At 38.3% G+C, this 144,179-nt stretch overlaps 2 protein-coding genes and 1 long non-coding RNA gene across 3 annotated transcripts; 2 read left to right on the top strand and 1 right to left on the bottom strand.

Annotated features, from left to right (window-relative positions):
• Window positions 1-41,854: 41,854 nt before the first annotated feature.
• LOC127933941 (extracellular calcium-sensing receptor-like) lies at window positions 41,855-95,686 on the top strand. The gene is made up of 6 exons (XM_052531079.1): window positions 41,855-42,063; window positions 42,482-42,770; window positions 42,846-43,601; window positions 43,719-43,946; window positions 94,526-94,649; window positions 94,773-95,686. Exons 1-6 carry the CDS (start codon window positions 41,858-41,860, stop codon window positions 95,684-95,686), a joined length of 2,517 nt encoding a protein of 838 aa, XP_052387039.1. The 5' UTR covers window positions 41,855-41,857.
• A 16,100-nt stretch (window positions 95,687-111,786) lies between these two features.
• LOC127933938 (extracellular calcium-sensing receptor-like) lies at window positions 111,787-114,976 on the top strand. Its single transcript, XM_052531076.1, has 6 exons — window positions 111,787-111,998; window positions 112,210-112,498; window positions 112,580-113,335; window positions 113,464-113,691; window positions 113,829-113,952; window positions 114,069-114,976. Exons 1-6 carry the CDS (start codon window positions 111,790-111,792, stop codon window positions 114,974-114,976), a joined length of 2,514 nt encoding a protein of 837 aa, XP_052387036.1. The 5' UTR covers window positions 111,787-111,789.
• An 18,702-nt stretch (window positions 114,977-133,678) lies between these two features.
• Window positions 133,679-135,708, bottom strand: LOC127933962 (uncharacterized). The gene is made up of 3 exons (XR_008147642.1): window positions 135,461-135,708; window positions 134,629-134,809; window positions 133,679-133,791 (listed from the first exon to the last, which is right to left on the bottom strand). It is a non-coding gene; the product is annotated as an uncharacterized LOC127933962 (long non-coding RNA).
• Between the last annotated feature and the right edge of the window lie 8,471 nt (window positions 135,709-144,179).

Below are 144,179 nucleotides of genomic sequence, written 5' to 3'. Positions count from 1 at the left end.
TTATCATTTGTTTATCCATATTGCATTTGTTTTTTATTTGTTGAACCTCAATTAAATTGTTAACCTTAACTTGGTTTGGACGTTTTTTGTATTTTCTAGTTCGGGGAACAGACACAGTCTCTATAGTGTGATATCTAGGTGAAAGAGTCTCTATGTGCTGAGAATTAACTGACCTCTGTGACGGGAGGCAGCTAGCAGACGGTCGGTTTAGCCAGTCTGTCTGCTTCCTGACCTGGGCCCCAGTTAGTCAAGTATAAACACTAAGACTATGTGCCATATTTCTAGACAGAAGACATATGATCATATTAGCAGAAACATTTTGGTATTAATTGCACTTTTTATTTGTTTGATATTCAATGAAAATATAATGATGGTTAGTGAGGACATGCAAACTATGGAATGCCATTATTTATGAAAATAAATCAATCCATAAATAAATATACAAATAAATATAAAAAATAAAAAAATAAAAAAAAATAAATATATAAATAAATAGAAAAGCAAAACAACGAAAATAAATAATTATTTATACATTTATTTCCTTATTTATGTATATATTTATTTTTTCCCATATTTATTTATTTCTTCTATTATTTATTTCTACATTTATTTATTTCTACACTTATTTATTTTTACATTTATTTATTTCTACATTTATGTATTTCTACATTTATTTATTTATTAATTTATTTCTTCCTACATTTCTTCCTGCGTAGGGTAATGAGGAGGGCGTGGTTTACCTCAGAGATAGCAATCGAGCTCAGAGTAAGCGAAGGCAAAGGGTTGAGGCCACAGTGACACCCTGGTCAAAACTCACGGAAAGGAAGCAGGGAACATAAATAATCAGGGTATCTTCCGTCCATTCCAAATCCGTTTCCAATTAAAAATCAGAAAACGAAAGAGGATTCAAGTGAGAGAACATAAATTCAATAACGAGAAATGGAAAAATGGCTCGTATATTCGTCATTCCATCTAGGTAAACAAACGTAAAATGAATTTTTGATTTGATTTCTCATTTTGTCGTTTGGGGTTTAAAAAACGGTTTTTGGCTTCAATATTTCATACGCACTTGTGGGCGGAGCTGAAACGCTCCTTTCATCTGATTGGTCGAATCGCTCCGTCTTCAACTCAATCTTACATTCTTTCAGAATAAGAGTCTTATAAGAGTAGTGTCTGAAACCACCGCTCACTGTTAATTAACATAATATTTGAGTCAGATGTTGCGCACATAATTCGTGCTGCTGTGACTTGCAAGTCACGCCTTTAAATTATTTCTAGGTTATAGTATTGTATGAATATTGTCCCACTGTAAATGCAGTGTAAATAGTTTTGTCTCCTTGGATAAAAGTGAAGTGGAAATAAAAATCAATAATAGACTGAACAGTTCCATGATAATATGTCTGTAACATTTAACACTCTCATCTTTTAAGTCAAAAGGCACTAGGTAGGTGTGTGTGACATTAATAATTAATTGGGAAAATTAATATAGTTAAATTTATGAAATAAATTTGTAATATTAGTTTTATTCCGTACTAAATTGAATGGCTTTTCTTTTAGTCTTCTTTGTTGGCCTTGAGAAAGCCGACATATATTTGAACATTATTATCATTTATTATGAGAGTAACTGACAACGATTAAAATTTTAATGTTTCACCAAATTTCCTTCTCAAAAAATCCTAGTGACTTTCATTATCTGAGCAATGAAGGTCTTACACTAAATGTCCACTAGAGGGGGAGACAGGATTTCTATTTACGTAAAATGGCAAATAAATACATTAATTTCATGTGTACTACCATGAATATGCCATATCCGTGTACAAGAATAAACTTCACACTTCAAGCTGTACTTAAAACTTCCCATTCTGGCTTTTTCAACCTACCTCCAAATTTATTTTAAGGTTTATTTTTTATTCACACTGGTTTATGCATTTAATGTTTGTCCATCTAGATCTTTTATTTTTCATGAGCTGTACATTTTAAGATGTACTCAGTGTTGATAAATCACATGCACTGAATATAAAGTGCTAATGTCAGGACTCTCAGTCCTCCTCTTGGATGGCCAGTGTCCTGCAAAGTTTAGCTACCCCAAATAAACACACCTAAGCTAAGCAAGGTCTTCAGGATCAGTAGCAATGTCCAAGTAAGTGTGTTGGAACTGAACTCTGCAGAACATGGTTCTGCCGGTTCAGGACTGAGTTTTAAATCTATAAATGAATTTGTACAGTTGGGTGTCTGCATGCAGAGGTGTACTTCAGTAAGTACAATGTAAACTGTAATCTATAAAGACAAAATCTTCAGATCAGCATTTAGGCCACTGCCTTGTGATCTCCCTCCATTGGTCAAAACAGACCTCGCACCCCACCACACTCCTGCTAGCTGTCAACATTAACTGCGGCTGGTGCCAAATAAAAATTATTATGTATCCCTTGTGCATTGTTCAAATTCACTACCCTTTCGTTATGTTTGGGATTAAAACATCCACTCAATTAAACTGCTGTAAGCATTAGATAAAACATTTTTTTCCCCTAATTTATTGTTGGTGGCTGTTTTTGCTCCATTGACTTCCATTATAATTACATTTTTGATTGCAAAGCCATGACACATAATCATGCATTCTTGATTGTTTGTGGTTTTCCCTGTTGGTTTTTTCAGATACATCAAGGTAAGTGCACAAAGGTCTCTCTCACCCTCTCTCTCTCTCTGTCAAACACACACACACACACACACACACACACACACTATAATTTGCTGTTAAACTCCATTTAACTCTATATACAGGCCAGAAACTAAGCCTTTTTTTGAACAGGCCTATCTAAAGGGTTAATGGTCCCACCTAGTGATCAACTGTAAAAATAACAAATGTTACCTCTTCCCAACAGGGGAAACCACCAACAATCAAGAGTGCATGATTATATGGTGTCATGGCTTTGCATCAAAAAATGTCGTTATAATGGAAGTCAATGGGGCAAAAACAGCCACCAACAATAAATGAGGGAGAAAAAATTAAAATCTAATGCTGCACAAAACTAACAATACATCAAAGCCAATCTACAGTTACTAATCTTTGACATGCCCAAGACTGTCATAAAAGGTAAAAAAAATATCCAGTCCACAATTACTTTTTATATTGAAAATATGTCATTTTGTGTGTGTTTTTTCTTCACAAATCAGTGACATTATTTATGAACTTGGTAATTAAAGAGTTAAACTCTTGGATTTTCTTTTTAAACATTTGGTAGTTTTGATCAGGACTGAGGGTGATTAATAGATTTATGCAAAACAAAATTAAAAAATCTTTATCTGAGACATTTTTACAGCATTTTAATTTAGTGGGTGTTTTCATCCCGAACATAACAAAAGGGTAGTGAATTTACCCACAGTGTGCTTTTGAGTTTTTGAAAAATTTCAAGCATTTTCCCAAAATAAGTGTCAAAATAAGATTTGTCACCAATCATTCCATTAGCTGAAACACAGAGAAAGTTGTGGCCAAAATAAGACTCAACTTTACCCCCTAGTGGACGAAAACGTCCCCAACAACGCATATGGGGTATTATGTAACAGCAAGTCATTTGTGCAAGTACATTTGACTTGCAGTTTTCCAAAACTTAATCATTTTTATTTGGTACCAGCTGCAGTAGTTAATGTTGTTTTATATTATACAGCTATCATTGAGCTAAGGTATACCCCCCTACCACCCCATCTATCTTTGAAGAACCTGTGTTACACATGAAATTCATGTATTTATCAGTCATTTAAACTTACATAAACAGAAATCCTGTCTCCCCCTCTAGTGGACCTTAAGTGTAAGACCTTAATTGCTCAGATAATGAAAGTCACTAGGATTTTTTGAGAAGGACAAAGTCTGACCAGTTACAGCAACGAGTCATAGACAAGTCTGAAGATCTGAGCTGAATTTGGTGAAACATTGAATGAATGAATGAATGGATGAATGCTTTATTTCGAACATAAACATAAAACAAGTAACAAAAGAAAGTAAACTGAAAATAAAAAGAAAAACAAACCAAACAATTAATGATAATACTATGAAACCAACATGTCCGAAAAGGAGTAGGATGAAGCATAAGCTTATTAAAACCTACCCCTTCTCCACTATTCAATAAACAATCAGTTTTCCCTAATGAACATATTTACATAATACCTATCTACAAAAAATAGAAAATAAATAAATTAAGAAAACAAATATATAAATTATTTACCTTAACATTTACATTAAACATTTACATTAAAATTTTAGTCGTTGTCAATTACTCTCATAATAAATGATAATAATGTTCAAATATATGTCGGCTTTCTCAAGGCCAACAAAGAAGACTAAAAGAATAACATCATTCAATTTAGTATGTAATAAAACTAATATTACAAATTTATTTCATAAAATGAACTATATTAATTTTCCCAATTAATTTTTAATGTCACACACACACCTACCTAGTGCCTTTAGACTTAAAAGACGAGAGTGGTAAATGTTACAGACATATTAACATGGAACTGTTCAGTCTATTATTGATTTTTATTTCCACTTCACTTTTATCCAAGGAGACAGAACTATTTGCACTGTATTTACAGTGGGACAATATTCATACAATACTATAACCTAGAAATAATTTAAAGGGGTGACTTGCAAATTGCAGCAACACGAATTATGTGTCCAGCTACATCTGGTTTCAGACATTACTCTTGTAAGACTCTTATTCTGAAAGACTGAGGAGACCGAGTTGAAGGCAGAGCGATTCGACCAATCAGATGAAAGGAGTGTTTCAGCTCCGCCCACAAGTGCGAATGAAATATTGAAGCCATAAACCGTTTTTAAACTCCAAACGACAAAATGAGAAATCAAGTCAAAAACTCATTTTCCGTTTGTTAACCTAGATGGAATAATGAATAAAGGAGCCATTTTTCCATTTATCGTTATTTAATTAATGTTCTCTCATTTCAATCCTCTTGAGGGTCCGTGCATCATCCGATCATTCAATTATTCCATTTAATCTGGCAAACCAAAAACGAAATAACGAATCAATATTTAGTTTTTCTGTTTTTCTGTATTAACCAAATATGAAAAACTGACGTTTGTTTCATTGCTTTCAGCTCGAAACGGAAAATATAACAAACAAGGAAACCAAAACGAAATAATGGATCAAATGTACGTTTTCTCAATTTTTTCTTTATTTGTTGTAGTAGGTCTAACTGTTTCCCACGGTGCCGTCCTGTTTGCTTTGCGCATGCGCAGTGGATAGTTTCAAAGGATTATGCGTTCACTTCCGCGTATTCCTCGCGGGGATAAAGAACACGTTTTTTTTAACGATCACAGGTAGCCTATAGTTACAGTATGTCCAATAACAATACAACACGCTATAATAAAAATCAGAGATTGTTTAAATGTCCTTTGAAATCACGCTAACCACTTGTTTTGGTATGTGGGGCATTTTAAGTGATCATTAATTAAAACATTTATATTAGCAGATTATTTTATTACTAATGAGATCAATAAAAGCAATCAAAGATATATACATATATATATATATATATATATATATATATATATATATATATAAATTTGGTTTTAGGACAGCTTTGATTAAAGGATTTGATCCACCTCAAACGTTGACTACTTTAGACACACACACACACACACACACACACACACACAGAGAGAGAGAGAGAGAGAGAGAGAGAGAGAGAGAGAGAGAGAGAGAGAAAACAAGTAGTTAGAATATAAATATTTAGAATATATAAAGAAAGTGGTTTTTTTTTTATCTTACGTAAGTAGCCTAGATAGAAAACGAACAGAGAGCAAGTAGAGGGTCAAGTGTTTTCTTTATTTAAATGCGAACATGTAAACAAATATGTACAGAATTATGTGAAGTTACATATTTACATTATTTTTACCGTTACATTGTGTGACATAGGTAAGTAGTAGTTTTCAGATGTGAATGGTATTTCCTTGACGTCATCATACCAAAGTCACAGAGCTTATAGTGATGTATCATTCCTGAATCCTGATATGAATCAGTCTTTGAAAGACCTATTATTATAGACAGTTCAGTGACAAATTATTAAACACAGACACTTTAATTTATTCCTGAAAGAATCTGAATCTTGGACGAATAGATTGAATAAAAGGCTTCTTTATTAACACAGTGACTTACCGACACCTAGTGGCGATATTACTTTCAGAAGTATCATAAAGTAGGCCTATCATTTCATTTTGTCATTACATATTTCTGTGTTAAAAATGTTGTATTAAACATTAATCTCATCTCATTATACAGTTGTAATTGCTATGTAAATTGTCTGATCAGCATTAAACTGTAAACAGGCCTAATACATCTAAAATCAACTTCAGACGCAGCTATCTCTGAAGGCTTGATTAATACTGATTTAATTATTACATGTATTCCAATTTAACATTATCATTTAAGAATTTAACATTAAGGATGACATAAATACAAACCCGATTCTCAAAAAGTTGGGACAGTGTACAAATTGTGAGTAAAAAAGGAATGGAATAATTAAAAAATCTGATAAACTTATATTTTATTCACAGTAGAATATAGATAATATATGTTGAAAGTGAGACATTTTGAAATGTCATGCCCAATATTGGCTCATTTTGGTTTCATGAGAGCTACACATTCCAAAAAGGTTGGGACAGGTAGCAATAAGAGGCCAGAAAAGTTAAATGGACCAATTTGCAACTTATTAGGTCAATTGGCAACATCATTTGGTATGAAAAGAGCCTCTCAGTGTCTCTCAGAAGTCAAGATGGGCAGAGGATCACAAATTCCACCAATGCTGCGGTGAAAAATAGTGGAGTAATATTAGAAAGTATATTCTCAGAGAAAAATTGCAAAGAGTTTGAAGTTATCATCATCTACAGTGCATAATATCATCCAAAGATTCAGAGAATCTGGAATAATTTCTGTGTATTAGGGTCAAGGCCAAAAAACCAGACTGGATGCCCCTGATCTTCGGCTCTTAGACATCACTGCATCACATACAGGAATGCTACTGTAATGGAAATCACAACATGGGCCCAGGAATACTTCCAGAAAACATTGTCGGTGAACACAATACACCGTGCCATTTGCCGCTGCTGGCTAAAACTCTATAGGTCAAAAAAGAAGCCATATCTAAACATGATCCAGAAGCGCAGGTGTTTTATCTGGGACAAGGCTCATTTAAAATGTACCGTGGCAAAGTGGAAAACTGTTCTGTGGTCAGACGAATCAAAATTTGAAGTTCTTTTTGTAAAACTGGGACACTATGTCATCCGGACTAAAGAGGACAAGGACAACCCAAGTTGTTATCAGCGCTCAGTTCAGAAGCTGCATCTCTGATGGTATGGTGTTGCATGAGTGCGTGTGGCATGGGCAGCTTACACATCTGGAAAGGCACCATCAATGCAGAAAGGTATATCCAAGTTCTAGAACAACATATGCTCCCATCCAGACGTCGTCTCTTTCAGGGAAGAACTTGCATTTTCCAACATGACAATGCCAGACCACATACTGCATCAATTACATCATCATGGCTGTGTAGAAGAAGGATCCGGGTACTGAAATGACCAGCCTGCAGTCCAGATTTTTTTTGTCGCATCATAAAGAGGAAGACCTAATTGAGCAACTAGAAGCCTGTATTAGACAAGAATAGGACAACATTCCTATTCCTAAACTTGAACAACTTGTCTCCACAGTCCCCAGACATTTGCAGACTGTTATAAAAAGAAGAGGGGATGCCACACAGTGGTAAACATGGCCTTGTCCCAACTTTTTTTGAGATGTTTTGATGCCATGAAATTTAAAATCAACTTATTTTTTCCCTTAAATTGATACCTTTTCTCAGTTTAAACATTTGATATGTCATCTATGTTGTATTCTGTTTTTATTCACAATGTCACAATTTTTTGGGAATCAGGTTTTATATTTAGGCCTAATAAGACATTCTGTTTAAATGGTTGATAAAAATGATTTGTGATAGAAAATGACACTGATAGAATAATTTCTGGTGAGTGCAGGTTTGAAGTAAATTAATTTCATTTTTCAGATTTCAAAATTAAATAAAAAAAGATGTGGATGAAACCCTGATTTTATGCTAATTAGTCACAAAAACGACAGTCTTCTTTAGGCTATTCATTTTATGTGAGAATTAAGAATAAAAAAATTCTGCTGGCATAATTTGGAAGAATACAAATCATTAAAGCACAAAGACCTGCATTTATCTTAAAGTAATTAGTTATTTTCCTACATAGCTTCTAAATATAATTTTCACTTGCTGCCTTTCCAACCTAAGGAAATAGTAATAGTAATAATTGTTGCCAATTCAGATGAGATCTGATAAAGCCATGGATTTACAGTAGGCCTACTAAATGTATAGTTACTTCAACCCTGATACTACATCAATAATTTGATAACTGAAGAACGGCACACAGCAGTAGATAAGCTGATGCTAGGTTTAGACATAACACAAGGAATAAATTAATTTGTTTTATTTGTACAGATTGCAATGTAACTGTAAAATAATGTAAATATTTAACTTCGTAGTTCTGTGCATACAGTATTTGTTTACATGTGCACTAGAACTGTTTGTAAGTGTGTATTGCTACTAGAATTTTAGAGTACATCTGTGCAATAAAGGTGTTCTATTCTATAAATTCAGTATAATGAAAGGGTGTAATATATTTAACTGATACAGTAATTGTCAGGTAAAATACTATTGCAAACATTATTAAATTATGTCAACCATTGCCTTTTGAATTACATTACCTTTAAAATTGTTATATTGCAAAGCTAAATATTATATGCAGTACATGCATCTTCAAGAAGCATCTAAAAACACATCTCTTTCATCTTTGACCCTCAAACTCTAGCACTGTCTATTCTAATTATATTTTATATAATTTTTATTTATTTATTCTAACTGCTAGTTTTTCATCCAACACTAGCTTTCTGTATTCTTTTTCAATTCTTTCTATGTGTTTTTATTTTATTTGTATTGTATGTGTGTATGGATGTGTGTTGTATATATATATATATATATATATATATATATATATATATATATATATATATATATATATATATATATATATATAGATAGATAGATAGTATTTAATAATTAATGATCTACTTAATGTGCCCCACATACCAAAACAAGTGGTTAGCGTGATTTCAACGGACATTTAAACCATCTCTGATTTTTATTATAGCGTGTTGTATTGTGATTGTACATACTGTAACTATGGCTGTGATCGTTAAACAAAAACGTGTTCTTTATCCCCGCGATGAATACGCGGAAGTGAGCGCATATTGGTTAGTCTACAGTATATAATGTTCCAGATATAATTGTTTGTGCTTTGCTTTAACACTGGGTTTCATTATAGGCATAAAACATAAATATCTTACTGAAACTTGTCTATTAAAATCTGTTTGCATGAAATTTAACTTTGAAATATTTTAAATGTTGCCCCGCCTTTTACTTCTCAAACCTCGTATTTTCTAAGATATAATGCTGAGAAAACACGGAGGAACTTTGTGCTTCGCGAGTTACCCATCGTGTGATGGGAGCTCAGCGACCTACTCCTTTGAAACTATCCACTGCGCATGCGCAAAGCACGCAGGACGCCACCTTGGGAAATAGTTAGACCTACTACACAAATAAAGAAAAATTGAGACAACGTAAATTCGATCCATTATTTCGTTTTGGTTTCCTTGTTTATTATATTTCCCGTTTCGAGCTGAAAGCTATGAAACAAACGACAGTTTTTCATATTTGGTTCATACAGAAAAACAGAAAAACAAAATATTGATTCGTTATTTCGTTTTTGGTTTGCCAGATTAAATGGAATAATTGAATGATCGGATGATACACGGACCCTTGAGTCTTTCATTTTCTGTTTTTTTAATTGGAAACGGATTTGGAATGGACGGAAGATACCCTGGACCGCGTATCATCCGATCATTCAATTATTCCATTTAATCTGGCAAACCAAAAATGAAATAACGAATCAATATTTTGTTTTTCTGTTTTTCTGTATGATCCAAATATGAAAAACTGACGTTTGTTTCATTGCTTTCAGCTCGAAATGGGAAATATAATAAACAAGGTAACCAAAACGAAATAATGGATCAAATTTACGTTGTCTCAATTTTTCTTTATTTGCTGTTGTAGGTCTTAACTATTTCCCACGGTGCCGTCCTGCTTGATTTGCTCATGCGCAGTGGATAGTTTCAAAGTAGATGGCTGAGCGCCAAAAGCGGAGGGTTAAAAGTTAAAAGTTCATGCAAACAGATTTTAATAGACAAGTTTCAGTCAAATATTTATGTTTTATGCCTATAATAAAACCCAGTGTTAAAGCAGAGCGCAAACAATTATATCTGGAACATTATATACTGTAGACTAACCCATATGCGCTCACTTCCTTGTATTCATCGCGGGGATAAAGAACACGTTTTTTTAGCGATCACAGGCATAGTTACAGTATGTCCAATAACAATACAACACGCTATAATAAAAATCATAGATGGTTTAGATGTCCTTTGAAATCACGCTAGCCACTTGTTTTGGTATGTGAGGCATTATAAGTAGATCATTAATTATTAAATACACAACACACATCCATAAATACATACACATATACAATACAAATAAAAAATAAAAATGGAAAGAATTGAAAAAGAATACAGAAAGCTAGTGTTGGATGAAAAACTAGCAGTTAGAATAAATAAATAAAAAATAGATAAAATATAATTAGAATAGACAGTGCTAGAGTTCGAGGGTCAAAGATGAAAGAGATGTGTTTTTAGATGTTTCTTGAAGATGCATGTACTGCATGTAATATATATTTAGCTTTGCAATATAACAATTTTAAAGGTAACAATGTAATTCAAAAGGCAATGGTTGACATACTGTAATAATGTTTGTAATAGTATTCTACCTGACAATTACTGTATCAGTTAAATAGATTACACCCTTTAATTATACTGAATTTATAGAATAGAACACCTTTATTGCACAGATGTACTTTGAAATGTAAGTTCTAGTAGCAATACACACTTACAAACAGTTCTAGTGCACATGTAAACAAATACTGCATGCACAGAACTACGAAGTTACATATTTACATTATTTTACAGTTACATTGCAATCTGTACAAATAAAACAAATTCATTTATTCCTTGTGTTATGTCTAAACTAGCATCAGCTTACCCCTACTGCTGTGTGCCGTTCTTCAGTTATCAAATTATTGATGTAGTATCAGGGTTGAAGTAACTATACACTTAGTAGGCCTACTGTAAATCCATGGCTTTATCAGATCTCGTCTGAATTGGCAACAATTATTACTATTACTATTTCCTTAGGTTGGAAAGGCAGCAAGTGAAAAATTATATTTAGCAGCTATGTAGGAAAATAACTAATTACTTTAAGATAAATGCAGATCTTTGTGCTTTAATGATTTGTATTCTTCCAAATTCTGCCAGCAGAATTTTTTTATTCTTAATTCTCACATAAAATAAATGAATAGCCTAAAGAAGACTGTCGTTTTTGTGAAGAATCAGCATAAAATCAGGGTTTCATCCCCATCTTTTTTTATTTAATTTTGAAATCTGAAAAATGAAATTAATTTAGCAAGCAAGCAAGCAACTTTATTTATATAGCACATTTTTTAAACAACAGACGCTGCCCCAAAGTGCTTTACAAAATTAATAAAATTAAAATCATACAATAAAATAAACATATCTTATTCAAAAGCTAAAGAAAACAAATGCGTTTTTAAATAGGACTTAAAAGTTGTTACCGATGGAGCTGACCTCACATGGAATGGGAGACTATTCCAGAGTTTGGGACCTACTAGGAGAGTAAGGAACAATTAGATCACAGGCTTCTGAACTGAGCGCTGATAACAACTTGGGTTGTCCTTGTCCTCTTTAGTACGGATTACATGGCGTCCCAGTTTTCCAAAAAGAACTTCAAATTTTGATTCGTCTGACCACAGAACAGTTTTCCACTTTGCCACAGTCCATTTTAAATGAGCCTTGGCCCAGAGAAAATGCCTGCACTTCTGGATCATGTTTAGATATGGCTTCTTTTTTGACCTATAGAGTTTTAGCCAGCAACGGCGAATGGCACGGTGGATTGTGTTCACCAACAATGTTTTCTGGAAGTATTCCTGAGCCCATGTTGTGATTTCCATTACAGTATCATTCCTGTATGTGATGCAGTGCTGTCTAAGGGCCCGAAGATACGGGCATCCAGTGTGGTTTTCTGGCCTTGACCCTTATACACAGAAATGATTCCAGATTCTCTGAATCTTTGGATGATATTATGGACTGTAGATGATGATAACTTCAAACTCTTTGCAATTTTTCTCTGGGAAACTCCTTTCTGACATTACTCCACTATTTTTCACTGCAGCATTGGGGGAATTGGTGATCCTCTGCCCATCTTGACTTCTGAGAGACACTGAGAGGCTCTTTTTATACCCAATCATGTTGCCAATTGACCTAATAAGTTGCAAATTGTCTATTTAACTTTTCCGGTCTCTTATTGCTGCCTGTCCCAATCTTTTTGGAATGTGTAGCTCTCATGAAACCAAAATGAGTCAATATTGGGCATGACATTCCAAAATGTCTCACTTTCAACATATATTATCTATATTCTACTGTGAATAAAATATAAGTTTATCAGATTTGTAAATTATTCCATTCCTTTTTTACTCACAATTTGTACAGCGTCCCAAGTTTTTGGGAATCGGGTTTGTATTTATCTCATCCTTAATGTTAAATTCTTAATGATAATGATAATGTTAAATTGGAATACATGTAATAATTAAATCAGTATTAATCAAGCCTTCAGAGATAGCTGCGTCTGAAGTTGATTTTAGATGTATTAGGCCTGTTTACAGTTTAATGCTGATCAGAGGTCTGTACATGCCTTTACATAGCAATTACAACTGTATAATGAAATGAGATTAATGTTTAATACAACATTTTTAACAGAAATATGTAATGACAAAATGAAATGATAGGCCTACTTTATTATATTTATGAAATTAATATCGCCACTAGGTGTCAGTAAGTCACAGTGTTAATAAAGAAGCATTTTATTCAATCTATTCGTCCAAGATTCAGATTCTTTCAGGAATAAATTCAAGTGTCTGTGTTTAATAATTTGTCATTGAACTGTCTATAATAATGGGTCTTTCAAAGACTGATTCATATCAGGATTCAGGAATGATACATAAGTCTACGCTTGCTGTTACTTTGGTTTCATGACGTCAAGAAAATACCCCCCACCCATTCACATCTGAAAACTACTACTTACCTATGTCACACAATGTAACTGTAAAAATAATGTAAATATGTAACTTCACATAATTCTGTACATATTTGTCTACATGTTTGCATTTAAATAAAGAAAACACTTGACCCTCTACTTGCTCTCTGTTTGTTTTCTATCTAGGCTACTTAAGATAAAAAACACTTTCTTTATATATTCTAAATATTTATATTCTAACTACTTGTTTTCTCTCTCTCTCTCTCTCTCTCTGTGTGTGTGTGTGTGTGTGTATAAAGTAGTCAACGTTTGAAGTGGATCAAATCTTTTAATCAAAGCTATATATATATATATATATATATATATATATATATATATATATATATATATCGTTTTGATTGCTTTTGTTGATCTCATTATTAATAAAATAATCTGCTAATATAAATGTTTTAATTAATGATCACTTAAAATGCCAAACATACCAAAACAAGTGGTTAGCGTGATTTCAAAGGACATTTAAACCATCTCTGATTGATTTATTATAATATATTAACCAATATAATCTATTAGAGCGTGTTGTATTGTTATTGGACATACTGTAACTATGCCTGTGAACGTTAAAAAAAAACGTGTTCTTTATCCCCGCGAGGAATATGCGGAAGTAAGCGCAATTCCTTTGAAACTATCCACTGCGCATACGCAAAGCAAGCAGGACGGCACCGTGGGAAATAGTTAGACCTACTACAACAAATAAAGAACATTTGAGAAAACGTAAATTTGATCCATTATTTCGTTTTGGTTTCCTTGTTTATTATATTTCCCGTTTCGAGCTGAAGGCAATGAAACAAACGTCAGTTTTTCATATTTGGTTCATACAGAAAAACAGAAAAACTAAATATTGATTCGTTATTTCGTTTTTGGTTTGCCAGATTAAACGGAATAATTGAATGATCGGATGATACACGGTCCGTATTCAATTTCAATTCGTCCGTATTCAATTATTCCATAACGAATCAATATTTAGTTTTTCTGTTTTTCTGTATGAACCAAATATGAAAAACTGACGTTTGTTTCATTGCTTTCAGCTCGAAACGGGAAATATAATAAACAAGGAAACCAAAACGAAATAATGGATCAAATTTACGTTTTATCAATTGTTCTTTATTTGTTGTAGTAGGTCTAACTATTTCCCACGGTGCCGTCCTGCTTGCTTTGCGCATGCGCAGTGGATAGTTTCAAAGGAATATGCGCTCACTTCCGCATATTCCTCGCGGGGATAAAGAACAGGTTTTTTTTTTTTTTTTTTAACGATCACAGGCATAGTTACAGTATGTCCAATAACAATACAACACGCTATAATAAAAATCAGAGATGGTTTAAATGTCCTTTGAAATCACGCTAACCACTTGTTTTGGTATGTGGGGCATTTTAAGTAGATAATTAATTATTAAATACTATCTATCTATCTATCTATCTATCTATCTATCTACATACACACATACAATACAAATAATAAAAAAATAATTGAAAAAGAATACAGAAAGCTAGTGTTGAATGAAAAACTAGCAATTAGAAAAAATAAATAAAAATGAGATAAAATATAATTAGAATAGACAGCGCTAGAGTTCGAGGGTCAAAGATGAAAGAGATGCATTTTTAGATGTTTCTTGAAGATGCGTGTACTGCATGTAATATATATTTAGCTTTGCAATATAAAAATTTAAAAAATTTAAAGATAACAATGTAATTAAAAAGGTAATGGTTGATATACTGTAATAATGTTTGTAATAGTATTTTACCTGACAATTACTGTATCAGTTAAATATATTACACCCTTTTATTATACTGAATTTATAGAAAAGAACACCTTTATTGCACAGATGTACTTTGAAATGTAAGTTCTAGTAGCAATACACACTTACAAACAGTTCTAGTGCACATGTAAACAAATACTGTATGCACAGAACTACGAAGTTAAATATTTACATTATTTTACAGTTACATTGCAATCTGTACAAATAAAACAAATTAATTTATTCCTTGTGTTATGTCTAAACTAGCATTAGCTTACCTACTGCTGTGTGCCGTTCTTCAGTTATCAAATTATTGATGTAGTATCAGGGTTGAAATAACTATACACTTAGTACCTACTGTAAATCCATGGCTTTATCAGATCTCGTCTGAATTGGGGACAAGTGAGCAGAATTCTGCTGCCTATTTCCTTAGGTTGGAAAGGCAGCAAGTGAAAAATTATATTTAGCAGCTATGTAGGAAAATAACTAATTACTTTAAGATAAATGCAGATCTTTGTGCTTTAATGATTTGTATTCTTCCAAATTCTGCCAGCAGAATATTTTTATTCTTAATTCTCACCTAAAATAAATGAATAGCCTAAATAAGCCTTTTTTGTTTTTGTGAAGCATAAAATCAGGGTTTCATCCACATCTTTTTTTATTTAATTTTGAAATCTGAAAAATGAAATTAATTTACTTCAAACCTGCACTCACCAGAAATTATTCTATCAGTGCCATTTTCTATCACAAATCATTTTTATTAACCATTTAAACAGAAGGTCGTATTAGGCCTAAATATAAAACCCGATTCCCAAAAAATTTTGAAATTGTGAATAAAAACAGAATACAACATAGATGACATATCAAATGTTTAAACTGAGAAAAGGTATCAATTTAAGGGAAAAATAAGTTGATTTTAAATTTCATGGCATCAACACATCTCAAAAAAAGTTGGGACAAGGCCATGTTTACTACTGTGTGGCATCCCCTCTTCTTTTTATAACAGTCTGCAAACGTCTGGGGACTGAAGACAAGTTGGTCAAGTTTAGGAACAGGAATGTTGTCCCATTCTTGTCTAATACAGGCTTTTAGTTGCTCAATTAGGTCTTCCTCTTTATGATGCGACAAAAAAGATCTGGACTGCAGGCTGGTCATTTCAGTACCCGGATCCTTCTTCTACACAGCCATGATGTTGTAATTGATGCAGTATGTGGTCTGGCATTGTCATGTTGGAAAATGCAAGGTCTTCCCTGAAAGAGACTATGTCTGGATGAGAGCATATGTTGTTCTAGAACTTGGATTTACCTTTCAGCATTGATGGAGCCTTTCCAGATGTGTAAGCTGCCCATGCCACACACACTCATGCAACCCCATACCATCAGAGATGCAGGCTTCTGAACTGAGCGCTGATAACAACTTGGGTTGTCCTTGTCCTCTTTAATCTGGATGACATGGCGTCCCAGTTTTCCAAAAATAACTTAAAATTTTGATTCGTCTGACCACAGAACAGTTTTCCACTTTGCCACAGTCCATTTTAAATGAGCCTTGGCCCAGAGAAAACACCTGCGCTTCTGGATCATGTTTAGATATCGCTTCTTTTTTGACCAATAGACCTTTAGCCGGCAGCGGTAAATGGCACGGTGTATTGTGTTCACTGACAATGTTTTCTGGAAGTATTCCTGAGCCCATGTTGTGATTTCCATTACAGTAGCATTCCTGTATGTGATGCAGTGCCGTCTACGGGCCCGGAGATCACGGCATCCAGTGTGGTTTTCTGGCCTTGACCCTTATACACAGAAATGATTCCAGATTCTCTGAATCTTTGGATGATATTATGCACTGTAGATGATGATAACTTCAAACTCTTTGCAATTTTTCTCTGGGAAACTCCTTTCTGACATTACTCCACTATTTTTCACCGCAGCATTGGGGGAATTGGTGATCCTCTGCCCATGTTGACTTCTGAGAGACAATGCCACTCTGAGAGGATCTTTTTAAACCCAATCATGTTGCCAATTGACCTAATAAGTTGCTAATTGGTCCATTTAACTTTTCCGGCCTCTTATTGCTACCTGTCCCAACATTTTTGGAATGTGTAGCTCTCATGAAACCAAAATGAGTCAATATTGGGCATGACATTCCAAAATGTCTCACTTTCAACATATATTATCTATATTCTACTGTGAATAAAATATAAGTTTATCAGATTTGTAAATTATTCCATTCCTTTTTTACTCACAATTTGTACAGCGTCCCAAGTTTTTGGGAATCGGGTTTGTATTTATCTCATCCTTAATGTTAAATTCTTAATGATAATGATAATGTTAAATTGGAATACATGTAATAATTAAATCAGTATTAATCAAGCCTTCAGAGATGAAATCAGAGATGCAGGCTTCTGAACTGAGCGCTGATAACAACTTGGGTTGTCCTTGTCCTCTTTAATCTGGATGACATGGCGTCCCAGTTTTCCAAAAATAACTTAAAATTTTGATTCGTCTGACCACAGAACAGTTTTCCACTTTGCCACAGTCCATTTTAAATGAGCCTTGGCCCAGAGAAAACACCTGCGCTTCTGGATCATGTTTAGATATCGCTTCTTTTTTGACAATGCCACTCTGAGAGGATCTTTTTAAACCCAATCATGTTGCCAATTGACCTAATAAGTTGCTAATTGGTCCATTTAACTTTTCCGGCCTCTTATTGCTACCTGTCCCAACATTTTTGGAATGTGTAGCTCTCATGAAACCAAAATCAGCCAATATTGGGCATGACATTTCAAAATGTCTCACTTTCAACATATATTATCTAGATTCTACTGTGAATAAAATATAAGTTTATCAGATTTGTAAATTATTCCATTCCCTTTTTACTCACAATTTGTACAGCGTCCCAACATTTTGAGAATCGGGTTTGTATTTATGTCATCCTTAATGTTAAATTCTTAAATGATAATGTTAAATTGGAATACATGTAATAATTAAATCAGTATTAATTAAGCCTTCAGAGATAGCTGCGTCTGAAGTTGATTTTAGATGTATTAGGCCTGTTTACAGTTTAATGCTGATCAGACATGCCTTTACATAGCAATTACAACTGTATAATGAAATGAGATTAATGTTTATACAACATTTTTAACACAGAAATATGTAATGACAAAATGAAATGATAGGCCTACTTTATGATATTTCTGAAAGTAATATCGCCACTAGGTGTCGGTAAGTCACTGTGTTAATAAAGAAGCATTTTATTCAATCTATTCATCCAAGATTCAGATTCTTTCAGGAATAAATTCAAGTGTCTGTGTTTAATAATTTGTCACTGAACTGTTTATAATAATAGGTCTTTCAAAGACTGATTCATATCAGGATTCAGGAATGAGACATCACTATAGGATTACTGTGACTTTGGTTTGATGACGTCAAGAAAATACCCCCCACCCATTCACATCTGAAAACTACTACTTACATATGTCACACAATGTAACTGTAAAAATAATGTAAATATGTAACTTCACATAATTCTGTACATATTTGTTTACATGTTTGCATTTAAATAAAGAAAACACTTGACCCTCTACTTGCTCTCTGTTCGTTTTCTATCTAGGCTACTTACATTGTTGTATTGTTATTGGACATACTGTAACTATGCCTGTGATCCTTAAACAAAAACGTGTTCTTTATCCCCGGGATGAATACACGGAAGTGAGCGCATATTGGTTAGTCTACAGTATATAATGTTCCAGATATAATTGTTTGCGCTCTGTTTTAACACTGGGTTTTGTAATAGGCATAAAATATTTGACTGAAACTGGTCTTTTAAAATCTGTTTGCATGAAATTTAACTTTGAAATATTTTAAATGTTGCCCCGCCTTTTACTTCTCAAACCTCGTATTTTCTAAGATATAATGCTGAGAAAACACGGAGGAACTTTGTGCTTTGCGAGTTACCCATCGTGTGTTGGGCGCTCAGCGACCTACTCCTTTGAAACTATCCACTGCGCATGCGCAAAGCAAGCAGGACGCCACCGTGGGAAATAGTTAGACCTACTACACAAATAAAAAAAACTGAGACAATGTAAATTTGATCCATTATTTCGTTTTGGTTTCCTTGTTTATTATATTTCCCGTTTCGAGCTGAAAGCCATGAGACAAACGTCAGTTTTTCATATTTGGTTCATACAGAAAAACAGAAAAACTAAATATTGATTCGTTATTTCGTTTTTGGTTTGCCAGATTAAATGGAATAATTGAATGATCGGATGATACACGGACCATACACGGACCTACCCTGATTATTATGGTTGGAGGCGTTTTTCATATTTTCCATTTTCAATTTGAGCATGTAATCAAAAATATTTTTTCAAAAAATTTTTTTGTGTTTTAAATATTTTATTGGTAAACGAATAAGAAAATAACAAGTCCTTTTTCAATTTTCCGAATTTGATTTCTTAATTGAATATGAAAAGAACGAATGATACACGGATTTATGTGCCCTGCTTCCTTTCTTTGAGTTTTGACCGAAAAATTGAAAATTTCAAGCGCTTCCGTTTCAGAGTCCCTGTTTCATGTTTGTTAGCCCAGGACATTTTACAAATCCAGCTCGCAGTCACAGACCGTATCAACGTCAGTGATACTTATTGTATTTCGCCACAGGTTGTCACTGTGGCCTCAACCCTTCGCCTTCGCTTACTCTGAGCTCGATTGCTATGTCTGAGGTAAACCACGCCCTCCTCATTACCCTACGCAGAAAGAAATGTAGGAAGAAATAAATTAATAAATAAATAAATGTAGAAATACATAAATGTAGAAATAAATAAATGTAAAAATAAATAAGTGTAGAAATAAATAAATGTAGAAATGAATAAATGTATTAATAAATAAAAGAAGAAATAAATAAATATGGGAAAAATAAATATATACATAAATAAGGAAATAAATGTATAAATAATTATTTATTTTCATTTTTTTGCTTTTCTATGTATATATATATATATATATATATATATATATATATATATATATATATATATATATATATATATATATATATATATATATATATATATATATATATATTTATTTATTTATTCTTTTTTACATTTTTTTGTATATTTATGTATTGATTTATTTTTTATTTTGCCAGACCTGGCATTCCATAGCAAACATGCTTGTTGTCTACTACTTAGGCAACCCATTATCTTTAAATTAAAAATTTTAAAAAGCAATTGTGTTGCATTATAATGCAAAGGCACCTGGTTCTATTAATTGACGTTAAAGCGTTAAAATGCATTTCGTGATTTCCTTCAATTGAAAATCTTTGAAGTAAGTTTGGGGGACTTGAAGGGCACCCAATTCAAAGAATCACCAATCTATTTAACACACAACAGGTTCATTAACAGTATTACCAGCATATTTTGTTTTGATTTTGCTGTAACCTCTATTTAATATGATCTAAAACCCTGTTTTGAGTTGTCTATTACCACAGACACATACTTCTCTTCAGAGTGCTTCCCGCAAACTGAAGAGTGCAACACGTGAGGAATATACCATTGGTTAAAGAGGACGGTTATACCAAATCAGTAATACAAGAGAACACAACACATCTTTATCGTCAAACTTATACAGTACATGGCCGTAGTGCAATTATAATGTTCGATAAGCACAAAAACCAAATGCTGGATAAAACAATTACAATTTCCATTCTGAGTGAATTTAATATTCCAACCTTCCCTACTTTAATGAGATATGGATCATCTCTCATTATCAAGCTCAATCTCACCCTGAAACTGATTGGGAAGCAGAAGTTTGATGAATTATAAACTTTTCACACTATTACAAATACAATGTCTATAAAGATGTTTAGGCTGCAGCTCATGCACTACACAGTCTTACAGTCTTAAAAAAAAGGTTGTTAGAAAAGCCTGACAATACATCCATGGCATGTTAAAGATAAAAGACAGGGTAGGAGAGCAAAATAGAACTGGGGCAATAATTTTTTTAATGTTAAATATTTTTATTTAATAGTATATTAAATGTTTCATCAAAAATGTGTGTGTTTTTTTTTACGCTTAGTCAAAAAAGTCAATTTCACCACAAAGATGGGTGATCATGTGTGGTTTGACAGCAGTGGTGGTGTAGTAGTCCAGTATGAAGTTGTAAACAGGCAACAGGAATCTGATGGATCATTCCAGTTTAAATCTGTGGGATTTTATGATGCCTCACTTCCCCCTCACCAACGCTTGCAGTTAGATACTAAAAATAGAATTTGGGCTGGAGGACAGCTGAAGGTAAATGGCAATAACCTGTTTCTGAAATAGGGTTATTTCATATTAAGGGTCATATAAAAAACTAAGGAGTAAATACTTGTACTCACCTTTATAAAAGGTATAAATAATTAATTAATTTAAGACAGAATAAAAAATAAAGTTGAGTTTGAGTTTTGAACAAAGTGACAGTAAAAGTCACAAAATTATGTGATCACTATTACTTTATTTTACGGAAACTTGTTTTATGCCAGGATAAACAAACAAATAATATAAACTGAATTCTCAGTTATGCAGTTATTTAGGATGATCCTAGGGTTTGACAAATTGAATGACAGAATGAAAGAATAAACAAACAAATATATATATACAGTACATGAATGCCTATCTACCTACTGACAGTGTGAAAAAAAAAAAAATACCCTATTTTTACCACAGGTCTGCTTGACCTGGTTAATTTACTGTCCTGTGAGATCATTGGCTATGTTCTCAATCATTCAAACATGTCAGTGTCTATAAGAGTACAAATGCTGTATCAGCTCATTTGCATTTGGTATTCACTGTGGAGCTTAATCATTGTGATGTTTCCATTTCTATACACACTCCTGCTTTTCCATCAACAACATGCAAAGGTGGAAAACACTCCTTGTCAAACCATGGGAGACCCTAAGGTACCCACTGTTTTCCAAGGATGGAAATGTAACTATTGGAGGATTTTTTCCTGTCCACAGAAAGGAAACATTACCTTCTTTTGAGTTTACTCAAAAACCTCAACTTCTCTTATCAATCAATCAATCACCTTTATTTATATAGTGCTTTAAACAAAATACATTGCGTCAAAGCACTGAACAACATTCATTTGGAAAACAGTGTGTCAATAATGCAAAATGATAGTTAAAGGCAGTTCATCATTGAATTCAGTTATGTCATCCCTGTTCAGTTTAAATAGTGTCTGTGCATTTATTTGCAATCAAGTCAATGATATCGCTGTAGATGAAGTGACCCCAACTAAGCAAGCCAGAGGCGACAGCGGCAAGGAACCAAAACGCCATCCGTGACAGAATGGAGAAAAAAAACCTTGGGAGAAACCAGGCTCAGTTGGGGGGCCAGTTCTCCTCTGACCAGACGAAACCAGTAGTTCAATTCCAGGCTGCAGCAAAGTCAGATTGTGCAGAAGAATCATCTGTTTTCTGTGGTCTTGTCCTGGTGGGCCTCTGAGACAAGGTCTTTACAGGGGATCTGTATCTGGGGCTCTAGTTGTCCTGGTCTTCGCTGTCTTTCAGGGCAGTAGAGGTCCTTTCTAGGTGCTGATCCACCATCATGTCTGGATACGTACTGGATCCGGGTGACTGCAGTGACCCTCTGGTCTGGATACAGACTGGATCTGGTGGCCACGGTGACCTCAGAACAAGAGAGAAACAGACAAATATTAGCGTAGATGCCATTCTTCTAATGATGTAGAAGGTACATGTTATGTTAAGTGTTTCCGGTTTACCTAATTAATGCAGCCTAAAAATCCTTTAACGGATTTGGATATTAAAAGCATATTAGTATGTGTATGCCAGGTTAAAGAGATGGGTCTTTAATCTAGATTTAAACTGCAAGAGTATGTCTGCCTCCCGAACAATGTTAGGTAGGTTATTCCAGAGTTTAGGCGCCAGATAGGAAAAGGACCTGCCACCCGCAGTTGATTTGTGTTGACTTATGTTCAAGGTTTGTCACAAAAAATTATATACAATTGTAATTTTAAATGTTATATACAAAGTAGGCTTGTCTGAGTCGGTTGTAGTAATCTTGTGGAGTCTCTTGTCGACCTTGTTTGGTTTCCAAGGCAGTTAACAGTCCATGTTCAGACTCTGGATCTATAAACTCTTTAATCAGGACCTCACAAAGTCACTGGTAGTTTGTCTTTGTTTGACTGGGCTGTCGATCTAGGAAGTTTCGTACCTCAGGGCTGGACGTGGTTCTAAGGATGTATAACCTTTCTCTGTCAGTCACATGAGGTCTCATTTCCAGATGAAATTCAATGAAAATCTTGCAGGTAAGCCTGGATGTCGTGGCCCTCTATGGAGTTCCGGCTGAACCTGCTGATGATTTCAGACAGCTTGTTGAGGTCTTTGATGGTCATCCCGTGTGCAGCTCCAAGGTCTTGGACGGGAGTTTTTCTTTTCGTTGGCATGAAAGGGTTGGACGTGGGACTCTGCTCTGCTCAGCAGTGATGAGGCTAAGAGATGTTTCTCTTTTCATGGCTCTTGTTTCTGCTCGTAAGCATATTGGAGTTCTTTTCTGACCATGTAGAGCTCATTGTTGGTATCGTTTAGTTGTTGGGTCAGACTGTCCATTTCAGTTCTGTACCTTTCTAGGTGGTCTTCCAAAGCACTAATTTCAGAATTCTTGTTTCTGATGTCTAGCTTGGCTTTCTCTAGTAGCTGTTCGGCATACTGGAGCTTGTTTACCAGGTCTTTCTGAGCAGCTGTTGCATGTTGCTGGTCAAGCTGAGCTGCTGCCAGGGCTGCTTGGAGCTTCTTAACTTGTTCTGTTGTTTCCTGCTCCCTCTCGCTGGGTGCTATGAGTTGATCTTGAACTTTCACTTCCATCTTGTCTATGTGACGTTAAGCACATGTCAGCTCCTCTTGAAGGTGGGTGATGTGCTTGTCGCTCAGTTTCAGCTGGGTTGTGAAGGCATAGCTTAGGGAGCTGGTGATCTTGACTAGCACCTCGTTGTTGTTGTTCTTGCTTGAATCTTGTGTCAAGAATCTTCTCAGGATTAGGATTATTATTAAAAATAATAACAGTTCAAAGGTCTTGGGGGTGAGGCTGTCTGTCATGCCTCCCAGCCAATTGTTCACATCTTCCCCATGGGCAATGGGGTCTGCAGTCTGTGGCATGTTGGCACACTGGGGAGAAGAGATACTGACACAGATCTGTGTGGAGTAAATGCCTATGTGTTGCGGGACAACTAAGTGTTGTATCAGTGATTGTGAACCACTAGTGAAGTGTGGTGATTACTGTGCTGGTCTCATGGTGTCTACGTAAACTAGAGATGCAAAGACTTGTCACTCTAATGAGGAGGAGGAAAAGAGAGAAAGAGGTGAAAACCAAATTCAATGACAAGCAAAAATGTATGTTTTTCAAATGAGGAAAATGAATGATTCCCAATTAAATGTTATCAAAAAGGTAAACAATATTATTAAATCTCTTGTTTTAGAGAAAAGAATACAAAAATAATGCTGATATCTCTTTTCTTAGTCTGACAGGATTGACACTGTACACCTTACAGTTGGGCCGCTCACCAGGGAGGCTGCAAAGGCAACAGATGCTCAAGTCAAGTCAAGTCACCTTTATTTATGTGGCAAGATGCTAGTGGGCAAAGATATACAATTGACAGTTCACACCAGTGAGGGAACTGCCCATACCAGCAGCTCATCCCCAGAGGACAATTTCAAAAAACTCTACCCCTCTAAAATACCCGACTACGCCATCTCAGAGGCAAATTTACTGGGGAATTGCCTTATAAGATTTTATTCAAAGCACACAGGTTCGGTTACGGCTGAAGTTGAGACCAGAGACAAAGGTGAAATATAAGTAAAAATACAGTTTTTATTTGTAGTCACTGATACACATAAATCTAAAGCTACATACACGCACACACTCACTCTTCGGCCTCCACCCCAGGGCTGAGACTATTCGCCCATTCTTTTGAAAATGACACAACAAACGCTCGTGCACTGCACCCACACCTCAAACCACACACGTGGAACACAGCACTCGGAAGGGACCATCACCAAGCAGAAAGAGGGGCTCGCCACATATACGTGAGTCCTGGTCTCCCTAAACGCTGGAGAGGAAACAGAATTACAATTTTAGACATATAATCATCTATAGGCACACACACTCAGACACATCATTATAAAACTAGGCATTCAATAGAACGGCAGAGGCATAGATCTGCTGGTCATAGTATACCAATCCACAGAAACAATGGATGGCACGAAAACTATGACATCACACATCTGATCAAAAGAAAAATATAATGGTCGGTCAACAAGTTCAAAGAAACAAAGTAAAAAAAAATAAAAAAAATCAACACTGATCTGCAACAAAAGAAAAGTACATTGTTTTTAAAGTAATAGGTTCACATCAACAAAGAAACCGAAAAAATAAACAAAAACAAATAAACTAGTTAAATGTACATAGGGATTCGCGCATAAAGAGAGATCAGATGACGATGGTGACTGCTGGATGTTCAAGCCATTGGATGCATCGGAAAGAGAGAGCAAGGCACCGTAGTAGACCAGGCAGCTGATGTTATAAGTGCCCAGTGTTGAAATAAACCCATAGCGTAAAGCAAGCAACCCCCCAGCAGTACGCCAATATAGTTCGCAGATATTACACCTCCGCACTTGCGGTCAAGCCAGCGCAGCCCCGCATAATGAAACCATGTGCAGCACAACACTAATCAACACTAACACTAATTGAGCACTCGTTAGTTTGTCATTAGCGTTTTCATTCGAACTTCGAACCTAACGCTGTTTTCTTTTCTCCTCTCCTCTCTCTCGCTCCAGTTTTTCACAAGTTCATCAAACAACCGCAGAAAGAATATTTCATCAAGCATGGTGAGTAATGGCTTCTCCTGCTATCGTTATTTATACCTCTTGCCACATGTACAGTTTATCTATCTCTGTCGCAGATGAGGGATTCACATGTGATAAATGCAGGGAAATAGTTAGGCTGACAGAGAAGATTTCAGAATTAGAGACACGCATCCAAACTTTAATTGAGGAGAGTAAGAAAGTTAGGGCTCTAAATATGGCTTTGGATGCGTCTAGCTCAGGGATTCCTGTACATTGTCCGGTTTTGGCAGAGCCCCTGCAGCAGGGCAACTGGGTGACAGTGAGGCAGCATAGTCGTGGGTCAAAACACCGCTCTTCTGTTCCGATCAAAACATTAAACAGGTTCTCCCCACTCAGTGATGCACCCACTGAGAAACCTGATGAAAGTGCTCTAGTTATTGGTGATTCTATCATACGGAACATGAATATAGAGAGACCAGCCACCATAGTCAAATGTTTACCAGGAGCCAGAGCGCCTGACATCTTGGCAAATTTAAAAGTGCTGGCTAATGCTAAACATAAATACAGTAAGATTGTTATTCATGCTGGCACTAATGATTTTCGACTTCGCCAGTCGGAGTCTTCATCCCTCCTGGGGTGGCGCCACTCTTCTCTCTAGAAATATGGCAAAGAGTCTTAGTGTTTATACTTGACTAACTGGGTCCCAGGTCAGGAAGCAGACAGACTGGCTAAACCGACCGTCTGCTAGCTGCCTCAGAATCAGAATCAGAATGAGCTTTATTGCCAGGTATGTTTACACATACGAGGAATTTGTTTTCGTGACAGAAGCTCCGCAGTACAACAGAATGACAGCGACAGAACATAAAACACATAATAAAAGAATAAAAAATACAAATATGTAGACAGTGAATGACAATATACAAATGACAATTGTAGGCAGGTATATTACAAAGTGAAGTTATGTATGTACATATATATTGTGTCCAAAATTTAAGTGTATACTAAGTATGTGAGTCCTGAATTCTACTCACGTCACAGAGGTCAGCTAATTCTCAGCACATAGAGACTCTTTCACCTAGATATCACACTATAGAGACTGTGTCTGTTCCCCGAACTAGAAAATACAAAAAACGTCAAAACCAAGTTAAGATGAACAATTTAATTGAGGTTCCACAAATAAAATTCAGATGCAATATGGATAAACAAATGATAAAACTTGGCTTATTGAATATCAGATCCTTTTCTACGAAAACACCTTTTGTAAATAATATGATCACTAATCATAATATAGATGTGCTGTGTTTGACAGAAACCTGGCTAAAAACTTACGATTACATTATTTTAAATGAGTCCAACCCCCAAGATTACTGTTATATAGCATATCCAAAACCTCAGAACAACTTGATGATGTAACAGCAATGAGCATACTCGCACCTTAAAGAGAGCAGCCCGAAAAATGGAGTGCAGCTGGAGGAAAACAAACTAGAGGTATTTCTTATTGCTTGGCGGGAAAGTAACCTATCCTACACAAAAGCATTAAAAACTGCTAGATCCGATAACTTTCTTCTCTTTTAGAAGAAAACAAACATAACCCCAAGTATTTATTCAATACAGTGGCTAAATTAATGAAAAATAAAGCCTCAACAAGTGTTGACATTTCCCAACACCACAGCAGTAATGACTTTATGAACTACTTTACTTCTAAAATCGATACTATTAGAGATAAAATTGCAACCATTCAGCTGTCAGCTACAGTATTGCATCAGAAAGTGCACAATAGACCCCTGAGGAACAGTTCTACTCATTCTCTACTAGAGGAGAGGAAGAATTGTATAAACTTGTTAAATCATCTAAACCAACAACATGTATGTTAGACCCTATACCATCTAAGCTCCTAAAAGAGGTGCTTCCAGAAGTCATAGATCCTCTTCTGACTATTATTAATTCCTCATTGTCAGTAGGATATGTACCCAAAACCTTCAAACTGGCTGTTATTAAGCCTCTCACCAAAAAAACCACAACTTGGCCCCAAAGAACTAGTTAATTATAGACCAATCTCGAATCTCCCTATTCTGTCCAAGATACTAGAAAAGGTGGTATGCTCACAATTATATTCCTTCTTAGAGAAAAATGGTATATGTTAGGATTTCCGGTCAGGATTTAGACCGTATCATAGTACTGAGACTGCTCTCCTTAGAGTTACAAATGATCTGCTTTTATCATCTAATCGTGGTTGTATCTCTCTATTAGTTCTATTGGATCTTAGTGCTGCGTTTGACACAATTGACCACAACATTATTTTGCATAGACTTGAACACTTTGTTGGCATTAATGGACGTGCATTAGCATGGTTTAAATCGTACTTATATGACCGCCATCAGTTCGTAGTAGTGAATGAAGGTGTATCATATTGAACACAAGTGCAGTATGGAGAACCTCAAGGCTCAGTACTAGGGCCGCTACTCTTCACGCTTTATACGTTACCCTTGGGAGATATCATCAGGAAACATGGTGTTAGCTTTCACTGTTATGCTGATGATACTCAGCTCTATATTTCTTTGCGGCCTGGTGAAACACACCAATTTGAAAAACTAATGGAATGCATAGTCGATATAAAAAAACTGGATGACAAGTAATTTCTTACTGCTAAATTCTGAAAAAAACAGAGGTGTTAATTATAGGACCTACAAACTCTGCTTGTAATAACCTAGAACACGGTCTAAGACTTGATGGGTGCTCTGTCAATTCTTCGTCATCAGTTAGGAACCTAGGTGTGCTATTTGATCGCAATCTTTCCTCAGAAAGCCACGTTTCTAACATTTGTAAAACTGCATTTTTCCATCTAAAAAATATATCTAAATTACGGCCTATGCTTTCAATGTCAAATGCAGAAATGCTAATCCATGCATTTATGACCCCAAGGTTAGATTATTGTAATGCTTTATTGGGTGGTTGTTCTGCTCGCTTAGTAAACAAACTACAGCTAGTCCAAAATGCAGCAGCAAGAGTTCGTACTAGAACCAGGAAGTATTACCATATTAGCCCGGTCCTGTCAACACTGCACTGGCTCCCTATCAAATATTGCATAGATTTTAAAATCTTGCTTATTACTTATAAAGCCCTGAATGGTTTAGCACCTCAGTATTTGAATGAGCTCCTTTTATATTATAATTATCTACGTCCGATACGTTCTCAAAACTCAGGCAATTTGATAATCCCTAGAATTTCAAAATCAACTGCGGGCAGCAGATCCTTTTCCTATTTGGCGCCTAAACTCTGGAATAACTTACCTAACATTGTTCGGGAGGCAGACACACTCTTGCAGTTTAAATCTAGATTAAAGACCCATCTCTTTAACCTGGCTTAAACATAACATACTAATATGCTTTTAATATCAAAATCCGTTAAAGGATTTTTAGACTGCATAATTAGGTAAACCGGAACCGAAAACACTTCCCATAACACCCAATGTACTTGCTACGTCATTAGAAAAATGGCATCTACGCTAATATTAGTCTGTTTCTCTCTTATTCCGAGGTCACCGTAGCCACCAGATCCAGTCTGTATCCAGATCAGAGGGTCACTGCATTCACCCGGATCCAGTACGTATCCAGACCAGATGGTGGATCAGCACCTAGAAAGGACCTCTACTGCCCTGAAAGACAGCAGAGACCAGGACAACTAGAGCCCCAGATACAGATCCCCTGTAAAGACCTTGTCTCAGAGGACCACTAGGACAAGACCACAGGAAACAGATGATTCTTCTGCACAATCTGACTTTGTTGCAGCCTGGAATTAAACTACTGGTTTTCATCTGGTCAGAAGAAACTGGCCCCCCAAATGAGCCTGGTTTCTCCCAAGTTTTTTTTTTTCTCCATTCTGTCACCGTTGGAGTGTCGGTTCCTTGCCGCTGTCACCTCTGGCTTGCTTAGTTGGGGTCACTTCATCTACAGCGATATCATTGACTTGATTGCAAATAAATTCACAGACACTATTAAACTGAACTTCTGGAAGCACCTCTTTAAGGAGCTTAGATGGTATAGGGTCTAATATACATGTTGTTGGTTTAGATGATTTAACAAGTTTATACAATTATTCCTCTCCTATGGTAGAGAATGAGTGGAACTGTTCCTCAGAGGGTCTATAGTGCACTTTCTGATGTGATACTTGTTACGCCATGGTGGAGACAGCGCCGAGGAAAGAACAGGGTCTGGGTCCAAACACAGTGAAGAAATAATATTTTAATTAACTGGAACAAAAATGCCAACAGGGCAAAAACAAAACAAATGCAGGAATGGTTCCAGCTCCGCAGGATAACACACATACACCTCAGGATACAAGACTGGCAGTCCACATACATGATTCACAAATAACAATTAATGCAGCCAGACAGAGTGGTGTGAGAATGGAGAATATATGCTAGAGAACAAATGGGGAACAGCTGTGTGTGTAAGTACGTGAGTGAGTGGATGCAACAGGTGTACAGAGTGAACCAGGTGTGTAGTGTTACGTTGAATGAGTCCGGGAGATGGGGAAGTGGCGCCCTCTGGTGGTGAGAGGGAGGAACGCTGGGTCCGGACTCATGACAATACTGTAGCTGACGGCTGAATGGTTACAATTTTTATCTCTAATAGTATCGATTTTAGAAGTAAAGTAGTTCATAAAGTCATTACTGCTGTGATGTTGGGCAATGTCAACACATGTTGCCGCTTTATTTTTCATTATTTTAGCCACTGTATTGAATAAATACCTAGGGTTATGTTTGTTTTCTTCTAAAAGAGAAGAAAAATAATCAGATCTAGCAGTTTTTAATGCTTTTCTGTGGGATAAGTTACTTTCCCGCCAAGCAATACGAAATACCTCTAGTTTTGTTTTCCTCCAGCTGCGCTCCATTTTTTGGGCTGCTCTCTTTAGGGTGCGAGTATGCTCATTTTACCATGGTGTCATACTGGTTTCCTTAACCTTTCTTGAACGTAAAGGAGCAGCTGTATTTAAAATGCTAGAAAAGAGAGAGTCCATAGTTTCTGTTACATCATCAAGTTGTTCTGAGAAAACTAAATAATGATCTGAGATCTCAAGTGTAAACACTAAGACTATTTGCCATGTTCAACACGTATCTCTATTGAGATTGATCTCAATGTTGGATGATATGCTAAACTTGGATTGCGTTTCCAAATGTAGGGAGGTTAGGAAGAACAAAGGAGAGGTTGATTACAATCAAATTCCTAAGGATGATTCGTCTTCTTTGACACGATTGTGTATTTCATTCACTTAGAAGTGATTGATGGTTCTTACATGTCCCTACAAATGTTAAAAGTGAAGAGGAAAGGAAAGGAGAGAGAGGACAGAGACAGTAAGTCTCAGTAGCGGTTATCTCAACTATGAGGATAACGTTGTTTTAGTTGCTGCAAAACTAATCAAACAAAATAAACTTTAAGTGAAAGAGAGATGTCTTTCTAATTTATTTGAACTCATAGTGAGGGATAACAATGTCTCCTCTTAGGGCTCAGGTGTGTCCAAGGTGCAATTTGCCAGGGGAGATGTGTGGGATTTCCCCCTTTCTGGTCATCCCTGCCTCTGCTTAATTATTTTAATACCCAGTGGGGATAAATGTATCCTCCCTTCAAAGTGATCAGTGCTACTGCAAGAGTGGCGAGACAGATCACAAAGCTTATCACGGATCCGTGGTTTGATTAAAGTCAATTTTATTTTAAAATGCGCAACTTTGGCTGGCTCTGATATAGCTGCAGTGCGACCACTCTGCAGACTTGTTCAATGTCCCGCCCACAACACTATCTGATTGGTTACACCACACGAGTAATAGCCTATCAACACTTGCGAGACATTTGAACTTGGTGACTTTGTCGCTAGATTTAGTGACTTTTTTCCAACAAATCTAGCGACAAAATCATGTTTCCAGGAGGTTCCCCGATAAAAAAGAAATGCTTTGCGGGGTTAAATTTTAAGTTTAATGGCATGGTTGCCTTGGTAAAATTAGCATTTTAGGGGCTAAATATCACGTTATTGGTATTGTAGCTTCGACCCGCGGACATGAAAAACAACCACAGATTTGGCAACATTGGTTGGCATTTACTACACAGAGCCGTAATTAACTGACAATCTGCACAAAATCGATTTTAAAATCGGTGGCGATTCTTTGTCGATTTTGAAAGTGATTTTGTGTTAGTTGTCGGTAGACTAAGGCTCTGTGTAGTAACTGCCACTCCACCTGAACCAGTGTTGCGGTTGTTTTCCATGTCTGCGGTACGAAGCAGCCCCAATACCAATAACGTGATATTTAGCCCCTAAAATGCGAATTTTAACAAGACAACCATGCCAAAAAACAAAACTTATATTTTAACCCCGGGAAGCAATTTTTTTAATCTGGGAAACTCCTGGAATCGCGATTAGTTTTGGACTAGTTTTGAGAAGCAAAAGGGCATGATTTGTTGTGAAAACATGGCAACCCTGATCTGAGCACACGTGGTGGAGATAATACTTCTAATTAAAGGAGTGTGTTTACTGATGAGATGTACATGAAAATCGCATTCGATTTTTTGCACAGCCCTACTCTGAGACTCTCTGGTGCTGCCGCACGAGCATGAGGTCTCTCTTTCCCAGCGCGACCCTTTCTCTCTGCATCTGGTGTGTTCAACGAGCGCAGAGAGGAGCAGCACTTTCAGTAAAAAAAAAAGATATTCTGTTGCTTCTAAGTCTATTTTACAAGCACATATAGCTGAAATCAATCACTGCACAACCACTGACTTCATTGTATGTGTATTTTATTTCATTAGACAATGTCGCGAATAGGATTTTAGTGCAGATTAATGTTTGAGAGCTGTTTATGTCTTAATGGACCGTGTTTCAGTCATTATAATATTAATTCCGTTGTCTGACAACAGAAACATCAAAATATAGTAATAAAAACAGTTTTATTGAGAATTTATGTGAGAATTTCAACATTGTACAAATAACAACACCTCTTTTAGTTGGTTTTGTGATGTGACACTTAAACTCTCAGTACGTATAGAGTCAAATTTATCTTAATTCAAATAGTAGCTTAGTGCTGTAGTTAAGGGAACACAGTGATAGTAATCTCAAGAGATCTGCATCTCCTTGCCAGTTTCTCTGGACACAAACACAATAGGATTTCTTCGCTGTTGGTACACAGTTAAGATTTACTTGATCAAGCTTTTAAAACACTCCCATTCAAATTACTCTCGGACACACGCAGCGTTACACGAGATTGCATTTGCTTTGTGAACAGACAAACATTATTCTCTAATGTTTAACTCAGGGGAGTAGAATATCATTTTATTTGGCAGTGGAACACGCAATGACAATCAAGATATGAATACTGAGGCTTTGATAAACAGATTGAGGAACACGCTCAAACCTATTCTTTATTCATGATTTATTTCCCTTTGAAGAACTACAGTTTAGCTCCGTTCAGCGAATGGTGACTGAGACAGTATAGCGTTTGAGAGGCACTGGAACACGCAGTGAAATCAAATCAGCTATAAACAAGGCATTACAATAATGAAGAAATGTGCTCTATTTCCTCCTTATTGCATGATCTCAGATGTTTACTTTTAAGTTCACTTACTGCTGTTGACAGTGGAGAGACGGACTCGAGTTACATGCTGCATTCATTCAAGCGGGCGTGTGCTGCTTATGTCACGGGTCACACACACACACACATCTCGACTCAGCTTTTTTCATCCGCAACTAAAGAAAAGATTAAATAACTTGGTTTATGCTCAAAATTTAGATTAAACTGCCCGCATTCTCCACCATAATATGTAAGGGAAACAGGTCAATTTAGCTAAGATTTTAAAGGGAATTTGAACGGAATCACTGTTTCACAGCTGATCACTGAGGCCCCCTGCGATTCACTGAACGAGCCGTTTAACATCAAATCTGCCCTGGATATCAATATCCAAACTATAGTGAAAACACTTTTAATTAGCACAGTAACAAATTCGGCAGTTTAAGACATTAACTTGTAAGCACAAAACACAAGATACTTCTCTTTTCGATATGTATAAGGCTTTATTAGATAAAACTAAGACTGACTAAGACAAACTAGTCTAACACATAAGCGCCCGCACTCACACATTCACACAATTTGCAGGAAGATAGAAAGTTAGGAAAGGATTTCTTTAAGAGAATGAAAATGTGGAATCCCAAGTTTACAGCAATACGTGAAATTGCATAGACATGAACAGCCATCAATCACTTTATTAAACCTCGCATTGAGTTCCTCAATGAGGTTAAAATTATATTAGATACATCAGTATAGATCAGAGTCTGGAGGTAAAGTTACTTGCCTCACCTGTGTAAAGGGGTTCCCTTTGTTGTCATTGAAAGGGGGTTTCCGAGGTTGCTGATTCGCTGAAAGTGACGTCTTGGGAAGACCATGGTTGGACGTTGGCTGACGATGCGGAGTAGTGTGGGCTGGGTGAAGTTGAATGGGCACTCGAAGTCAGACTCGGAGACACGGCGTTACAAAACTTAACTCAGATCACGAAACTCTCAAACGGAAAAGAAAAGAAACGAAAGTAAAAGAACAGAAATAAAGTTTGAAGAGACTAGGTGGTGTTTCTTCTCATCATGCCTAAGTAGCAGCAGGCGTGCAGGCCGAAGCACGCCGGAACCGCGCTCAAAGAACGCTAACAGTGATGACTAAAAGCATGAACTAAAAGCAAAGCTAAACGCAAGCTAAAAGCAAACTAAAAAGCAAAATGTGATGGTATCCTGGGTTTTTAAACTGGCCTGTTGGCCACACAACAAATCTTGTCTTGACCAATTAGATATCGTCCTTGCATGGGTATCATAAATAATATGTTATCTTATCAAGCACGTGGTCCAAATTTTCCCGCTCTTGCAGGGTCTAATTTTGGACATGATTCCTATAACAAGAATATGATACATTTGACAAATAACTGATGGTCAGGACTGTTTCAAGCTAACAGATTCAAACACATACATACTAAACATGAATATGTATCCTTAAGCTATCCAATACTTATGAAAAGATATACACAATAAGTGATTATAAAAATGATAGTCAAATGTGTGAGTTACATATAAATGAATACTGAGTTAAGCAATGGACCGATGTTCAAGTCTTTTTGAGTTCATTAAAAGACAGTTCTTGTGCCATTCTCTGACAAAAGATGTTCTGTGGGGACCAGAGGTTAAGAGGTGCCCTTAGGAATTTCAGTCTGGTTCTGCTAGGTGGGGGGCAGTGTTGTGGGTAACGCGTTGCAAAGTAACGCGTTAGAGTACTCTAATTATTTTGTTCCTGAAATTTGTAACTTAACGCGTTAGTTTCGTGCGTAAGTAATCAGTAACTTCGTTATTTTTTTTAAAAAAGTAATCCGTTATTTTAAGGAAAGGAAAATCCCGACTGCAGCCTGCTTTTTGTCAGACAGTAATCCTAGGTCTACTGTGCCACCTGCGGATGTATCAGCGGAGCCGAAGCTCTGTGATCGTAAAGGCAATGGCTGTGATGCGTCTGTGCCCTGCGCCTGACCCTGTGTGTGTGTGCGAGTGGGTTTTTTTTTTTTTTTTTTTTTTTTTCTCGAACTCCCGGCAAGATAGCAGAGAGGACAGCGTTTGGTTTATGGAAGTACGCACATTATTTTCAATTTGTCAACGAAAAAGAAAAGAACATAACGGTAAAATGCACAATCTGCTTTGGTGAAAAGCTTCTGTCGACCGCCAAAAATTCTACCTCAAATTTAACGCTACGTTGTAATCACTACTTTGAAGAGTAAATGTAAGAGGACTGTGTTCAAGCTAATTTAGGCTTGTGACTGTGAGTGACACTTTAATAATAATTAGTTCGGCTATTAAGCGATTTGTCATTTGCCTGTGTGGCAGTGAAGGATTTAATTCGGTTTGTTATCATTTTTGTTTGACAGGCAGCTGTTAATTTCTGTTAGATCATTGGCTGGCTGGTTGTTCATCATTTCTAAATGGATTTAAATCTGCAAGCCTGTTTAAGGTTGTGTTTACAAGTAAGCATACTTGTACTTTGATAACTGCATTATTTAAAGTTAAAGAAAAATCAGGAGTTATCTTGTGGTGCTCATAATATACAGTAGCCTAGGCTACCCGGGCTGGGTAACGTTAGGTGCGAATTTTGATTAATAATATGTTCTGTGATAATAAATAAATAAAACGCCATGTGGAATAGCCGATTGCTGACTGTCTTTCCTGTTATTGTTATCCTGCAGTGTTAATTTAGTCGGATGACTGACGTTATTCATTGTCGGGAGTCACGACTTCTAGGTGCATTTAAAGGGGCCGGGGGCTGTGTCTGTCATGTGTGAGCCGCTGCAAACGGCTTTTAATTTTTGGTAACGCATGAGTACTCTAACGCGTTACTTTTATGAATAGGTAACGCTGTATCATAACTGATTACTTTTAATTGATGGTAACGTTGTAACCTAACTAACTACTTTCCAAAGTAACTATACCCAACACTGGTGGGGGGGGGGGGGGGGTCAATCCAAGGATCCTGTCTTTTACTCTCATGGGTTTACATGTGCTGGCCGGCGTTGCATCTTGATTACTTGGCCCAAATTTGACAATCTCTTCTCCAAATTGAAATTGTCAATAATTGTTCTAGTGGTGTTAATGTTGAAATCTGTTCTGTGAAAGAGTCAGTTGGTTGGTTATCTTGCTTCTGACTCTGGCACTAGGAATGATTTACGACCTCCTGTTGCTTTCCTGAGGAATTCGGCTCATGTTTCAACCACAGTCCTGATTGACTCTTTAATTTTTATCTGGTTCGGTTCTGATACCTACAGTTCATAAATGGATCTGAAATTCCGAATGAAGAAACGTAAAAAAAATAATAATAAAATAAACCGTGAACAATGATGAACACAGAAAATTATGGCCTAAGACTATAGGCCTACTACTTTAATATAATTTAACAATGTTTTAGACAATATAATATTTTTTAAAACAAAATAAATATTTGTAAAGCCTATTATAAAATGTAGGCCTACAGTGCAAAAATGCTGCTCCATTCTGGTAGCCTTCTGCCTGTGTATGAGCCTGTAGATTAAGTGTGAGAAATTGATTAGGCCAAGCAAGGCTGCCTATTATATATGTATTAAGATTGCATCCACAGTTTCTGGCTTCAGAATAGAGAACACCCGCTCGCTGCTGCTGTTGTTGCTTGCTGGAATCCAGAGGACGGATCTTGCCAGCCTGGCTAGTTTTAGGTACACCAATCCGTTCACTTTCTACCATTTCAGTAGGTCCCGGTTGTCATCCATGGCATGCTTCTTTGAATTGCACATAGCCACTTCATGCTCATCTGGTTCGTATCATTGTCTTGGTTCTCCCACTTAGCAAATCCGGAGTATCTCCTGGGCCTGGCTGCTGGTGGTGTGAAGCCAGTACTGCTCACTGGACTGTGAGCTGCAGCAGCATCTTCCTCCACAGGCAAAATTAGGGTGCGAACGTGAACATGTACTTCAGCTATCTCTACAGGAGACATCATCCTCAGTTTGTTGAATTTGGGCCAGAGGAAAAGAGCAACTATGTACCGCATTGTTCACCTTAATTTTTTGTACAATGAACTCGGCATGTCTCTGGCACACAAATGCTTGCTGCAGTGAGTCGGAGAGGGCTGGCAATGTCTCTTCAGTCTCTCTAGCCAGAGGAAGACCAGGTTTATGTTTGCATATTTGTTTCCCTCCAACTCTATCTGGGCATTATAGAATGGCTCCAAAAATGTGACCAGAATGCTCAATAAGTCAGGTGCAATATTTTAAATGCGCTCAACCTTACTGCGGTTCTCCAGTTTCTCCCTTAGCTCTGAGTGGCGAAGGACAGTATTAATTAGGTGATTGAGACAAGAAAGCCTCCTATATGGTTTCAGGGCTTTGATTATGTTGCTGCCTTCATCTGTTACCCACACTATTTGGTTGAGGGAGCTAGGGTCAAGGCCAAATTTGTTGACCAGCAAGCCCACTTTCTTGTGTCTGATATTTTTTCCCGTTTTAGCATCTTCCATGGGAAACATTGCGGTGGTGAGAGTTTTACCAACTAAATTATAGTTGTTGGTGATATAATGGCACGTTATTGCGATGTAACTTATCTTTCTGTAGTCATCAGTCCACATATCTGTGCTTATCTCTACGTCTCCATTCTTCAGAGCATCTTTGAGCGTCTGTGCCAGAACTTCCCTCCTCTTATCTGCCTTTTCGATGGACGAGATGCTGCGCATGACATGTGATGTGTTTTATCAAGGCCCGGCCCGAGGAAGGTGGCGGGAAATATCGGCCAGACCATATAATCCAGGCTCAGGCTCAGGAAGAGAATCTAAGTTCTAACTCCTAGCAACATATTAAGTGTCAGCAAGTGCTAAATACACTGGCAACATGCTAGAAACATACTAAAACATGCTAGCAGCACTCAGCTAAGTGTTAAAACATGCTATTAATGAAGTCAAACAGGAAGTTGCTGAGACTCAGGCATTCAGTGTCCAATCTTCCCCAAATTTAACAAGTTTGATAAGAGTCCAGTCCAGAACACATCAGCATGCTAATATTTGGTTACAGAAATAGCGCCACCTACTGGCAACAGGAAGTTACTATTGGCAACACAGTAAAATATGCCATTGTCTGCTAAACATGTTAGAAACATTCTCAAACATGCTAGCAACACTTACTAAGTGATAAAGCATGTTATTAACACTATGAAAAAGGAAGTTGTTGTAACTCGTTCATACATTGTCCGATCTCACCCAAACGTCACATGTTTTCCAAGAGTCCTGGCTAGGGCTGTGTGATATGGACAAAAACAACCTATCACAATTTTTTTTATCAATTTTGCGATTTCGATTTTAATCACGATTTTGACACACACATACATGCTTTAGTCATAAATGCGTTTATTATAAATTTTAAACATATTTCCAAAAGAAAACCAATGAGAGCTTTATCAAATGTCTCTAGAACAGACATAAGTCAAAATAATCACTAAGTAAAGATGTCAAACAAAATGTCTAGACATATGGAAAACGTGCTCCATCTGCAGTGCATATACAGTAAGTTATGTGTACACGGTTCAGAAGCAGCAACGAGAGCACATTTTTGTAACGCGAAAGCACATTAAAAGAATGCGCAAGTGCGAATCTATCCACTTGCACCAGTGATGCGTGGTTGTGCATTTCTGAATATCCCAATCCGCTCGCTCATTCCGTGGGGTCTCAGTCAACCCAGAATGGCCTGCTGGTTCGAAAATATGCAAGGAGTCATTTTATTGTTTAGTAATAAACTGGTGTTTTCTGTGTCGCTGCAAAGATGTAGTTGAAGATGCAGACTCGCCATGAACTCCAGAGAGAAATGCACATTTCATATGGATTACATTATCAGAGAGTAGCCCATTTATTTTGGTTTGAATATTTTCATTTAAAAGAAGACATTTCAAGCTGTCTGTAATATAAAGCCTATATTTCTCAAATCTGTGAGGCACACGCTGAGTTTAGTTCACATGCAATGCAAGTGATTGTGCCGGCGCCTTATTACGTTGTCTGCTAGGCTATATATTTGCTTTTTATTTATTAAATACGGGGAAATGATTGATAAAACATTGATCAAAATTAAGATACAATTTATACAAAATGAAAATCTTTTAAAAAGAGTTTTCTATAAAACAAAATTTAATGAAGTCGTCAAAATCATGTTTTACCAAAAACAGTGCCATTGCTCCCCATGAAGTCTATTCATGCCAGTTATTCAGCCAATAAAGTGTAGGCCTATGTATTTCAAAAATGTGTCTAGTACTATATAGATGACAAGGGGTTAATTGGCATTTTATTTCAAAGGACCCGACTGACCGCAAACTGAATATCATTAAAAATATTTTTGGATGACTCGTAACCGCGGGCACCCGCTCATTTTGGATCAACCCGCGCATCACTGACTCGCACGCAGATTTCCTTTGCTCTGTCAACAAAACCAGATGCGCGTGCTCGAATCATAGACTGTATAAGGCTCAGATATATGCTGCCTTACAACGTGTCTCCTCCCACTCAACCTGTGTCCTGTGCCCTCACAACTCTCTCTGTGCTCACGCGTAAGATATTAAATCTTTTCGCACCTTTCTATTTATAACCTTTTCTGTTCTCATCTTTTTACCGCGTGCAGTGTGAACGTTCTGATCCGTTAACATGGGCTCGAAAGAAAGGCTACGCATCACAGAGTGTGAACCTGGAGTTAGGCATTTGCCCAGTCTGCTCTGTTCTCGTGCTCCACTTAGGTGCGCTGCATCCTGATTGGTTCAGATAACATATTGCGGTGAGGTCAGGGCCGTGGAAATTCGTGCTATAAAGCGATTTAAAAATCGTGCACACTCAAATCGCGATTTTATTTCGATTTCGATTAATTGCACAGCCCTAGTCCTGGTCTGAACACATCTATAGGCCAATAATCAATTATAATTATAGCGCCACCTGTGGGCACCAGGAAATCACTTGTTTTAAACTAACTTAAACATGCATTATCTGATCTGCCCCAAACTTCACTTGTTTGATGAGAGTCCTGGCCAGAACTCATCTTAAGACCAATATTGATTTATAGTCATAGTGCCACCTGCTGGCAACAGGAAATTACTATTTTTACACTAAATTTAACATGCATTGTCCAATCTGCCCCAAAGCTCACATGTTTGGTGAGAGTCCTAGCCTGGAGTTACATACATGCCAATATTCATTTATAATAATAGAGCCACCTGCTGGCAGCAGGGAAATAGGCACAAGTATTTACCATTTTATAAGCATATTGCCCGATGTTTGCTGTTCTCCTATGGCCACCGGGTGGAGGTGAGCCCAGGTGTAACGGACCTTTAATCGCGTTTAGCTTTAATTCAGCCTTTGTAACATACACACTCAACATTTTTTCTCCTGGTCTATCCCTACGCAAAGCATGCTGGGAACTAGAAATCCACTGCCCAGTTTCAATCAATGCAACATAAATGATTCACGTAGGCCCAACTTAACTTCAAAGGTTTAAGCTAACATTTTACAAATTTAATTTCATTTAATATAATAAAATATAAAACATATGGAAATAATCTGGCATATTATAAAGAATGAATAGATAAATTGTTCTAAACAATCTGTACAATATAAGAATTCCTATTTTTTTTTTTTTTTATAATTGCAGTGGCAAAAATCACAGTTGTATGGTTCCAAAACTATAAAATAAACAAATACCCCTGTGAATACTGCCATTCATCATAATTATTACAAAACAAAGTATTTTATCCACTTATAGTTTATTTATTCCTTCACAGCTTATTTGTCTGTGACTGTCTATGGAAATGATTTAAATTCCTTTAAAAAATGAGAAATTTTGGATAATGAATGAAATAATGAAGTGTTTTTTTTTTATTTTTTTTTTAAAGAACTCAAATGTGTTTTAAAATAAGACATTGCAACTTGTCCCATATATTCCGTGTGTTCTCAAAGCATCGTTAGGATTTGGAGAAACAAACTGAAAATGTAGTTCATTATTAAAGGAACATTTTTATCTTTGTTTTAATAGTGCTGTGTACATTTAGCACACAGCAGTTTGCACCAATTGGCCCAGAAAAATCATATTTAGTTAATTAATTATAAGAAATCAAGATTAATTAAATCATGAAAAGAAACACATAGCCTTTAAACCTGTGAAAAGTAAGTGATTACTTTCTTCTTATAGGTGAATATTACACAGTTGTACTCGGTGTAAGATTCTGTCAATAATCTATCACAAGCATGCATGACCTGGTTAATTTCATGTCCTATGAGGTCTTGGGCCAAGTTCTCTTTTATTCAACCATATTGGTTGTGTCTATAAGAGTGCAAATGTTGTATCAGATCATTCGCATTTGGCATCTGCTGTGGAGCTCAATCATTTGGGATGCTTCTCTTTCTTTACACACTCCTTTTCCATCAGCTTTATACAAAGGCAGAAAACATTCCTTGTTATAAAATGGGAGACCCTAAATACCCGCTGCTTTCCAAGGACGGAGATGTAACAATCGGAGGGATTTTTGCAATCCACAGAAAGGAAACACTACCTTCTTTTGAGTTTACACAAAAACCTCAATATCTGTTATGCTCAAGGTTTGTTACAATGTTGATTTAAGAAAATTGAAGTTTAATAAAACAAAAATTTTAACACAATCTGTTTTTAAATGATAATCATAATAATAACCATAATACTTATTATTGTTAATTTCATTAAGATAATTTATATATATATATATATATATATATATATATATATATATATATATATATATATATATATATATAATTTATATATACATCTGCATCTATAAATTATTTTCAACAGCAAACTAGCAAACTTTTATCGTTTGAATCATATGTGAAAATAAAGAATTATTATCCCTTATTTCTCCACCTTACATATATATATATATATATATATATATATATATATATATATATATATATATATATATATATATATATATAATTTATTTAGTTTAGCCTAATAACTTTATGTTTCATTTAACAGTGTGAATCTGAGAGATTTTCGTCTGGTGCAAATCATGATCTTCGCAATTGAGGAAATCAACAGAAGTGAAAGTTTGCTTCCAAATGTTACTATTGGATATAGAATATATGATACTTGCGGATCAAGATTGTCTACAATGAGTGCAATAATTGGAGTGATCAATGGTCAGGACTTTGGATCAAGAGACAGATGCAATGGACGTACTCCTTTACATGCTATTATAGGAGAATCAGAATCTTCTGCCACAATGATTCTGTCAAGAACTGCAGGACCTTTTAAAATTCCAGTGGTAAGGAGCAGTAATACTAAAGGTTTGATGATTACCATTTGACTTTGCCATTGTTTTCTGTGCTTTCTTTTTCAGATAAGTCCCTCAGCCACTTGTGAATGTCTCAGTAATAGGAAATATTACCCGTCATTCTTCAGGACTATTGCTAGTGATTACCACCAGATCAGAGCACTTGTATACATAGTGAAGCACTTTGGATGGTCCTGGGTAGGAGCTGTGAACAGTGACAATGAATATGGAAACATTGGAATGGCCGCATTTCTTCAAATAGCCCAGGAGGAGGGGATTTGTGTGGAGTACTCTGTGAAATTCTACAGAACAGAGACAGAAAAACTAAAAAAAGTGGTAGACATAATTAAAAAAGGCACAGCAAAAGTTATTGTTTCATTTGTTTCATTTGTTGAGATGGGCTTACTTATTGATCAGTTAAGTATTCAGAAAATTGCAGGCTTTCAAATGATTGGTGTGGAGTCATGGATAACTACAAAGAATTACTTCACTCCAAATAGTTTTAATTCGTTGGGAGGGTCACTTGGATTTGCAGTGAGAAAAATCTACATTGAAGGGTTTGCAGATTATGTTATGAAAGAATTCTGGGATACAGCTTTTCCATGCTCACAAAGTGAGGGAAATTCTTCTCAATATGCATTAAATTGCAGCAGATATGAGGAACTACTTGAACAAAAAAACTACAATGAAGACATCTTTGAACAAAGAGAATCAAGCAATGTCTATAAAGCAGTTCATGCTGTAGCTCATTCACTACACAGTCTGCTTAAGTGCAATGAACAAGAAGGATGTGAGAAAAGCCTGACTATACAACCACAGGAGGTAAAAAAAAAAAAAAGACATAAAAGATAAAATAAAGGGAACTAAAGAGGGACCATTATTTTTGTTACACATTTTAAATGTCTCAATGATAATAACAAAACTGTCTTTTTTTGCTAGGTTCTTGGGGCTCTGAAAAATGTAAATTTCACCATAAAGATGGGAGATCATGTGTGGTTTGACAGCACTGGTGGCGCAGTAGCCCAATATGAAGTTGTGAACTGGCAGCAGGACTCTGATGGATTATTCCAATTTAAATCCGTGGGATACTATGATGCCTCCCTTCCCCCTCTCCAACGCTTAATGCTTAATACTAAAAATATAATTTGGGCTGGAGGACAACTGAAGGTAAATGCCAATAATCTGTTTCTGCTATAGGGATATTTTAATCTTGGAAGCCGGGAACACCATTTTAAAAAGTAAAGAGTAAAAACAAGTAATAAGCCTTGATGAAAGGCATGTAGAAAACATAATTAGTTTAATACAGAAAAAAAAAAAAACATTGTTTTGATTAATGCCATTTGGTTTGAAAGCATCTAATATGCCATTAGCTAAGAGTCACATATACAATAATGTTAATTTACAGTAATTTACAATAATGTTGTAAGGCATTAGTTATCTTGAAAAAAAAAAATAGAAAGTTTAAATAAAAGAATAAAGAATATAATACTTTTAATAGCATTTCTGTTGTATAAATGTAATTTTGGTTCAAGAGAAAAGTGCTGAAACCCCTTTTGTAATTATTATAATTATTATTATAATTCTGCCATACAACTGTTCATTCAGACCAAACTGTAAGGCCTAGAGACATGAAACCAAGACAGATGGTAGATCTCAGTTTGGGAAGACATTGACAAGCTATGGCCCCAATTGGCAAATAGTGGGAGCTACAGCAATCAAAAATGTGAAATTGCTTAATAACTCATGATGTTTTTTTGTAAACTAATTTTTTTTAAAAAAAATTCTTAAAACAATTGTTTAAGTAAGTGTATTTGTTCATAGCTAGTCTATCATAAAGTATTATCCAATGTGGTAACACTTTATAATATCTTTCATTAATAAATCACTGACATAATATAGTGCACATATAATGCATTACATAATACATACAGATAATAAGTTAATATAAATTCACATAACTAGAAATGTGAGATATCATGCTTGTTAAAGCTTAATAATGTACTTATTAAACATTACCTTATGATTAACAGATCATAATTTAATGTAATTAATGTCATTAAAGGGGTCATATGACATTGCTAATGGTGTGATTAAATGTGTTTATGCAGTTTAAACACGTAAAGTTTTACAAAGCTTGTCATTCTGAAAAGTGAGGTGTACACTGACTGGCCAGCTATCCAGTTTGTTGTAATTGGCTGAATGCCTCAAGTGTGTGACAGAAATTTTACACCCCTTACCATACTGTGAAGCCATTTCCTGGCACGACGAGACAAAACCATTAAAACCCATTACAAAAGAGAGCACAATAACTATAAATATAACGATAAAGATATAGTTCTAAAAATCAATATTCTCAATATTAAAGAATAGCAGAGTCCACACTACAACTATAACGATTTAAAGTGGCAGACGCACGTCAGTTAGAATAAACAGCTGGTGTGGACGCTAATATCGTTATCTTTATAGTTAACGTTCTTGGTGTGAATGGGCCTTTATACTGTCAGCATATCATGCTGAGTAAACATAAAACCATATCTGCATCTATGATTGGTGAAACGAGAAACAACAAGCATTACTCTACACTGCTCAAAAAAATCGCGTTTGAATCAGTGGCAAATTCTTTTACCCTTTCGCACGTGAATTGAAAATATTCTAGCTGAGCCCCCAGTGTGAGTTTTTTTAGGCAACTGTTATTTTAGAATGTATCCTCTTTTTGTTTCCATGGGGAATTGTCATGTTTATTATGTGACTCAACTCAGCCACAATAGATCTGTATGACATATTAATCACTTTTATTTTGTTTTTCCGGTTTTATTCGAAATATTCACAAACATGCTCACTATATTATAAAATATCTGATATTCCAATTCTGAAATATGTGCAAGTAAATCTATTTGGTAGTTTAAACACTTTTATATAGAATGTATATCTATATGGGTGATGGGCGCCGCCATGTTAGTTTGCACTGAATCCGAGCTTTGGGATTTAAAACATGTATCCTCTCATCCTGAAACATGTTAAAGTAGGTCTCTGGTAAATTGGGAGAAGAGCAGAGTAAACTTCATAGTTACCTACATACAGTGGCGGCTCCAGACAATTTTGATTGGGGGGGGCGATGGGGGGTCCTGGTCATTTCAGGGGGGGACTCATGAAAATCAACATAAAATACAGTGGCACCAGCTAATAACTGCATAATTACTGCATCGAAAATACATTTTGGTCCAAAAATAGCAAAAACTACAACTTTATTCAGCATTTTCTCCTCTTCCATGTCTGTTGTGAGCGAGTTAAAAACAAAGCAGTTTGTGATATCCGGTTTGCGAATGAATCATTCGATGTAACCGGATCTTCTTGAACCAGTTCACCAAATCGAACTGAATTGTTTGAAATGGTTCGCATCTCCAATATGCATTAATGCACAAATTACATAAGCGGTTAACTTTTTTATACTTTGGCTGACACTCCCTCTGAACAGGGCCGTGCAGAGACCTTTGGAGGGGCAGGTGCTCAAAGTATAAAAAAAAAAACGGTTCACCGGTTCTTTTGCACTCGATGTAATGTCATTGGCGATGACTGCCCTTGATTCAAGCCTTCGGTTTACCCGCGCTTATAAAATTACCAAAGAATAAGTTCAGAATCAATCATCAAAAGAACCAGTTCGGTTCAGACGCTCTGAATGTCAATCTGCTTCACGCTGAATCACACATGCGCAGTTTCATCAGCTCCTCAGTTCTCGAATCGGGGCAGTGATGCAAACGTAGCACATGGTGGTCGGGAAGCAAATGTTGGAGTAGTGTTGTCACGATACCAAAATTATACCTAGTCAAGAATTGCGATTTCGATACTTTGATACTTTGGCTGACACTCCCTCTGAACAGGGCCGTGCAGAGACCTTTGGAGGGGCAGGTGCTCAAAGTATAAAAGGGACACATGGAACAAGGCTTTAAATGGCGCTGTTCAAAATATCAATACAGCAATATATTGTAATGCAGTCCTTGCTGATTTGCGTATCGATATGGATGATTATTTATTGATACAGCAGCAAATGCTTTGATGTAGTTTCGAAAAAGAAACAATAGAGAAGGCAATTTTAAGTTTAAAATAATAATAGCTCTGGGATTAGAAACTGAAATGTCTTAAATTGTCCCAACCTGATGGCTTTTTCTTCTCTGTTATACAGAATAATTAAGAACAGCGGTTATAGTAAAAACTATAGAAAACACTTGTGCCTCTTTCTCACCAGCCTCTGTCTCCTGGCTTGCTGTTCCCTGCTCTCTTTCTGTCACTTGTGCCTCTACATGTCCCTCTTTTTCTTCCTCTATCTCCATCTCCTCATCTGATCTATTACTTTCTACTCTCTGTCCATCTAGGAACAAGGCTCAATTTACTATTTCAGCATTAATCTATTATTTTAACCATCACTACTACTCTTGCACCTAATCAATAAGTTCACCTTAAATATTGAATCAAAACATTTAAAAACTGATACACTGGAATATAGTGATTAATATTATTATTACTGTTGTAGTTGTCTAAAATTTAACACCTTTGCAATGTAAACAAATGACGGGCTACATTTTGTTATTCATATCCTTCACACTGCAGTTTGATGTCAGGTATATTATGAATTTTTTATTGACATTTATATTTTTACATTTATTTCCAGAGAGATATTATTGAGTTTACAGGCTAAAGTGGTCTTGCTGTTGTAAACACTGTTGCTATTGTAAAAAAAAAATATATATATATATATATATATATTTGCGTCACATTTAAAATATAATTATATTTTAATTCATTTCTGAATCGTTTTTATTTTTATAAAGATAATTCAGAGAATGAGAAAATCTGAATAAGCCTTACCAGTGTTGTGATAAATATTTTTAAGGCACTCTACGTGTTAAAAAAATAAGTACTGTAATATAATAAAAGTTTAGTCAAATAACATAAGGACCAGACCCTTCGATGCCTGTGAAACTTTTCTCCCTCAAACAGCACGCTAGCATTACTTCTACACTACAGACTACACACAGCAAAATAAACAACATATCTGCATGTTCTCACATCACATCGTTCTTGTAAAATAATAATAAGTAAATAAACATCAAAATCACTTCGCTGAGAATGAAACACCACTTACCATCTGCCTCTGTGTTGAAAATATACTCTGGCATTTAAAAAATGCGCGTGCGGTGTGAGGAATCGTCCCGCTTGGATGAGGTCATCATCGTCAGGTGAAAGGTCATCATGTTGGTCATTTTATTTACGGCTAAATTATTATTAATAAATTGCACTTATATTATGATTGGGCGTGGGCAGGCATTCTCAAAAGGGCACTTAAGGGGCAAAGGAGCAGATGCTCAAGTGAACCGGTTCTTTTGGACAATGATCAAATAAACCAGTTGAAAAAAAAAAACGGTTCACCGGTTCTTTTGCACTCGATGTAATGTCATTGGCGATGACTGCCCTTGATTCAAGCCTTCGGTTTACCCGCGCTTATAAAATTACCAAAGAATAAGTTCAGAATCAATCATCAAAAGAACCAGTTCGGTTCAGACGCTCTGAATGTCAATCTGCTTCACGCTGAATCACACATGCGCAGTTTCATCAGCTCCTCAGTTCTCGAATCGGGGCAGTGATGCAAACGTAGCACATGGTGGTCGGGAAGCAAATGTTGGAGTAGTGTTGTCACGATACCAAAATTATACCTAGTCAAGAATTGCGATTTCGATACTTTGATACTTTTCCTGTAAAGGAGAAAAAACATTCTCAAATATCATTTATGTGCTTTATTTTAAAACCGGGACAACATTCTAATCATATAACACACTAATAAATGAACATATGAACAGTAGATAAACAAAATTAACAAAATATGAAATATCAAAATATGAAAAATAAAATAGAGCAATGACATTCAAGGTAAAGAAAAAATACATTTAGCAGCATTATCTCAGTTAACATAAGAAACATAAGAGTAATAAATGTATCTTGATTCTGAACTTTGAATAAAAAATATGTACAGCGATTACATTAAACAATGTTTCTGAACTCAGAAGATTAAATGTCAAATGATAAATAATATCAATTTAAGCAATGGCATTCAAGTAAAAAAAAGCTAATAAAATTTAGCAGCAATATCTCAGATATTGTAACTTATTCTGAATTTCTGTCAGTTGTGCAACCTTTTTTTTCAGAAAAGAGTAAACTCAGCCAGTGAGCTTTAATGAGCGTCATCTTTATTGGGCGTCATCTTTTTCTATAGTCGTGGACCGGCGGCCACAGTATCGCTTGTGCTCGTACATACAGTATTGTTTCTAAATAATAGCAGTACAATGTGACTAACCAGAATAATCAAGGTTTTTAGTATATTTTTTATTGCTACGTGGCAAACAAGTTACCAGTAGGTTCAGTAGATTGTCAGAAAACAAACAAGACCCAGCATTCATGATATGCACGCTCTTAAGGCTGTGCAATTGGTCAATTAGTTGAAAGGGGTGTGTTCAAAAAAATAGCAGTGTCTACCTTTGACTGTACAAACTCAAAACTATTTTGTACAAACATTTTTTTTTTCTGGGATTTAGCAATCCTGTGAATCACTAAACTAATATTTAGTTGTATGACCACAGTTTTTTAAAACTGCTTGACATCTGTGTGGCATGGAGTCATCCAACTTGTGGCACCTCTCAGCTGTTATTCCACTCCATGATTCTTTAACAACATTCCACAATTCATTCACATTTCTTGGTTTTGCTTCAGAAACAGCATTTTTGATATCACCCCACAAGTTCTCAATTGGATTAAGGTCTGGAGATTGGGCTGGCCACTCCATAACATTAATTTTGTTGGTTTGGAACCAAGACTTTGCCCGTTTACTAGTGTGTTTTGGGTCATGTCCTCTTCAGCATAGGGCAACATGACCTCTTCAAGTATTTTAACATATGCAAACTGATCCATGATCCCTGGTATGCGATAAATAGGCCCAACACCATAGTAGGAGAAACATGCCCATATCATGATGCTTGCACCTCCATGCTTCACTGTCTTCACTGTGTACTGTGGCTTGAATTCAGAGTTTGGGGGTTGTCTCACAAACTGCCTGTGGCCCTTGGACCCAAAAAGAACAATTTTACTCTCATCAGTCCACAAAATGTTCCTCCATTTCTCTTTAGGCCAGTTGATGTGTTCTTTGGCAAATTGTAACCTCTTCTGCACATGCCTTTTTTTTAACAGAGGGACTTTGCGGGGGATTCTTGAAAATAGATTAGCTTCACACAGACGTCTTCTAACTGTCACAGTACTTACAGGTAACTCCAGACTGTCTTTGATCATCCTGGAGGTGATCATTGGCTGAGCCTTTGCCATTCTGGTTATTCTTCTATCCATTTTGATGGTTGTCTTCCGTTTTCTTCCACGTCTCTCTGGTTTTGCTCTCCATTTTAAGGCATTGGAGATCATTTTAGCTGAACAGCCTATCATTTTTTGCACCTCTTTATAGGTTTTCCCCTATCTAATCAACTTTTTAATCAAAGTACGCTGTTCTTCTGAACAATGTCTTGAACGACCCATTTTCAAATGCATGTTCAACAAGTGTTGGCTTCATCCTTAAATAGGGGCCACCTGATTCACACCTGTTTCTTCACAAAATTGATGACCTCAGTGATTGAATGCCACACTGCTATTTTTTTGAACACACCCCTTTCAACTAATTCAACTAATTGCCCAATTGCACAGCCTTAAGAGCGTGCATATCATGAATGCTGGGTCTCATTTGTTTTCTGAGAATCTACTGAACCTACTGGTAACTTGTTTGCCACGTAGCAATAAAAAAATATACGAAAAACCTTGATTATTCTGGTTAGTCACATTGTACTGCTATTATTTTGAACAATACTGTACAGCCTAGTGATGCGCAGGTCTGGGTTTTTTTTTTCAACCCGCGGGTCCCGCGTTTATGAAATAATTTGGCCCGCCCCAGCCCGCAAATAAAGTAACATTTCTTTACCCACCCTGACCCGCGCATCGGGGACATCACTGAAGATACGTTGCTACTAGACTCATATTTTTCGTTCACTGAAGCTCCTCCCTCCACAGTAGTATTAATGATTATACAGGGTCAGTGAGCCAAGCATGTAAATCTCGATCAGCAATCAGCAGATACAAAGCGCAGTTATAGGTGCTGTTTTCATATTTAGCATACAGAACATGAATCCACGTTTAATCCCCAATTAATGTGAATATTATATATTATGACCAAACAATTAAAATGTTAATTATGCAAGAAAACCTTGTGCTTTGTTCATCTGAACAACTTATTTAAACTATTTAATGTGATTATGCACACATTTTATTAAAGCCAAATCAGTTTAGTAAAGCCACTAATGCAGGCATCTCCCTCGCTGTAGTGCTTTTTTGCTTGCGGGAGGATAAAACACACAGACGTCCATAGGGAGGCACTGGAAGCGTGCGTTGCACACACCAACATGAAATACGTCTCTTACAATACAAATCTGGAACGCAGTCATTCTTTGAAGTATTGATACTAATAAATTTAGTTATCGTGACGTTTTTAATTTCCGAGAATCGAGATACTTTTGAAGTATCGGTGCACCGTGCAACACTATGTTGGAGGTAGACCCTGGAGACTTTTCTTTGCAGTACTACCCTGAACAATGATGGCAGATGACACAGGGTCAAGATTTGGATAAGTACTTAATCGTCAGTAATAGTCAGCAAGCCAACAGATACTAGTGCCCAGACTGCATCAACATCAGACACCAGTATAAAACCAAATAAAAACAATATTAGCAGGGAAATGTGGATGATCAGTTTTCAGTGTTATCTGCAGTGTTTGGAATAACGGCGTTTAAAAGAACGGCGTTAGGTAACGACGTTATTTTTTCAGTAACGGGGTAATGTAACTAATTACTTTTCCCGTCGTTACAACACCGTTAACGTTACTGAACGTTAAATGCGGTGCATTACTATGCATTGATTTAAGAAACTATGCAATCCGAGCGCACCCCTGGCTCACACAGCGAGTGAGCAGATGGGTTAATAACGAGATAAGCGATTATGATTGGCTAAGGCAGTCATGTGTTTCATGGTAGCCAATCAGAGCCAGTGTTTTTACACACATGCTGGCACACGCGGCAGCGTCAGTGGCGCCAAACACACAGACACACACAAGCAACAGCTACACAGAGATTCGAAGCAGCAGAGATGGAGAGTCAGGAGCAATCCGATGAAAAGTTGGCATTTTCAAGGTGGAGATATAAGCACTACTTCAAATTCATTGTGGTCAAAGGCAAGAACGTGCATGTAATGTGTACATGTAATGTGTGACACGCATCTACAAAGCTAGTGGCCAAAAACCCTTTTCTTACAAAGATAATACCTGAAGTGCAGGATAAAACTCTATATATATACACAGTATACACAGTAACACAAATAGTTACTTTCCCTGGTAACGAGTTACTTTTATTATAGAGTAATTCAGTTACTTACTCAGTTACTTTTTGGAACAAGTAGCGAGTAACTATAATTACTTTTTTAAAGTAACGTTCCCAAGAGTGGTTATCTGTCTTGCCTACACTGCCATAACATTGGGTTAGTTCACCCAAACTTGAAAGTCATGTCATCATTTACTCACCCATGACTTTTAGTTATTTTCAGAACACAAATAAAGACATTTTCAGTGAAATCCCAGAAATGTATGTCCTTTAACTGAATGTCTATTTACAAAAAAATTTTTAGACAGTTGATCATATAGCAATCACGTCTCTTTCGAAGACTTGAGCCTCTTTTCCATTGTCAGGCCAAACCATTCTTAATTCTAAATGCTTAACCATTCCATTCTGTGGCCGGTGATCACAAGACCGCTGCTCAGAGAAGACAGCTGACACAAGTAAATAAAAATATTTTATAAATATTTAAAATATGAAAAATAATTCTTCATATAAAGGCAAGTTCCACTACTGTTGTGAATTGTAGAACAAGGACACATTAATTTCTTGATATTTGCATGTTTTACAATAGAAATAAATGTTCTATACATCTCTATTTGAGGCCTCAGTAATAAAACCCATTCAAAAGCAGCATTCTTCTGTTACAGTACTCAGTGTTTTTACCACACAGCAAAGAAATAATTACTGCAAAACAACGAGCTCATTCAGTTTAAAGGGGGGCGGGGTGAAATGGTATTTCATACTACTTCCGGTTTGTCACAAGTTTCGGAAAGTTTTTTTCGAGTATGGCTCTGTGTGACGTTAGATGGAGCGGAATTTCCTTGTATGGGTCCTAAGGGCATGTCTGCCAGAAGAGCGCGCGCTCCGTATAGCAGAACACTGTGAGGCTGAGCACAGACATTCATTCACTGATCAGAGCGAGAGCGTCGCGAAAAGTCACAAAAGAAGTGTGTTTTTGGTTGCCAGGGCAAGACAACCCTGCACAGATTACCAAAAAAAAAAAAAAAAACAGCATTAAGGGACCAGTGGATGGAGTTAATTTTTACAGAGCATCAACGGAGTTGTGCAAGTGATTTTGTTTGTTCCCTGCATTTCGAAGATGCTTGTTTTACAAACAAGGCCCAGTTTGACGACGGATTTGCGTATCGTTTATTTCTTAAGGATGATGCAATCCCAACGAAAAAGGGTCACGATCGTGTGTTGGAACCGCAGGCGGTGAGTAAAACTGCTTAAAATATCTCGGCCTCCTTGTTAGTGCGTCCGCCTCCCATGCCGGAGACCCGGGTTCGAGCCCCGCTCGGAGCGAGTCGTTGCTGCTGCTGCTCTCGTTCAGTTTCAGCCTCAGGATCTGATTCTGGATCATAAATAAACAGCTGAATCTGACTGTTAGCCATGGTTTGTTTTGGATGTTTTTTTCCTCACGGTAAAGTCACAGCTTCCAAATGCTCTCAACGCAAAAGCCTACTGGCGCTCGTGATTCTTTAGCTCTGTCCACACGTCACGCCTCCAGCCGGTCGTGTTTTTCCGGGAAAAATCGGTACAGTCTATCTTTCTCTTATGAATATAATAAAACTAAAGACTTTTTGGAGTTATGAAGGATGCAGTACTACTCTATAGGTACTCAAGATTAACAGGATATTGAGTGAAAACGAGCATTTCACCCCCCCTTTAAACCTGATATGTCTGATCAAGTAATGACTATGATTGTATTAAAATGATGAAAATAAATTTGTAAACTGAATAATGACTTTAACCTAAAAAGTGGCCAAAGCCTCACAGTGTAGGTATGTGACAAAAAAAAAAATCAATACTAGAAAATTAATATATAATCATAACAATATGATAAATAATAAAAATTACTTTAAAATGTTTTTTAAATGATTACATTTGAATAATTATTAAGAAAGTTATGGAATTTTGTAATTTTGTACCTAATTATAACAATAAAACAGTGAAAAACTGTGACCTCTTCCGCTTGATCAAACACTTCAAAATACCATAACTTCCTCATTTCTTGGTTTATTTGGATAATTCAAACACCACAGTGTAGGTAATTAAGTTAAGATTAAGATGACTTCTTTTTAAAAGGTATATATAAAAAATATTATTTCTAATTAACCACTAATTAATGAAACCGAGAGCATCAACCCACGCATACATTTCCATATGAAATCAAAATAATCAGCCTTTTAAAAATATTATATCATATTATATCAAAAGTATATTATATTTATTTATTTTTAAGTATAATATGATATTTATATTTCAAAAAGTAATATACCCTTATATATAACATATACTTGTAAGCCTTGTAATGTCTTGTGGTAACTCCTAGCTAGCTGATTAGGCTTAACGCTTAGAAAGAACCAAAATATAATAAAGAGAAGACACACCATGAGTTGTTCACTATCAATGTCGTTCTTGTTCTGCTTTACTTGTCATAACAAAGATACAAGTACAGGTCTCCATCTAGTGGCAAGTAACAGCATACATCACATCTTCCTTTTATTATTATTATTATTATTAAACACAACTATAAACTTGAACTTTTATTTCTAATTAGAAAGTCAGTATTGCAAAAAAAAAATTTTTTTTTCTTCTTCTTCTTTTTGAGATCTCTGAACAGACTCAACTTTACTCAACTTTAATTAACTACTTGCTTACTTTAGCAAGAATAACGCTTTGGAGGTCTAACCACTCTACCAGAACGCGTCTCCCTCACAGTTTCTTCAGCAACACCTTCAGGCACCGAAGACATCTTTGCAGGAGTTGGTACAGGGAGCAATGCCTGCTTTGTGTCAACCACATCAGGAACATAACTGGATCAAATGAGTCCTGAATGTGGGAATTCTGGAAACTCCACTCTTTTGTCTTTAGATGGTGTTTTCTATTTCTTCTGTAGATTTCTCCACCCTGTGTTTGAACCAGGAATGACCTTGGTTTGTCAAGACTTTTCACCACTACAGCTGGCTGCCAACGATTCTCAACTCTCAGCCTCACCATTTCTCCTTCACTCAGAGTAGGCAGGTTTCTAGCCCCATGATCATAGTAGAACTTTTCTTCAACTGCCTGTCTTTTAGGCTTTGCTGAACACCTTTGTGCAGCTGCAGCTGTAACAGTTTACTCGCTGTTGGTATTCTGGTTTTCAATCTACGGCCCATAAGAAGCTGTGCAGGAGATAACTTTACTCCACTTAGTGGCGTATTCCTGTACTCAAGAAGAGCAATGTATGGATCTCCTTGACTTTCTTGCACCTTCTTAAATAGGTTTTTGATGGTTTGTACAGCTCTTTCACTCTGACCATTAGACTGAGGATACCTTGGACTTAAAGTCGAGTGTTTGAACTCCCAGTCATCTCTGAAGTTGCTGAATTGAGCACTCACAAACTGTGGTCCGTTATCTGAAACAACTTAATCTGGAATCCCGTGTCTTGCAAATATTGACTTCAGTGCTGTTATTACATGCTGGCTTGTTGTCTGTGTCAACTTTGTAACTTCAGGAAATTTTGAGAAGTAATCCACACATAGCAAGTAATCTGCTTTGTTGAAGTGAAAGAGATCAACTCCTACCTTTGCCCACGCCCTGTCTGGTAATTCATGACTGACAAGAGGTTCTTTGGTATTGTTCCTTTTGAAAGTGTTACACACAGCACACTTTGACACCACACCTTTAATTTGTCTTCCCATGCCGTGCCAAAACAATACATCTCTTGCTCTCTCTTTACACTTAACAACCCCTAAATGAGCTTCATGAATCCTCTCCAGCATTTCTGCTTGAAGACTTTGTGGAACCACAAGCCTTGTGTTTTTGAACAGCAGTCCTTCTGAAATTGTCAGCTCTTCTCTGAATGTCCAGTACTTTTTTACTACATTTGGCACATGTCTGATTTGTTTAGGCCATCCTGTCTTGACTACTGCCATCACCATCTGCAGTTCTCCATCTGCTTCTGTAGCTTTATTGACTGCTTCAAGTTTTTCTTCTGAAATTGTTAGGCACTCTGACAACTGATGAACTTCCAAGTCACTGTCCAGTAATTGTTCTGCTTCTTCTTCCAGGTAGGCTCTGCTAAGTGTATCAGCGATTTTCAACTCCTTTCCTGGTTTGTAGGTTACTAGCAGATCATAGGGTTGAAGTTTCATCAACATCCTTTGCAGTCGTGTTGGAGCTTTTTCTAGAGGCTTTTTGAACAATGTCTCCAATGGCTTGTGATCTGACTGCACTCTTACTGGTTTACTATAGAGGTATTGGCTGAATTTTTCACAGCCGTACACAATGGCTAAAAGTTCTTTTTCAATCTGAGCATACCTTTTCTGGCAGTCAGTCAGTGATCTAGTACCATAGGCTACAGGATGTCCATCCTGCAAAATGACAGCACCTAAGCCCTCTGAACTTGCATCCACAGAAAGAGTCACGTCCTTGTTGACATCAAAGAATTTGAGAACTGGGGCGTTGCTTAGTTGTGACTTCAGCATCTCAAAACTCTTTTGCTGGGAGGTTTCCCAGTGCCAAGCCACACCGTTTTCCAGGAGTTTCCTCAGCGGCGCACTGATCTCTGACAGGTTTGGAACAAATTTTGCAATATATTGAACCATGCCAAGAAACCTCATCAAGGCAGCTTTGTCTTGTGGCTTAGGCATCTCTACAATTGCTTTGATTTTGTCTTGGTCTGGCTTCAAACCTTCTCCACTCAGTACATGCCCTATATACTTTATTTCAGACATTATGATCTTGCATTTGTCCCGATTTAATTTCAGATTTATACTCCTGATTCTCTCTAAAAGCCATCTGAGCCTTTCATCGTGCTGTTCCACATTTTCTCCCCACACGAGTATGTCGTCCATGATATTCACAACTCCCTCCAGGTCTTCGAGCCTTTGTGCTATGCACTTCTGGAAGACTTCTGGGGCTGTTGATACACCAAAAGGTAGCCTCTTGAAACAGTATCTACCAAAAGGTGTATTAAATGTACAAAGCTTGGAACTCTCTTCATCCAATTGAATTTGCCAAAAGCCATGGTTAGCATCCAACACAGAAAAAAACTTTTGCATTTGGCATTTCACTCACCACTTCTTCAACTGTTTTGAGTGGAAAGTGTTCTCTTTTTATAGCTTTGTTCAAATCTTTGGGATCAATGCAGATTCGAAGTTTGTTTGGCTTCACAACCGTCACCATACTATTGACCCAATCTGTTGGTTCTGTCTGTTTGTCAATCACTCCAAGACTTTCCATTCTGCTTAGTTCAGTTTTTATTTTGTCTTTTAGTGCGATCGGCACTTTTCTGGGTGGATGTATCACAGGAGACACTGTTGTATCAATCTTGATATGATGCACTCCAGGTATGCACCCCAACCCATTGAACACATCATCAAATTCTTTCAGAATGTCCGTGTTTTCTTCACAATCCACCTTGTAGATTCTCTTGACTAGTCCTAACTCTGTGCAAGCTGACCTTCCAAGGATAGCAGGTGAGTCTTTCTCCATAATCTGGAACTCAATTTCAGCTTCATTCTCTTTGAACTGGCAGATGAGCTTTACTTTGCCCTTTGGCTCCATCTTGCGGCCTGAGTATGCTACTAACACGCAGTTAGACTTGCACATTGACATGTATTTTCCTGCAACTGCTCTGAAGTCTTTATATGAAATCACGTTGCACTTCGCTCCAGTATCCAGTTTAAAAGAAAGTGCTCTTTTGTTTACTTTAAGTGTTTCTGTCCACTTGTCTTTTTCTCCAACTGTGGCATCAGTTGCTTCATCAACTTGTGTCCCCTTTTTCTTTCCAGTCCGCATCTCTTTAAGGGCACCCATGAACAGTTCTGTGTGATCCTCTTGTTCAATTTCATGAACTTGTCTCACTGTGAACTTTGTTTTGTCGTTTTTAGTCGAACCTTGCATTTGCGTTTTGCTCATCCTTGCGAAGTGATTTTTTCGACGACACACTTTGCATATTTGTCCATATGCAGGGCACTTCCTCAGTTCATGCCTGTAACTGCATCTGGTACATTCCTCTTCTTTCTTTGACCATGCGTTCGGAGCAGAACTATTTCCAGGTGACTTTTTAGTTAGCTTTAGTTTGCTAATTTTGTTCACAGTCACTTCAGTTTCCTCGTGGAGTGCTTTGATTTGGCTTTTTGTGACTTCACTCGCTCTGCAGATATCCACGGCTTTGTTCAGATCCAGATCCTGTTCCCTTAAGAGTCGAGCTCTAATTTGATCATTGTTAACGCCACACACTATGCGGTCTCTGATCAGTGAATCAGTGAGCTGTGCAAATTCACATTCTTTGGCTTTGTTTTTTAACTAGTTTTTTAGTTCGAGTGAAAAACATGTGTCTTAGATATGTTAAGTTTTTCCTTGGTTCACAGTAACACCGGATTTCTCTTTCAGTGCTTCATAATCATTCACTTCCTCCTCTGCAAAAACCATGGTATTAAATACCTTTATCGCTTCATAACCGGCAACATGGAGAAAAGTAGTACATTTTATCTTGCCTGATTTCTCAGATGTTCCACTTGCAATGAGATACAACTCAAACTTCTGTAACCAGGTTCGCCAGTTTTCTGCGGCATTTCCTTCAAAACTCAGTTCCTTTGGAGGTTTTAGCTGCTCCATTGTGAACTTCTGACACCATGTACTGTCTTGTGGTTAACTCCTAGCTAGCTGATTAGGCTTCACGCTTAGAAAGAACCAAAATATTATAAAGAGAAGACACACCACGAGTTGTTCACTGTCAATGTCATTCTTGTTCTGCTTTACTTGTCATAACAAAGATACAAGTACAGGTCCCCACCTAGTGGCAAGTAACAGCATACATCACAAGCCTACAAGTACTACAGACATTTTTTTTTCTGCTTTAATTTACTTTTGAAAAAAAATCTTACAAACATTTCAGCCCATGTGTGCTGTATTATTCTGCACAGAGTTGGTAAAATTGAATTATTTTTACAATGTTTGTAAGAATAATACAGCACACATGGGCTGAAATGTTTGTAACATTCGGCCAATCAGCTTGCCAGAAACGGGTCACATGACCTAGCAGGCAGGCAGAAGCACAGTTGTTCCTAAACAAATACATAACCATCCATGGTATTTATTTATATGTTTGACAAAATCATGCCAATAATGTAATCTAGAGATTCTAAACCTTCGTTCTGTATGATTTCTTTGAAAAATACTGCATGGATTGATGAAAACTGGGAGAAGTTTTGGAAGCCAATATGATTGAATGGCCGATTCTGCTTTTGACAACAACGTCACTTGCGGATTGTAAAAAAACACATGCGAATGTTACAATCCATCCCAAACTTCACCTAATTCAAGTTAAATGTATATTCTATCAAAATTATTTCGTTTGAAACAAAAAAATACTCGCTTTCATAGCAGATTTTGATGGCAAACACGAGAGAAATGTTGCTTTGCTTATAACTTTCTTCTTACGGCAGACAACTTGGAAATTCGAACGTGAGAATCAACGTGAGGATGTAATTTATGTTACTAGTATATGGGCTTTATAGGTATTCACAAAGCAAAGATAAGAAAGATTTCCTAAGTCACCGATGCGTCTGGCGCTGATTACCTGCTGGGAACACAGCCGCGGGAACAAAGCGCACGTCCGTACATAGGTCAGATTGTCCCATACCTACACAGTGTTATAAAATTATAGAGGAAATTTTGCACAAAATTACTGTTAACAATTAATACTATAAGTGGCACATAAAGATCATATTGACGACTTCTGGCATGTTCTTGAATTGTTCCTCGGAATTTACATGCTGTCATTTTTAACTAGTAACACATTTTTCAATTTGAAAAATAAAATAAAAAAGTCTTTAAAATTTTTTACTTTTGCCAAAATGTGCCACAAGTTGTGTAGTTCTAAAGTTTTTGTTCTAATAGCAGAATAGCAAAGATCTTTGCTCCCTGTTAGCTAACACCGGTGCTGACAAGGAGCTAATGTTAGTCAGTTCAAATTAGCAGCACACAGAAAGATACATCCACACACAATTATTATTATTTTTTTACTTACCTTATTATTATTGTGTAGAAGTAATCAATCATTCTTTGTCCAGATGTGAAATGTAAAGTCTTTCTACTTTTTAGTTTCAGCAAATTCGACTCAGCTTCAAAACATCGCTTGCTGCGCATGCTCTCTAACCGTCCTTATTTCTTCTTGTTTTGTTCCTGTTGTGCATTAGCAACACATTAGCGCACTGCTGCCTCTCACTGGTGAAATAATGTCATCGGTTTTGTTGTAGCTACTTGAATATTTTAAGAAAGAATTACTCATTGCAGCATGTTGTTTTATTCGCCTTAAAATTAGCTTTAACTTTATAAAACCTAGTAAGTATAACAACTAAGTAAAGATAACTTATTATATTTAAGGCAGCTAAACTATTGGATTTTGTAGTGTGTGTATTTGTACTGTAGGTTTTTTCATCTGAGGCCAAAGTTTGATATTGATATATGTAAGGGTTTTGACTGGAGAATTTGATTTTGACATGGAAGTTTGCACAAGTTTGTGGCCTGATGGTTAGAGACTTGGACTACTTACAAGAAGGTAACCGGTTCGAGTCTCGGTGCTGGCAGGAGTTGTAGGTGGGACCCTCAATACCAACGATTGAACTCCATACCCTAGCACTGAACCCTCAGTTGCTCCCCGGAGCTGGATCTGTAACTGCCCACTGCTCCGGGTGTGGGTTCACTTTTCACTACTGTGTGTGCACTCAGATAGGTTTAATGCAGAACACCAGTTCCGAGTATGGGTTACTTGGTAAATGTCAGGACTTTCACTTTCTTTCACTTTCAAATAGGCCTAATCCATAAAATTTGTCTCTCTCTAGTGGACAAAATGTATATCACAGCTAGCCTCAGGTTATGTCATCTAGGGCTGTCAAAATTGCTCAAAAATGACGTTCGAATATTCCTTCTAAAACAAAAACGAATATTCGAACTATTCGAACATCTGGGGCCCGTTCTTCGTACGTCGCTAACTCAGTTAGCTGGATTTGAATGTTGACGATTTGGCATGATCTTGGATCATTTGGTTCTTCGAAGCTCATCCTGGAGCTGATGTCATAGCAACAGGTCCGTAGGCTTAAACATGCTCAGGAGCAGGCTTATTTCATGTAAACAGGATTAGATCGCTTCTTTTCAACCAGAACTGATACTCAAAATATGTCTGCTACCACCGCTACTTTATTACATGAGTATCTTACTGATCCAGGGACAATAATTTAAAATAATAATCATTTAAAAAATTATTTTAAAATAATATAAAAATGCCGTGTAGTCCATAACAGCCTATAGACACAGCCAGTTTTACTCACTGAAATATTTATTTGTCATAAATTATTAATTCATAATTGTATTAGAGTCTTACACACATGCTATACAGATAATAGAGTTGTGCATTATTTTGAGTGATGACAGCTATTATTAGAGTGGCTTGATGGAGCACAGGAGATGCAGATAACATGATATTGACCATAAGAAACTTTCATTAATGCTGTCACGTAACAAATCTGTCCAAATATAAAATGAAATAAATAGATAATTTCTACATTGAAATAAAAATGTAAAGACTGCACAACTATTATAAATTGCGAATCTAAATAATTGTGAATCATGAAAATAATTCTAATAAAATAAAAACATGTATCTATTATCTGTTTCATGTATCTATTATAACATTTATGTAGTTTTGTTTGCTTGGCTGTTTCCTTATAAAAGTCCAGAAATTTGTCAAGTTTTTCCTTGGGTGTCATTTTAAATTATATGACATCATTACGTTGCCGTCTTGCCACCAGCCAATCGCTGCACTGCTGATCATGGTTTCGAGTATCGATACATATCCCCTTTTAAGCCAACACATGAACGTGCAATTATCTCAGATAACTCAATCCAGCGATACTAATCATACACAACAGGTGTGTTCGAAGAACCCAACTAGCCGGATCATGATTAGCACGATGATATCATCTTGGATGTGCCATTTGATCTCGGATGTAATAAGCGACGTACGAAGAACGGGCCCCTGGTTGCGCATGTTGTCAATGACGCGCATTATGTCAATAACAGGACAAAATAATACAAAGAGACATAACTACTTGTATAGATAGATATTTAAGTTTAAACATATATGACAACGTATTACCTACACAAAAACAAGAAAATCAACTAATGGCCAAGACTGCAGCCCTCAAGCTCTCTCACCCTCACGTTCTCTGCGCATAATGGTTTAAATCAGCGGTTCTCAATTCCAGTCCTCGTGCTCCACTGCTCTGCATATTTTGCACGTTTCTCTTTGTTAACACACCTGATTCAGATAATCAGCTCGTTAGAAATGAACTCTGTGCATGAACTGTGCACCAATTGTTCCTTGCTCCCTATTCCCTGAGCAGGGAAAATCCGTTGAAGTTTACCTCACATCGAAACATTCATTCACTGATTTGTGCTGTGCAGCGTCTTTAAACATTGACAACTGTGACATCATATACCTCTGTAAATCAATACAATTTAAATTCACGTCTTGCACACTTCAATGCACTTTGATTGGAACATATAGCTACGTTAGCTTCGAACTGGAATCATGGCTGAATATCCTGTGATGTCCACTTCGCAGGGCACTTATGTTCGAACAGAACAAATGTCTGAAGCGCCAAGAGAAACGTTCAAAATGTGCAGAGCAGTGGGGCGCGAGGACTGCAATTGAGAACCGCTGGTTTAAATGAACAAACAATTTTTTGTGCAAGCAATTTAAGGTCGCGACTGTTGTCCCAAATATAGCAGGCTTCATTCAGTGATTGAAACAAATATTATTAATATTAATTGAAGTTTTACAGCATATAGAACTGACACTGAATGCTCCGAGCGAGCTGTGCTGTGGTAAACATGGAACTTTTCCTTGACATGAAATAATAAATAATCAAACCTCGGATCCATTGCTTGACAGAACTCCCCGAAGCCTGCCCCATCCACGACACTGATCGGTCTCATGTCCTTACAAATGAACGAAATTTATTTATCCGTTATGGACTCTTGTCGTGTTGCAGACAAAGAGCTTGTGGCGGGCGATGCAAAGTAACGTTAAGTGTCAACACGTGACTGTTTAGCTGGAGTTCCACACATTATGCCATGCTCATTTGGGTGCACATATTTGAGATGTGACCTCATGTTGCTAGTGGTCGAATGGTATGCTAACTGTATCTTAAATAGCTTGCATACAACTTTATCTCGCGGGTCAACAATTTACGTCACTTTCTCTGCTGCGGTCGAGTTGGGCTCTGCACTTCCAGAGTGCAGTGATGCTGTGCCAGACTCCTGTGACAACCACGCCTTTACTACCGCGGGCGTTTTTTTCCACATTTTTTTATACATATATTAATTTTGACCTTCGAAATTCGTTTTTTTTTTTACTATTCGAATACATATTCGAATTTAGAATATTCGTTGACAGCCCTAATGTCATCACATAGGGTCTAGGCTTTGATAATAAAATAAACTGCATAAATTAGTTTTTTTAGCACTCATTATAAATCACTTTTCAAGCAATATCACCTAAAAATCAATTTTAAATCATGTAAGTCTAATCAGTGACCAACATGGAGTGTCCAAATATATTCACAGTTACAGCTTAAATAAAATAATACAATAGTAATATAGGCTAATTTTAATCTGAGCACATATGAACTTACTGGTAATAGTTAATACAACATGTCACTAAAGATTTTTCATGTCATAAAGCTGCTTATTACAAGAGCTGTTTCTTGTAGGCTACTCTACATGTTCAAATTAATAGCCTATATATTGATTATTAATTAATAAGTTTATATATGCCTATTTGAACATTTTTGACACATTTTCATTTTCAAATATGATGTCTATTAAAATAAGTCAGTACTATATAGTAGCCTACTTTTGTGTTGATATCTACTGAAGCCTTATGATCACAGGGAGTCTGTCATAGCGAATCAGTTCCGGACATATATGCAAAAAACTTCTATGTACAAACAATAAATGTCTTTTTTACGTTTAATTTAGTGAGATAATTCGTTCAGTAACTGCACATGAATCAATTATATTTTCCTCTTTAATATTTGCAGCACGAAATAAACATTAATATTTGAATGCAGTTGTTTCCCAAAAGCATCGTAACTAAAGTAGCACTTGAAAATCATCTTAGATATACAGGTGCTCTGGAGTAATCGTTAAGCCCTAAGTGCATCGTAAGAAAACATATTTATGCGGTCACCTGCAGGACAATCAGCAGATTACACCTTTAACTTGATTCAACGAAATGTGATTATACATTTAGTCATTTAGCAGACGCTTTTATCCAAAGCAACTTACAAACGAGGACAGTGAAAGCAATCAAAAACAAAAAAAGAGCAATGATATATGAGTGCTATAACAAGTTTCAGTTAGGTTAACACAGTACACGTAGCAGGCTTTTAAATAATATAATAAATAAAAAGTGTTAGAGGTAGTGTTAGAGGTCTTTATATCTTTATACATACATACATATAATTGCATAATACATGAAAAGATAAGATGGAAGAGATGGGTTTTAAGCCGATTATTGAAGATGGCTAGGACTCAACTGCTCAGATTGAGTAGAGCAGGTCATTCCACCAGGAGGGAACATTTAACCGAAAAAATTACGTTGTGCTTCTTTTGGGATGTATAATCAAGCGACGTTCACTTGCAGAATGCAAGTTTCTAGAGGGCACATAAGTCTGAAGTAATGAATTTAGGTAAATGGGTGCAGAGCCAGTGGTAGTTTTGTAGGCAAACATCAATGCCTTGGATTTTATGTGAGCAGCAATTGGTAGCCAGTGCAAATTGATAAACAGCGGTGTGACGTGTATTCTTTTCGGCTCATTAAAAATGATAATTATAAGGATTTGATTGTGCTTTATTGTACACTTTATGACTAGTTTTCTTTATTTTTTTTATAAATGTATAAATTAATTAATTAAAAGGGGGAGGAAAAAATAGAAATGCACATCTAAATTAAATGACTGAAAATAAGACTGGGGGGGGGGGTATGTCAACGACTTGATGAAGTGCAATAACGTCTCTCTCTCTCTATACTGTATATAAAGTACATTATATATGATTATGTAAAGTATAATCACTGTTGGGAACATTACTTTAAAAAAGTAATTAGTTATAGTTACTCACTACTTGTTCCAAAAAGTAACTGAGTTAGTAACTGAATTACTCTATAATAAAAGTAACTTGTTACCAGGGAAAGTAACTATTTGCGTTACTGCAAAAAAAAAAAAAAAAAAAAAAAATATGTCAAAGATTTTTTTTTTTACAGTTTTCACAAGTCAGTTAAAATGAGTAGAACAGACAGGTGTTCGTACATAACTTTCGATATTTATTGCACGTCAACAGACAGCAAGAGTTTTATCCTGCACTTCAAGTATTATATTTGTAAGAAAAGTGTTTTTGGCCACTAGCTTTGTAGATGCGTGTGTCACACATTGCATGTACACATTGCATGCACGTTCTTGCCTTTGACCACAATGAATTTGAAGTAGGGCTTATATATCTCCACCTTGAAAATGCCAACTTTTCATCGGATTGCTCCTGACTCGCCATTTCTGCTGCGAATCTCTGTGTAGCTGTTGCGTGTGTGTTGGGTGTGTGTGTATGTGCGTGTTTGGCGCCGCTGGCGCGTGTGCCGGCATGTGTGTAAAAACACTGGCTCTGATTGGCTACCATGAAACACATGACTCTGCCTTAGCCAATCATAATCGCTTATCTCGTTATTAGCCCACGTCCTCACTCGCTGTGTGAGCCAGGGGTGCGTTCGGATTACATAGTTTATTAAATTAATGCATAGTAATGCACCGCATTTAACGTCCAGTAATGGTAACGGCATTGTAACGACGGGAAAAGTAATTAATTAGTAGCCCGTTACTGAAAAAATAACGTCGTTACCTAACGCCGTTCTTTTAAGCGCCGTTATTCCAAACACTGAGTATAATACACTATAATATAATATAATATTGTACTGTATTATAGTTATTATATCCAAGTTGTCTGTCTGGAACGCAGCATTAGGCTAACATCAATAAACAATCATGTACTACTGTTACGAGCCATTCTAAAGTGAGATTTCAGCACTTGATCAATGGATAGCAACTCCTAAATATCACTTAAAGCACGGCTACGTGCGATTGCTTTACATGCATTGTTGGGAAACGCATGTGAAACAATAACGAACGATCGTAAAATTACTCATAGAAAATGCTCTTAAGCGCTAAGATCAATCGTTAATGGGAAACCCGGCCCAGAACAGTTTAATACAAACAAATGTCTCATGAATCGATCTGAGTTAGTTTAAAATAGTTAAAAGAATGATGAATGCCACAGACTTTTTTTTACTTCAAAATATAACATAATGTTATTATCTTAAGCTTGACTTTATTCTTAAATTATGATGTTAATCTTATTTATTCAGTTATTTGAATAAATAAAAATGAATTTGACGAACCTGACTTGCCATCTCCTCATTGTACATGCCTTTAGAGCGAAATGCATCTTTAGAATTTCATGATGGAAGAGTTTTTGTTTTCGATTTGAATTATTTCGTTTTAAATAGTAATTTAAAATGCAAAAGCATTCTATAGATATATCATGTTGGTGAATCGCTCCTGCTAAAGATCAAGAAGACAGAAATCGCATCCTGTTTGTTTTCCTTATTTTACAAAAGCATAAGATTTTGTTGATATTGTGAGTGCACACATATACAAGTAGACCCTTTGGAGTTCCAAATGATGCATACTCTTACCTTTATGAGCAAAAATGACGACGTATTTTTACGTTTTTACTGTCATTAAAAAAAATGCAAGCTGGCTCCTCCATGTCCTGCAAAGCGCTCACTCTCCGCACAAACGATTGGATATGCACCTAACAGTGCTCATTTACCTAAGTTAAATGTTTAAATTAATACTGTGAAATGTATGAAGTGTAGGCCTATTATGTCTGTTTATTTTAGGCAAGTCTTGTTGGTTTGAGAAGGCTAAATTGATCAAACATAAAGCTCAACTTACTGTCTGCTGCAGCTTGCTCGTTCCTTTATAAATCAAAAACTTGAATTTACCAAATGCTAAATTTTCCAAAAATATTTCAAAATTAACTTAATAAACAAACAAAGATAAATGACACTTTTTCTATTAAAAATAAAAAGTGAACTATTTTAATAGCTGTGTAATAGGGAAGAGAGAGAAAAAAGTCACAGTATCCAGTCGACTTGGGCAAAGAATTCACACAAGCTGTTGGACAAAGGCCGGGCCCATGCACGGCTCTATTCGTTCCCTTGTTTTAATTAGAAGTTCTCCCCCAGCAATGTCCCAAAATTGCCCGGGCTCATATGCACCTGCATATCCTGCACCCAGACTATTCCACTGAGGAGACAGATGTGTACTTTAGGCAAAAAAAAAAAAAAAAAAAAAAACACACGTACGTTATCCAGACGCAAAGTAAAAAAAAAAAATCCTTTCTTTGCTACGCTGCCGCCGCGCAGTTTGTGCGCAGCTCCGACACGTGACCGTCACGTCTGACGTCTCATATCTTACGTCTGATGCCTGAATACTATGGGATTTTTGGCCAGACGGCTGGCGAGCAAATACACGTTAGTTCTCCTCACAGTTTGCTTAGAGAATAGCAAAATTTGCACAAGATACACCTCATATTGGCTCACACACTGCACTGAGCCGTGTGAGGACCGTGTTCTGATACATGTTAGCGAAAAAATAAATAACTTCACTGCTACGTGTGACGTCTGACTCGACACTTCACTTCCACACATGATTTTCTTGACGTCTGCGTGACGTCTACGCCTCGTCTGTGTCTTAAAATGAAAGGATTTAAAAGCAAAAAATTAAGACGTCAGTGAGACGTTCAATGAGACGAGTGCATGTTACAACGTCATATTAATGAGCTTGCCTGAACGCCATACTAACACAGGATAGACATGATCAGTAGGGGGCAGTCATGTAACTTACTAAACTGAAATTCAGAGAATATTTATCACAGCGAGCTATAGTCTATGGAAGTTTTGAATATACAATGCTAAGGCCATTAATATATTCATGATTTTGTTATCAATATTCTGTTATCACTGGAAAATCACTGAAAAAGTATTACTCTACAGTTTTATTTTTATTATGCTCCGCTATACATTGTGGATCATCCAAAATAACAATCTAAAATGTAGCTTAATATGGTAAAAACTACTACTTTTAAAAAACCAACATACAGTATTTTCACACTCCCCTTGTCTTATGCACAATTTAATACAAAAACAGACACAGACAACCTATTGAGTCCATAAAAGCAATTCAGTTTTTTTTTTTTTTTTTCTTGTTCTATTATTTCCTGAGTTGCTGGCAAAGGCCATCTACACTGAGAACAAATAAATTAAGAAAATAATGTTGTTATTTTTTGAATCGCAAGAGAGTGGCGTAGTGAGTGTAACCCTAACTCTAACCTAATATACGATTACGACAATATATGGTTTTTCAAGTCATCTCCAGCAGGTGATAAATAAAGTATATGATTTATTATTTGTTATTGTCCAGGAATTATAGATCTTTAAGCCAATTAAAATCTAGAAATGAGAGAAAAATGTAAGTTGCCTATAGTATCCATGATCCAATTTTTTTTTTAAACAGAATCTTGTTAATGTCTTTTAAATAAGTATATTCTGTTCACCAAACCTGCATTTATTTGTTCATAAAGTACAGCAAAACAGTAAAAATTTGAAATATTTTTACAAGAGGTTTGAATAACTGTTTTATATTTAAATATATTTAAAAATGTAATTTATTGAGATTTTAAAGCTGAATTTTTAGCATCATTACTCCAGTCACATGAAATCATTCTGTTATTCTGATTTGCTGCTCAACACCCCCCCCCCCACACACCAACAAACACACACACACACACTTATTATGACAATGTAGAAATCATTTTGATGGATAGAAAGTTTCAGAACATTTATCTGAAATATAAATCTTTTGTAAAATGATGTCTTTATCATCACGTTTGATCGATTTAAAGAATCCTTGCTAAATAAAAGTATTGATTTATATATATATATATATATATATATATATATATATATATATATATATATATATATATATATATACTGACTCTAAGCTTTTGAATGTTATAGTGTATAATATTTCAAAAGCATTTTATTTCACATAAATGCTAATCTTTGGATCCTTATTTTCATCTGAAAAATACTGAAAAATGTACTCATATGTTTTAAATATTGATAATCAGCAAATCATCATATTAGAATGATTTGTGAAGGATGTGACACTGAAGAATGGAGTAATGATGCTGAAAATTCACCTTTGATAACAGGAATAAATTACATTTTAAAATATATTCAAATAGAAAACAGTTATTTTAATTAGTACAAATATTTCACAATATTACTGCTTTTTTGTACTTTGGATCAAATAAATGCAGGCTTGTTGAGTAAAAGAGACTTCTTTAAAAAATCTTACTGTTAAAAAAACTGATTACTGGTAGGCTATATAGATTACAGAAATGTTATATTGTACATCACTTTATTGACAGGTTTCCGTGTAGACGTTGGAAATTCAAATGCAAATGGAATTGCGATTCCATTTGAGTTTTGGCAGTTTACATGCGCAGTGCAGAGAGAGTGAAAAGGCAAATGTGGTAATTAATATTGCTATTTAAATATGACAGGCTCATAGCTTGTAAGATATATGGGAAACACAATTGCAAACGGACTTTGCATTTCCATTTTAAATTTGGCAGACACTGTGTGTTCGCTTAAACGAAAATGAAAATGGTAATGCCCGATTTGCATTTGCGTTTGGATTATGTCACATTTTATGGGTCCACAAATTGAAAACACAATTGCAAATACAATTTGCAATTCCTTTTGAATTATGTCCAGAATATCATTCCATATATATATATATATATATATATATATATATATATATATATATATATATTCAGAGCAGCATACCGACCATAGCTCTCACAAAAATGTAAAAATATTCACAAAATATTGACATATGGTTTCAATAAGGAATTTTGACACACCTGACTAAGTGGCACTGTTCTAATTCTGAAATGATGAGCATTCACTTGGAGCATTCAGAATTGGATAACACTGGGAAAGCGTATCCAAGTATGGGAATGCTACGGAACCAAATCCTGTGTATAGGAGGTAATGTGGAAATTACACATATGGACTGGCCATACGGCAGTGCTACATATGGAAGTCCCTGCGGTAGACTTAGGCCACCTGAGGTGTGATCACTACACAGCAGAGATGGCAGAGAGATCTCTGCCAAGGAAAGACACGGGCTCACCATGAGGGAAGCCGTACTGTGGGAGAATACATATGTGGGATCACCCGAAGGGGGAATCACTACACACGGGCACCTAGTCTAGCACAAGGGCTGACCTTGGGCATACACATGAGTGCTGGACCTGGCATCTGGTGCTCCACAATGCCTGACTGCCGAGGGTGTGGAAGGAACTTCAACAGGGTTCGCCAAGAGTGAAACTGAAATGAGAAGCACTTAAGCACACTTATCCTATCTGTAGAGGGGAATGGCACAGCAAGTGTGATGGACACCAACCCGGTCAAGCATTACTGATCATCTGAGGTGAGTACGCGAGAGGACACAGGCTCTATACAGAGGTTATATGGTCCACAAGAACTTAAGCTCTAATGACTGTAGAGGCTAAAAAGACTCTTGCTTCAAGGCCACCAAGACCAATGGAAGATCCCAAGAGAGTACCAGGTGAGGGCGTGGAGGGATTAAGCCTCATTACCCCCCTAAGGATCCTGATGACCAGGTCGTGCTTTCCAATGGACTTGCCGTCTACTGCATCGTGATGCAGTAGCAATAGCAATAGCGGCAGCATACACTTTGAGGATGGAGAGAGACAGCCTTCGCTTCAGCCCCTCTTGCAGAAAAGAGAGCACAACCACGATCGGGCATCTACGGGGGTATTCCCGGGAACCAAGTCCGACTGGGCCATTATGGCACTACTAAGAGGACCCGCTCCTCCTCCTTCCTCACCTTGCACAGTGTCTGTGCAAGAAAGCTGACTGAAGGAAACGCATACATGTGTAGACCCTGAGAACAGCTGTATGCCAGCACATCTGTCCCGAGGGTCCCCTGTGTCCTTCAGGTCAATCGCTGCGAACCAATCTCGTGGATGAATGCATTGAAGGATACGTTTTTGCATTAACATCCTGAACGGAAGCTTGTGAAGGGCCTGGTTCAGAATGCACATGTCCAGGATTGGCCATAACCCACCACCTTTCTTGGATACAATGAAGTACGTGCTGTAAAGCCCCGACTTCATAACGGCTAGAGGGACCGGCTCGATCACGTCCTTCACCAGAAGGACCGTGATTTCCACTTGCAAGACGGGAGCATCATTGTCCAGCACAGAGGTGAACCGTATGCCCTTGAACTTGGGAGGATGCCTTGCAAGCTGAATCGCATAGCCGAGTCTGACGGTTCTCGTGAGTGAGGTCTGAGTGAGTGATGTGACTCTTACCTGGCTCTGCGATTGGGCAGGGGGCACGTGAGAAGGCAGAGAATCCTTGAACCAGGCCCTGCTGCCCTCTGGCGAAAGGAGAGGGGGACGGGAGTGTAGAGGCTGTGCCTCATGCACCTCTATCGTGGCCCTCTTGAGACCCAGAGAAAAAGGAAACTGCTCTTTTATGAAAATTTTATACCTTTTATACCATGCTGGGGAGCCAGTGGTATGTGCATCACTTGCAGGAGGGCCATGACGTGCTCACTGTTATCCTCAAATCATCCTGGCCATGAGCCGAAGTAATCCTCCTCTTGAAGAAGGAACTAGAATTGGGCATGGCCTCGTTTGATGTAGAGGAGCCTTGAACGCAACATTGCGATGGTCATGTTCCCTCAAGGAGAACACGACTCATCCATGAATGCTGCCTCAGCATGCTTGAGGCCAAGGCACGAGATGCAGAAATCGTGACCATCAGATGGATCCAGGAAGCAACCACATCCAGAAACGCATTAGTGGAAAGACATTTTTAAAAAGATGCTCCGTCACTTGTGGAGCTCTTTTAGAATTGCTCTTTTTGTGAATGAACACGAAGTGTTGAAGTGCCCAGGAGGAGTTGTAGCATTACCGCAGAATTGGAAGCTGCACAACGTTGAGATCAAAGCAGCACTGGCAACCCACGCTTACGCGCCATAACACAAACACTGCATCGACAGGCCTTGACGACACTCGCTTTATGAAGCTGAAAGGCTCGACTGAAAGGTAACATAATTTATATAGTTAATGTTGTGAGCTATATTAGGCCATAAGCTATAGGCCTATAGCCTAGTAGTCTACAAATTGGTAATGCATAGAAAGTGCAATAAAGTGTGCTTTTACAAATAATTAAAACTTAAATGGGTTTTAAATAGTTCTTTTTACTAAATAGTTGTGTGAATTATATTTTAAACTGATATTCTAATATAAATAGGCTATTTTGTGAATTTAACTATCAGACACTAGCAGAAATGAATTCTCAGCAAAGGCAATCTGATCTGGGGCTTATTTGATGTTGATTCATCCTTGGTTTCCTCTTACATCATACTCCGGGGTTTCTTTAGGCATTTATGCACATGCTCTTCAAAAAAAAAAAAAAAAAAAAAACATTTATATTTACATAGAATAGAAGATATGGATTGTACTGCATGTTAGCATTCTTATATTGCCCAAGAGCATAATTTATATAAGCCCACATGTCTTACTAACAAAGTTTGCAATGCTGAAAATAGACACATTCTCGGTGGCCAGACCTGTATGTAAACGCACTTACAGGCTGTAAATCAGAAGCGCCAGAATGTCCTTGCAAATGGTTGGAATTGCCTCACTTCATAGAAACGGCCTTTCTGCACAGACGCATTGTATGCTACTGGTTTTAGAAACAGTTCTTGCCTCCTTAAAATGCACTGCACGCATCTGAATATTTTGGTAGAACTGTTCTGAAACAGTATTGTAAATACAACTTAACCACTGATTTCTAGTTGTGTCCTTTTTTGGAAAGCAAAACAAAGTAGTTTTGTTTTCACAATGAAACACATAGCGTCTCCACATCATGGCAGCGGTGGCAACAACAATACTACAGTGAGAATTAAAGATTCAATACAAGACATTTGGGAGGCGTTATGCAAATCTTCCCACATTGTGATGTAGGGAGGGGGGAGGGGTCCAAGGCTGTGTGCATGGCGCAGCCTGCCAGCCAAGGTCATCCTGGAGAGCGGGGTGCTTCCGTGGGCAGAAGCTCATCTTGAGGACCAGGAACCACCGGCCTGCTCACCGGTCGCTGAGTGCCCTACGGCATGCGCCGCTCCTTGATCACCCTTCGGGGGAATGGTGGAGCTCTCTCCCCTACCTCCCGGAGTTGAGTGGCTTCCGCCAGCTCTATGGCCTCGAGCAATTCATCCACGTTGGTCGGGTTCCACATAGACAGCCCCATCCGGCCCAGGATTTCCTTCGGTAAGTCCTCGTAGGAGGTGATTTGTTCTGGGGAAGTACACTCGCTGAGCCTCTCCCGTGAGTAGTGGGGCAACGATGCGTGCCCATTCCTCCTTGGGCCATGCCTACCACCTTGCCACGGTCTCAAACATCTGGAAATACATTGTTACGTCATCCTGGGTAGTAGCTGTGTTGCCTGGACACGGGGGTCAGGTAGCAGAGTTCGCAGGGCAGTGGTGAGACGGAGCGTGGCCAGCTCACGTTCGATTTCTCCTTGACGGGAGGCCATGTGCTCCATAATTTGCTGCTGGTGGATGCTCACCTCTGTGAGGTGCTTCAACAGCTCTTTCATCGTTGGGGGAGGAGTGCCACCTGGGGAACCAGAGAAGATGTGTGAGGCAAGGAGGGTGGAGGAAAAAAAAACAAAGAAACAAAACCAAACCAGTCCAACAGTAGAAACGCTGTGTGGGGGAGGGGTTGTCGGTGTCCTCTTTACTGTCCTGCCCGCATTCTCCACCAGTGTGGCGGGGTGAAGTAGGACACGATTCGAGGATGAAGGTAAGTTCCCCGAAGGGTGGATTTTATTAAAGGAAATGGTGGTGAAGAGGCGTTGCTGTGAGGCGGCTTGGTGCTCTGTGCTTGACTTCCTTGTTAGTGGTGCACTGGTGCAGTGTGGGTCCCTGCTCTCCCGTGGGCATTGGGGCTAGCGGTCACACGCCGCTCTCTGTGGCCACAATGAAAGAAAGGGTTAACAGAGTCTTGCGGTGACATCTCTCACCTCTGTGTTCGCTTGCTGGGTTTAAGTAAGCAGCGCTTGATGGGGCTCAGTTGTGGCTGCTCAGCCAGTGATGAGCAGGTGCAGGTGTGCCTGCTCAGTTGCCTCAGTCACAAAATGATCATGAACTTTTCAAAATTGTCAAATTATTTTGACGGATGGTTTAAAATGATTAAAAGCTTTAATAAGAAATCATTATCAAGCATGATATAATGCTTATCGGATCATTAATTAATGTTTACTAATGTCATTACACTTTTGATTCAGATGATCATGCACTTCTTCAAAATAGTCTAATATTGATTTGAACAAATGATACAATAATAACAAGCTTAATTGATAATGTACCTTTCATACATGACCTAATGCTCTTTTTTACATTTACAAAGGATGTGGGAAATCAATCAATAAATGAATAAATACATTTAGATAGAATTAGATAGTTTGCATAGATTTCTACTATTTTCAAATTTTAACAGACTATTTATTATTTGTTCATGTTTTCACATTACTCAATCTAAAGTGCAAACTCTTCCTCATTTGTAAATGTTTATAAACATTTACTAATCATTAGTACCTTGATATCTCCATTGCAAAATGTGTCCCAAAGGTCCTGAATTCACCCCATTTACACATCTTAACTAATCATTTATCAATATTTTTTTTTTTTTTTTTTTTATTGACTACTGTATACCATGAAACAGGATATTCAATTAATCATATATCAACAGGAGAAAACAAATGTATTTTTTAAGATAACATTTAAAGGGTTAGTTCGCCCATTTTGCAAAATTATGTCAAAACCGTAAGACCTCCGTTTATTTTTGGAACACAGTTTAAGATATTTTAGATGTAGTACGAGAGCTCTCAGTCCCTCCATTGAAGCTGTGCGTACGGTATACTGTCCATGTCCAGAAAGGTAAGAAAAACATCATCAAAGTAGTCCATGTGACATCAGAGGGTCAGTTAGAATTGTTTGAAGCATAGAAAATACATTTTGGTCCAAAAATAGCAAAAATGACGTCTTTATTCAACATTGTCTTCTCTTCCGTGTCTGTTGTGAGACAGTTCAAAACAAAGCATCATTCGATGTAACCGGATCTTTTTGAACCAAGTCACCATATCGAACTGAATCGTTTGAAACGGTTCGCGTCTCCAATACGCATTAATCCACAAATGACTTAAGCTGTTAACTTTTTTAATGTGGCTGACACTCCCTTCAGTTCAAACAAACCAATATCCCAGAGTAGTTCATTTACTCAAACAGTACACTGACTGAACTGATGTGAAGAGAGAACTGAAGATGAACACCGAGCCGAGCCAGATAATGACTCGTTCACGAGTCAAGAACCGTTTCTGTCAGACGTGTCCTATTCGAGAACCGAGGAGCTGATGATGACGCATGTGAGATTCAGCGTGAAGCAAACTGACACACAGAGCGTCTGAACAGAACTGATTCTTTTGGTGATTGATTCTGAACTGATTGTGTGCTAGTGTTCAAGGGCAATCATTGCAAATGATGCCATTACGTCGAGCGCAAAATAATCGGTGAAGCGTTTTTTCTTCAACCGCTTTATTGAATCGAACTGTCGGCTCGGTGTTCGTGAACCGGATATGACAAACTGCTTTGATTTGAACTCTCTCATAACAGACACAGAAGAGAAGACAATGCTGAATAAAGTCATAGTTTTTGCTATTTTTGGACCAAAATGTATTTTCGATGCTTCAAAAAATTCTAACTGACCCTCTGATGTCACATGGACTTCTTTGATTATGTTTTGATTACTTTTATGGACATGGACAGTATACCGTACACACAGTTTCAATGGAGGGACTGAGAGCTCTCGGACTAAATCTAAAATATCTTAAACTGTGTCCCGAAGATAAATGGAGGTCTTACTGGTTTGGAACAACATGAGGGTGAGTTATTAATGACATAATTATGATTTTTGGGTGAACTATCCCTTTAATTTATGAAAACAATGCAATATATACAGATTGAACCTTATTCCCTTACAGTAATCAATTTGATCCCTGTTCACTTTTGATTTTTGACCAACCCTTACACCTACCCATACAATTTAACCTGTCCCTTACCATACCAGTATCATAGCTCAATAGCAGCAAATTTTTTCTTTTTGTATAAACCTAAGCTTTAAATCATTGTATAACATATATTAAAATAATTTGAATGTTTTCAAGAAATGTATAATTAAATGAATTGAAATTTGAATGTCATTTGTAAGCATGATTATTACATGAAATAATGACCTGTTATTCATTAGATAATGTTTAATAAGTACGTTAGTAAACATTAACAAGAGCATTATCTCATATTTCTAGCTATGTGAATATACTGAATACTAAACGGGTCATATGATGCTGCTAAAAATAACACTATTTTGTGTATTTGGTGTATTGAAATATGTTTATGCGGTTTAAGGTATATATATATATATATATATTGTAAGGGAAAACAGGTCAATTTAGCTCAAAGGGAATCGTTTAATATTTTAAAGGGAATTTGAACAGAATCATTGTTTCACGGCTGATCACTGAGACGCCCTGCGATTCACTGAACGGGCCGTTTAACATCAAATCTGCGCTGGATATTAATATCCAAACTATAGTGAAAACACTATCAATTACCACAGTAACAAGATCAGCAGTTTAAGACTTTAACTTGTAAGCACAAAACACAAGATACTTGTCTTTTCAATTTGAATAAGGATTTATTAGATAAATCATATATACTACATATAAACTAATCTAACACAAAGCACACGCACTCACAAATTCCCACAAGTTGCAGGAAGATCGAAAGTTAGGGAAAGATGAGTTTAAGAGAATGGAAATGTGGAAACCCAAGTTCACAGCAATACGTTAAATTGCATAGACATGAACAACCATCTTAGATACACCAGTACATATTAGATACACCAGTACAAATGTCTGAAGGTACATTGCCTGTGTAAAGGTGTCCCTTTGTTTTCGTTGAAAAGGGTTTTCGGATGTCGCTGAATGGCTGGAAGTTCAGTAGTCGCTGAAGTGACGTCTTGGGAAGCCCGTGGTTGGGCGTTGGCTGAATACGCAGAGTTGTGTTGCTGGATGAAGTTGAACGGGCACTTGAGGTCAGACGTCAGAGACTAGACATGAAAAAACTTAACTCAGAACACGAAACTCTCAAACGGAAAAGAAAAGAAGTAAAGTTTGACGAGACTAGGTGGTGTTTCTTCTCATCGTAGCTAAGTAGCAGCAGGCGTGCAGGCCGAAGCACGCTGGAACCGCGCTCAAAGAACAGTGATGACAAACAGCATGGCTAAAAGCTAAAGCTAGGAAGCAAAGCTCCAAGCTAAAAGCTAAAAGCAGGCATGACTGATAGTAAAAGCAGAGCTAAAACTAAAAGCAGGTTTTTATGGTGTCCTGAGTATTTAATCAGGCCTGTTGGCTACACCTCAAATGTTGTCTTGACCAATCAGATATTGTCTTGGCTCGGGGGTATCATAAATCATATATAATCTTATCAAGCATGTGGTCCGAATTTTACCGCTCTTGCAGGGAATAATTTTGGACATGATTCCTATTACAAGAATATGATACATTTGACAAATAACTGATGGTCAGGATTGATTCAAGCTAACAGTTTTGAATACATACATATTAAACATTGATATGTATCTTTAAGCTATCCAATAGTTATTAAAAGACATACACAATAAGTGATTATAACATGATAGTCAAATGTGTGGGTTACGCATAAATGAATATGGAGTGAAGCGATGGACTGATATATATTTATAAATCCTTTTGAGTTCATTTTGGTCCATATATATGTAGAAAAGACAGTTTATGTGTCAAAGGATCTTGTGTAGTACTCTTATGGGTTTACACGTGATGTCCGGCGTTGCCTATCAATTACGAACAACAAATTCGAACAACTTCGAATTTAAATTGTCAATAATTGTTCTAGTGGTGTTAGTGTTGAAAGCTGTTCTGTGAAAGCGTTGGTTGGTTGGTTATCTTGCTTGGGACTTGTGGCACAGAATGTTTTATGACTTCCTGTTGCCTCACTGAGGAATTTGGGTCATGTTTCAACCACAGCCCTGATCGACTCATTAATTTGTCTGGTTCGAGTCAGATCAGCTACAATATATATATATATATATATATATATATATATATATATATATATATATATATATATATATATATATATATATATATATATATATATAAACATTATTTTCCACATAATGTACATTATTGTTTCTCCTCTATGCCTCGTCTTGCTAAAACGCGTCATTTTTTACAAAGCTCATCAGTCTGAAAAGTGAGGTGTGCTCTGATTGGCCAGTTATCTAGTGCATTGTGAATTGACAAATGCCTCAAGAATGTGACGGAAATGTTATGCCCCTCACCATACTGTGCTGACATGTGTCCCTGCATGACAAGACAAAAACAATAAAACCTGGTCCTAGTGGGGACATAAATACTGATTATAATGACTTAGATGTCTCATTACACATTGCGTTGCATATCGCGCTGAGTAAACAAAACCATGTCTGCATTTGTAATCTGAGAAACTATAAACAACAAGCTCTACTCTACACTGCTCAAAACTTGCGTTTGAATCATAAGTTTTACATATGTAAACATACTAACAGTCTGTGAGTCAGAAGCGCCAGACTGTCCTTGCAAATATGATACTACCCTATACTTTATAGAAACAGATACCGGTTTCACGAATTCACCTTGCAGATAATAAAGCGAGAAGAATAGTATGCGTAATTGGTCTGCTGCCCAGGGAGAGGGCTCCAAGCTTGGCACCGGCCCGAACGCTGCACGCTCCCCCCTAGAATGGGTTGAAGATGAAGAGTTGGGGTTGGGGAGGGATGCTGAAAGACTAGAGAGAATGAAGGTAAGGCTGCTATGATTATTTATAGTGGTGCTCTCTCGTTGTGATTGGATGGATGGTGTGGTTATTAATAGTGAATTGACCACGTTGATTATCTGTGCATGCTCCTCCCGAAATTTTTTTATAAAACATCAAGTTGTAGGCTACTCTTACAGGAAACCATCCTCATCCTCTGTAAAATGCGCTGCACACATATTTTGGTTGAACTTGTTCTGGAACAGTGTTGTAAATATGGCGGTGGCGACAACAGCGACAATAAAATAATACACCTTTCTTTTCTTGAATATTTGGGCGGCGTTATGCAGTTATTCCCAAAAAAAATTTGAGACTTTAGTCTTTGCAACTTTACAGATATTTTTTTATGCACCAAGAGCTTGTAACACTTCAAAGAGAAAGGAAAACTTGAAATTGCATTGTATGACCCCTTTAATGATCTATTAAGCATTATATAATGTTTGCTAATAGATTCATAATTAAAGTCATTATAAAGTGTTACCTAATAGGGATAAATATTGTCCTTATTAGACTACATTTTGTGATGTCATGTCATGACACAAAATGAGGGACAATACCGGTATGAAATTGTACACTGGTTTAAGGTACATTATAAATGAAACATACTTTACAACAAAAGTCCAATATCAATATCCAACGAATAGTGTTAAATAATGTATAGTTACGGTATGTATCAAGCTTTTCCTGCAATATTGACACTACTTATGTTTACAGTACTTTTCATACACAAGATGTGCCAGATGCACCTAAACCCTTGTAATCTAAACATTCATGATACAATTCCACTTCAACTAAAATGAGAAAACATGCAGTGCTGTGGACTTAACTAATGTAAGCATACAGTTGTAAGTCTGCAAGTGCATATGAAGTATGTCTGTTTTGAGGTGACAGGGATGAGAAACGAGTAGATCCATTTGCAAGCTTTTATTCAAAGACGTGGTGATAACAGGCGAGGGTCAAACAATGGCAAACAGGCATACTGAGGGCAAAACAGAAGATTAATCCAAGATGGGTGTGGTCGATCAGCGGCTAACAATATCCTGAGAATGAAACAAACAGGAAAATCCAGATAACAGCAATGGTCCATGCAGGGGCAAACAGAGTCTGAAAGAGCAAGACAAAAGGGTAAACTGAAATCATAGGCAAGCATCTAAACACAGTAAAACAGGCAAGGCAAGACTTAATAAGAACTGGCTCCATAGAGTTGCTATAGCTGAATGAAGTATAAATTAGAGCTGAAGATCTTTGCCCAAACCCGACGGGACCCGACGGGTTTGGGCTTAATATATATCATCTTACGCGGGCTCGGGCCAGGCTCGGGCTTGCGTTCCGGTTTGCGAGGTAAATGAGCGGTCATGTGATGTGATTCAATTAGCACGAGAAAGATGCAAAAATGTATGCTGAGTAGGTGTAACGGAGGCTTGCCTCTGGCGATTACGTTTTAGTTGCACCAGCAACTTATAGCAAAGTCTGAGGTGTGGAAAAGTTTTGACCATGTTTATAATGAGAATAATGAGTGAATAATGACGCACCATCAGTGAGCGCAGGAACGCACTGAAGCCATCTACAGTGTGGATTCAATCATTTTCCTCCAGAAAAACATGTAGGATTAGCCTAATCTCTGTAAGTAAAGGTTTTTAAAATGATAACTAAATATTAATTGAGTCTTAAATGCATAATGTGGACAGAGTAGGCTATATAGCCTACGCTAATGTTGACATTATTCTTTTATTAAATGTCATCTGCTAGTGGCGAAGCAAATCTGCCGGAGCCTTTATCTTAATTTCGTTATTTCCAAATACCCAACTTAATTAAAAATTTATCTTAATTTAAGTTGTTTAAAAAAGACTCGTTTTTATTGGTGCGTTGGTCTATTCATAGGCTAAATGAGCCTATGTCTATTTAAAGTGCTGAGATGTTACGATGATTTATTTTATTTCTTTATTCCAACTTCCAAGTGGCCTAGTCTACATTAGTTATGAATAAATTATGTTAAAACATGTACAAATGACTCATTCTTGACACAAGGAAAAAGAGCTGTGTGTGCGTGGGCACATTTGAATAATGTTGGGCTGTAAACGGGTTCAGGCTTTTAAAAAGCTGTCAATCAACATGTACTTGTCGGGTTCGGGCCGAATCTTGTGGGGCTCGGCCCTGTCGTGCCTAACTTTTAAGGCCAGATTACAGCTCTAGGATAAATGCTAAACAATACATGGGAGTGAAATGGTGGTGTGAGACTGGTTTAAATACCATGTGTTTTTGGCAGCAGCTGTGTGAGATTGGTTTCAGGTGAACTTGTGATTAGTGTATTGGAGCATGATAAATGTAGTCCAGGGTGATGTGTAACAGTCTGTGTTGTGTGAGAGTCAATAAATGGTAGGATGACCTCTGGTGGCAAGTGGACAAAAGTTCATGGACAAAATTTGTGACAGTGTCATTTGGGGCTGGGCCATTCATTTATTTACAAAATCCACAAATTCACCCTAATCTGACATTCTTACACTTAACTCTGACACTCTCCACTGCACATCAGGGATGTAACGATGCCCCACGAGCCAGTTGAAAATGAATTCAAATATGTGACGATTCAAATCAGTAGAGATATTAAACGAATTGCGTAACAGTTTAGATTATATTTTATTTTCATTTTGACTATGTATAAATGCATATTATACATAGTCAATCATTGGATTTATCCAAGATGGCGGCGCGTCCACACGCAGCGGCTTCTCTCTGTCCCGACAGAACGGTGTTTTTGTGTTTTTTGTCTTGTGAGTCGCAGTGTTTTTGCACGTTGTCGTCGCGTCTACCTGTCTGTAAGCGCAAATACAGTCGCGAGTTTCTGCTCGATGTCGGCAGAACCGCATTTTTACAGTTAAACTCCACGCAAGCGGAACAGCTGCGGGATCTCGATCTGCTACGGAGGCCTTCACCATCATCGACCCCCACTACTGCATCTCGCCCGCAGCGGAGGCGCCACAAGCGGCGTGAGAGGAAGCAGAAGAGGGGGAAGTGCGGAGGTATCCGGGCTAGGCTAACGGCTAACCCACACAAGCCATCTGTCCCCACCATCGTACTGGCTAACGTACGCTCGTTGGACAATAAACTGGACTACATTCGTTTACTACGCTCAACTCAGAGGACTGTAAGAGACTGTTGTGTTTTTGTCTTCACGGAAACATGGCTCAGCAACAGCGTTCCAGATGGCGCTATTCAGCTCGACCAGCTGACGTGCTATCGAGTGGACAGAGCTCTCGTCGCGGGAGGAAAAACCCGCGGCGGCGGGCTTTGTGTTTACATCAGTGACGCGTGGTGCCGCGATACTGTTGTAATCAGCAAACACTGCTCAACCCTGGTGGAGTTTATGATTATTAAGTGCCAGCCGTTCTATCTGCCGAGGGAATATACTGCTATACTGCTCATTTCAGTGTACATTCCCCCATTCAACATCACCAGCAACAGGAACGACGCACTTAATGAACTGTACCAACACATCAGTGAGCAGCAGACAGCACACCCGGATGCTTTTCTCATCATAGCTGGGGATTTCAACCATGCTGACCTTAAGAGTGTGTTTCCAAAAATACACCAGCACATCAACTTTCCAGCACGAGGTAATAACATTTTGGACTTTGTTTACACCACACAGAGAGGAGCTTACAAAGCCCTCCCCCTCCCCCACATCGGAGCCTCAGATCACATCACTGTTATGCTAATGCCTGCATACAGACCACTCATTAAAGTCGCCAAACCAGTTTACAAACAGATTAAAGTGTGGCCAGAAGGATCATCAGAGATTCTACAAGACTGCTTCAACACAACTGACTGGGACATGTTTAAACAGGCTGCCACATGCAATAACACCACTGACCTCAAGGAGTACTCAGAGACTGTTACTGCCTACATCAATAAGTGTATTGATGATGTAACGATCACAAAAACTATCACTGTCCGGGCCAACCAGAAGCCATGGATGACGGGGGAGGTCTACAGACTCCTGAAGACACGGAATGCTGCCTTCAGGGCTGGAGATGAGGTGGGCCTGAGAACAGCTAGGGCCAACCTGTCCCGTGGCATCAGAGAGGCTAAGAGACAGCACTCCAGGAGGATAGCTCATCAATTCAGCGACAGCAGAGACACTAGGAACCTGTGGCAGGGGATACAGACCATTACGGACTACAAGCCCCCACCACGGACCTGTGACAACAACATCTCTCTGCTGAACGAGCTGAACACCTTCTTCGCTCGCTTTGAGCAACAAAACAGCACCACTGCACAGAAGACTCCACCTCCTCCCGGCGACCAGGTGATGGCGACCAGGTGATGACTCTGACCCCAGACAGCGTGAGGAGATCCTTCAGCAGGATCAATTCCCGCAAAGCTCCAGGTCCTGACAACATCCCTGGGCGTGTCCTGAAAGACTGTGCAGCAGAACTCACTGATGTCTTCACAGACATTTTTAACATCTCACTGAGTCAGGCTGTTGTTCCCACATGCTTTAAAACTACCACTATCATCCCAGTCCCGAAGAAGCCATCTCCATCCTGCTTCAATGACTACCGTCCTGTTGCACTTACCCCCATCCTCATGAAGTGCTTTGAACGGCTAGTCATGCACCACATCAAGTCTGCCCTCCCCCCCTCCCTGGACCCCTTCCAGTTTGCATATCGGTCCAACCGGTCGACCGATGATGCCATCTCCACTGCCGTCCACTCCGCACTCACCCATCTGGAAAAAAAGGACTCTTATGTCAGAATGCTGTTCATAGACTTCAGTTCAGCATTCAACACAATCATCCCTCAACAGCTCATCTACAAGCTGAGTCAGCTGGGGCTCAACACTTCGCTGTGCGACTGGCTGTTGGACTTTCTGACTGGAAGACCTCAGGCAGTACGGGTCGGCAGCAACACATCCAGCACCATCACACTGAACACTGGGGCCCCCCAAGGATGTGTGCTGAGCCCCCTCCTCTTCACTCTGCTGACCCATGACTGCACACCGTCACACAGCTCCAACCTCTTCATTAAGTTTGCAGATGACACGACTGTGGTGGGTCTCATTAGCAACAAAGATGAGACAAACTACAGGAGTGAGGTGAGCCGCCTGGCTGGGTGGTGCAGTGACAACAATCTCTCTCTGAATGTGGAGAAGACGAAGGAGATTGTTGTAGACTTCAGGAGAGCACACAGTCAGCACATTCCTCTGACCATCAACGGTGCGCCTGTGGAGAGAGTGAGCAGCACCAAGTTCCTGGGTGTGCACATCACAGAGGACCTCTCCTGGACTGAAAACACCGCAGCACTGGCCAAGAAATCACAACAGCGTCTCTACTTCCTCCGCAAACTGAGGAGAGCCAGAGCCCCCACCCCCCATCATGTACACATTCTACAGAGGGACCATCGAGAGCATCCTGTCGAGCTGCATCACTGTGTGGTATGGCGCCTGCAACGCGTCCTGCCGAAAGACTCTACAACGCATAGTGAGAGCAGCTGAGAAGATCATTGGAGTCTCTCTACCCTCCCTCCAGGATATTTATGGAACACGTCTCACCCGCAAAGCCCTCTGCATCACAGGTGATCCCACCCACCCATCAAACAGCTTCTTCAGCCTGCTGCCATCAGGGAGGAGACTGCGGAGTCTCCAGGCCAGGACCAGCAGACTGAAGGACAGCTTCATCCACCAGGCTGTCAGGAAGCTGAACTCCCTCCCGAACCTGCCCCCCCTCCCCTCTTCTTCCCCAGGCACCACTGAACTATGACCCCCCACCCCCCCCCCCACCCACACTAATTATATGATGACATGCACGAGTCACTTGTGCAGCATTGGTCTGCTCACTCACCGCTCACTACCTCATTCGGCATGGAACTACCTCATCAGTCAGTCAAATAACTGCTCTTGGTCACTTGTCACTTGTCACTTTAATCAGACTTAAGATATTTTTAATAAGTGATTTTTTTTTTGCACTAAAAAATCTTTTAACTGCACTGTTGTTCACTTCATTGATTTGCACTATATCTGTCATTTACCTTGCGCTGCTTTATTTAACTTTACTTTTAACTTTTATTTTTATTATGTCTTTTTTTTTCTTTTTTTTTCTTATATAATTCCCTTATTGTATAATTGTATCTACATTTTATATTTGATCTAGTTATTTTTTTAGGCTTTAATGTTAATGTTATCTGTATGCACCGGGGTCTGAGAGTAACGCAATTCTCTGTATGTATGTATGATTCTCTGTATGTATGTACTGTACATGTGGAAATTGACAATAAAGCAGACTTGAACTTGAACTTGAATATTAAATCAGTGCTGTGCTGCTTTGCTGCTGTCAGAGAGTGAATATGCGTTTGTTTTTCTGCATCTATCATTTTTATTTTTCTCATTTTGATGTTTTATGTAGCATTATTTTAAAGTCAGACCATTCTGTTTGTGCTTCAAATTTAAAAATTATACAATCAAATTTAGATAAAAAACTGCTCATGCAGCATCTTTGTTTGGATCTTAAAATCCAGTGGTTGCTTCTAATTGTGTGTTCACACCACCATCGGAGAGAGCATCAAAATTGTATCTGGCTGCCCCGCCAACAACGCTATAGAAAGATTTGTGGATGCTCTGACATAGATCGAATGTTTGGTCTTTTTAAACTTTATTTAAAGGGGCAGCAAAGCAAACAAGCATGCTGATCTTGTGCAGACTGGCCACAAGAGAGATATAAGTTAACTTCATTAAATATTTAAAATCTAAAAGTAAGAAATTGATGGAAATAACTTAATTATAGTTACACATTTGTTAACAAAATAACCAATTAAAATCCATTTGTGTGGTGTGGCATTTGTGCTCATGATTAAGTGCTATTCTAATTTCGGTGAACATGATTTCACCAAGTTCAACATGTTCCTGGAACAACATTCCAACCAACCAATCAGAATTGTGGGAAACGTTTTCTAGAAATTTCAGTTGTAGGCTTACAATCAAGGTTAGACACTTCTTCAACCTTGTTATTCACCTATAATTTCCCTCTGATTTTAGGAATAAATTATGTGTAAGTTTTAGGGGTAGGGGCTGGGTTAGGTCATTTATTTGGACAGTAATGTCGATCCATGATCAACAAAAGATGTTGATCCAGAAACAAGTCTTGCTTGGTAAAATCATGGCAACCTCTAATTTCAATATGCAGTTAGTAGGACACGTTTACTAGCCTTGATCTTAAATTAACATTAATTTGTGCACAGCCTACATTACAAATTGTCAAATCTGTGTTGTTTTGAGAAACTATATGGCATTCCTACTGAAAAATAGCTCATTACAATAAAGTTGACCTGACTTTAACTCTCCTCTACGCCCGCACCATCCAAGACGTAACACGTCACTGCTCAAATGAATGACTTCCGGCCACTTTGATGCTCTCACCAGCGTTGGAGTGAACGCATGGTAACTGAATGGAAAGAGAACAGGCAAAGCTTTAGTTTGTATTATAGTTTGTTTATATAAAGAGATTTATTTTATTTTTGCTGTTTATTTATTTAAATTGGGGTTTGTTTTAAAATAAATTCATAAAAAATAAGGAGAACTGTAAGGACGAAAGAACCTGAGATACTTTGATTTCCTGAGAAACAGACAATACAAACATACACGGGCATCTTCGAGACACCCCACAGAGTGGAGGAGCAGGAGACCTCCTCCCCTTCTGGCCATTTGTTTCATTTTAAATCCCTTCACCCATTCTTCCTTCTACTCAGTCTGCTCAAAATGATTACATGAAAATGGCAATGCAAGTGAACTAACACTCATGTCTAGTATCATTGGAAATGTCTCAGTGCAACTGGTACAATGGTCTCACTCTCACAAAAGTAGATTAGAAGATAATACAGATCTGAAGAGTCAAGAGAGATCTTGATTACTGTGATGGGAGTGTCCTTTCCTAGGGCCCTCCATGTAAATTACCCGCTATTCCCATTGAGGTGTAAAATCAGCCAGGCTTGGGACCTGAGGTAATGCAAATTCCAATTGTTAGTTTCTGTCTTCATCTCGGGGGATGTTTGTCTTGGTCTGAGGTATTTAAAGGATTGCAGCAAAAGGATCAGGGCGATTTCTGTAGCCAGAAAGCCCATAGTGTGTTGTGTGTCTCTTCACTTCATACTATGTATTTTCTAAGGTCAGGTATGCATATTTTACTTGTAGATTCATCTTTGAGAATTTGATGTTTTATATTGATATGATTTGATGTGTTTCAATTGGATATGTAATTGGCAAAATACATATCTACCTGACTGTAAATAAATTGTTACATTTTGATTCTATTCTGTCTTACTCTGTAATTATTGACTAGTAGATTACGTTGTATCCTTGTTAGCAACATGAGCACCCGAATGAATGAGTTAATATAAAAATAGAGTTAACTAGAATAATCAAATGTCAGAAGAATATTAATTAAAAAGGCATACAACCAATTTGCATTTCAACCTAAATTCGAGGTCATACTAAAATGGAGTCAGATTAAATAATAAAATGGAGTCAGATTTGAGTTTAACCTAAACTGAATAACTTTACGCGCTGAAAGACAGAACACGCAGGAAACCTTCATCCAGCACCGGATACCTTCCTTGGGCCGAGTGTCTGGACCTTACAGTGGTGACCCCGACGTGATCTCCCTAATTATGCGAGTGACGTCTTTCCAGCGCTAATTTCAAATTGATTCTCTCTGAAGATATAAGGTTTGAGCTTCTTCCCTGTCTACAACTGCTGTGGTAAGTTCATTCCTTTTTCTTATTAGAAGTATTGAGGGAAAGCTTTTTGCATTTCACATACAGACACATTTTTAGAACGGGTCGACATACCCATTGTTAGACCGGAGACCGTAGAAATCCGGTGGGGGGAGAATTAACCGGGAAACATGGCTTTTCAGGGACAATACAGTGACAGTGTAGATCAGGAGATCATGGAAATTCAAGCATTACAAATAAAAGACACACTTCTTAGTTTAAATGATAAAGGATTCAATCTTAAATGGAAAAACAATGAAATTGTAGCTTGGTTTTTGGCCGAGGGCAAAAAATTGGCATCTAAATCGAAATATAAGAATATCCCAACTGCTATCGTCTACCTGCTTCGTAAAAATGACCTCGAGACAATAGCTGAAAACAAACGAACAATAACAAGCATCAAAGAAATTGAAAAAGGGCGCTCTGAAGAATTGCAAAAACTAAGAGCACAGATAGAGGCATTTACATTCGAAAGACAAGGTTGGGCAAGACAGAGTGAGATGATGTCAAGAAAACTCGAAGAGCTTCAAAAGAAACTCCAAACCGGCAATAATTATATATCAGCTCTTGAAGACTGCTGTAATAATGCGGGCTTCCCAGTGGCTGCAGTTAAGCAAGCGGCACTGCATGAAACCTTTGATTATGATAGAAACAGCGATAGTGACGATGATGATGTTGCCGCATTAGATTCTCAGAGAAACCGAGATCCCGTTCAGAGACACGGAGAACAAAATCAGCGAAGTCCGATTAAAACCAGAGCAAAATCCAGCGAAAAACCCTCCAAATCAGTTAAAATTGCTGTACTCAAAACCATAACAAATACAAACGATGAAATAACCACGATTAGCCGCCCATTAACATGCGAAGAGTGTACAACACACAAACAGATCGTGGGAATGATGCCCAGAAGAGGGCCATTCCAACCCTATTGGGAAACACTGATGCTACAAGCCACAGTGTATAAATTGGAAACTAGGGATGTATGGCAAATCGCACTCTTAACCATTCCTGAAGAACTCCGATCTAAATTAACCCCTCAAATGAAATCTGGAGACATAATCAAGCGAAACAATAACGAAACTGATGAAAGTATCTTTGAACGATTAAAACAGGCATTGCTAGATATAAGGGGTCCAACAAGCGCAGATTGGAGCAGGATACTACAAATTAAGCAGGAAAGCAATGAACCGTTTGAAACATTCGCCGAACGTCTGTGGACGACATACAAAGAATATTCCGGTCTAGAAAATGCAAGCCGTGATCACGAACCATTGTTACAACTCATAAAGAACAATGCTGGCACTCCAGTCCAAAATGCTTTGTTAAACGGAGCAGATTCAGCCGAAAACACATTCAGAGCGATTGTAGATTGGGGTTCAAGGATAGAAAACAGATGGAAATCAAAGCCCCAAACCATTGCATCTGCACAGTGGATGACAGAAGGGAATTATTCTAAAAGCAATGGGGCTGAAAAGCATGTCCACTTCTTGGAGGAGGTGACTTGCTGTGATGAATCTAGAACTTTTAGTTCAGAGGAAGCCTGTGCCACTGCTCAAGATAGTGTGCCGATTTCACTTCTTAAGGAGATGCAGCACCATAATAGCGTAGAGTCGTGGACCAGTGCGCAAGGTGTAAAAAAAGCATTAGAGATTCATAAAAATCCTCAAACTTCAGGAGAACACAGCAAACAAACCTGTGGCAAAGATAGCAGGTTTTGTTCTTCCTGTCAGAAAATAGGCCATACAGAGGAAAAATGCTGGTCACTGGGAAGGGGTAGACCTCCACCTTATTTTCAGAAACGTAGGATATCACTTTCTAAAGGAAAAGATCAGGGGTTGACATGTAACAAGTCTACCTCTGGTAACACTCTTAGTGAGTTGACTGCATCGTTAATGCAAGGCCTTCAGCTACTGACTTCACTTACTAGTGGGTTAGCAGTTTAATAGCAATGAGTTTAATATGGAAACATCCAAATTTCAATAATCCTGCTTGCATTTTCAAATTTATAATTGTGCTGAACATTGTGAGCATAGAAAACACATTATAGTTGTTTGTGCTACTAAATGTACACATAGCTTAGTTTAGTTTATTCTTTAAAAAACACATGACTGCTTTACTGTAAGTGTGTAAACACTTAGGTTTAAGGTTGTAGATGCTACATGCATTCTAGACCATGTGTCTTGTGTAAAATTGGAATAACTTTAATACTGGAATTGCATCGCAATTTCAAGTTGCATGTGTGTCTGTGTTGAATTTGTTTGTCTCCTGAGTGGTACACTCTGCTATTTTCTGTATAGCTGCAGTTAAACCATGTAGAGGAGCATAGAATAGCCATGTGGCCACAGTGTGATTTCATAAATGTCTCAATGAAAATGCTCTCCTCACATGTGAGAACTTAAACCGTGTGGCAGATTGATTTGCTTCACAGTGCCAAAAGGGAGGAAGTGTGATTTCATTTCAATAGTGTGGCACAAGCGATAGCAAACCAATTCATCCTTCACTGAGGAGCACCAACTAAAAATTTGATCTGATCAGAGAGAATGGCTAAAATTATTTGGAAATGGAAACTCTGAATTTGCAACTAATCTTGCAATAGTAAAAACATTTTATGGAAGTATTTTGAGCCAGATCTCACCTCACACTCGCTCTTAGAGGCTATTACCGGTTACAGCAACAGGACCAAATTTACATAACAATTGTAAAACTTCCTTTCCTTTGTTTGGAGCATGACAGCATTTACACAAAGCCACAGTCATATACAGCCACAAAACACCATTTGATCTTTTAATCTTTTAAATTGACTTGAAAAATAATGAGAGGGGGGTGTAAAATACAAGAAGTTTTATGTGCCACAGAGATCTGCATGTGTGAACAACACCATAAAACAACAATTGCCATAAAACAACAATTGTCAAACAGACAACACCAAAACAGGTGAACACATGTCTGCCCACAGATCTGACTGTAATGAGAGCAACAGCAACTAAAGCCATGGACATTGGTCCATTGGAATGCATGATGACATGGGTGATAAAAAAAACAATTAATCTAGAAAATGTCCCCAGTAGAACTGGGGTCTCTAATGCTCATGACACAGCAGACTGTGAGGGCTCGACTGCAAGAGCAGCATCAGGTGTTACACACTCAGACTGCACTGAAACAGTAGCAGTAATTCAGATCTGACCAACCAAACTCCGTTTCATGTGACATCTGGATTAAAACTACAATACATGAGGATGAACGTAGTTAAAATAATTCCACATGCCTGAACATGAAACTGATGAAAAGTTCAAAATTAACTGTGGTTATCTTTGTATCTGTTTCTGTCTCAGGTTGACCACTGCAATTCTTTGGAGGACAGATACCCGGAGGGTGTCTTGTCCCCTCTTCACCAAGCCAGGACAACAGAATTGTTACATAACCTGAAATGCGGGAGATGAATGTGAAGACACTTGAAGGGGCCATTCACACCTCACAGGAGAACATCACCACACAAATATCTACATGGCCTCCCGGATTAGAACCGGAACTAAAATTTTTGCAACACAGATTGCTATAGATAAGACTCCATTCATCTCCCAGACATGACCATAGAACACACATCTCACCCTTTGCATCATCACCTCACCTAGACTATCCAGTCTGTACACTACAATCAGTAGACAATGATGGCTTAGATCACAAACGTGGTACTCCACTAAAGATCTATTGTCCATCATCACACTGACAGAACCAGATAGCCTCACACACACAGGACAATAGAATTAATTACATTCCCAAAAGATATAAAATATCTACTATCTGCAACTGTCTAAAAAACTAGTGGAACAACACTGTAACACATTTGTACGACAAGTCACAGATCGATGGTGCAAATTTTTTAACACAGAGGCAGACAAGACTTTACAATTTAAAATTTTGAATCCTTCAGATTGTTATTGGGGTGGTTGACAAGCCAGAGGGCCCCTGGTTTCCCAACACATCACTAATGACAATAAACATTATTAAAATGATCAAATATGAAGTGCCTGCACTTCATCTCTATCAATCAATTATAAAATTAAACATTTTACCTAACCATCAACTGTGACTTAGCCTTTATATCTTTACATCAGATACCCATTCTCACACACACACACACACACACACACACACACACACACACACACACACACACACACACACACACACCTGTTACAAGGAATTTAGGATTTACATTGTAGAAAAATGTTTTAATCATGTTCTAAGTCACTTCTTAAAAACCTTAGATCATCTAAAGTGACTTGCAATAGAAGATTCCTGAATTAACAGTGTGATTATTGTATATACCTATATGTTATGCGCATCTCGTCAGTAAAGCCGGTTATTTAATCAGTGGTTAATTCCATCAGGTGCGTGATTTCACATAGAGCAGCTGTTACTACACAGAGCCATTGTTAATAGAGAAGATGCGCAAATCCACTTCATTTTCAGCGTTTATTGGCGCATCTTCTCAGTTAACAATGGCTCTGTGTAGTAACAGCTGCTCTATGTGAAATCAGGCACCTGATGGAATTAGAAAACCGGCTTTACTGACTCGATGCGCATTAATGATCGGCCGATCGTGATCGGAGCACCCCTAGGTAAAATCACTCTGAACCCCTAGTGTGTTATGTGTATGCCAGGTTAAAGAGTTGGGTTTTAATTTAGATTTAAATTAACAGAGTGTGCCTGCCTTCCAAATAACGCTAGGCAGATTGTTCCAGTGTTTAAGTGCTAAGTGTTAGCTTCAAGTGATGAAGGTTACCACACAGTCTCTGGGCCATGCAGTGTCCATTCTAGTGGTCCAGGAGTGCAATCTCTGGCTGTGTCTGGGTGACATGAAGGAGCATGATAAAGTACAGTTCCTGAATACTCATGTGTCACAGATCGGTCTTTTTCAATGATGCTGTCGAGAGCTTTGCCCAGCAGTTCTCATGGGACAGAAGCAGACTGAGGCGATCAAACACATCATGCACTGGAGTAAACCTGCTGCTTCCACCCTGGCCACAACCCCTAAGCCTGCTTATCACCGTGGGTGCCCCCTTATGGCTGTCCTTGCTCCCATGCAGCCGACTTCCAATAGGAAGTGTCGTGGAGCCGGTCACATGTGAAATGGCCAGCACATCCAGGTGTCCGCCAAACACAGTGGAAAAGAGCAGGTGTTGGGATGGGCGACCCAGAGATGGAGGAGACTAATCATTGTGAGATTGTGATCGCACTACTCTCTTCCCCGGAGGATGGCCGGGAGGTTAATATTGTGTTTCATTAGATTTTTGTTCTGCTGCAGGCCCACCAGCCAGAGGTACCCAAAACTTCAATAAAAGGGCAGTGTCCTCGGTCACTGGGTCTCAAGAGGAGGAGATTGGTTAACAATACATCACAGGATCATTTCCTCTTTTGCCGGTGGGCAGCAGTGGGTTGGCCAAAAGTACCACTCCTGACCATTCCTGGAACCAGGTAAGGGCTGTAGCACTCAAGCCCCACTCCATGTTGTCACACACCGGGCTGTCATAAGTCTTAAGCCAGTCTCCTGCATTCCCTCCCGCACAGGGAGGAATCAGGTGAGTATTACACTTTACACCCAGACTCCACCCTCTGCCATAACAGGCACCTGGCAGAGTCCTGCGACAACACGTGGATAGAACTCAGAGCTGTTGAAACTGAGAATAGATCTTCATCTATTACGGAGGACAGCAGAAAGTGATGGCTGTCTCCAAGCAGAGGATGGCCCAATGGATAGTGGACTATGAAGCACAGAGTGTATGCTCTGTAAACTCAGGCTGCATGCTCACTAAACTAGAGGTGTCACACTGTCCTGGGCACTGACTTGTGGTGTCTTGCTAGAAGAAATTTGTAGAGCTGTGGGCTGGGCTACTCCTAACATGTTCACTAGGTTCTATAGTCTATGTGTCAAACCGGTTTACACCTATTTTCACCTCAAACAGGTAGTAGTAGTCTCTCCACCATCAAATATCACTTCTCTTTATTTTGAATAATTAATAAATATAACAGCATTCATGGAAAGGGCTAATGTAATGTGTTTTTTTTTTTTCCCAGTTGAATTTCAAAAAGGTTTATTTTATTTAAATACATTAAGATTATAAATAAATTAAGATAAAATAATGCACTAAGAAAATGTAGGTCTATAAAAGATTTTGTCCTAAATGAAGTCCTAATTGAAATCGCCATGGTTAAATAAAATATTTTAAAGGATTCTAAATTTAAGATATTTCTGTAATATGTATTTTTATATGCAGAAGCCAATCTCTGTGTGCAGTGAGAGTTGCCCTCCAGGCACTAGGAAGGCTTCACAAAAAGGAAGGCCTGTCTGCTGTTATGACTGTATCCCATGTGCAGAGGGAGAAATCAGCAATCAGACTGGTAATCTTCATCATATCTTAAAGTTTTGAAAACTTGTTAGTAGCTATTTTGCTGTTCATTAAATAAATTATTTTCCTTACCTTCCTTACCTTCTCTAACTAGTAATTACATTTTCATTTACAGACTCAATTAACTGCAAGCAGTGTCCAGGGGAATACTGGTCTAATGCTGAAAAAAATAATTGTGTGTCAAAGAATTTAGAGTTTCTGTCACTCACAGAAGTTATGGGTATAGTCCTTGTCTTTTTCTCACTGTTTGGAATAGGAATAACTGTACTGGTGGCCATCCTATTTTACAGCAAGAAGGACACCCCCATCATAAAAGCAAACAACTCAGAGCTAAGCTTCTTACTGCTCTTCTCATTGACTCTGTGTTTCCTCTGTTCACTCACTTTTATTGGACGGCCTACTGAGTGGTCATGTATGTTGCGTCACACAGCATTTGGGATCACTTTTGTCCTCTGTATCTCCTGTGTTCTGGGGAAAACAATAGTAGTGTTAATGGCTTTCAAAGCTACACTTCCAGGAAGTAATGTAATGAAATGGTTTGGGCCTGCACAACAACGACTCAGTGTTCTTGCCTTTACACTCATACAGGTCCTTATATGTGTGCTTTGGTTAACAATATCTCCTCCATTTCCTTACAAAAATATGAAATATTATAAGGAAAAGATAATTCTTGAGTGTAACCTGGGTTCTACTATAGGTTTCTGGGCTGTGCTGGGTTATATTGGCCTACTTGCTGCTTTGTGCTTTATTCTGTCTTTTATGGCTCGTAAGCTGCCTGATAACTTTAATGAAGCCAAATTCATTACATTCAGCATGCTGATATTCTGTGCTGTATGGATAACATTTATTCCAGCTTATGTCAGTTCTCCTGGAAAATTTTCTGTAGCTGTGGAGATATTTGCCATTTTAGCTTCAAGCTTTGGTTTACTGTTCTGCATATTTGCACCTAAATGTTATATCATCCTGCTTAAACCTGAACAAAATACAAAGCAAAATATCATGGGGAAAACAACATATAAGGCCTACTGAAAAAAGCATTTTATATCATATATTTTTTCTTAATTATTTGTTCAAAGACAACTAGAATAGGTGTTATTGATTCTTTACATTTGCAATTTCACAGGTTTTAGGCTATTGTGCTTAGTGAGTTTGAAATTTATTTTCTTGATTTAGTAGGCTAATTGTACAACCTTATTCTACTTTTTTAGACAGTTGTTTATTTTTCATGTTTTTCTCTTGAGCAAACACCTCAGACATAGTGAAATCTAAAAGAAAGTAAATGCCCAATAATTCACATTACATTTTCCATGTCACACCATATCAAACCGCTTCATAAAACACTGATTTTTATTATTATTAGAAAGTGAAAGAAAGTGACTTGACATTCAGCCAAGTATGGTGACCCATACTCAGAATTTGTGCTCTGCATTTAACCCATCCGAAGTGCACACACACAGAGCAGTGAACACACAAATACACACACACACTGTGAACACACACCCGGAGCAGTGGGCAGCCATTTATGCTGCAGCGCCCGGGGAGCAGCTGGGGGTTCGATGCCTTGCTCAAGGGCACCTAAGTCGTGGTATTGAAGGTGGAGAGAGAACTGTACATGCACTCCCCCCACCCACAATTCCTTCCAGCCCGAGATTCAAACTCACAACCTTTCAATTGCGAGTTCGAGTCACTAACCGTTAGGCCACGACTTCCCCATTATTATTAATTTATATTATTATTATTATTATTATTATTGTTGGTGTTGTTGTTTTAGAGTATTTTGGATTTTTTAATTTTTACTATTGTTTATTGTTTCTGGCCATCCTTTTTAAAACACACACGCGCACACACACACACAAACACACACACACACACACACACACACACATATATATACAGTATTGTTCGAAATAATAGCAGTACAATGTGACTAACCAGAATAATCAAGGTTTTTAGTATATTTTTTATTGCTACGTGGCAAACAAGTTACCAGTAGGTTCAGTAGACTGTCAGAAAACAAACAAGACCCAGCATTCATGATATGCACGCTCTTAAGGCTGTGCAATTGGGCAATTAGTTGAAAGGGGTGTGTTCAAAAAAATAGCAGTGTCTACCTTTGACTGTACAAACTCAAAACTATTTTGTACAAACATTTTTTTTTTCTGGGATTTAGCAATCCTGTGAATCACTAAACTAATATTTAGTTGTATGACCACAGTTTTTTAAAACTGCTTGACATCTGTGTGGCATGGAGTCAACCAACTTGTGGCACCTCTCAGCTGTTATTCCACTCCATGATTCTTTAACAACATTCCACAATTCATTCACATTTCTTGGTTTTGCTTCAGAAACAGCATTTTTGATATCACCCCACAAGTTCTCAATTGGATTAAGGTCTGGAGATTGGGCTGGCCACTCCATAACATTAATTTTGTTGGTTTGGAACCAAGACTTTGCCCGTTTACTAGTGTGTTTTGGGTCATTGTCTTGTTGAAACAACCATTTCAAGGGCATGTCCTCTTCAGCATAGGGCAACATGACCTCTTCAAGTATTTTAACATATGCAAACTGATCCATGATCCCTGGTATGAGATAAATAGGCCCAACACCATAGTAGGAGAAACATGCCCATATCATGATGCTTGCACCTCCATGCTTCACTGTCTTCACTGTGTACTGTGGCTTGAATTCAGAGTTTGGGGGTCGTCTCACAAACTGCCTGTGGCCCTTGGACCCAAAAAGAACAATTTTACTCTCATCAGTCCACAAAATGTTCCTCCATTTCTCTTTAGGCCAGTTGATGTGTTCTTTGGCAAATTGTAACCTCTTCTGCACATGCCTTTTTTTTAACAGAGGGACTTTGCGGGGGATTCTTGAAAATAGATTAGCTTCACACAGACGTCTTCTAACTGTCACAGTACTTACAGGTAACTCCAGACTGTCTTTGATCATCCTGGAGGTGATCATTGGCTGAGCCTTTGCCATTCTGGTTATTCTTCTATCCATTTTGATGGTTGTCTTCCGTTTTCTTCCACGTCTCTCTGGTTTTGCTCTCCATTTTAAGGCATTGGAGATCATTTTAGCTGAACAGCCTATCATTTTTTGCACCTCTTTATAGGTTTTCCCCTCTCTAATCAACTTTTTAATCAAAGTACGCTGTTCTTCTGAACAATGTCTTGAACGACCCATTTTCCTCAGCTTTCAAATGCATGTTCAACAAGTGTTGGCTTCATCCTTAAATAGGGGCCACCTGATTCACACCTGTTTCTTCACAAAATTGATGACCTCAGTGATTGAATGCCACACTGCTATTTTTTTGAACACACCCCTTTCAACTAATTCAACTAATTGCCCAATTGCACAGCCTTAAGAGCGTGCATATCATGAATGCTGGGTCTCATTGGTTTTCTGAGAATCTACTGAACCTACTGGTAACTTGTTTGCCACGTAGCAATAAAAAAATATACGAAAAACCTTGATTATTCTGGTTAGTCACATTGTACTGCTATTATTTTGAACAATACTGTATATATAGTCAAAGTCACCTTTATTTATATAGCGCTTTAAACAAAATACATTGCGTCAAAGCAACTGAACAACATTCATTAGGAAAACAGTGTGTCAATAATGCAAAATGATAGTTAAAGGCAGTTCATCATTGAATTCAGTTATGTCATCTCTGTTCAGTTAAATAGTGTCTGTGCATTTATTTGCAATCAAATCAACGATATCGCTGTAGATGAAGTGACCCCAACTAAGCAAGCCAGAGGCGACAGCGGCAAGGAACCGAAACTCCATCGGTGACATATATATATATATATATATTTTTTTTTTTTTCGAGTGTGATTTAATTCAAATAAGCATGTCAATTGTATAATTAATTTATTTAATTTATAACTGTTGTTTTGTCTCGTCTTATTATTAAACACTCCTAACCTCACACAGGTTAAATTTGACCCCATTTTAATCTTTTAGCATTTCATTGTACTGCCTGCTGTACAGTGCATGTTTTTGAGGGTTAACTTTGTAAAATACAACAACTCTAAATAAATAAATAGTTAAACATTTCTTTCTATGCATATCTTTGGAAACTGATATATTCTGATATTTTAAGATGCAATCTACATAGCAGGTATGATCAGTGTCTTTGTCAGACAGACAGTAAGACGTCATGATGTGATCCTATGGTGTTTTCCAGCTAATAGTTATCTGCAGGCATCTTTTAGAAGGAAAAAATAAATTCACAATTCGTCAAATTGTCACGCACCTGCAGCACTTCTGAAAACAGAGAAAAACTGAATAAAATAATAAATAAAAAGAATAAAATAACACTACACTACATTATATACACATCGCTACCCCATAATGTAGTCCAGTACAAGGGCTGACCGGAGACCCGAGCAAGCTAACACTGAGGCTGAGATACTGGGTCTGGTGCCAGACTGCTCTGCTCAGTCTGACTGCAGAGGGTGCTGGAGGATGGGGTTTGCTGTCTGGGGAACTTACTGGAGGAGGAAAGAGGCATTTGTATCCCTGTGTGAGGGAGTATGGCGCAGAAAGCATGACACCGGCCAGCTCTTCCTGCCATTTACCTGTTACACAACACACGGGAAGAAACTGGCTCAACGTGCAGACTGTAAAATCTTGCAAAGGTGTTCGGTGTTGCCCAGCCCGCAGCTCTACAGATGTTTGCCAGAGAGGCACCGTGCACCAGTGCCCAGGAGAAGGCAACACTCCATGTGGAGTGAGCTCTCACCCCCAGGGGGAACAGCCCATCTTGGGATTGGTACGACAAGGTGATGGCATCCACTATCCAGTGAGCCAACCTCTGCTTCTGCTGACCTCCATAGCAGACAAAGAGCTGCTCAGAGCTTATGAAGCTCCGGGTGTGGTCAACATATATAAGCAATGCTCTTACGGGATACAGCAAGAGGAAAGTTATGGTAGGAACCTTGGACACGTATGCAGGCCAGGGTCTCAGGACAATGTGAGAGTAGGGTGGCCCGAGCACAAGACACTCTTCACTTACTGAAAATGCTTGGAGGTGCCAGACCCTCTTGCGTGGAAGTGAGCAAGGTCAGGAGCACTGTCTTAGCAGACCAGAACTTAAGCTCGACTGAAACCAGAGGGACCCCTCTGAAGTCCAGCCAGGACAATTAAGATGTACCAGGAGGGCACCAGGGGTGGCACAGGAGGATTTAACCTTCTGGCATCGCTCAGGAACCTGACGATGACATTGTGCTTTCCCAGGGACTACGAGCCTACGGAAAGAAAGCATCACTGCAATCGTGCATCTTCAGGGGTCTTCTCGGCAAGAAGAACACCAATTGGTGAACAGACCCCATTTGAGAGCATAAGCTTGCCTCATAGATGGAGCTCTAGCCTGAGTGATCGTGTTAATCACCGCGGGTGACAGATCAGCTACGTCTACGAGCCTCTGAGAGAGGAGGTCCTGTCTCAGGGGGATGCATCTGTGAGTGACTGTGGCGAGGAGCATGAGTTCCAGAAACCAGTCCTGGTGGACCAGAAAGGCACAAAAAATAAGATGTGCTTCTCGTCCTCCCTGACAAATGCATATGCAGCAATCCAAGAGGCTTGACTGCGGCTGTGGATGCAATATGCCACAGGAGCTTCTGAAAGTGTTTCAGTGGTACCACCATCCTGCCTCTGAAGAAAGGCTTGTTGATGAGTCGCGCCGTCATACTCGCAGAGTCTAACTCCACACTGAGAAAAGAGATTCTCTGCACAAAGTAGATCTTGCTCTTTTCCCAGTTGATATGAAGCCGCAACTGGCTGAGGTGCCGTAGCACCAGGTCCCTGTGATCGCACAACTGTTCTCGTAATGAACCATAATGAGCCAGTCATCAATATAGTTGAGGATCCTGATGCCCACTTACCATAACAGGGCAAGGGCACCCTCCGCTACCTTCGTCAAGATGTGGGGGGACAGCCCAAAGAGGAGGACCCTTTACTGCCATGCCCGACCCTCGAATGCAAACCATAGGAACATCCTGTGTCGAAGGAGAATCGAGACATGAAAGTAAGCATCTTTCAGGTCAACCACTGCAAACCAGTCCGAGGGCTTGATGCATCCGATGATGCGCTTCTGCGTCAACATCTTGAACGGAAGCTTGTGAAGGGCCCAATTCAAGACTCACAGACCCAGGATTGGCTGTAGGCCACCACCCTTTTTGAATATGATGACATAAGGTATGTAAAACCCATGCTTCATCTATGCTGAAGGTCTTCTGGTGAACTAAATTGCATAGCCGAGTCAAACTGTGCGAATGAGCCAATGGGACAGGTTGGTTAGTGCAAGCCATGCCCCTAAATTCCATATGACTGGCACCAAAGGGACACCCACAGTGGTGAAGCGGAGGGGAGTCAAGCTGGATAGCCCAGAAGGCATCACTTTATGGCTGATCACCACAGGACTCCCCGTGTCCCCAGAGGGACTGGCCAGTGCTATGTAGAAGGACAACGTGTCTCCCACAGGGGGTGCTGCACTCCTGCGAGAGGCTCGATGTGCTGGCCCTCCCACGGTGACAAGTAGGCTTTTATTTATACCCGTATGCATGGTCAGTGGCTCAGGTTTACTAAAGCCACTAGCCAAATTTCATTGCTGTTTTCTCTTAAAGTCAGATATGATTGGGGCTCCAAAGCGAACTCTCATAATGTCGTCACAACATAACTCGAAGTGACCGACATATAAGGAACTGATGAGTAGCAAATACTCCAGCATGCTCTGTTAGTCATCCTTTTTTGATTTTCATGTGGTCAAACAAATATGTATATGTTAGAGTAAGAACGATGGAAGACCAGGGCGGGATGCAGTTAACAGTCTTTAATGAATAAAGTAAATTGTCTTCACTGAATAATTAGAACACAAATCACATGCATTAATCAGAGCCAGAACAAAACTGCAAGATGACTGGATCTAAGGAAATCTGCATAAACTTCCACGACGACAGAGGCAGGGACTCCGAGATGCGTACAGCCAGTCAGAAATAGTGAAGACAGCAGGCAGGGTGAACAGCCAAGGGCAGGCGCTGAACAGGTACTCTGCAAACAGGCACAGCTGGATAATACACAGTCCAATGGCAATATAACTCACAGCAGAAATTATGATCTCACTTTCCACGGACAAGACAGGACAGGTCTAGAGAACAAACGTTTCACACGAGAGGTCCTTGAATAATCCGACAACAAGACAGGGCTAGGAAGAGGGAATAAGAAGCAGAGACAATCAAGAGAAAAAGCGGGGACAGGTGAGGAGAAGGGAACGAAAGGGCAAACAGCTGAAAGAGATAATGACAGAGGGGTGGATGTGTGTGCCTGATTGTGTGAGTGAGTGTGCGAGAGAGTGTGTGACCACAAGAGGGAGACAGAGAAAGAGGAGAAGAAACCAGGATCATGACTGTATAGCATACTTTTCTTTTACCACACAGCAAACTTACTTGAAATACTAAAAATAATAGTATTAAACTATTTTTGTAGGACTTTCTATGAAGACTGTATAAGGTATTATAATGAATGCATAATACATTATAAAAATAAAATGAAAAAAAACAATGTTATATCAACTCATGGATAATAATAACTACAATTTTAATGCATCATAATACTTATGTATTTGTGGTTATACATTTAAGAGTATGATTATTTATAACACACAATGAACACCATATTAAATCTACTTCATGTACAGTATAATATACTGTATCATATCTTGATATTGTTTAAGATCTGCACATTATATTACTACATCTTATGAGTGGTTAAATGTTGAGTGTTATTTGAGTGTTTCCTGTGAGGCTTATGTTAACGTATTTTCCGTACTATAAAGCGCACCGGATTATAAGGCGCACCTTCAATGAATGGCCTATTTTAGAACTGTTTTCATATATAGGGCACACTGGATTATAAGGCGCATAGAATAGAAGATACTGCAGTCAAACGTTTGACTGGGTTTGCGTTATGCATCCACTAGATGGAGCTGTGCTAAAGGGAATGTCAACATTTTTGACAGAGACTCTGGATTATAAGGTGCACTGTCATTTTTTGAGAAAATGAAAGGCCTTTAAGTGCGCCTTATAGTGCGGAAAATACTTTAGTTAATTTATGTGAGCTTAATACTCCAAAGTTGCAATGATTTATATCAGGGGTCGGCAACCTACCAACCTAGTGCCAATAGTGGCATGCAGAAGGCATGCAGAAGGATAATCGCTGGCACGCGGGCAATAGGGAAAACTGACGTACATTTTGAGGTAATAACTTCTCATAGTCACAAAGTCTGTTAGGAGCTATAAATACTATTAAAGTGTGATAATTAACTTGCGCTAGTCTACGGATGCACGCGCAAACGCTGCACATACTAGGCACTTCAGATCAAAGCCTCAGCGGTCTAACAGTGCTCCTCAATGTCAAAATGACTGAGATGGCCAATCAAATCAAAGTAGGCGGGGTTTACTGTTCACAGAAGCAGATCACGAAGCCTCAGTTTAAAGTTAAAGGGAGTGAGGTAAAATTAAGCTGAAAATCATTTAATATTAGTCAATTTTTAATAATATGGTTTAAGATAGAAATGTTAAATGACGAACAGCTATATCTAGTGATTAAAAATGTTATGTTCATTTTTGGTTAAGTGTTTTACGTTTCACTCTTGGGACTCGAATTTAGAAAATTACCAGACTAAGGGAGCAGCCATTTTAGTTTTCAGTTTGCACAGCTCTCTCAAGCTTTAAAGCTGCAGTAGGTAACTTTTGTAAAAAATATATATTTTACATATTTGTTAAACATGTCATTATGTCCTGACAGTAGAATATGAGACAGATAATCTGTGAAAAAAATCAAGCTCCTCTGGCTCCTCCCAGTGGTCCTATTGCCATTTGCAGAAATTCATCCGCTCCCGGTAAGAAACAACCAATCAGAGCTGCGGTCCGTAACTTTGTTTGCATTTACATTTACATTTACATTCAAAACATTTTTTTTTTTTACATTTTTCTACATTTTGTGTTCAAAATGTAGAAAAATGTATATAATAAGCGAGAACACCATGAATCCATTTTCCAAACCGTGTTTTTAGCTTGTCCTGAATCACTAGGGTGTACCTATAATAAATGTTTATGTCCAGACTATTTTAGATTGCTTCGGGGGTACCGCGGCGGAGTAACCCAGTACCTTTGTGATTCTTCATAGACATAAACAGAGAGAAGTAGTTCCGGCTACGATGTTCTTCCGCAAGACGCAAGCAGTTCTGTTTATTAACCACTAGAGCGTCAAAAGTTACCTACGACAGCTTTAAGCTCCATGTGACTGCCGCTCCAGTTTTCTTTAATGTCCATGTCTTCGAAAGCATTGTCAGGAAGTAATTATTATAAAATGTATAAATTGTGGATATTTTCTTTCTTTCCTATGCTATATTTATAATGATTATGTTATTTTATACACTGATTGCTCAACTGGTAACTCTGCTCTGTCAGCCTTTATATTTTGTAACTGAATGTCTTTGAACTGATGTCTTTCAAATACAAAGTTTTTTTGTGGACTACAATAGTCTCGGAATGCTGTGAGCACATCTTCTATCGTCTCGTTCTCTTGATCGGCAAGACGGACGGTGAGTGTATTATACACTTATTATACACTTCTAATGCTTCTTCTTTCTAATGCTTCTTCTCCAATGGTGTGTAGTAGAATTGCAATTTTGACTGGCTCCGGTTTGGTATTCGCTCCCGTTGCAGTCATGTACAGACGATAAAGTTGTTCCCATCTTCGCCAATTTTCTGCTAAATTGCCCATTAACAGTAATGGCGTTGGCGGCTTGAACTGGTCCATATTCGCTAGCCTTTAGCATTCAAAATTTCGCTGGCGTGACGTTCAAATCTTATCGACAGTCTGTTCGCTGTACTTGCCGTCTTCTGACACCATGTTGTAGTTTTGCATATGTTATATATATTTGTCAGGATGCTTTATGTCTTTGGCGTATTTCCAATAAACACACTATGAGACCTTATGCCGTGAACCAGTGTTCTCTTTTTACTGTCTTACTTCTACATCAACTCACGTGCGCCTCTCAGGCCAGAGCAATCAATCAATCACATGTCAAACACACAAGTCCACTTAATCTACACAGAGTATCTCACTCAAATCCACCACACAAGTGGTGTGTGTGTATTTGTGTGTGTGTGTGCGCACGCACATTAATTCAAGCAGTGCATTAACGGTGATTAAACTGAACTGTTTTAATTCACTGGCTTTGTCACATACACACATTTGGCACTTTTTTTTAATTATTAAAAAAAAAATTCAGAAACTATTTGCATCAAATAGTTTTTTTTATATCGTATCAATTAAAAATGTGTATGTACCGTTTAAATACAGAATTTGCCAGCTCTTATTAAAATAAGGTGGAAAGATATAATTTTCTACGGATCTAGTTTAAAGGTAAAATTTGTACGAAATTTGCAATAAAATATCCAAAAACCACTAGGCTAGTGTTATATATTTTGTCCAGCTGATTACTAACAATATTTCTAATGTTTTCAACTACTTGTAAATTATGAGAAAATTGCCATTTTAACAGTGACACGGGACAGTGCAGTCGCCTGTCAATAACGTAAGTTACCCTTTGATACCACCTTTACTGACGTAGAAACCACATGACAGCAGTGTCGTGGACAAATGCGGAGGTAGTGTCTAGCGTCCAAACCACTTGCTTGTTTCAAGCAGTTCCTTATTTACTACTTCTTGGACGTTTTTTGGTGGATTGTGTTACTTATTTATGGAACATAATTACTGTTTACCGTCTGCCGCTGGTTCTGTCAACAAGGACAGCTCTCGGAATATTGTGTTTTACTCGACAGGTGAGTTGTTTTGATTTGTATCTTTACAGAAAATGTATGCTATTATAAAGACCAACAAGATTAGTATTATGGGGCATACAGGCCAAATGCGGGGCAACGTGTCGGATCCATAGTCAGATTGCATTGACTTTGTATGTAATTTACTCGCTCAAATTGTTGAACTCACGTTTGAAAATTATGATATCAAGCACAACATTTATAAAACTTTACCTCATCCATTATATCCCTGATTTATATTTCCGTCTGATTGATGGTCAGTGGTTGGGTAGAAGACAACAAATCCCATCATCCCACACTCCTTCTTAGCGTCACCAAACCACACGATTGTTATTGTTTTGATAGTGCGCCCTCTCGTGGCAAGTCCTACAACCTGTACCTTTAAGGACTTGTTTAATGTTTGAATCAAGTTTCCGCTAATGGAGTAGAACTGGCAAAGTGGCACAGTCCAAAAAATGGGGGACCTAGAATTGTCTTCCTAGGACCACAGTATTGCAGTAAAATATTACTGCTTTTCACGAAATAAAATGCAATAAAAATGTAACAACTTTTCTAATATATGTCCACTAATATACTCTGATGTATTTTTATTATTGATTTATTAATACTACTTATTTCAAAAGCACAAAATATAACTCTTGTCTAACACACACTACACACAAGCTTTGACGATATAGTTATTTAGTGCTTTCAAGTCTGCTCCTGTTTTGATAATTGTTACAGTCTGATGGTTAAGGCTTAGTGGCATGTCACCTAAGGAAATTTTATGTTTTAAGGAATCTTGTTTTATGCCAGGATAAACAAACAAACAAATAATATAAACAGAATTCTCAATTATGCAGTTATTTAGGATGATCCTAGGGTTTGACAAGTAGAATGACAGAATGAAAGAATAAACAAACAAATACATACATACATGAATACCTATCTACCTACTGACAGTGTGAAAAAAAAAATTGCAGTGAGAAAAATCAATATTGAAGGCTTTGCAGATTATCTTTTAAAATAATTCTGGGATACAGCTATTCTATGCTCACAGAGTGAAGGGATTTTTTCTCAATATGCTTTAAGTTGCAGCAGATATGTGGAGCTACTTGCACTAAATGTAGTTTCATAACAAGGTTCGGGAGAAGCACGTCAGATACTCAACCTAATTAGCACAGGTGGAACCACTCAAGATAATCAACCTTAGGGTATAAATACAGCTGAATCAGCCTACCTGTCTCCATTGACGGTTTATCAGCATGCTGGTTCGCTTCGTCTGTCACCTTACCACGGACCCATTTTTCATACCAACGAAGAGAGCTTCACCGGGGATTTATAAGACCCTGCTGCTTTTGCCGGACCCGCGATCTTTCCTACCCAGTCAAACACGACCATTGAGCAGCATTAAGTGTCATCGCGACAGCTGCTCTCCTCGTCAAGCCACAAGTTGTGGCCAATAGACCGTGCAAGCTCCGAGCTCGCCTCGCTTGACACAATGATCATGCCGCCTGAGACCGAGCTCTCCTCGAGCTGGAATCCAACCGCAGCAAGGCTCTCACTTCCCGTCCCGGCTCAGCCTTTCACACCGGCGTTCCGGCCAAGTTGCAGTTTGACGCCCCTTCTTCTAGCGGCGCAGACCGTGCGATGTTAACCAACACATTTTCAGGTGAAAACTCTAAAAGCAGGTTCTTCTTCATTGGATTTTACGGCATTTGGCATCCAAAGTGTTGCATCTAAAAGCAGGTTCGCGGCTAAAGTTTGTTAAATGACATGACGCAGTTCCGTCTTCTACTAGTGTTTTGTGGCAGTTTTGGCAAACCAGGGTAAAGATGCATTACCGCCACCTGCTGATCTGGAGTGTGGAGTGCGCATAGATTTGGACTACAGATACAAACGTAGATCCGTCAGATGATGATGCCACATTTAACCACGAACAAAGGCATTATTCCCAGTCTTCATCCACACTGAAATGTCCAAGACATTACATTTGCCTTACCACGCACGTTTAAACCTCACTGAAATGATACAATAATGTTCCATGATAAGTTAAAAATATAAAAAAATGCCTGAATGCAACATAAATCGCTGGATTAAACCGTCGGCTAAATGCTTAATTCAATTTTAAATTTTTATTTCCATGCAATTTTTCTGGCAGGACCAAATTATTTAGGGACTTATTATTTAGTGATCACTCAAAATTCATCTAAAACGCATCTGCCCTCGTGTTTGACGCAGGATAGCAAGTGGGAGTAAATTACTGTTGCCTTTCAGGACCGTAATATGAAAAACAGGCAAGTAAATATCTTTAGAAACCACTTAGAAGCCAATAGCACATAACTGCTATTAACCCATTTGCTTGCAAGCATCGCCTACGGCCCCAGTTTATTATTGTTTCACTTCCACAGCACGTTAAACTTCACTCTGACTTGATATGGATAAACCGTGCATCAATTGAAGACTCTGGCTTCGATATTTGACCAATATTTAGATAAAACATCTTTTCAGTGACAGTTAATTAGTAAATTATATCAGGAATACGATTCCTATTCCTGAACGGTAAAACGTTGAAGTGTACAAACGTTGATAATGTATCTAGTCAGAAAGAATCATGAGCAGAAAATTTTTTTGGGGGGTATTTAATTTCTGTCTCCATGCAAAATGGGGGGGTGACTGGTACGTTACTGCTATAATCATGTCTTCAGGTACAATGTCTTGCAAGACTAAACATGCTTCATCGTTTCCAAAACCCTCTTTTTCCACAGTCCATACAACAACGTGAAAACAGCCTTCCAAACGTATCCGCCCTGGAGACCACCTAAGAGCCCTGAGGCCAAATGAGAGGAAAGATGCTTTTCCAACAGTAACATAATAATGTGGACAAGGCTTGAGGAATTGTCAAATCAGGCAACCAATTGCTAAGCTGGTAACACAGTAGGCTACCCAGTCATTTTTTGCTTGCCCCATCAAATGTTACTAACCCTTTTTACTCTTCCCGCAGCCAATATCTACAGCAGCCGAAAGCAAGTAGCCTTTCCTGTACCTCCTCACTGCCGCAGCAGTGTCTGCTCCCGCAGGAGCCTTTCCCGTGTCTCCCCACTGCCGCAGCAGTGTCTGCTCCCGCAGGAGCCTTTCCTGTACCTCCTCACTGCGGTATCTGCTCACGCAGGAGCTTTTTCCGTATCTCCCCACTGCCACAGCAGCGTCTGCTCCCGCAGGAGCCTTTCCCGTATCTCCCCACTGCCGCAGCAGTGTCTGCTCCCGCAGGAGCCTTTCCCGTATCTCCCCACTGCCGCAGCAGTGTCTGCTCCCGCAGGAGCCTTTCCTGTACCTCCTCACTGCCACAGCAGTGTCTGCTCCCGCAGGAGCCTTTCCTGTACCTCCCCACTGCCGCAACAGTGTCCACTCCCGCAGGAGCCTTTTCTGTATCTACCCACTGCCACAGCAGCGCCTGCTCCCAGGAGAATAAATAAATAATTAAATAAACCCGCATTTGGTCTTGCAGCAAGAACTGTCCCAGTAGAGCTCTTACGTTTTCTCTTTTGTCTAGTGAGCATTGGGTCTCTCAGCGGACACAGTGTGAGAAATCTCCCGGTCAAGCTCTCATTTCCCTCTTTCCCATTTTCTATTTCTGTCCAGGGAGCATTTGGTCTCACAGCGGACTCAGCGAGAACTTTCCCAGTAGAGCACTTACGTTTTCTCTTTCGTCCAGCGAGCATTGGGTCTCACAGCGGACGCAGTATGAGAAAATCTCCCGGTCAAGCTCTCATTTTCCCTCTTTCCTGTTTTCTCTTTCTGTCCAGCGAGCATTTGGTCTCACAGCGGACACAGTGAGAACTTTCCCGGTAGAGCACTTAATTTGTTCTCTTCCGTCCAGCGAGCATTGGGTCTCACAGTGGACGCAGTATGAGAAAATCTTCCGGTCAAGCTCTCATTTTCCCTCTTTCCTGTTTTCTATTTCTGTCCAGCGAGCATTGGGTCTCACAGCGGATGCAGTGTGAGAAAATCTCCCGGTCAAGCTCTCATTTCCCTCTTTCCTGTTTTCTCTTTCTGTCCAGCGAGCATTTGGTCTCACAGCAGACGCAGTGAGAACTTTCCCGGTAGAGCACTTACCTTTTCTCTTCCGTCCAGTGAGTATTGGGTCTCACAACGGACGCAGTGTGAGAAAATCTCCCGGTCAAGCTCTCATTTTCCCTCTTTCCTGTTTTCTCTTTCGGTCCAGTGAGCATTTGGTCTCACAGCGGACGCAGCGAGAACTTTCCCGGTAGAGCACTTACGTTTTCTCTTTCGTCCAGCGAGCATTGGGTCTCACAATGGACGCAGTGTGAGAAAATCTACCGGTCAAGCTCTCATTTTCCTCTTTCCTGTTTTCTCTTTCTGTCCAGCGAGCATTTGCTCTCACAGCGGACGCAATGAGAACTTTCCCGGTAGAGCACTTACGTTTTCTCATTCGTCCAGCGAGCATTGGGTCTCACAACGGACGCAGTGTGAGAAAATCTCCCGGTCAAGCTCTCATTTTCTCTCTTTCCTGTTTTCTGTTTCTGTCCAGCAAGCAATGGTCTCACAGCGGAGAAAGGCACAAACTCGCCTGATCAGTCGCTCCAAATTACAATTGCTCCCCGTTGCAGGCCAGCAGGGCCCGTCAGTCCAGGTACAGTGAGCCGCCATCAGGGGCCCACTGGACAAACATTCAGACCCTTTCTCGAGATGCCAGCCCGCCAAACGCGGCACTCATTCTGGGGGGTCTTTAGTTCGGCGGCTGTCCTCCTGCTCTTTAGCTTTTTGGGGGGTACTCTAGGTTCGGGCCATTCCCGAGCTCGGAGCCCCTTCCCCGGACAGCACGCCAAATATGCATTATAATACTTCAGTTAATTATATGTAAGTGTGAACTCGTGAAATGTAGTTTCATAACAAGGTTCGGGAGAAGCACGTCAGATACTTAACCTAATTAGCACAAGTGGAACCACTCAAGATAATCAACCTTAGGGTATAAATACAGCTGAATCAGCCTACCTGTCTCCATTGACGGTTTATCAGCATCCCCCTTCCACCCCATCTCCTCCACTAGTTCATTTTACACTTTTATATACGGGGGGGGGGGGGGGGGTATTCTAGGTTCGGGCCATTCCCGAGCTCAGAGCCCCTTCCCCGGACAGCACGCCAAATATGCATTATAATACTTCAGTTAATTATATGTAAGTGTGAACTCGTGAAAAATAAACAATGAAAATGGACCTGAACTAAGATATGCATACAATGTCTATAAAGCTGTTTATGCTGCAGCTCATGCACTACACAGTCTAATGAAGTGCTAAGAAAAAAAAGGTTGTTAGAAAAGCAACAATATAAAAAAAAATATTTTTTTATTTAATAGTATATTAAATGTTTCATCAAAAATGTGTTGTTGTTTTTTACGCTTAGATGGTTGAGGCTATGAAAAAAAGTCAATTTCACCACAAAGATGGGTGATCATGTTGGTTTGACAGCAGTGGTGGTGCAGTAGCCCAGTATGAAGTTGTAAACTGGCAACAGGAATCTGATGGATCATTCCAGTTTAAATCTATTGGATTTTATGATGCCTCACTTTCCCCTCACCAACGCTTGCAGTTAAATACTAAAAATAGAATTTGGGCTTGAGGACAGCTGAAGGTAAATGGCAACAACCTGTTTCTGATATAGGGTTATTCCATATTAAGGGTCATATCAAAAACGAAGGAGTAAATACTTGTGCTCATCTTTATAAAAGGCATAAATAATGAATTAATTTAGGACAGAATAAAAAATAAAGTTGAGTTTGAGTTTTGAACAAAGTGATAGTAAAAGTCACAAAATTCAGTGATCACTATTACTAATATATATATATATATATATATATATATATATATATATATATATATATATATATATATATATATATATATATAATTTATTTTATGGAATCTTGTTTTATGCCAGGATAAACAAACAAACAAATAATATAAACTGAATTCTCAATTAGGCAGTTATTTAGGATGATCCTAGGGTTTGACGAGTTGAATGACTGAATGAAAGAATAAACAAACAATTAAATATATACAGTACATGAATACCTATCTACCTACTGACAGTGTGAAAAAAAAAAAACTATCAAATTACCCTATTTTTACAACAGGTCTGCTTGACCTGGTTAATTTACTGTCCTGTGAGATCATTGGCTATGTTCTCAATCATTCAAACCTATCAGTGTCTATAAGAGTACAAATGCTGTATCAGATCATTGGCATTTGGTATTCACTGTGGAGCTCAATCATTGGGATGTTTCTATTTCTATACACACTCCTGCTTTTCCATCAATTACATGCAAAGGTGGAAAACACTCCTTGTCAAACCCTGGGAGACCCTAAGTACCCGCTGTTTTCCAAGGATGGAGATGTAACTATTGGAGGAATTTTTCCTGTACACAGAAAGGAAACATTACCTTCTTTTGAGTTTACTCAAAAACCTCAACTTCTGTTATGCTCAAGGTTTGTATATATTATTCAAATTAATTGTAAATGTTATATACATTTAAATTATTATTATTATTATTATTATTATTATTATTATTATTATAAAGTTATATAGAAGCAGCATATCTTCAAAAAAATGTTAACAGCAAAATGTCCATCTGGAACATCTGGAATTCTATCATGCTTCTGAATTGCATTATACATGATATGTTGTTTGTTTTCACAGTGTGAATCTGAGAAATTTTCTTCTGGCTCAAGTAATGATCTTCACTATCGATGAGATTAACAGAAATGAAACTTTGCTTCCAAATGTTTCTATTGGATATCACATTTATGATACATGTGGTTCAAGGCTGTCTACCATGAGTGCAACTATGGGACTGATGAATGGTCTGGATTTTGGATCAGGTGACAGATGCAACGGACAACCTCCTTTACCTGCTATCATAGGAGAAACCGAATCATCTGCCACAGTGATTCTGTCCAGAACTACAGGACCTTTTAAAATTCCAGTGGTAAGGAACAAAAACTTTAAATGTTTTACAGTTACCATACTTATGGCTGTATTATTGTTACATGTGCTTTTTTTCTCTCAGATAAGTCCCTCCGCCACATGTGTATGTCTCAGTAATAGGAAAGATTACCCCTCTTTCTTCAGGACTATTGCTAGTGATTACCACCAGAGTAGTGCACTTGTAAATATAGTCAAGCACTTTGGCTGGTCTTGGGTGGGAGCTGTGAACAGTGACACTGACTATGGAAACAATGGGATGGCTGTTTTTCTGAAAATAGCCCAGGAGGAGGGGATTTGTGTGGAGTACTCTGTGAAATTCTACCGAACAGAGACAGAAAAACTCAAAAAAGTAGTAGACACAATTAAAAAAGGCACAGCAAAAGTGATTGTTGCATTTGTTTCATTTGTTGAGATGGGCTTACTTATTGATCAGTTAAGTATTCAGAAAATTGCAGGCTTTCAAATGATTGGTGTGGAGTCATGGATAACTACAACAAATTATATCACTCCAAATAGCTTTCATTCACTGGGAGGGTCCCTGGGATTTGCAGTGAGAAAAATCAATATTGAAGGGTTTGCGGATTATCTTCTAAAAGAATTCTGGGATACAGCTTTTCCATGCTCACAGAGTGAAGGGAATTTTTCTCAATATGCTTTAAGTTGCAGCAGATATGAGGAGCTACTTGCACTAAAGAAAAACAATGAAAATGTACCTGAACTAAGATATGAATACAATGTCTATAAAGCAGTTTATGCTGCAGCTCATGCACTACACAGTCTTATGAAGTGCAAAGAAAAAAAAGGTTGTGAGAAAAACCTGACAATACAGCCATGGCAGGTAAAAGATAAAAGACAAGGAGTGAGAGCAAAATAGAACTGGGGCAAATGTTTTTTTTTATGTTAAATATTTTTATTTAATAGTATATTAATTGTTTCATCAAAAATGTGTTGTTTTTTTACGCTTAGATGGTTGAGGCTATGAAAAAAGTAAATTTCACCACAAAGATGGGTGATCATGTGTGGTTTGACGGCAGTGGTGGTGCAGTAGCCCAGTATGAAGTTGTAAACTGGCAACAGGTATCTGATGGATCATTCCAGTTTAAATCTGTGGGATTTTATGATGCCTCACTTCCCCCTCACCAACGCTTGCAGTTAGATACTAAAAATATAATTTGGGCTGGAGGAAAGCTGAAGGTAAATACCAATAACCTGTTTCTGATATGGGGTTATTTCATATTACATATTATTCATATTATATATATTATTTCATTTATATATATATATATATATATATATATATATATATAATTTATTTACTAACTTACATGCAGAACCCACGGTCTGTGTGCAGTGAGAGCTGTCCTCCAGGCACTAGGAAGGCTGCACAGAAAGGAAGACCTGTCTGCTGTTATGACTGTATTCCATGTGCAGAAGGAGAAATCAGTAATGAGACAGGTAATCTTCACTCCATCTTAAAGTTCTGAAGAAAACTGGTGAGATGCTCTTTAAATGTTCATCATTAAAATTATTTTCCCTTTTTCTCTTACTTGTGCTTACAACTTCCTTACCAGATTCAATTAACTGTAAGGAGTGCCCAGAAGAATGCTGGTCTAATGCTGAGAAAAATAAATGTGTGTTAAAGACTGTAGAGTTTCTCTCATTTACTGAATTTATGGGTATAGTGCTAGCCTTTTTCTCACTGTTTGGAGTGGGAATAACTGCACTGGTTGCCATCCTATTTTACAACAAGAAGGACACCCCCATAGTAAAAGCCAACAACTCAGAACTGAGCTTTCTGCTGCTCTTCTCACTTACTCTCTGTTTCCTCTGTTCACTTACTTTCATCGGTCGTCCCACAGAGTGGTCCTGTATGTTGCGTCACACAGCATTTGGGATCACTTTTGTCCTCTGTATCTCCTGTGTTTTGGGGAAAACAATAGTGGTGTTAATGGCCTTCAAGGCTACACTTCCAGGAAGTAATATCATGAAATGGTTTGGGCCTAAACAACAACGACTCAGCGTTCTTACCTTTACACTTATACAGGTCCTTATTTGTGTGCTTTGGCTAATAATATCTCCCCCATTTCCTTACAAAAATATGAAATATTATAAGGAAAAGATCATTCTTGAGTGCAGTCTGGGTTCTATTATAGGTTTCTGGGCTGTGCTAGGTTACATCGGCCTGCTGGCTATCTTGTGCTTCATTCTGTCTTTTCTGGCTCGTAAGCTGCCTGATAATTTTAATGAAGCAAAATTCATCACATTCAGTATGCTAATATTCTGTGCTGTATGGATAGCATTTATTCCAGCTTATGTCAGTTCTCCTGGAAAATTTACTGTAGCTGTAGAGATATTTGCCATTTTAGCCTCAAGCTTTGGTTTGCTTTTCTGCATATTTGTACCTAAATGTTATATTATCCTGCTTAAGCCTGAACAAAATACAAAGCAAAACATGATGGGTACATCAAAGTCCTACTGAAAAATGACATGCATTAACAATGCAGATATGCTTTTTTTTTCAAGGACAAACAATAAATAAATAGATTCATTTATTAAATTCAGATAATTTGACATGATAAATCTGCTCTTTGATTCAATCAAAATATCCTAAATGTTTTAGGAAAATGTGCTCAATAACTTTGAAAATCTATTTTATTTATTTAGCTAGCCGATTGTAAAAGTTTATTGCATTTTATATATATATCTATATATATTTATATATATATATATTGATAACACAATATCATGATTTTCATTAATAAATCATTAAAATGCATTACATAATTCTTAACATATTGCTAGTTAATATATATTCAATCTAATATTAATAATTCTAACAGTTAGAACCATGAGATAATGTTCTTGTTATGGTTAACTAATAACCTTACTAAACATTACCTAATGATTACCAGAATTGTTGAGTGTTTGTTTGTTTGTTTTTTAATGTCATTAAAATTTCAGTTCATATGATCATGGACTAACTGAAAATCTACAGATGATGTTAACACGTTAATACGTAAGTTACAGATTGTGTTAATGCACATCACTTTTGCTTCTATTGAGGTGTGATACGGTTAAGATTCAAGAATCAAGGTTCAAGATTTGGTTAAAAAGTCAGAAGTACAGGGTTTCAATTTGATAAATATTAGGGAACTCTGTTCAGTCTGTTTATATACATTGTTTTGATAAATGAAAAATAGTTTTCTTAAAAAATGTATTTGTTTTCTCCTGTTGATGTTATGAGTTAAGAAATATTCTGTTCAGTGACATACAGTAGTATACTATTATAAGTGGTGAGGCAATAAAAACATGTTTTGAACCAAAATAAGAAATTGTATTATGCCTTTAGCAATAATTTCCCTAAAATGAACTACCACCCTTTACACAAACGTTGTTTCACCAGCTAAAAGTCCAATGCCCATAAAGATACTAAGCGATTAGTAAACATTTATAAAAATTTACAAATGATGAATAGTTTGAACTTTAGATTGTCTACTGCAAAAACATGAACAAATGATTAGAAGGAAGCTTGTATAACCTAATTGTAAAGTTAAAAATGCTGGTCTAAAGTTAAGAATGTTTTCACCCATTAATAAATCATACATTTCTTTTAACATACATTTAAATCTATCATTGTGGCCTCTGGTGTTAGGGGCAGTTAGCGGCTGTGGTTTGAGTGGGAACGGACATAAGCATTTTGAGTTTTGACCGCAGAGTGTGAGAATGTATCTGACCGAAACAATGTAAGATAAAAAGTGTCTTTTTATTATTTTTTTAAATTGTGACAAAACTTTAAAAAATTTTAGATAGTGGTAGAGTACAACAGATTTTGTCAAGTATCTTATTGCTTAATGTTCGCTTCTGATATTTTATTGTTTAGATCAGGGTAAGATAAGTCAACTTTTTTTTCTAACTAGTAACAAACTCTAACTAAAAAAAAAAAAAAATTAAATAAAAAAATGCTGCATTGTTTACCAAACGTATCTGGAAGACTTCTTTTTTTCTCAGTATTTTTCATTTTTTCTAACTGGTAACAAACTCAAACTTTAAAAATTGCAAATGAAAAACTGCTGTATTGTTTAACAAATGTATATGTGGGGCTACTTTTCTAACAAGTAACAAATGCTATCTTTTTAAAATTGTAATCTTACAAGAATTTGAGAACTCCCACATGCTGTTATTTTAAGGAATGTGTCTGATGCATTTTGTTTTTAGATATTTCAAGCTTTTCCTTTTTTTATTGTAACAACACTTAAATACTCGTCTTGACCCATTTTTTTACTCTTTATAAACAACGTAAAAATGTTACGCTATTAATATAGTATGTATATTTGATGTTTTTTTTCTTGAAATGTGTAAAAACCTTATTAAAAACTTCCCTTAACCCATTTAATAATCATACCACGTTCCACAATATAAAAGCACATAGTTTTTGAATAGCTTTCAATGGCCCACACAAAAAACACATTTCAAATAATCATATTTCCTTTCGATCATTGGGGTGGATAAATAGATGGTCACTTAGATGGGGGTGGGGTGTAAAGGAACAGGTGTCCACTTACGGGTGGTGGGTGGAATTTTTAGGACCCTCATCAATCAAGTTTGACACAAGTTTGACACATGGGACCCTATACTCTCTCTATTGTTGCAATGACAGTTATTTATTAATATATGTCAGGAATGCAAAATAATAAATCTGTATTTATTCTGGAGTTATTTTTAGAATAGAAATTCACCACACATTCATAATCAGTCACATCAGCAGCGGTTTATTTGTTCACAGAGAACTCTTCCTTGTTCGCCCTGTGACTGACAGAGACCTGATTTGTACATCGCCTGTCAATCATAACTGTCTATCATATCCTGCCCCATCTGACCCTGTGCATTTCCTTCACTCTTCCATGTTGAAATCTGACCACAATAACAGAGAAACCTCTGTACCGACTAAATATTCAAATAATAAACACACAATTACGATGGTATATGGTTTGTATGAGATTTCCTTGAGATTTGGGGCATTTTCATAAAAATAATGAAAATGTACATCTGAAATGCTAATTTGTTCAGCGATATAAAAGGCTATAAATAGCCTATTTTTACAACAATAAATGATCAAATTCCACGTGATCACAAAAGGAGGTTATCACAAACACTCAATGGGGGTTTAAAGTAGTGATCGACTGATATTGATTATAATTTTCTATTTTTTTATAACCGATACTGATACCAATTATTTGCATGTTTATGTGCCCAATAACCGATATGCAGAACCAATATTTATTTCTATTTAACTGTTATAAAGTAAATAAATGTTTGAGTGAAAAATAAACATACTTCACTTTGGTTTTTCCTCTTAAAAAACAAAAGTGTTGAACATTTGTCTTTTTGTTAAATTTTATCTGTAAATTACAATAATAATAATAATAATAATAATAATAATAATAATAATAATAATAATAATAATACAAATTTAGAAAAAGCATCAACCACAACAACACTAATAAAAAAAAAAAAAAAGAAAGAAAAAACAGGGCTAATCAATTACAAAATCAGTTGGGCCAGATTTTCAAGGTTTCAAGGTTAGCTGGGCCAGTTATTTCAGCAGCGAAGCAACTCGTAATGACACATTTTAAAACCAACACAAACACATTTATTGAATGTATGTAAGGTTTATTCATAGTTTCTCTTTTTACTTTGGTCAGTTTGCACATCAAAAGCTGCATAAAAATACTATAAAAGAGCTAACGGAACAGAATCTGAGGTAGTGTAATGATCCGGCCCAGTACCATACCACCCATCAACCACAAGATGTCACCATATCATCACTTGGACACTAGCACCTCTCATTCTGTTGCAACACACCCGAACTACATCTCCCATGAGTCACTGCATCACTTTCACCTTGCCACCCATGCACCTCATTCAGCAGCTAATCTCTTTGCCACATCTGCACCTCATTTACACACACATATAAGCAGCACTCACACAGAGACACTTTGTGAAGTCTTGTTTAGCCTGTCTAGCATGTCCGAGCATTTTCCCCATATTTGTTCTTCCCGTGTCTGATCTTTGTTCTTCCCATATCTGATCTTGGATTGTGTATTTCGACTCTGATTCTCTGCTGCCTGCCCCGATCTCTGCTTGTTTCTGTTTTTTAGATTCTGGTTACCCCTGACATACCTGACGCCATTCCTGATTTCTGCCTGTCCGACCTTTCTCTAAATAAATACTGTTCTGCCTCTGTTAGAGGCTTTGTATAATTTACGACGCACATTTACATTTGCATTTACATTTATTCATTTAGCAGACGCTTTTATCCAAAGCGACTTACAGATGAAGACAGTGGAAGCAATCAAAAACAACAAAAAGCGCAATGATATATAAGTGCTATAACAAGTCTCAGTTAGGTTAACACAGTACACGTAGCATGGGATTTTAACTAATATAATAAATAAAAAGAAAACAGATATAATAAAAAATAAATAAATAAATAAAAGAATAGAGCAAGCTAGTTAGAGGTCTTTACACATACACACACACACACATACATATACAATTGCATAATAAATGAAAAGAAAATAGAATACAAAAAGATTAGAAAGGTAGTTAGATTTTTTAAAGAATAGAATTAGAATAGTGAGTGTTAAAGTTAGAGGGTCAAATAAAGATGGAGGAGATGTTTTTTAAGCTGATTCTTGAAGATGGCTAAGGACTCAGCTGCTCGGATTGAGTTGGGGAGTTCATTCCACCAGAAGGGAACATTTAATTTAAAAGTCCGTAAAAGTGACTTTGTGCTTCTTTGGGATGGAACAATCAAGCGGCGTTCACTCGCAGAACGCAAGCTTCTAGAGGCCACATAAGTCTGAAGTAACGAATTTAGGTAAATGGGTGCAGAGCCAGTGGTAGTTTTGTAGGCAAACATCAATGCCTTGAATTTTATGCGAGCAGCTATTGGAAGCCAGTGCAAATTGATAAACAGAGGTGTGACGTGTATTCTTTTTGGCTCATTAAAAATTAATCTTGCTGCCGCGTTCTGAATTAATTGTAAAGGTTTGATAGAATTGGCCGGAAGACCTGCCAAGAGGGCATTGCAATAGTCCAGCCTGGACAGAACAAGAGCTTGAACAAGGAGTTGTGCAGCATGTTCCGAAAGAAAGGGCTTGATCTTCTTGATGTTGAATAAAGCAAATCTGCAGGATCGGACAGTTTTAGCAATGTGGTCTGAGAAAGTCAGCTGATCATCAATCATAACTCCAAGGCTTCTAGCTGTTTTTGAAGGAGTTATGGTTGATGTGCCTAACTTGATGGTGAAATTGTGATGGAACGCTGGGTTTGCTGGAATCACAAGCAGTTCTGTCTTGGCAAGGTTGAGTTGAAGGTGATGGTCCATCATCCAGGAAGAAATGTCAGTTAGACAAGCTGAGATGCGAATAGCTACCGTCGGATCATCAGGATGGAATGAGTTGAGTGTCATCAGAATAGCAGTGATATGAAAAGCCATGTTTCTGAATGACAGAACCTAATGATGCCATGTAGACAGAGAAGAGAAGTGGTCCAAGAACTGAGCCCTGAGGCACCCCAGTAGTTAGATGCTGAGACTTGGACACCTCACCTCTCCAAGATACTTTGAAGGACCTATCTGATAGGTAAGACTCACACCATTGAAGTGTTTTTCCTGAGATGCCTTTCGCCAGTAGCGTTGATAGGAGGATCCGGTGGTTAACCGTGTCAAAAGCAGCGGACAGATCAAGCAGGATAAGTACTGAAGATTTGGATTCTGCTCTTGCCAGTCTTAGAGCTTCAACAACTGAGAGCAAGGCCGTCTCAGTTGAATGTCCACTTCTGAAGCCAGATTGGTTGCTGTCAAGGAGATTGTTGTGTGTGAGAAATGTAGAGACTTGTTTGAACACAGCTCGTTCAACTGTTTTTGCAATAAAAGGAAGAAGGGAAACTGGTCTGTAGTTCTCTAAAAGAGATGGGTTGAGGTTGGGTTTCTTAAGTAGTGGAGTTATACGTGCCTGTCTAAATGATGAGGGAAAAACACCAGTGTGGAGGGAAGTGTTGATGATGTGAGTGAGTGCAGGTACAACTTCAGGAGAAATGGCTTGAAGGAGATGAGATGGAATTGGATCAAGCGGGCAAGTTGTAGGGTGATTAGAAAGGATGAGTTTTGACACTTCTGCCTCAGAGAGTGAAGAGAAGGATGTAAATGAGTGTAAGTTTGCTGGTGATATGAGCTTGACTGATTGTGGTGTGGAAAATTGTGCACTAATGTGTTTAATTTTATTAATGAAAAACATTGCAAAGTCGTCAGATATTAGAGATGAAGCAGGAGGAGGAGGAGGAGGACAAAGAAGTGAGGAAAATGTTTTAAAAAGCATGCGAGAGTTAGATGAATTGTTAATTTTGTTATGATAGTATGTCCTTTTAGCAGAGGAGACATTAGCAGAGAAAGAAGATCGGAGTGACTGATACACAATAAGTTCAGTAGTATTTTTGGACTTGCGCCACACCCTTTCAGAAGCTCTAAGCTTAGAACGGTGTTCGCGTAGAACATCAGATAACCAAGGGGTAGAAGGGGTGTTACGGGCTGGCCTGGAATATAAGGGGTAAACAGTGTCTAAACAAGATGTAAGAGTGGAGCAGAAAGTATCAGTAGCACTGTTAGCATCCAAAGATGCAAACAGTTTAGGGGAAGGAAGTGAAGATGAAACCATTGCAGATAGCCGGGAGGGTGAAAGTGTGCGTAGGTTATGTCAAAGGATGACATGTGGAGGGGTAAGTGATGTGTCAGGGATCATGTTGAGGTTAAGAGTGAGGAGGAAGTGATCCGACGTGTGCAGTGGAGTAACCAGAACATGATCAGTAGAGCAGTTTCGTGTATAAACAAGGTCCAGTTGGTTGCCTGATTTGTGAGTAGCAGTAGTCGACACTCGGTTGAGATCAAAAGAGGCAAGCAGAGTGTGGAAATCGGCAAACAGAGGTTTATCTAGATGAATGTTGAAATCTCCAAGCATAACTAGGGGAGTACCATCCTCAGAAAAGGTTGAGAGCAACACATCTAATTCATCCAAAAAGTTACCCAGAGGTCCTGGGGATCGATAGACAACTTAAAAAAATTTATTTTAAAAGGGTAAGTAACAGTAACTGAATGAGATTCAAAGGAGCTGTTGATACCCAAAGATGGTAAAGGATTAAATTTCCAATCATTAGAGATGAGCAGACCAGTACGTCCACCTCTTCCAGTCAAACGGGGAGAGTGGGAAAATGAGAAATTTTTGGAGAGTGCTGCAGGTGTAGCAGTGTCCTCTGGTTTGATCCAGGTCTCTGTTAGGGCCATGAGATTAAGCTTTGAATGACTAATAATAGAAGTAATGAAACTGGTTTTGTTTACAGCAGATTGGCAATTCCAGAGACCAATAGGAAAAGAAAGTAGTGTATTAGCAGACATAGGCAAAGTATGCAGGTTGTTAAGATTGCGCTGTCTACATTGTGTGTTGCATGGTTTACGAGTGGTAATGATAGTAGGGATCTGGAAACACATAGTAAGATTTGGTTATAAACAAAAAACAACTGAAACAGAAATGAAACAAGGAAAAGGAAAAAGATTAATCAAAAAAATACTTATATCCCCTGCCGGTGTCCCTGCCTGGTGGAGTCGCACGGTAGAGTCGATGGTCTTTACACTCTTCGGTCTTCACACAAGGAGGGCTTAACTGGAGGGCTGCCGCGACCGCTGCCGCGGTATACTAATAATTTATAAATATTATAATTTTGTGGTTGTTTACTATTCTGTATAAGTTTCATTTTTACCTGCTGCTATTATGCAAGTCCTATGTGAGGAGCAATGCGCAGTGGGTAACAGGAAATAACGAGCTCATGGTGCAGTGAACGCTTGAGATGTTTGTGTTGCATTTGCATCAATCTTCTTCTAATCCCTGCCGTAAGCATTGGCCGTAAGTTAATTTGAATCGTTTATCTGTCTAGTGTTCATTGCAGGAGTGTAAACGTGATATAATTAAATGTTTATGCTTAAATGTTTAGCAGATTGGCGCTAGTGCGCTGTGTTGATAATGTTTCTAACCTGAGTTAGCAATGTATCTATATACATTTTACTTTTTACATTGTTAATAAGTATGTCATTTTGGTTTCTAATAAGTATTTCCATATTTCTGTCATTTATTTACAGTTTTACTCAGTTCATTGGCCGCGGTTTTCGCCCATGTAATATACAGTACCATTAAAGGAGCAAGACGCTCATATCCTGGCTCTTGAACAGAGTTTTGCTTCCTGTTTATATATATCCACGCTTCGAAAGCAAAAATATATTGAGAACAGTACAGTAAAAAGCCATGGATCAGCGGGTGCAAGAAGAAGTTACAGATGCAATCATGGAAAGTGGAGGAAAAGAAAAGGCATCTTCAGTGGTCAGTTCTAAACGCTCATCATCTTCCTCCAAGTGTTCTGTGGCCAGTGCTGCCGCTAAAGCTAGAGCCTCAGCAGAAGCTGCACGTGCCAAGATGGCGTTTGCAAAAAGACATCTTGAAATGAAGCAGGAGAAAGCCAGACTGGATAAGGAAAGAGCTATGGTGGAAGCGAGTTTAGAAGCACTGGAAGTTGAAAAGGAAGCTGCGGCTGCTCTGGCAGAAGCTGAAGCGTTAGAGACAGCCAGAGGTGGAAAGTAACGAATTACATTTACTCGCGTTACTGTAATTGAGTAGCCTTTTTGTGTACTAATACTTTTTAAAGTAATTTTTTAAATCTGTAATTTTACATTTACTTAAGTATATTTTGTTTGAAGTATTGTACTTCGCTACATTTTAAAACACATTAATTACTGAGTAAAAAAATAAAAAAATAAATCGCTCCCTGGAACTACAGCAGTAAATAATGGGCAGGAGCAGGAGGGCAAACTGGCGCTAAAATCACAAGAAAGATGCAGACGGACACAGCAGGCATTAGTGGTGCATACACCGCTGAAAACGAAACCCCGTCATATTCTGAAGTGTAACTCGAAGGAAATGAAGTGAACCCCTGGCCATATGTATGCTCTATTATGCAGTGTAAGCTGTACTTGCCTAGGAAGACCAAACTAGCAGCTTATAAAATCTCGACAAGACATCAACCCTTTCCAAGAATGTAGAGGTAAGCTAAATAATTGCATTGTTGCATTGGTGGTTAAAATGAAGCTTTGACATTTTAGCAAGAGGTTTTGCACAAAGTAGCCAAAAAGACAGTGGTGAGGAGTGTGCTATATATATCGTCTGCGATAATATCATAATTTTTGTTTTAATGATGTGCGCGCACAATTTCACATATTTCATATATTAAATCAGAATCACACAAAGAATGCGTCTTTTCCTCTAAAAATCATTATGAATATATACATACAAATATATAACAGTTCAGTAAACAAGTTAATTAAGAGACTTGCGTTTTAGACACCATATTGCCTTTTTTAGCTCTATTTCTACAACAGAAAATAATTCCAAACACAGCCACCAAAGCACAGTTGTGCGTCTCTGAGCAACGTGAAAGTGTTTCGTTCCTGAATGAATCAACCGTTTAAATGATTCGGTTCAATCGCAATGACTCACTTATTAACAGTGACTTGCTGACACATACTGGCCATTTTAATTTCACATTTAAAGTATCTTTTGATTTTTTTTTAAATAATTAATTTCTTATCATTTCAAATGAGTATTCAACATTTTATGTCTTGTATATCAAAACATTATTCATGCATTTGTAACTGCAGGTTAAATGCATTCTTGTCCTGCACTAAACAGTGTAATACATCTAAATGCCACTTCCAATGAATCTTCTGCATTTCCTCTGCATTAAAAGATGAGTTTGTTGATACTGATTTGCCTGGTTACAGCCCAAATGTTTTATTATTCTAAATAACTGATTCCTTTAATTAAAAACAACTAGTTTGAGATTAATAGGCCTATCCCAGGGGTGTCAAACTCAGTTTCTGGAGGGCCGTAGCCCTGCAGAGTTTAGTTCTAACCCTGCTCCAGCACACATATCATGTAGTTTTCAAATAAACCTAAATGATTAGATTAGCTGGATCAGGTGTGTTTAATTAGGGTTATATCTAAACTGTGCAGGACTGTGGCCCTCCAGGAACTGAGTTTGACACCCTTGGCCTGTCCCATTTTTGACTCCCTCCCACTGTTAAAATGTAACTAAGTAATTTTTACTCTGAGTAAATTTTAAATGAGCTACTTTTTACTTTTACTTGAGTAGATTTTTAGGCTGGTACTTTTACTTGTACTTAAGTAAAATTTCATTAATGTAATGGTACTTTTACTTGAGTAGAATATTTTTGTACTCTTTCCACCTCTGGAGACAGCAGTAGCAATGGAACGTGATGACAATCACAGTGAAAAGAGCATACTTTCCTCACATGTGATTTCAATGAGAACAGAAGAATATGTTAAACATCAGTCTCATGTGAGCTCTGACTTTGCTACCATACCTCTGAATAACTCTTTGTTAACCTGTGTGAAGGAATCGACTCCATGTGCATTAGGAAAATCTGAGAGCATAAACGCTGCATACGACATCGACACAGATAGCGTTCAGGAGCGGAGCAGAATCTGTGAAGGTGAACTTCAGCAGCGAGCAAGATATCCAGAGTCACTGTACAATCTGCCTCATTCCATACCAAAAACTGCATCTAAAGTATCTCCATGTCAAAATCCTGCTTCACAAAGGTATACAGTTCATCCAGATATGCAGCATTTCTCTCAAGATCAAGCCGTGCCTATGTTAGACTTTGCTAGATTTGTAGCGCGTAGAGATCTAGTCACCACAGGACCACAGGACAGAACTTCAGAGCATGGGAGTCTTCATTTGTTAATGCTACACAAGACTTACAGCTCTCATTCAGTGAAGAATTAGACTTATTAATCAAGTGACTGGGGATGGAATCATCGGGTATCAATCCCATAGTGGAGAAGTTACCAGTAAGTTTGCAAGAAAAATGGCTGTTTGCTGGTTCATGTTTCAAAGAAGAGAAAAGAGTCAGTTATCCCCATTCTCGTTCTTCACTCATTTCGTTTGCAGTGAAGCTAAAGCCAGCAATGATCCTAGTTTCAAGCTCTCTAACAGTAGTTATACAGCCATCAGAAACAAAAAACTCCCCTATAAACAAGGTGCTAGCAGAGTTCCTGTGTCTGTGGACAAGACAGATGTGGCAACAAATGATGAGTCATATTATCATGGTATCAATCCCATAGTGGAGAAGTTACCAGTAAGTTTGCAAGAAAAATGGCTGTTTGCTGGTTCATGTTTCAAAGAAGAGAAAAAGTCAGCTATCCCCCATTCTCGTTCTTCACTCATTTTGTTTGCAGTGAAGCTAAAGCCAGGAATGATCCTAGTTTCTAGCTCTCTAACAGTAGTTATACAGCCATCAGAAACGAAAAAACCCTCTATAAACAAGGTGCTAGCAGAATTCCTGTGTCTGCACAAGACAGATGTGGCAACAAATGATGAGTCATATTCAGTTAATGTGAAGGACACGATCAAGAAAGACTTGACGAAGTACTGCCCTATTCATAACAAATTGCATCCTCTGTCAAAATGCAGAGCCTTTAGGAAAAGATTGTTGATGGAACGCAAGAACCTGCTGAAAGAACATAAAATATGTTTCAGGTGTTTCTCTCCGAGTCATGTAGCCAGAGAATGTCTCATGATCCTCAAATGCTCTGAATGTGATTATGACAGACATTGCACAGTTATGCATCCTGACATAGCCCCGCCCCTCTCTACATCTCCGATGCAAGAACCAAACACAGAGAAACAGGTCAACACAACCCCAGAGGTAACCTCAAGTTGCACAGAAATTTGTGGAGAAAGTACTTCAATGCGATCATGTGCAAAAATATGCTTGGTGCGTGTATTTCCTCAAGGACAGCAGGGACGAGCCATCAAGATGAATGTCATCATTGATGACCAGAGCAACCACTCACTGGCTAAAGGAGAGTTCTTTCGTCTGTTTGGAGTCGAAATTAAGCCCTCTCCATATTTGTTGAGAACATGTGCTGGTTCCATAGAAATGTCTGGAAGAAAAGCATTCAGCTTCCAAATAGAGACGCATGATGGTAAGATGTGTCTTGATCTCCCTTCACTAATAGAGTGTGACGAGATAATGAGCAGCAGATCGGAAATTCCCAGACCAGAGGTCGCCCTTGTTCATCCACACTTGAAACCTTTGGCACAGTTCATCCCAAAGCTAGATCCTGATGCTCAGATCTTAATATTGCTGGGAAGAGACATGATCCGTGTACATAAAGTGAGACAACAAATTAATGGGCCTCACAATGCACCCTTTGCACAGCAGTTGGATCTAGGCTGGGTAATTCTAGGTGATGTCTGCATTGGCAAAGCTCATAAGCCGATGGTGAGTGTCTTTAAAACTAACATCTTGGAGAATGGTCGTCCATCTCTTCTCACTCCATGTCAGAGCCACCTCAAAGTGAAAGAGAAATTGTGTCATGTTGGGGAGCATAAGTCTGTTGTTTTTTCCTATTCGTTCAATGACACTACTCATTGCATGCAAGACAAAGATGGGCTTGGGCTCAGGGTATTTGAGAGAACTAAAAATTAAAACAAACCTGCCATGTCTTTTGAGGATGAAATCTTCTTGAAAATCATGCAAACAGAGTTCCAACAAGATGAACAGAAAAACTGGGTCGCTCCATTGCCATTTCGGTCACCCAGGCCATTACTCCCAAACAATCGGGAACAAGCTTTGTCACGTCTTAATTCTTTGCGTCGCACGCTGAGCAGAAAACCTGAGATGTTTTCTGCCTTCATGGAGAAGCTCTTTCAGAACCACCATGCGAAAAGAGCGCCACCTATCCATGAGGATGAAGAATGTTGGTACTTACCCATCTTCGGAGTATATCATCCACAAAAAAAAGGGACAGATACGGAGGGTATTTGATTCCAGTGCGCAACACCAAGGTATTTCTCTAAATGATGTACTCCTCTCAGGCCCTGACCTAAACAATTCCTTATTAGGTGTGCTGTTATGGTTCAGGAAAGATCTCACTGCAATTATGGCAGACATCCAACAAATGTTCTATGGTTTCCTGGTGAAAAAGGATCACATAAACTATTTGAGATTCCTCTGGTACAAAGACAGTGACTTGAGTAAAGAAGTGGTAGAATACTCTATGAGGGTGCATGTTTTCGGGAACAGCCCTTCTCCAGCAGTTGCCATATACGGTCTACGGTAAGCTGCACAGTAAAATGAGCAAGAGTATGGAACTGACACTTCACACTTTGTCAACCGACATTTCTAAATGGATGACGGTCTCATGTCCTTTCCCACAGAAGCTGAAGCGATCGACCTGCTCAAGCGTACTCAAGAATCGCTTTCCAAGTCTAAAATGAAGCTACACAAAATAGCTTCAAACAGTGTCAAAGTGATGCAAGCTTTCCCACCAGAAGACCTGGCTTTTGGCCTCCAAGTTCTGAATTTTGGAAATGAGATTTGGCCCACTCAAAGAAGACTGGGTTTATACTGGGACATAAAAACAGATACATTTACTTCAAAGTTACAACTAACAACCAGCCCTACACTCACCGCGGATGCTCTCCACCCGTGAACAATGTGACAATCCAAGGCAGAGTGCTAGTATGTGAGCTGGCTAAAGAGGTGCATGATTGGGACACAGCACTTCCTGAAGAGAAAAGAGTTATAAGTTATAAGTAAACAATCCCCCACGTGGAGTGCGTTCTTGTGATTGGCTAAAAGAAGGGAGATATCTGATTGGTTACTGATCATTCCCTGTTTAAAAAAAAAACATTTGTGTGTCGAGCCAAGTCAGGGGAGTCTCAAAATTCACACACAAATGCAGTGAAGTTCACAGACCGCAAACAGTTTGTAAATCAAGATATATGTGTGTGTGCATCAGAAATACATTTCTGAATCTTGTCCTGTGCATTTGTGAATCTTGAGTGCATTTGTAAATGTTTTTTTGCATATCTGAATTGTGTGTGTATTTCTGAATTTTGTGTGCATTTCTGAATTTTGTATGCATTTGTGAATCTTCTGTGCTTTTTAAATTTTGTGTGTGCATTTGTGAAATTTGCACGCATTTGTGTATCCTGTGTGTGTATTTATGAATTATGTGTGTGCATGTATGAATCCTGTGTGTGCATATGTGAATGTAGTATGTGCATTTATCTTTATTGAGACTCTTTTGGCTCCATAATCTAGCAACAAGATCTGTGGTTGCATCACAGTTTAATGACACTATATGGTTCACAGGACCCAGCTTTCTCTACAATCTGCCCCAAGCGCAAGAATGTGAGTTCTTTGAACTGGTGAATCCTAAGATGGATGCAGAAATCAGACCTTGTGTGACCAGCTTCATTACTCAAATTGACAGAAGCCACTTCTCAGAACGGTTTCAGCGCTTTTCAACCTGGGAATCTTTGCTAAGAGCTGTTGTAGCCGCACTGGGTTGTACATAATAATTAACTCAAAAAAGAGTAACTACACCCTAAACCAACTTTTTTTTAGTTAATGATCTATAAGAATGGGGCTTTATTAGTGCTGTTCATTGTTTTGAGTAACTTTTTTTGACATTTGAGTATAAAGCGTTTTAATTCTACAATATATGGTGTAAAAACGTCTGAGTGCTGCCCTCCTCAGGTTGAACAGTGGCTACTGCAGTTGATTTTTCCTATTAGATGTTGCGGTGGGAGCTAACGTAAGCAGTTTCCAGCTCACCACGCCCCTTGGTACGAGCTACCATGCCCTTGGCAGTATAAAACCATCTTGTTCCGTCAAAATCACTGTGAGTCAGGAGTTGGAATTGCGAGTATTGAAAACTATCAGGATAGACTATTATAGCATCTATTTAGCATATCAATTATATAGTTATTATATATAGTTTTATATTCCTCACAATTATATTCCTTCTTAGAGAAAAATGGTATATGTGAGGATTTCCAGTAAGGATTTAGACCGTATCATAGTACTGAGACTGCTCTCCTTAGAGTTACAAATGATCTGCTCTTATCATCTGATCGTGGGTGTATCTCTCTATTAGTTTTAATGGATCTTAGTGCTGCGTTTGACACAATTGACCACAGCATTCTTTTGCATAGACTTGAACACTTTGTTGGCATCAGTGGAAGTGCATTAGCATGGTTTAAATCGTACTTATATGACTGCCATCAGTTCGTAGCAGTGAATGAAGATGTATCATATCGATCACAAGTGCAGTATGGAGTACCTCAAGGCTCAGTACTAGGGCCGCTACTCTTCACGCTTTATATGTTACCCTTGGGAGATATCATCAGGAAACATGGTGTTAGCTTTCACTGTTATGCTGATGATACTCAGCTCTATATTTCTTCGCGGCCCGGTGAAACACACCAATTTGAAAAACTAATGGAATGCATAGTCGATATAAAAAATTGGATGACGGGTAATTTCTTACTGCTAAATTCTGAAAAAAAAAAAGGTGTTAATTATAGAACCTAAAAACTCTGCTTGTAATAACCTAAAACACGATCTAAGACTTGATGGTTGCTCTGTCAATTCTTCGTCATCAGTTAGGAACCTAGGTGTGCTATTTGATCGCAATCTTTCCTTAGAAAGCCACGTTTCTAGCATTTGTAAAACTGCATTTTTCCATCTCAAAAATATATCTATATTACGGCCAATGCTCTCAATGTCAAATGCAGAAATGTTAATCCATGCATTTATGACTTCAAGGTTAGATTATTGTAATGCTTTATTGGGTGGTTGTTCTGCACGCTTAGTAAACAAACTACAGCTAGTCCAAAATGCAGCAGCAAGAGTTCTTACTAGAACCAGGAAGTATGACCATATTAGCCCGGTCCTGTCATCGCTGCACTGGCTCCCTATCAAACATCGTATAGATTTTAAAATATTGCTTATTACTTATAAAGCCCTGAATGGTTTAGCACCTCAGTATTTGAATGAGCTCCTTTTACATTATACTCCTCTACGTCCGCTACGTTCTCAAAACTCAGGCAATTTGATAATACCTAGAATATCAAAATCAACTGCGGGCGGCAGTTTTCCTATTTGGCACCTAAACTCTGGAATAACCTACCTAACATTGTTCGGGAGGCAGACAAATAAATGCACAGACACTATTTAACTGAACAGAGATGACATCACTGAATTCAGTGATGAACTGCCTTTAACTATCATTTTGCATTATTGATACACTGTTTTCCTAATGAATGTTGTTCAGTGCTTTGACGCAATGTATTTTGTTTAAAGCGCTATATAAATAAAGGTTATTGATTGATTGATTGATTGAGTTATTTAGATCTTCAAGTTAGCGTAGAATTATCTGTATTTAGTACAGTGGTCAGGATGATACGTAGGTGTGTTGCTGGTTGTGACAGCACTGCTGGACTGCATAGTTTCCCAGCAGACTTTAAAATTAGGCGCCAGTGGTTGCATGCACTTGGCCTGGAAGACCTTGAGTTCCCGCCTAGAGCTGGAGTGTGCAAGCATTTTTCACAGGATTGCTTCTCCAACGCAATGGAGGTGGAGATGGGCTTCTCCACACAGCTTGCGCTGAAAAGCGACACGATGCGGGAGTTAAGACCGCAGTTTGAGCCAGTTGCTCGAATTGATATGAACAAACACCTCGACATCCTCCACTTCAGGTGAAGGTAGGTGGGAAAAGTCCTCTACTTCAAATGATCGCTCTGTTGCAAAGCTACTTGTGTCATTACAGTCACTCTCCAATTTAGCGTCTCTGACAGCAGCTGTCAATCAATCCGTCACTGCGGGTCTCAGGTTCACGCCGCACTCGCTCAGCCCCGCCCTCGGTTCGTCCCCTTTATCTCCGCTGTGATCTGCCCATTTTTCAGCATTTTTCAAATATTGTCAGTGGGTGGAGTCAGGCTCTGACCAGGGGTTTAGTTACCCTTTAATATGTCAATATTCCATTCTTCATATCAATTATAGTGATATCTCTTACTGTAAATTACTGAAAATCAAACAGTGGTTTGTCCAGCGAACGGCAGTAAGATTAACTTATCAATTTTCAATAAAGTTATCACTTCTTATAATTCAAGGAAAATATTATCTGGCCATGAAAACATTATCCTATCATTATGAAATTGTTTACTAAAAAGTAAACAGCGTGTAGCTAAAGATCAGACATTTCATTGACTCGTAATGTGAGCGGTTCAGAGGCAATCATGAATATATATTGGTTTTTAATAACTGAACTAATAATACATCAAACTACAAATCACACAGAGTAAATACGCGTACGACAATGCAGACAGTAAACTTTGTGCAAGACATAACGGAATCCAAATGAGGGAGGGAGAGAGAGAGAGAGAGAGAGAATGAATGAGAGAAAGGACGAGAGAGAGGAGAGAGAGAGAGAGAGAGAGCGTGATTACAGAATAAGCTCAGTTATGCAAACTCACAGACAGTAACCCTTGAAAGACAACAACGAATCAAATCATAGACAAACTTTAAGCAGCATTTAAATCTCCATAGAGAATGATACTTGCATGTGGTCTCTTTGTGATTGGGCGTGTTCTCTCGTGTCTTCCGGGGCTGCTGCGGAATCGCGCGGTATTTGAAAGGTCCAAATAAGAAATGTTTCAGAATTCGTCTTCCTCGTGTGGAGAGGCAAATATGTGAATAACTTAGTAAAGAAAAGAAACGAAAACAACAGAAATGAAGGCTCCCGAAGGAGCCATGAGAACGGCTGTCTTCTCAGCCGCCGTGCTGAGAGGGACGGCGATAGGAGAGTGGACCGAGGCCGCGAAGAGGGACGAGCAGAATTCAGAAGCGGGGAAGCGAAGAGAGAGCTAAGAGAGGGAGGGAACTTCCTGGGTCAGCTCTTATGGCTTGATTAGTTCACGCCTCTGTTCGCGTGAACAACCAATGAACGTCCGTGATCTGAAGCGGGAAAAAGTTCCTTTGTCTCTGGGGAAACACCCATTCTAATAAGTTCTGGCTTATAAGATTTCAGCAGTGACATTCCAGCAAGTTCGTAATTCCAGATTAATACATTTTACACACCTTTTATAGAGGTGGATAGTTGGGTCACAACATGACAATTCCAGAGACACCAAAAACTACATATATAACTGATAGAAACACAACGTTACATTCGTATGCAGAATTACACACATTTAAAGATTAACAAACAATAAAATTGAAAATTGATTATGGAAAACATCTAATGCATCAAAAAGCAATACTTAACACATTTAGAATACATTGAGAAAAGGTAATAGTTTAGAATGCATTGAGAGAAATTGCCAGTGAGCTGGCTTTTCCTGTCCTCTTATACTCCTCACATAACAAGGATTAACCATTTTATGCAATGCACAAACATATTCAAAATACATATTATTAAGGACTTACATAAAGAGCTTAAATAAAAGTTTGTGTGTGTGTGTTTAGGAATGTGGGGGTTTCGTGTCTCCTTTGAGGCTGCTCACGTGACTCTGGAATTTCTTGTCGTAAATAATTTAAATCTAGCCAGGCTGGCACCAGGCCAGGCATTTAGTGTAAAAAGGTTTCATTTTATATGCCTGAATTCAAAATCTAAAAGTGTTGGGTTTGCATTGTTTTAGATTCAACGAACCTTGATTCATTAGTTCAGAACCCATGAATCGATGACCTGCATATCCGTTACACTGTTTCCTTTCTGATTTATCAAGCACGTTCTCACTCATCAAGTTCCATCAGCACATCACACACGTGCAAAGGATGGCATCAGTGCAGTGAAATATGCACTCCTGAAGACCAGGCAACCACAAAGAAACTAATTATTTTACATGTCCAGAAAGACCTATATCCAGAGGAGTATGCTGCTTTGATGAGGAACGAACAAGTTTTTCATTCAAGTGGGCTGCGGAACCTCGACCCCTACATCTACGATGAACTTTTGAGGGTTGGTGGACGACTGAGACAAGCCTCTCTGGAATCAGAGGTAAAGAATCCAATCATCCTCCCAAAGCAAAGTCATGTTGCCAAACTGTTGGTGAATTACTACCATTCCAAAGTGCACCATCAAGGCCGACATATTATAGAAGGAGCAATTAGATCGGCTGGCTTGTGGATTGTAGGAGGAAAAAGACTGATAAACTCCATTCTTCATCGTTGTGTGACATGCCTCAGACTCAGAGGAAAGCAGGAAGTCCAGAAAATGAAAACACTCACCGAAACTTGCACATTGGAGATGTTGTGTTGTTGAAACAAGTTCAGTCTTCAAGGAATGACTGGCCTTTGGGCTTGATCACATCTGTCTTCCCGAGCAGTGATGGAAAGGTCCACAAGATAGATGTTAAAACAACCTCAGGTGGTAACGTGAAAACATTCTTACGACCAATTTCTGATGTGATCTTACTCTTAGCTAAAGAGGACTGAGACCAAACACGGACTGTTACAGTGGCATTAATAATGCCAGACGGGGAGTGTTCTCCCTCTGATAGAGGCTTTGTATAATTTACGACAGACATTTACATAAATATTATAATTTTGTGGTTGTTTAATATTCTGTATAAGTTTCATTTTTACCTGCTGCTATTATGCAAGTCCTATGTGAGGACTTTTATTTTGACGTGTTTCCACGAGCAATGCCCAGCGGGTAACAGGAAATAACGAGCTCATGGTGCAGTGAACGCTTGAGATGTTTGTGTTGCATTTGCATCAATCTTCTTCTAATCCCTGCCGTAAGCATTGGCTGTAAGTTATTTTTGAATCGTTTATCTGTCTAGTGTTCATTGCAGGAGTGTAAACGTGATATAATTAAATGTTTATGCTTAAATGTTTAGCAGATTGGCGCTAGTGCGCTGTGTTGATAATGTTTCTAAACTGAGTTAGCAATGTATATGTGGCGGGAAGTTAATTGGGCAAACTGTAACTCAGCTGACTACGCCACCCTGTTAACAGGGAACATTATTGTAAATCAATCACCTACTAAAAGCACACAGGAATGTGGTTTCCAAAGACAGAGGCAAGAGACGTGGATACCAAAAATACAAAATGTTTATTTCAACAATAAATATGAATATTAATCTTAAAAAAGTCACTATGGACGGAAGTAGAGGAGGCATACAAAACAAAAGGAAACCGAGGCTTACCTAAGGCAGGTAGGCTAGCTTAATGAGTATGTGGCTACTATATTGCCAGAAGCATAACACCAAGTGCACAATTCGCACCACACACACACGGTAAGGTCAAGCGTGAACACACTGCACTCTTTGACAGAGTCCCACCACCGCACACAAGGGCCAACTAGCAGTCTGCCTGAAGCCTCGGTTCCTATAACAAAAGACACAGTTAATCAAATTTAATTCTCAAAGAAAAATAATAGAAATAATAACAACAATAATAAAATACTTAGCAGTTGAATGAAATACCATAAAAACAAATAAAGACTTAAACCAACCAAATCAAAACACCTGGGAAGTTGTAAAGAATTAACTCAGCTGGAGGTGAATACTCACCCCAGTTTCATGGCCAGGTGCCAATTAAATGAAAACAAACTAAACAAAAAAAGAAACAAAGCAACAATCATAAATCAGGCACTTACATAACCAAAGTTAAAAAAAAAAAAAAAAAAAAAAAAAAAAAAAAAAAATATGTAATATAACAATGAATAAGAATGAAATAAATAAATTAAAAAAAAAAGACAAACTGAAACAAATTACAACGTTCACAATCCAATAGGCAGAACGCAGAAAAGTTGATCAAATGGAGAGGACCAATACCCGCGCCAACTCACGCCTCTGCGTTAGATTGCAAAACAGACATGAACCAAACATAAACAAAAGCAGCAGCATCAAAATACGTTGCCCCACAGGCTGCACTGAATGAATCCTCCTTAAAACTATTCCACCTAAAAAGGATTAAGTAGAGCATTGATTCGTCGCACCAAACACCTCAAATATCAACAGGGATGGCTACACATACCTTTTTATCGTAGCTATGATCACACGTCCAGCCGCACACGCAAACAGACATCAAACCGGCAAGAAGGGGTGGAAATGCAGCGGAAGTGCATTTAAAAGCAGTCGCCAAGCAACATGAGATGGTTATATGTCGGAAACTATGATTCAAAATAATGCTGGTTACCACAAGCGCACCACTGATTTGCATTCGCTAGCAAGCACATACCTGCAAGACAGGAAGCGTCTAAGTCAGGAAGGGGCGGGCCTCGAGCAATGACACACAAGAGGTGAGCACAACACGGTGCATTAAAAGTCCCCTTTTATATAACCGTGAATGTGTATGATTGGACAACTGATGAAACAAATTTAAAGAGGAGACACCCAAGTTCGTCCCACTACATATACATTTAACTTTTTACATTGTTAATAAGTATGTCATTTTGGTTTCTAATAAGTATTTCCATATTTCTGTCATTTATTTACAGTTTTACTCGGTTCATTGGCCGGTGTTTTTGCCCATGTAATCTACAGTATCATTAAAGGAGCAAGATGCTCATATCCTGGCTCTTGAGCAGAGTTTGGCTTGCTATTTATATATACCCACGCTTCGAAAGCAAATATAAATAGAGAACAGTACAAATACTGCATTTGGATCCGAACGTCTCTGACTCGCCATCGTAACAGAAGACTTCGCCAAACCAGGATCCAGCAGCCTTAATGCGTACATCCAGGTCAGTTATGAACCCAGTAACCCAGCTTATGTGTTTATGTCAAGGAGATCAGCCCATCGAGGACTATGTGACGGACTTTGTTGACTTGGCGCATTTAACCAACATGGATGAGGTATGCCTCATGATCTTTTTCAGAGGAGGGCTACCTGAGTCTCTCAGTTTGATCATGCCATTGCACAAACCTCACAGGACAGTTATATAGATCTGGCACTTCAACTAAGTGGCTCAGCATTTACTGTGGGTGTAGTGGATGATGGCCATGGCCGCCAGCCCAGCGCCGCTACACAAGATGGCCGCCAGCCCAACCCCGCTGCAAAAGATGGCCACCGCAGTCGACTTTCCAGAGTCAGGTCCCTGTCGACTTTCCAGAGTCAAGTCAGATCCCCATTGATCAGGTCCCCGTCGATTTCCCAGAGTCAAGTCAGGTCCCCATTAACACCCATGATTCAAGTCACCGTTTATCTTCATGAGCAAGGTCAAGTCACCATTGTTCTTCCTGAACCCAGTCAAATCACCACGGATCTACCAGAGCCTCATCACATCTCAGCTGAGTGGTGTAATTCGACATGAGTGTGTGAACCATAGTGGCTGACCATCGCTTTGGTGCGAGCAGAGAAGGTTTTCAAGAGGCAAATTGTAACATGGGGCAGATAAGGTTTTCAAGAGGCAAATTGTATGCCGAAAACTAGAAGCTTTAATTCAATTTTATGCCGAAAACTAGCTTGTAGGTGGACGGAAGAGCCACAGCTGATTAGGTGAACTAGAATCATTCAATCGAGTGAAGATTTTGAGTAAGCTTTAATTACAGAGCATTTTTGCTAACCTTGCCGATTTGAGGTGACAAAATCGGATCTGTTGAAGATGTTTAACAGATTATAGACGTGCGTCGAAGGAAATCCAGAAGAGATTGAAGTCAGCCAACATGGGATCACCAAACAGTAAGCTAGCAAAATTTTTATACACCAGTTTTCGGTCAAATAGAAAAATAATTATGGGCATAAGTGTATACTGAAAAGCTGATCAAATATGATTTTCCTGAAGAAGGGACAATGAGTAAAGTAAGACTGAATGTTGTGAGAGAGTCAGTATGTGTTTGTCGCGTGTGTAAAAGATGTACTCAGACTATAGGTTGTTGGTTAGAAGATTCTGAAAGACAAGAACGTAAGCAAATGCAGAAAGAACTGGCATGTAGGGGTGAAATGAAAAAGATGGAAGAGAATGTGTGTGAGAAAACAACTCCACCGGAGCAAAATACTACTAATGAAAAGTGTGTTTGTGTTTTCCAATATGCACCCGAGGTCAGCACTGCCGGCTTATAAACATCACTACCCTGTGGCAGAGCTGACAGCCCTGAAACTGGACCATGATCTCAACTGCTCTCCGTTCCAAAGTCCAGCACAAAATGCAGCACGAGTTGCAGCGAGAGGAGCGCGAGCAGCAGCAGACACAGCAGTGCACATGACGAAGAACAGGACATCTTCGGGAACGCATCTGAAATTGTTCCCAGCACAACTGATTCAAAAAGACCAAGCACAAGCAGGCCGAGAGTGAAAAGCGTCACAGCTCTGAAAGACACAGCACCGAAAACATAAGAGCTCTGATGGTCGAAGTTTTTTGTTGTTGTTTTGTTTTGTTTTTAGAGCTTGGACAATGATATGAGAGAATTGATGGCACATCTAATGTTACCAGATCCGCAGGACACGAGCGAAAGGTTTGCGAAAGAACAGCTTTTACTATGCCAAGAGTTCAGCCCGACTTCACAAGAACTGAGACGGATGCTGGGTGTGAAAATGGGTCCAGCGAACTGGCATAAGGTGAGCATAAAAAACTGGCGACAACGGATGTGAGACGTGTGCACACAGACTGGGACCATGCAACCAACAAAACATACAGGAAAGAAGTGGAAAATTTCACTAACGCAGTAAGCGCAGAATTTCCTCCGCATGTGGACACTGAAAAGATTAAAGAGACTGAGAGCAGGACGGAGATGGTCCAGTTCAAGGAGGTCGGTGGCTGACTATGAAAAAGGGAAGTGAACATTTATTTCTAACATGCAAAACACTCACAAACAAAAACACATACACTGATTTACTTTCTGCTATCTGCAATGAAGAATCTGCTTGCAAATCTTTGTTTGTTTCGAACAATGTTGTGAATGATGAAATTTTGAGCAGTGTTTCTGATGAATGTTTAAAACTGTACAAAAGCACTGGGTTTTCTCAAATGCCAAGATACCCAATTGTAGTCGAGGGAGTAATAATTAACTTTTAAGTCGATTTCGGAGCATGCCAGAGCACTTTATGACCATGTGACTTCCCATGTGTGCTGAAAATGACAGGAAAAGTGTATGAAAGCACTTCGGCTTCAGGCCATTTGATCCATCATCTAATGGCCAGAGATTTATGTGTGAATTAAATTTGACCCTCAGTGCTGATTACTATGGAATTAGCATTGAGGAAGCACCACAAATGACATGTTCTAAATTTGAGCCGCAGTGGGCTTACGAATGGTAGATAAAAAAAGTTGATTAGGCAGAGATGATTTTGAAATTGGCTAAGGTTTGAACAACACCAATCAACACAGAGTTTATGAAGCCTGATAAAATGCATTTCAGAAGGGAGGCCGATACTAAATGCGTCTCTGGTATCGGACCTGCCCGAGGCTATTCTATTGCCAGAAAAAAAAAAAAAAAAAATGTGTTTTGTAAGTGCGCAGAGCATACTAATTATAAAAGTTTCATTTCAACAGGAAATGCTATAGCTGATATGGCTGAGGATCAGAATGAATATAATAGTAAAAGAGCCACTTGCGCACAAGTTGACATTTAATCTTTACATTTCTCCTTGTTTACAGAGCATGCAGTCTTTTTCCATAGGAGCTGAGAAAAACAACTGGAAGGCATCGGGCAGTTTATAGCGTGTGGAGATCCGTTGTTGGAACACCTCGTTCTCCCAAACCTTTTTTTTTTTAAACATTATGCTAAACTGACACATGGGTTAGCCCATATATCAAAAGGGGGGATGATTGCACAGATGAAAGAATTGTGGTTTACCAAGGGCTTCACAATATTTGCTGGTAATTAAAAAAAGAAAAAAAAAGATGTGTTATCTGTAATACACACAATGGGGCACAAGGTGTCAAAACTCAACTGGTATCCCAACCAGACCTAGAAGGTCCGTTTGAGTACACATTTTGTCAATGAGGCAATAAAACAGGTGGGTCAGTTCTTAGGTATTGATATGAGAACACATTGTGCCTTACACATTGCGCCAGCAGATGCGCTATTGAACGGGAAAATCAGTCGATAAAGAACAAGTTGGCAAAGTGTTGTGAGGAAACTGGACGCTCATGGGTGAAAGCACTCCCAACTGTGTTATTGTACATGAGAATGAGAAAGAGAGTCAAAACAAATTTGAGCACATTCGAAATTCTCTTTGGTAGACCACCATTCATGGGAATAGAAGGGGGAAAAACGCAGGCTTCCATCAATGGATGTGTGTGAAAATAAAATGTTGAATTACTGCAAAGAAATGTCTTGTCTGTTATCCAACAGTTGTGTGCAGGTGAAAGCTGCCCAGAGGATGGTTGCTGAGAAGTTTCTGCATAAAATCAGGCCAGGGGATTACGTGGTAATTTGTGACCTGAGGATGAAGAACTGGAGGGTGAAACGGTGGCGAGGGCTATTCCGAGTTTTGCTGAAAACACACGGCAGTGAAGGTCGGTGAGAGACCTACATGGGTGCACGCCAGCCACTGCAGGAGAGTTCCGCCCATATTGGAAGAGCAACAGGAGGAGGAGCCTCAGCAGCAGTGGTGGGAAGAGTACTGAAAAATCATACTCAAGTAAAAGTACTATTACTTACCAAAAAATGTAATGTGAGTGGAGTAAAAGTACCTGTCCTAAATACCACTCAAAGTATGAGTAAAAAGTAGCCCCTTCAAAAGTAATCAAGAGTAGTGAGTATTATGCTGTGACTTATTCCACCTTATACCCTGTGAAATAAATATGTAGCTTTATAACAGTGTTGTTCTCTTTTATGGACGTTTCTCTGTAAAAAAAAATAAAAACAATTACTCAGAGTTTTATTTTTGACTGCTAGGACTGAAAGTCCAGGCATGTAATATTTGAAAAAGCAGCCAATAATCAGGTAACGTTTATTATTCTTGCAGCTTAAAAAAAATAAAATAATAATAATAATGCAAAGCATTGTACATTAACAATTTAACTTAAAAAGGTTACGTTAACATGCAGTAACCAACAAGTCTCTTAACATGAACGCAGACTTGCAGAGATTTTAATGTAGGGGCCGACAACAATCCTACATTTTGAATTTGTTCAGTTTTACAATGAGCTAATTCTCAAAATTTGTACTGTCCAGCCTTGCTCGTTTAGGTGTAAACAGCTGCCCAGCACAACTAAAAAGGCGCTCGCATGCTGCAGAGGCAGGCAAGGGTGTGTTCAGTTTGAGGCTTCGCTTTTTCACCAAATGAAACGATTGAAGCAGTCCCATCTCTTCTGAGGCACAAGCCAAGTACCCATCCAATTCAGATGCAGTTGGAGAATGAACAGTCTTAATGGAAGAAAAGAAGTCATCCTCGTCAGAGGAATCATGCTGTGAGTCGTTTTGCTGGGTGTCCTTAATGGCGTCAAGATGATGCAGGATGTAATCCATCCCTACCATATACACAAAATAGAAACATTAATAATAATAATAATAATAGCGGATAATGCTGATAGACAAACTACAGCATGTTTACTAGTGTGTTATGGACTTTGGGGTTGTCATGGTCATTTTAGAAATGAAATAAAGCGGTTTACTTGCTACATAAGCATTGTTGCATTTACCCTTGTCTTTTCGAACAGTTTCATAGTCTGACTGTGCTACAGTAGGCAAGTAAATAAATAACCGAACCAATAGCTTAACGCCACAGAAACCCATAAAGTAGTGGAACAGTTACAAGTGGGATAAGTGAAATGTATCCATGACTCCTGACATTAAAAATCGAAATAAAATTCTGCATGCTCTCAATCTTGAACAAAACAAGCATAAAATATTTCATCAGATAATCTGTATTCATGAACAAAATAGAAATCTCTTACCTGCTTTTATGATGTGGGCCTTGTCAGTCCATGACGTTTTGAATTTTGGAAGAAGAATTGTAGCACTGATGAGTTCCGGATCTTCCATAAACTCCCCAAAGCGCTTTTGTAGACCCTTCTGCAGAGCATGAATAAGGGGAAGACATACCTTGATTGAAGCCTCCATCTTTTTGAGCTTGGAATCAAGAAGGTAGATGGTGGGAAGCAGCCACCCCATCTGAGTGTTTGTTTCGGATTGAAGGATGTTCAAGGCCATGGAAATAGGCTTCATCACAATGCAGTATTCAGAGAGGTAAGAAACTTCAGCAGGATTTAGCCTATTTAAAAATGAAATGACGACAACAACAACAAACAACGTCAAATCTAAACAAACAACTTAAGTATTCCAATTAGAACACACGGAGATTGAGTAAACAGACTTACATTTTGATTTTGAATGCTGCACATACATTCCGAAGGGATTCTTCTCCCTGCTCCTTCAGGATCTGCATTACCCTCTCTGCAGCATTGTACATTGAGTTCCATCTTGTTTGGTTGGGCTGAATGAACTGCAGCTTACATTCTTCTTGGACGATCTCAGCATTGATGGCAGACCGGCTGGTTTTATTGTATAATGCCTGGCATTTCGCAAACGTTGAATGGGAAAGCTTCTTATATACCTCACTGCTTTCCTCTGCCTTGGAAGCATCCACAGTAGCCACCAAATTAAGGAGATGACACGCGCAACGCTGATGCTTAGGTAGATGATACTCCAATCCAGTGTTAGTGTTTAAAATGGAACAGGTGTCCTGAACCTCAACTCCTTCTTCATTTTCCTCACTCTCCAGTGTCACTGCCTCAGCAGAGTCAGCACCAATAAACTCTTACGGATTCTATTCACCATACACCTTAAATGCTTTGATAAAATTTGATCCACTTTCAGTTGTTGTTCTGACTATTTTTGTGGAGTGGATGTCATCCAGGGTTTCTGCGAGCACATCAAATGTATGTGATCCTTTCAAATGTCTAAAGGCAATGGAAGCAGACCTTCTTTCCAGTGTACATTCATCAATCCAGTGTGCAGTTACACCGATGTAACTCCGTTGTCCTGCTGTCCAACAATCAGTTGTGGTACCTATACAGCTGACTTTTGCCATCTCAGCAATGATGTTCTTCTTAACCTTTGTGGCCGCTTCCTCAACTCTCAGCTTCACAGTTGGTCTGGACATAACTGTACAGCCAGGTTGCAACTTAAATGTTGGAAGTTCAACTACGGTAAAGGGCTGAAGGCTTTTGCAGACAAATTCAACTACAAGCCTGTCAATTGTGGACTGAGCAACCTGCCTGCACGACATGGAATAGTCTTTAATCTTCATCTGTTTCACAGCTGAATCATTCTGTTCTTCTGAGTTCTTTCTTTTCAAGATGCATTCATTGTATTGCTTTATTTTTGATGGAGGTTTTCTCTGTAAAAAGAATACACTTCAAAATTAAGTAACATCTTACACCACTGATAAACTTTTGCTAGCATTTAAAAATAAACATTTATGTATAAAACTGATGTTTTATGAAAGTTATTTGCCATTCATAAACTACAATTTTAAATCGCCATGCAAGAACACATTACATTAACATATACATCTATAATTAAGTCGACAAAAAGTAGATTAATGCGTTTATATGTTAAGCGAAATATGTGTAACTTAAGGGGCATAAATCTAATGATAAGTTAATGCTTAATGCACTTTGAACCCAGCTAACAAGCTAAGGGTGTCCAGCAGCTTATAATAATAATAATAATAAGTTTTATTTATATAGCGCCTTTCCAGAGCTCAAGGACACGTTACAATAAACAAACAACAATAAAGGCAATTGACAAAGAGAGCAGACAGAACAACAATAGGCAAATGAGATTGCAAGTACAGTAAGTGAGAATTGTGTAGATGGGGCAGCAACCAGCAGAGAGAGAGGAAAAAAAAAATTAAAGTAAAAAAAAATAAAAAATAATAATAAAAAAAAAACACTAAGACCTATAACATTCAGAAAATAGGTGTGTTTTGAGCATGGATTTGAATTCAGAGATAGTGTTAACAAAACGGAGTGATGGGGGGAGAGAGTTCCACATTTTGGGTGCAACAACACTGAATGATCTGCCCCCCATTGAAGCAAGGCGATGCCGAGGGACAACGAGGAGGCTGGAATCAGCGGATCGTAAAGAGCGAACTGGGGTGTAAGGGAGAAGCAGGTTACAGAGGTAGGGGGGAGCAAGGCCATGCAGAGACTTAAAAGCGAGAAGGAGAATTTTGAATTTAATACGGTAAGCCACAGGAAGCCAGTGAAGATCATGCAGAATTGGGGAAATATGTGCAGAACGCTTGGTGTGGGTGAGTAGTCTGGCAGCAGAGTTTTGAATGTATTGTAATTTGGAAATGGAGCTAGCTGATAGGCCGATGAAAAGTGCATTGCAGTAATCAAGACGTGAGGTGACAAATGCATGGATGACAGTTTCAGCATCTGAGATACTGATAAAGGGACAGAGCTGAGCGATACGACGTAGATGAAAGAATGCCAATTTAGTGATGGAATTAATGTGAGAGTGAAAAGATAGAGAGGAATCAAAAATTACACCAAGATTTTTAACAGTACTAGATGGTTTGATAAGAGAGCCGGCGATCTCACAGGTGAAGTTTGTAGGAATTTTATTAGTGAGTGATGAAGGTCCAGTGAAAATAATCTCAGTTTTGTCCATGTTAAGTTTTAGAAAATTTGAATGAAGCCAATCTTTTATTTCATGTACACAGGCAGAGATTTTGTCAGTTGTGAAAGATAAAGTTGATGTACAGGTAGTATATAATTGAATGTCGTCAGCATAGAAATGATAATTAAAACCATGACGGCGGAGGATCTGACCAAGAGGGATTATATAGATTA

The sequence above is a fragment of the Carassius gibelio genome, chromosome A18 (genome assembly GCF_023724105.1).
Source record: "Carassius gibelio isolate Cgi1373 ecotype wild population from Czech Republic chromosome A18, carGib1.2-hapl.c, whole genome shotgun sequence".
Taxonomy (NCBI): Eukaryota; Metazoa; Chordata; class Actinopteri; order Cypriniformes; family Cyprinidae; genus Carassius; species Carassius gibelio.
Note: the sequence above shows the minus strand (reverse complement) of the source record. Positions and strands in the feature narration are given on the sequence as shown.

Excerpts from the sequence above, each read along its gene's own strand:
- LOC127933938 (XM_052531076.1), top strand. The coding sequence starts at position 111,790 with ATGTTTCTATTTCTATACACACTCCTGCTTTTCCATCAATTACATGCA. Across the intron at positions 111,999-112,209 it reads CAACTTCTGTTATGCTCAAG|TGTGAATCTGAGAAATTTTC; the intron begins GTTTGTATATAT and ends TTGTTTTCACAG. Across the intron at positions 113,336-113,463 it reads TGACAATACAGCCATGGCAG|ATGGTTGAGGCTATGAAAAA; the intron begins GTAAAAGATAAA and ends TTTTACGCTTAG.
- LOC127933941 (XM_052531079.1), top strand. The coding sequence starts at position 41,858 with ATGCTTCTCTTTCTTTACACACTCCTTTTCCATCAGCTTTATACAAAG. Across the intron at positions 42,064-42,481 it reads CAATATCTGTTATGCTCAAG|TGTGAATCTGAGAGATTTTC; the intron begins GTTTGTTACAAT and ends TTCATTTAACAG. Across the intron at positions 43,602-43,718 it reads TGACTATACAACCACAGGAG|GTTCTTGGGGCTCTGAAAAA; the intron begins GTAAAAAAAAAA and ends TTTTTTTGCTAG.